This window comes from Cryptomeria japonica, chromosome 9, assembly GCF_030272615.1.
Source record: "Cryptomeria japonica chromosome 9, Sugi_1.0, whole genome shotgun sequence".
Lineage (NCBI taxonomy): Eukaryota > Viridiplantae > Streptophyta > Pinopsida > Cupressales > Cupressaceae > Cryptomeria > Cryptomeria japonica.
This window is the reverse complement of record NC_081413.1, coordinates 520,323,759-520,467,937: the sequence shown is the minus strand read 5'-3', so window position 1 is coordinate 520,467,937 and position 144,179 is coordinate 520,323,759. Positions and strand designations below refer to the sequence as shown.

The 144,179-nt window shown below is 35.8% G+C and overlaps 1 protein-coding gene across 1 annotated transcript; it reads left to right on the top strand.

Moving 5' to 3' along the window:
- Positions 1-26,558: 26,558 nt before the first annotated feature.
- On the top strand, positions 26,559-143,864 carry LOC131066900 (calpain-type cysteine protease DEK1). The gene is made up of 33 exons (XM_059211069.1): positions 26,559-27,198; positions 49,341-49,591; positions 59,725-59,898; positions 60,046-60,181; positions 60,332-60,462; positions 60,642-60,756; positions 60,852-61,905; positions 62,052-62,162; positions 62,498-62,556; positions 70,472-70,631; positions 83,506-83,779; positions 83,898-84,048; positions 84,138-84,249; positions 84,372-84,537; positions 85,468-85,538; positions 85,754-85,845; positions 86,038-86,200; positions 86,373-86,444; positions 88,836-89,213; positions 89,310-89,425; positions 89,531-89,828; positions 107,601-107,920; positions 108,236-108,584; positions 109,083-109,400; positions 109,589-109,693; positions 109,793-109,921; positions 128,579-128,959; positions 129,149-129,286; positions 130,496-130,732; positions 130,820-131,310; positions 131,448-131,511; positions 143,024-143,189; positions 143,422-143,864. The coding sequence occupies exons 1-30, from the start codon at positions 27,077-27,079 to the stop codon at positions 131,123-131,125; spliced, it is 6,489 nt and encodes a 2,162-aa protein (XP_059067052.1). The 5' UTR covers positions 26,559-27,076; the 3' UTR covers positions 131,126-131,310; positions 131,448-131,511; positions 143,024-143,189; positions 143,422-143,864.
- Positions 143,865-144,179: the final 315 nt, after the last annotated feature.

The window sequence follows — 144,179 nt, the reverse complement described above, 5'->3', positions numbered from 1 at the left end:
AAATCTAGATCCTTTTGATGAACAATACTTTTCTAGGTAGGAGAAACCCTATTCAAAACTGTAATGACATTAGCCCTAGACAAATAATGGTCTTTGAGGTGTATAGCGAGGTAAGTGAAGTCAAACAATATAGCATGTGAGAGTTGCAAAATTGTCAGGGTTTAAGGGTAACTCATACCTCATATCCTTGCTCAAGGAATTATAAATTGGAGGTGACAAGGAACTCATACCTTTTAGGTATGGGGAATGGGGAAGTTAGAACAAGTAATGTCAAAAAGCTTATATATTTTAGAGTGTTAGAGATAAAAAATTGGGCATACCCTTTGATAGGTACCCAAGGAGAGGGGAGTCTAAATGATCAACTTTGATAAAGGTAGTCCTAGTGTAAACGATTAATGAATGAAAATAAGGGGAATCAAAGAAAGGTTACTTAGGGAGGGAAAGTCTGATAAACCTACATGTATAGAGGAAAATATGGACTTCAAGGGAGCAACATGACATGAGAGAAAAATCTAAAAGTTTGATTAAAAAAAAGGGAAATTAGACTTTCACACTCAAGGAGAAACCATTTAGGGGAGGTAAAGTCTACTATCCCAATAAGATCAAAGAAAGGTAGAGGTGAGAAGAAAGGTATTTATGGTATGGTTACACCAATAACTTTGAAAATTTGCACAAACTTAAACATTTCAACTTACAACCTAAGCACTTTAGACATCATTTAGAATTTTGGAAATTGTAATACCATATAGGCATATGAGAAATGATACAAGATAACAATTCTAGGAAATTTTCATAGCTATGAACCCACACAATATTTCTTAGACTGGTTATTAATGGTAGGAAAAACAAGGTCAAGACCTAAAAAAAATAAGGGACTCGAGTGAAAATTGACATTGCAAGAATAAGTCCCTACACACTCCTCGCTAGAGGCATCATCAATATACCAAGAGAGAAAAATGTAAGGAAGGACTAATGATCTTATGTGAAGGTGGAACATGTGATCTACATCATTATTATCCTCAATAAAATATGTAGTGGGGGATGCACATGGAAGAGAATATATAGACGTAAAAGAAAATCTACAATTAGATGGAGAAGGAACATGCTCACTAGGTACAATATCACACAAATCAAAACTCCTAGATGGATCAAATGAATACGTAGTTGAAGTAAAAGATAAGTCATTTACATAAACCAAAAAAGAGGTGTCATTATAAAATAATTAACTTGGTTAGGCAAGGATAAATGTATCCATGATAAAAATCTAACAATAGAAGTGCACAAAACTTGTTTTGCCCTTAATTAAAAACAATAAAAGTGTACAAGGGAGGTGGGTTGATGATGACCATCAAGAAATATTGAAAACCCTAATTATTATAGATTAATGCAACACAAATGAGGGCATATACAAATCATAATAAAATTTAATATAAGGAGTGATGATGATGCAGTCAAGGATGGAGGGTCTGGAATGGACTGTCCTACCTTACAGCCAAAACCACACACAAAAGCATAACAAATAACTAAAGAGAAATAAATATACAAATTTTGTCTAATCATAAAAAAAAATCTTACATGCCCATAGGCGCTTACATGCTAGTTACACTCTGGTCATTGGCCCACATGGTGGCGCACATGTCGCCATGGGCTTAATACAAAAAAAATACTTGAAACACAAGTCTTCCCATAACTACTACTTCCTAACTACCAATGACGATGTCCAAAGGCTCTTCAAATGTTTATATATTAGTTCCAGACACTAGAGCGATCTACAAGGTCTAGGTGCAATTGTAATATGTGTGTCATCTCCAGATGCTTAAAGAAGGTCCAAAACTAGATGTGGATGGGTGCGGACCCATCTGGGTTTTTTCTAGCCTTATATCTATTGTGTGACATACTACATAAGCTTCACAAGGTTAAGAAAAAGTTTTGCATGCATCCATCTTTAAGTCTGGTCATTGGTTCTCTAGGATGCTCCTACATCAATCAAAACACTCTAATTCAATCTTTGAGATCCGTGTTGCATATTCTACTAGCTTTTTCATCCACTTGGCTAGATATCCTTATACTCCTTATTCTGAGTGCTACGTCTAGTCTGGCTATCCAAGATCTATTCTATTTGTTCCAGTCATAATTGTTGTAGTTGATTCTAAAATGGTGCCTTTGTGTCATCCTCCTTGCTTTGTGCCTCATGAAATTGGTAGAGCTCCGCAATGTTGAAGATTGACGAAATGTCAACACCTTCTAGTAATTCCACTTCATGAGCATTCATAAAATCAAACTTTTGGATAATCTTGTAAGGTCCAAACTTATTCATCTTTAGCTTTTTATTGTTAGATTTGTGTGAATATTGTCATTGTTGTCAAACTCGATGATCCGGTTGGACTAGATGTAGTATATTAAGTAGAGCAATGATAATGAATGGATAATGTATGTAGTAAGTAGAGCAATAATATTGAATAGATAATGAGCAACTAAGTATGTATGATCTATTGGAGTTATTTGTGGAAGATCCTCTTCTCTGAAATCTTGTGTTTTGCTTATCATGGTTTGTATCAAGTTCCAGTATTAGTTGTGTCGATTAAAGTGCTATTTGAATGTTTGTATTGTATTGTGATTTATGATTTCTATGCTCCAAAATCTATGGTATTCGTATCTTCGAGTTGGAAGTTGTTATGCTTGGAATTTTTGTTTATGGGTCTGTATCTATGGGTCCGGTAGATCCTTGTTTTGTTCTAGTAATTGAAGCACGAGTTCCAATAATTAAAGCACGTGAAGGAAGCGTGTAGAAGATTAGTGAAGATCGGCTTGATTACTCTATTTTTTGTCAAAACATATTTTGGTATTGTTAAGGTCAACTTGGTTACTCTATGTGAACAATGGAGTATGATGTACGTGTAAGAGCAAAGGTGTATGTGGAAAGGTGTGAGTGACATGTTGTAGTATTCCCTTACTAGATCTTTTGCAAATAGTTGAATTGACAGAGTGCAAATAGTGTTGCAGTAATCCTTCACTGGATCTGCTGCAGGCTATTGTGGACAGGTTCGAGAGATCCCTTACTGAATCAGTTGCGAGTTGTTATCTAAGCTTATCTTGGAATTGACCTCATGCATTTGGAGATGCAATTTTCCTCAGTTCACTTATTTCTATTACAACGAGCATTTCAACTGTGAGCAGAATTGTAATTAGGCAGTGAGCCACCCCTTTTTGTTAACACTATATAACTAGTTATATTGTCCTGAGAGTTAACCCTCTCTGTGGTTTTTCCCATTTGGGTTTTCCATGTATAAAAATCTGGTGTCTATCTTGTGATTATGTTTTTCATTTATTCTGCATATGTTGATTCTTATTGATGAGATTAATTGCTAAGGTTAAAATATCAGTAAAAGTTTCATTGTTGTGGGAATACTAATTCACCCCCCCCAACCAATATTTTGGTCCATTCAACAGTTATATGTGCCTACCAGAAAGCTCTCCTTCCAGAGAAACAATATGACTATCTCCAACCTCAAACTCCTATTGTCATCTCTTGGTGTCTTCTCATTCCTTTTATTGGTTGTTCATGGGTTTTAAATATTTCTTGACTTCCTTATGGACAACTTCCATATGTTCTACAAATTATTTTGCCTCCATAATCCTCTTATCTTTTGAACTAATGTCCCCGAATTTTTCTATCCCTTTAGGATGCATTTTGGTACTAATACTTTTAAATGGTGTGTTTTTGGTACTTTGGTGTATCGAGTTGTTATATGAAAATTTTACTTGTGGTATGATGGAGTACCAATTCCCACTTTTATATACTACCAAATATTTAAGAAATTTCCCCAAGGTTTTGTTTACTTCCTCAATCTGTCCATTGGTTTGTTGGTGAAATATTGAGTTAAACTTAAAGTTTGCCTGCATCTTCTTCCATATTGTCCTCCAAAAGTGTCAGATAAATTTGTAACTCCTCAAATCCTATTATTAGCACCCTCATTTGCATCATTAGGTTTCTTCTTCTACTAAGTGCATCTGCAACCCAATTTAACCTACCACATTGATGCTTGAGGGTAAATGTGTAACTCTGCACGAACTCTACCCATCACATATGACTTTTGTTCAACTTGCCTCAGTTGTTCAAGTATTGGAGGGCTTGATGATTAATATACAATACAAAATCCTTTGATAAAAAGTAGTGTATCCATTTCTTTAATGCTTAAGTTATGACATGGAACTCTTGATCATACACTGAATATCTTCTCCGAACATCATTCTACTTCTCATTGAAGTAAGCAATTGGTCTTCCTTCCTGTCTTAAGACCACTCCTATAGCACTGCCACTAGCATCACAATATACTTGAACAACTTTGTTGAAATTTGATAAAGCTAGTACCGGTTGCCCCATCACCTTTTGCTTCAACAATTCAAGGCTTCTTTGTGCTCCAAACATCCAATTGAACTATTTTCGATCTCCCCTCATTGTCTTTGTCATTGGTGTGCAAATGGTGCTAATTTTTTTGATGAACTTTTGGTAGGAACTTACCAAACCATGAAAATATATTACCTCCCTAAGGTCAATTGGTGTGGTTCATTCCATAATTGCTATCACATTTTTTGGATTTATCTTCAAACCCTCCATAGACATTACAAATCCCAAATAAATCAATCTTGTCTTCATGAAATTGCACTTCTTCATGTTGAACAACATTTTCTTTTCTTTCAGTCATTGGAACACTTGTCTAATATGTCAAATATGTTTTTATCTTGTCTTACTAAAAATCAAAATATCATCTAGATAAACAAAATTGTTTGGTTCATTTCTACACTTATAAATTTAATCCAAAAATATAAATTAAACTTAATAATAAGAATAGTAAATCAATTAAAATTATGTATCAAAGAGTAAAATCAACTACAGACTTGTTAGCTGATAAGCTATATTGTGTTGGGTTTTCAACAATACCTGTCGCATGCTGGAAATCAACTAATGAGTTATCATTCAACTGCATTAGTTTTCAGTTGGCAATCAAACCATATGAAATAGATATCTAAATCAAATCAATTTTCATAGCTCCACATCACATCCTATAGCTCTATCAAATCTAAATATAAGAAAAATCTAGTGCGGAGTTCAAGAATCTACCAAATTTATAATTATTAGATCTACTTCTCCGTTTACAGGGCTACTAGAATTTGTCTCAAAGATTGAAGCAGTGGTTGTAGGGATGATTGGTTTTGGTTCATTTTATTTTAAATAAATTTATGCTTTGGTAGGGTTTTGTAAAAAAAATTCTTGCAAACATTGCCCACTTTTTCTCATCGGCATCGCTAACAACACGACTCAATTTCTTAAGTATGTTGAGGTAAGTCACTTGTCATCGTTTCAATATGAGAGTGTTTTTTTTGCAATTTGTATGTGTTGGATCATTTTTTGTTGTATGTCCCTTACACAACTCCTTTAGTCACGACTCACACGCCTTCTCCGCCAACAAATTTTTTGGCAACTAAAAACTGTGAGAGGTTGTTGGTGTTAGTCATCCTTGTGCTGCAGAGTGTTTAATTTTCCTCCTTCAGACACTCATTAAAGTTATTTCATACATTCATCCAAATCATCTCCTAGACTATATATATTGCACATAGGTAAAAGATTCAACTATGTTTTCTTTTTTCTTGTTCCTGTGAAGTTTAATTCTCCCACAGATAGTGCAATTCCCAGAGAAAGCAAAATGGAGATATCCAAAGTTGTTTTTGACTCAAGTAGTGACATGGGTATGGAAAAGAAGTTTTGATTTTGAATTGTCAAGAAATGAAGACTATATTGGTGGTGTAGATGTATAAATCTAACCACTTTCTTAAATAAATATTTAATAATTATTTTAACCCCATTCCTCCTATTAATTAAATTATATTTAATTAATTTCTTCACATTCATTTGTTTCATTAAATAGATTACTCAATTTATTTAATTAAATTCGCCTAAACCTTTTATAGCCTTTAATTAAATAAAACACTTTATTTAATTAATTCCCCTTTCTCCCTTTTTAATTAAATTTACATTTAATTAAATTTACATTTAATTAAATTGATCCTTGCAAATAAATAAATGTAATTTATTTATTAAAATCCCCCACCTGTATTTATGCAAGTTGCATCTATTTTGGTTGAAATAAAACAATTTTATTTTAATTAGAATTCTTTTCCTCCATCCACTTGCATTTTCCTACATCTCCCACTTGCCTCCTAAACCCCTTCTAGATTCTTCTAAACCCTTTCAATCAACCCAATCAACTCCTAATCATGTCCTTTCCCTAAATTTGAGGAGGTCACTTCTCAAATTTGGAAGAAATTCTTCTAAATGCATTAAAGGCTTTATTTCGTCAACAAGCTAACTTGTTGGGTTCCCCCAAATTTGGAAGGACTCTTACAAATTTGTCCCCAAAGTCTTCCTAACCATTAATGGTTAACTCAACCTTCTCGCATGGTTAGAGACTTTCTCTCTAACTTAACCCTCATCTAACCCAAGGGTCTCATCAAGCATTCATGGCTTTAACCTTGGTTATCCTATTAACCCTTGCACAAGAGTTTATCCATTGGGTAAAAGCTTTATCCATTGGATAACCCTAACCTAACCTTAACCCTTACCTCCTAGGATAACCTTCATGTCTTCTCGAGCATTTAATGCTTCTTGCATCTCCTCATCTCCTCTTAAGCAACCCTTTGTTGACAATTGTCACCGTTTCATTGGTGAGAATTGTAAACATGGATTGATTAACTTTCAATCCTAGCCCTTGTTAAGATTATTCAATCTTGACCATCCATTGCCCGATTTTTCCTATAAATAGAGCTCTAATTCCTCATTTTCAATCAATCCAAGTTTCATGCATCTACATTATAGTCTAATTTACTAAGCATTTTTAGCCTCTCTTTGTTAGAATATTATCATAGCATTTAGAAGTATTTTTCATATCATGGAATATTCATGCTAGGCTAGTATATCATGCTAGGATAATTTGCTAATCTTTTATCATATCATCGTCTTCATACTAGCTTAATCATCATAGTTCTATCATCATATATATCTTAGAATGCATTCATGCATATAAATCAAATATCACTTGTTCTTGGAGTTGTCATTCCTAAGTCATTTGCTCAATGATCTGAGAGCAAAACATTGACTTTAGGGATCCTATGAGATAGAGAACAATAGGACACCCCTTGGGAACTTGTACTAGTTCAATCAGTTCATATACTTGCACCAAGAGTCTCATTGGTGTGTGGGTCTTTTAGACTCGATTTATTCATTTTCTTCGCCACATTTTCCCGGATACATTTATGGCGCCCACTGTGGGGCTGATCCCCAAAAATAAAAATCATTTTTTGTGCAGGACAAGGATCGCTAACACGTTGGAATACCTTTTTAGTGCATTTGGAGTATACTTTAGTGCATCTATGGCAAACTGTAGTGCATTCATCATACTGTTTGGCACGTAGGACCTGTTTTCCAACGCTTTTGAACTTCCTTTTAGCGCATAACCTTCTTTGCTTTTTCTACGCATAGAAGTATCAGCGTAGCGCATTCGGGCATCAGAGTAGCGCGTAGTAGTTGTATTTCAGCATTTTTATACCATTTTGTAGCGCATCTGTGCAGAAGTTTAGCGCATAACTCTGACAGAGAAAAATAAAGTTTGTAACAGAGTTAGAAAAATTAGGCTTGTGGAAGCCCACATAAAGTTTGATTTTTCACTAACTTCTTTTTATTACATGTTACTAATCATTTCTTGCGGGTTGGAGGAGTTAGATTTAGGAATTTTGATTTCTTTCTAGCTTTTCAAGTTGGATTAAAAAGAACTCATTTCCCTTTGGTTTAAAAAGAATCTCATTTTTATTTTTGGCTTAAAACAAATCAAATTTTCTTTTGGATTTAAAAAAATAAAGAATCAAAATTTGTCAGTTTAAAAAGAACAACAAAATCCACATTTACTTTCTTACAAGATTAGAGAAGATACTTCATTTGGGCTCTAAAAAGAACCAACAATTTTCCAATTTTCTTGTGCAGAGGTAAAAAGAACAATCCACACTTTCTTGCAAGATTAAAAAGAACAAACCACTTGTCCATTTCTTACAAAGCAATTTACTTTGGGTTAATTCACTTTCAAGCAACGTGCATTATTTTAAGTTGACTAGGATTTCATTTCCTAGATTAACAAACACATTGCTATGAGGAACTATAAAGGACACCATGCTTGTTGGAGGAACATGTCCAAATAGATCTTAGTTAATCATTGCCTTGAAAGTTAAAAAGAACATTGTTTGCCTTGTCTGGAAAGTGGAAGGTATATGCTCTCCCCTTGATTGGATGACCAAAAAACCCAACCACTATTTCATGCTTTCTTTTACTTCAAGTACTTAAAATCCTTAGAAGGTCTACCCTCCCGAGTTGCCCTCAGGACGCCATTAATGGCCGATGAGAGGGGAACGACCTAAGTGGTAAATGACTTTATCGCCAAGTGTTCCAACCCACTATAATCAAATGTGGAGGCTAACGAAAGTCCCCTTCAATGGTTTTGCTCAGTGATTAGTCTTCCCCCAATATCTTTAAGATACATAAAGCCTTTGTTCTAAAGGTTGGGAAGCCTCCTGAGGGAGTTTATCACTAAAGACCAAATGAAAGCCTGATTACGAACCTTAGCATTAGAAAATTTGAGCCAAATCAGTTGCCAAACATTGGCAATATCATAGTGCAAGGGTGGGGAAGAATCTGCCCTCGAGATCACTCACCATATATCTCCCAAGATTACTACTCAATTGTGAAGCAATTCACTATGGGTTAATTTCTGGCAAAAGGCCAAAAAATGGACGCCCCCTAGGGGGTGATAAGGTTGTTTGAATTGACAAAGTATCGAGACTAGTGGGCTATGATATTGTTAATGATCCTTGAATAAAGAGTCTACTTGATCTATCTTTTTGTAATCCAAACTAGTGAAAACATCGGGGATTTGAAAACATCCTCAAAAGAACATACACAATTTGTTTAGCATAGACAAGTTGTTATCTCTTCTATCTACTATGTTTTCAAGTCATTTTTAGGGAAATCATCCATCAAGTCACAAAAGCTATTTTTCAACATCACAATAAAAACACCAAAAATGGAGAAATCAGGACAATTAGCGCGTAGGATCAACATCCTAGTGCATCTCAACCATACAATAGCGCATTCAAACCAATAGTTAGCACTTTCATCAATCATATTAGCGCATGATCAGTATCACACTAGTAAGAATTTAGATGGTGCTTGTCAACATCACTGTAGCGCATACAAGCATCAGCCTAGCGTGTTCGAAGCATATTAAAACACTTTCATACCAAACATCAGCGCGTCGCAAGGACATATTAATGCATAACCTATCCAACAATTGTATTATAAAAGATTCTAAACAGCACATGGGAAAGACAACATAGCACATAGGGAACATTCTGTAGCTTTGAGAACATCCTTTAGTGCATCAAGCCTTTTTCTTAGTGCATGGTCAAAATTAGTGAAAAATAGAGAGAAAATCAGTCACTTTGGAAAAAAATTATCAACAGTTTCAGATACCCTTTTGGGTCCTCTAAAAAATCCAGCAACTAAACTTAGAAAAGGGAAATCATAAGTTAGAAAATTCAGAATCCAACAAAGCACTTTTAGAAAGAGTTTTTCAAATCTTCAACTAGCTTGAGATCAAATTTCATCCAACAAACTTAAGGAGTATTAGAACAGATCAAAGTTCCACCGTCCTATCAAAACAATACCTAGTTAGGTCCTCAAGTTGTCAGATTAAGTTTCTACATTAGGAAACTTGACTCATATCATTTGACACACTTTGTTGTGGAGGTGAATCAAACTAAATCTCTACTTGATAAAGTAAACTTGAGTTTTCAAACGAAGTATCCATATCCAACATCAACATCAATATCAACATTTGATCATTTGTGTATGACCACTCCTCATGTTTTGAGAAGAAGAAGTCTTCATCAAAAAAATAAGTTGAAGAAGAGACAACCTAGTTCTAAGGCACTTATCAAAAGGAATAAATTTCTCTATATCAACCATCAACTCTTTTCATCACATCACACACTCTTGCATCATATGCGGTTGTATATCTAAGGGAAAACCAATGAATTTGACAAAGAACCTTTGAGAAGTAGGGCTTACATTCAGAAAGCGGCATTCAACCAATGCCTTAATAGTGGAGGAAGGATTAACTTTGCTTTGTTTCCAAAGTTCCTTGTCACTTATAACGAAACTTGGCCTAAGCCACCGACTCCACCAAGAACCCCAATAGAAGAAGAAGAATTCACCACAATAGAGATATATTAATGCACACTATCACTTGATCTCAGAAAAACAAGAAGAAGGAATCACAACCAGAATCAAGTACGAGTTGTACACTATCCAGTTCTTTTGATGAATGTGCAAATATGGGAGAAACTGAGATCATAGATGAACTTCTCCAAGAATGTCAAGAAAACACAGCTTTCTAAAAACTTGTAGAAAGACTTATAGAAATAGATAAGCAAAAATATCTACTCATGCTAACTAGCAAAGGATTCAATATTCCTTAGGATTTCGACACAGAAAACTTAAGGAATACAAATGAGAGAATTTCAAGAACAAGATTGAGAAACTATGCTTATCAAGAACAACAAAGAGAAGAAGAGGCACGTGATCCAGAAAACATACGCAACCAAGACCACACCCATGAACAAAACAACACTCACAAACAAGACCATGTTGCAATCGAGACAATCTTAATGAATGAGGGGAAGCTCCCCATTGAAGGACAAATGCACCCATGGCTGCTCTTACACAACAACTCCAAACACTTCAAAGACAAATGCAGGACATGCAACAAGGAACCACGATACGATACTCCTTGGACAAAACCTATCCTTATCCTTTTGATAGGATATTGAACATGGTACCTTTTCCCCCAAATTTAGATATAGAAAAGTATGACAAATACGATGGCAAGAGTGATCCCCGTGATCATGTTCAAGAATTTTGTACCATGAGCTTAGATTTTGCTCACGACGACACATACTTAATGAGATTATTCCCAAGAAATTTGGGAGGGCAAACAATGGAGTGGGTGTCTAAACTTACACCTCACATCAGATCCTTTGCTGAGTTGGTCAACAAATTCATAACACAATACTGCTATAACATCCAATATGCAATCACCATGTTGGATATGTGTAATACAAAACAAAAGAGCAATGAAACATTCATGGTGTTTCTACAATGGTGGAGGCGCATGGTTTCCTGATATCCCTGAGATGTGCCTGAAAAGGAAAAGATGGAAATCTTCATAGACAATCTGAATAGTGAGATGAGTTATCAAATCAAACTACAATGCATACCATCTTTTGCAAAATTGATAAAAAATGGTATCCAAGTAGAGGAAGCTTCCATCAAGAAAGGAACACTGAAGTTCTTTAAGGAAGGTGTTAATTTATCAAATAATTGACACCTTTAACAATCCAAACAATAACAACAATTCAGACAAATCCAGATTTTGGACAAGGAACAAAAACATTGTTAATGATGGGGTAATTGATGCCAACATTGTGAAGTCTAAACAACCAGTATTGACTTTTTCAAGCAACCCACCATCCAATAATGATCAAAAGAGTGTTAATCAAGGCACTAACACTTATCATCGAAATACAAATCAAGGAACTTCAACGTCAAACACCAACAAAAATCATCAAGGCAACAACAACACTAACCAAGGAAACAACACAAACCAAAGAGGCAACACTAATACTTTCCTGTATCGACGAATATACACGCCATTAGGACAAACCTTAGATTCAGCGTTTCAACAACTATTGGCAATTAAGATCATCACATTACCAGCCACGAGCAACTTTGAACCCCAAGTCAAACCACCTTGGTGGAATGACTCACGTTATTGTGATTTTCATTGAAACAAAGGGTATAACACAAATGATTGCATGAGGCTGAAGAACATAGTTCAGGACATGATAGACATGGATGATTTAACAGTTGATGGTCGTAAAACAAATGGTGACCATGAAGCTTTCAAAAATCATCTTCCTAATTACGACAAAGGAGGAGCGTCAATGTCTAACAATACCAAGGGAGCTCGTATTAATCACATATATGAAAACACCATCAATCACATATCGACATATGACAATCAAGTAAATGTCATAAAAATCAAAGACAAGCAAGAACATGTGTCGATAAATGTGACAACTTGAGCACAAAAATATGTCTTAAAGGGGAACACGTCAACATCGACAACTCTCCCCAAGACTCAATATAACTTGGTTGATCAACTATGGAGAAACCCCACTCAAATATCTATACTTGAGTTACTCAAACTTTTTCCAAAACACAAAGATATCTTGGAACAAGCACTTACCAAAACAACCGTTCCAAATAATCTGGATATTGATCGATTCCAAGCCATGGTGACCCATATGACGGTGCCGCACAACATATCTTTTTCTGAACATGATGATGTTTCCTTGAAACATCCACATAACACCTAGCTCCATATCGAAGTCTTACTCTATAAACATTGATTAAAAAGAGTGTTAATAAATGGAGGAGTTGGTCTCAATATATCCGTGCCTTGGGCTTCTCTGAGCAGTCTATTGATCCAAAAAAGAAAATCATCATAAAAGCCTCTGATGATGAAGAGAGATCATCCGAAGGAACTGTAATAATACCCATTCAGGTAGGTCTTATACAAAGAGACACCATGTGCCAAGTCTTGGACATAGACTTGACATACAATATACTATTGGGTCATCCATGGATCCATGAAATGCAAGAGGTGCCTTCCACATACCATCAATGTATCAAATTCCCCTACAATGGACAGGAAATTTCAATATCTGCAAATAATAACCCTTTTCAATATTGCAATGCTATGGGGGCAGCTCAAGGTAGCCTAGTTCCACACAACAAGGAGGCCCAAGGTTCCTCAGCATCCAATCATCAAGAAAAACTCAAGTCTCTATCCATAGACTTCAAGCAAAAGATGAAAATCAAGGACCAAGGCATAGGGGAGTACTCTTTTGAACCCTTATGTCTATCTAAATTGCCAACATCACCAAAATCTTATGGACAACCTTCCACATCAAGACATCAGGCAACACAACCCATCACCAAGTTTGATGGTAAATTTATCCAACTGGGCACACTGGCTGATTAATCAAAAGAGAAAGACATCCTCAGTTGGCTATACAAAGATGAGGAAGAAATCAGAGTTGCTACCATAGAAGTGGTCGTACCAATAGAATAGTATGAAAATGGGTTCCAGATCATGCAACGAATGGGATACAAAGGAAAAGGACCTATTAGCAAGTGCCAAGAAGGCATTATAGAACCTCTGCAACTTCCTTCACAATTTGGAAGAGACAAAACAGGATTTGGGTATGAGTAACATGTTCCACCTAGGTAGAAGCAAAATCACCAGCAAAAACCTCAATGGAGAGCAAATAAAAAATATAATGAAGACTCGTGGCAAGAAGCACTACACCAAGCAACAAAAACAACAAGGAAATCTAGAAAAAGCATCAAGAAAACTAAAGATGCCAAGAAGAACTCGCTATCCAAAGGGAGGAAGCTTCTTATAAGAAAGTACATCATGTACAAGAACTTGATTAAACAAGGGTAGAACCACCACCTAAAGAAATTGCTACTCACAGAAGGGAAACAATGTACAAACAAATGCAAAGAGTACAAGCAAGCACCGACCCAAAATCCTACTAAACTGGTGTCAATCATCAATGATCTTTTCTCATCATACAACATACCTATCGAATACAACGAGGTAACCTGGGACAGTGATTTTGAAACTAATTCCACTGAATATGAGTGGGATAGTTGTTCTCATATTATTGAAGATATTGAGGTGTATACAAGCCATGCATACGCACCCCTTTCTTAGGAGGGACAAGGCTTAAGATCTCGATCGTTTGAATTTGGACCACACTATATCTACGAGGCTAGTGAGAATGAGCAGCGACAATACGAACAAGGCAATATCGAAGAAAATACCATCAAAGACCTCAAAAATATAATCGACCTCACCAGTATCCCGAACGACTATAACGATGACTCTATCATGACACTTACAACAACTGCTCTTAACCCACCAAATGACTTCTTACCACACATATATCCTGATCTCATAGACTAGGAAGAACCCAAACATCATGATATACCGATATTCCCAAATGATGAATCCTTTGTCCAATACCTGTGCTCAATCAACTCAGAAATGTGCTCCACCAGTGAACAAAGTAATGATATCTACAATCAGGGGAGTGCCAAGTCTCTCAGTCACAAAAATAAAATAAACAATGGATCTAATGGTGAAAACTAGTCAATGGTAGTATTAGATCACAAAAAAGTAAACATAAAGGACTTATTTGAAGGTGAAAAACTTTTATAGGCACCTAGAGATGGGAGACTTGACACTATTCCTGAATATTATCAGGAAAGGTCGCCAATCTTGATTGAGCCAACTCAATCAATAAACATCAACATTGAAGCAGCTGTCAAAATCATACATCTGGCAAAATCACTCACAGAAGAAGAACAACTAGATTTTATCAAATTCTTCAAGGAAAAGCAAATTAATTTTGCTTGGTCTTATGCTGACATGCCAGGGGTAGATCCGAATCTAATCACGCATCACTTATCCATCGCTCCTGGAGCTAAACTGATCAAGCAAAAATTAAGAAAGATGAATCCACATGTGGCATCATTAGTCAAAGTAGAACTAAAGAAATTGTTAGATGTCGGATTCATCCGACCTATAGACTATGCTAAATGGATCTCAAACTTTGTACCAGGTTCAAAACCCGACAAAAGTATCAGAATATGCACAGACTTTAGGGATGTAAACAAAGCATGTCTGAAGGATGACTTTCCTTTGCCAAGTATTGACATTATTGTGGATCTAACAGTAGGCCACACAATGTTATCATTCAAACCAAGATAGCCCCAAAAGATCAAGATAAAATTGCATTCACTTGTCCATAGGGAATGTATTGTTGGAACGTCATGCCTTTTGGCTTGAAAAATGCTGGTGCAACTTATCAAAGAGCCATGACAATGATCTTCCACGACACGATGCATACGTTCATGGAGGACTATGTAGATGATTTACTAGCTAAATCATTCACTCAAGCAGAACACCTAGGCGTATTAGATACAATCTTTCAATGATTGGAGCAATTCAAGGTCAGACTAAACCCCAAGAAGTGCATCTTCGGGGTCACATCCGACAAACTGTTGGGCTACATTGTATCAGAAAAAGTCATCGAAGTAGATCTAGCAAAGCTACAAACTATCATGGAGATGCCACCTCCTAAAAACATCAGCCAACTTAGATCTCTGCAAGGACAACTGCAATCCATCAGATGGTTCATCACTCAGCTAGCAGATAAATCTCTCCCTTTCAATCATCTACTTCATAAGAATATAACTTTTAGATGGAAAGACAAGTGTGCAGAGTCATTCCACCAGGTCAAACAATATCTAATGAATCCACTAGTTTTGGTACCTCCAATAGCAAACAAGCCACTCATTCTCTACATATCAACAACATAAGTATCATTGGGGGCACTGCTAGCACAAGAAGATCCAACAGGAAAAGAACATGCTATCTATTACATCAACAATACTTTGAACGGATATGAACTCAATTATACATTCATTGAGAAGGCTTGCTTAGCAGTGGTGTTTGCCTCTCAAAAGTTCTGCCACTATATGTTAGCCCACACAATCAAGCTGGTAGCAAAAATCGATCCTCTCAAGTATCTACTCAACAAGGCAGCTCTCACAGGATGATTAGTTAAATGGGTCATGATTATGAGTGAGTTTGATATCCAGTACACAAAACGTTGGGATATCAAAGGACTGGTAATTGCAAATCAACTGGCAGAAGCACCACTACCAGACCAACAACCACTACAAGTGGAATTTCTAGACATGGATGTACTCATTGTCACACCCAAGAAATGGACCCTATACTTTGATGGATACCATACACGACATGGATCAAGTGTCAGCATCCTGTTCATCACTCCAAAGGGGCACACAATTCCAAGATCTTATAGACTAATGTTTCCCTACACCAACAACATTGCTGAATATGAAGCCCTGGTAACATGAATCAAGGTGGTTGTGGAATGGAGAATCACAAAATTAAGAGTCTATGGGGATTCTCAATTAGTTATCAATCAGATCAACGATGACTATCAGACAAAGGATGATAAACTAATGCCTTACAAGAGAATGATGGATGATTTCAAAAAGTACTTTGTGCACATCACCTTTAAGCAAATTCCACGATTGGACAACAGAGCTATCGATGTAATGGCCACTGTCGCTTCACTGCTGCAAATTCCAGATAAACAGAGTCATTATGAGTTGCTGGTGGAGCAATTATTTTCTCCAACCTATGAAAATTCCACATCTCAAGTCATATATGCCCTAACCAGTTCTGATTCCCCTCTATATAGGAGGATCTATGATTATCTAAAAAATAACACTCTCCCTCCCGACCTATCTCGCAACCAAAAACGCAGCTTCATCCAGCAAGTCGACCACTATATCTTAATCGCTAACATACTTTACTGTCGAGGTCTAGATGGTACTCTTCTTCGATGCCTCGATCATAATGAATCTGACTCTGCCTTACACGATCTTCATGAAGGTATCTGTGGTACGCATTCAAGTGGTCCTACTCTCACCAAGAAACTTCTGAGAATGGGATATTACTGATCGACAATGAAAAGAGAGTCCTATCAATTTGCTAAGAAATGTCCTAAATGTCAAATTCATGGCAACCTTATCCATGCACCAACACAAGAGCTACAATGGTTCACCACATCTTGGCCTTTCTGTCAATGGGGACTTGATCTGGTAGGAAAAATTCATCCTTCCTCTTCAAATGGGTATAAATTCATTATCACCACCATAGAGTACTTCACCAAGTGGATCGAAGCAGTCTCGATGACCACCGTAACTGGAAAACAAATCTCATCATTCATCCTCAACTATCTCATTTGCAGATATGGCATTCCCAGTTCCATCATCACAGATAACGAATGTCCTGTCAAGAATCAAGATGTGCGAGAGCTCTGTGAACGATTCAAAATCCAACATCGCTTCTCCACACCATGCTACCCACAAGGGAATGGTCAAGCAGACACATCAAACAAAACAATCCTGAAAATCCTCAAGAAAACAGTAAATGATGTTGGCAAGGATTGGCATGTACAACTCAATCCGACACTTTGGGCCTACAGAACAAGCATCTAGACACCTATAGGGGTGACACCATATTCATTGGTATATGGTTCAGAAGCAATTCTACCTCTGGAGGTAGAAATCCTATCTCTTCTAGTATCTTTGAAGGGCCTCATACCAGATGAGGAATATCGAGTACACAGGTTGCAAGAACTAGAGCTTCTTGATGAAAAATGACAATGTGCCTATGATCATCTCAAGGCATATCAATAATGAATGTGCAAAATCTATAATCACAAAGTCATTCCAAGAGCTTTCAAAGTCAGTGATCTCATATTGAAAGAAAATCCTAGAAATCAACAAGATTGAGAAAATAAGGGGAAGTTTGAACCTAACTGGTTGGGTCCCTTTGTCATCATATCAGTCTATGGATCAGGAGCATATCAGTTGTCAAAATCCAGAAGGGGATGTGCTCGACGAACCAACCAACATCATCCATTTGAAGAAGTTCTACACTTGAGTCGTCCAATGCACAGATCAAGCAAAAATACAAAAAAATAAAAAAACCAAAAAAATACAAAATAAAATCAAATCAAAAAATACAAAAAATCAACAAATCAAAAAGTGCAATAAAAAAAAGTGGTGAAAACATAGAAACATGCGCTATTTGTGAGAGAACAACTCCTCTATCTATCGGTACTCATATCTTTGATCCATCTAGTCTTAGCTGATAGCCATCGCCAAACACTTATACACACAACATTATCCCAAACATACTTAGTGTAGTCACTGTCCTTGATTATCTAAAATAGTTATTCGTATCATATCCCACCATGGCTTGGTGATCAACGCATATATCCACATTGACAAATATCCATGACTAGGGGCAACAATTCTATCACTTTGGCATTCAGACAACAAGCAAGGATCGCAACATACTAGGGAACCATTGTTGAAACTGCTCATCAGGCTAGAAAACAGGATCATCATCCAACTGCAACTCAAACACACACACGATTGATGATTTTTATGAATTATGATTTGTTTACATTCAACATTAAGTTTTGACTGATTGTATCTTGATTTCTGAATCATTAGATCTCCTAAGCTACTCAAGGATGCACTGAGCTAGAGAAGCAATGAAGGAATCGTATATTTTGTTTGGTTTTCTGTCTATGAGATGATCATTCGTATGGTGCAAACTTGTCTTGATACATGATTAGAAACACATCATTGAAGACATTTTCCACTTTGCACATAAAAATGGTTAAGTCTTGTCTATTTTACGCAAGAAACACTCAGGTCATCTTGGTTCAATTATACCTCGATGCTTGTGTAGTCTTGCAATATAAAAAATCCATGTAAGTTTTACTCAGTTCATTATGGTTCGATTATACCATGATGCTTATATTAAACTTTCAACATATCAAAAGATCAATGATGACAAAAAGAGCACAAACAAGTGATTAAATGGGAATGACAACGATAGAATTAACATGATCATTTAGTTGCATATCATCTTAAAGTTGCATATCAGTTTAAAGCTTGGATTTAGTTGCATATCATTATCATACATCTCATTTTCAAGATACATCTCACATCATTATCATTATCACACATCTCATATCATGCATCTCATTTTCAAGATACATCTCATCATCAAGTCACATTCATCATTGCATCCCTCGCATGCATATCTATCACATCATCGTGGAATCTTTCTTCACTTTCATATCTTCATCATTCATCCAACTCTCATCTATCATGTCTTATACAGGATGTATCTTTCCTGAAACCAGACGTTTTGATCAAGTCTTATACAGGATATATCATTCCCGAGACTAGTCGGTTTGATCATCTTTGTCTTATATAGGAGGTGTCATTCTTGAAACCAGACTTGATCCCAATCTTATCAATTCTATCAATCCATTTCATCTGATCCATTCTATTAGGTCTTATACAGGATGTATCTTTCTTGAAACCAGACGCTTTGACCAAGTCTTATACAGGATGTATCTTTCCTGAAACCAGACACTTTGATCATCTTTGTCTTATACATGAGGTGTCATTCCTGAAACCAAACTTGATCCCAATCTTATCAATCTATTTCATCTGATCCATTCTATCATGTCTTATACATGATGTATCTTTCCCGAAACTAGACGTTTTGATCAAGTCTTATATAGGATATATCATTCTGAAATAAGATGTTTTGATCATCTTTGTCTTATACGGGAGGTGTCATTCTTGAAACCAGACTTAATCTCAATTTGATCAATCCAATTAATCTAATCAATATTATCAAACCCATGCATGTAGTCAACTATCCACTCTTCTATCTTTCAAATAGCTTTCTTCTTCTTTCGAGAGATCATTCATGCCTTTAGTGCACAAACGATCTCTCGATGGGGCATTATTATATCGAATCTCAACATCAATTTCATATTAGTCTCATATCGACATCAGTCTCATATCAACTTTTCATATCGAATCAATTCTTCATAGCTGGGGCATCATATCGACAGTTTTGATGACAACATTATCATATCGAATCTCCATATCAGTCTCATATCAGCTTCATATTGACAGAATCACGTCAACACCATCAATATCATTCATCAAATCTACATCTGGGGTATCATATCGACATTTCGACACACAACATCATATCGATCAAACTTTGGCAGTATATACGTCAAATTTTCTTTGAATCAACATGTGCACACACGTCACTCCAAAGAGGGGCAAAATGCAGACGTATAAATCTGACCACTTTCTTAAATAAATATTTAATATTTATTTTAACCCCATCCCTCCTATTAGTTAGATTCTATTTAATTAATTTCTTCACATTAATCTATTTGATTAAATAAACTACTCAGCTTATTTAATTAAATTCACTTAAACCTTTTCTAGCCTTTAATTAAATAAATCACTTTATTTAATTAATTCCTCTTTCCCCCTTTTTAATTAAATTGATCCTTGCAAATAAATAAATCTAATTTATTTATTAAAATCCCCCACTTATATTTATGCTAGTTGCATCTATTTTGGTTGAAATAAATCAATTTTATTTTAATTAAAATTCTTTTCCTCCACCCACTTGCATTTTCCTACATCTCCCACTTGCCTCCCAAACCCCTTCTAGATTCTTCTAAACCCTTTCAATCAACCTAATTAACTCCTAATCATTTCCTTTCCTAAATTTGAGGAGGTCACTTCTCAAATTTGGAAGAAAGTCTTCTAAATGCATTAAAGGCTTTATTTCTTCAACAAGCTAACTTGTTGAGTTCCCCCAGATTTGGAAGGACTCTTACAAATTTGTCCCCAAAGTCTTCCTAACCATTAATGGTTAACTCAACCTTCTCGCATGGTTAGAGACTTTCTCTCTAACTTAACCCTCGTCTAACCCAAGGGTCTCATCAAGCATTCATGACTTTAACCTTGGTTATCCTATTAACCCTTGCACAAGAGTTTATCCCTTGGGTAAAAGCTTTATCCATTGGATAAACCTAACCTAACCTTGATCTTTACCTCCTAGGGCAACCTTCATGTCTTCTTAGGCATTTAATGCTTCTTGCATCTCCTCTCAAGCAACCCTTTGTTGACAATTGTCACCATTTCATTGGTGAGAATTGTAAACATGGATTGATTAACTTTCAATCCTAGCCCTTGTTAAGATTATTCAATCTTGACCATCCATTGCCCTTATTTTCCTATAAATAGAGTCTCATTCCTCATTTTCAATCAATCCAAGTTTCATGCATCTACATTATAGTCTAATTTACCAAGCATTTTTAGCCTCTCTTTGTTAGAATATCATCATAGCATTTAGAAGTATTTTTCATATCATAGAATATTCATGCTAGGCTAGTATATCATGCTAGGATAATTTGCTAATCTTTTATCATATCATCATCTTCATACTAGCTTAATCATCATAGTTCTATCTTAGAATGTATTCATGCATATAAATCAAATATCACTCGTTCTTGGAGTTGCCATTCCTAAGTCATTTGCTCAATGATCTGAGAGCAAAACATTGACTTTAGGGATCCTGTGAGATAGAGAACAATGAGACACCCCTTGGGAAGTTGAACTAGTTCAATCAGTTCATATACTTGCACGAAGAGTCTCATTGGTGTGTGGGTCTTTTAGATTCAATTTATTCACTTTTGTCACCGCATTTCTAAATGTCAGTGGTATGAAAATTAAATTTCATACATGCATTTTGATCAAATTCTCCCTCTACAATTGCGCTCCTATCAAAACGAAATAAACTAGGACATCGTTTATGTTCTTCTTAATTAAGTATGGGCATCATGTTCTAATAGGAGACAGGTTAAATAGCCACGGGTAATCTATTTCTGGTTCACTATTTAAATCAAGACTTGTAGATTATTTTTTGTTTTGACCCATAGCTATTTTTTTCACTCATTTTTTATTATCTCTATACTATGCAATCATCTATATACCAGCCATAAGAAACCCTAGTTTTCTTTTCCCGTTCACCTCATTTCTCTCAATTATTCTCCTTGCGGGAGGCACATGGCACTACCAAGATCTAAATACCAAGCAAGTGGAGAATGGTTGTTGGATCTGGCATATTTTATGGGCATAGGTTAATGTTTGATGGCTTTAACAGATGGCTTCCTGTTTTAAAATGTCTTTATCTTTGGTTATGTTTCAATTTACTCTTTTTCTGTAACCAAAAAGGATTGGGCACTAAGAATGTGTTGCAAGTGTGGTTTCTGTTGCACTAAAAGATTGACCTGTTAATGCCTAATACAACCACTAGACTTATAGAATCCACAAGAGGCAGTTAAGACATGTCACAAACCCAAGCACTGCGTTGCACAACACAAGGAGACCAAGGGCACACACCTTGCAACAATCCCCCCCAACACAAGCAAGGGGTTTGAACCTATGATCAAGCTCTGTTACCACTTGTTACAAGTGCAGTTGCCATTGCACCAAAAGATCGACTTGTTAATACTTGATACAACCACTAGACTTATAGAATCCATAGGAGGCGATTAAGCCATGTCACAAACCTGAGCGTTGCACTACACAACACAAGGAGACCAAGGGCGCACACCTTGCAACAAAATGATCATGACCTCTCAAGGAACATACATGAAATTGGTTTTCAGTTAAATTTTATTTGTAGATAATCTTATTGTTAAATTTTTTTCCTCTTTTACATTTGTGAATTAATCCAGTTGAAGGACATTTCCCTTTTTCTTTGATAGGTATAAATAGGCTTAAGTCAACTGCTTTTTTGACAATAAAATGCATACAACAAAAAGGCGTTCTCAGGATAAGTCAACTTTATCACTGTTTTTAAAGTTTCCATGATGCATTTTGGTTGAAAGATAATTCAATGCAAATGATCTACTTTTGCTATTTAATTCATATCTTCTAATTTTGCTCACAGACTCTACGACCATATGTTGAGAAGTGCTTTAGACATGCAAGAGACTTAAATTTCCAGTAGCTTTGGATACCTCCATATTTGTATATCATTTTGGGATTATTTATGCACTCAAGTTTATATGGTAGTCTATAGATTTGTTGGAAATGTTCGGTGAATTTAGGTTCAAATATTTCATGGGAAATTATTTTATAGTGGTTAGGTACTAAAATTCAATTGTTTACCAACTTAGTTCACAAGTGTAGGGCAATGTTTAAGTTTCCACTTCAATGAGAAACTTTCTTACTCTCTCAATCTTAAATAATTATTATATACACCTAAAAATGGTCTGAAGACAATTAATTAAATAAGCAATTATTTAATTAATACTCCTCCCTGATTTAATTGAATTCACTAAGCAATTTGATTAAATTTCCCCTTTCATCTACTTATTAATAAATCTAAGGATTTATTTAATAGGATCATTTCAATAATCCCCTTTGATTAATTAGTTCCCTCCATCAAATTCACTTCTTCTAAAATCCCTAATTAATTAAAACAAATCAAATTCATGAGTTGTTGAGATTAATTATCCTTTTCTTATTATTTGAATTTTTAAATTCAAATTCTCCTAACTTCTACCACTCCTAAACCTAACCACTCCTAAACCTAACCCATTCTACCTACCCACATGTCCCCTTTCATCCAACCTCTTCTAGAAGCTTTGTGACACTTGTCACTAAGTGTTCCCTTTCATCTAACCTCTTCTAGAAGCCTCTTGGCACTTGTCACCATGGAGATGACAGATGTTCCCTTTAATCCAACTCCCTTTGCCAACCTCCTCCAATTTAACCATTGATATCTTCAGATCAATCTCGACTGTTGATTCATGCCACATCACCCCTAGCCTTAGAAATCCTATAAACAGACCTCATTTTGGAGCAATATGGATCCCATCTCATTTTCATCTTATGCATTGTTACTATAGGCATCTAGCTTCTAGTTTATCATTCTTAGCAATGTTATCATGCTCAATTTTAGCTTAATTGCATCTTATTCTTAGTTCATTTTCTAGATCAATCATGAACTCATATAGCTTAATCATGCTATTCTTGCTAGGTCATGCATCTTCATCATTCAAATCCTCCATCTAAGTGTAGTCAAGTCACTGGAATTTGCATAATCAGATCTGAGAGCATTTTTCATACTCGCATTTACTAGGAGGCAATAAGTCGATTAGCTATGGTTTTACATTTCATTGTTTTAATTCACTAACCATTGCTTGTAATGATTTATTAAGTGCATTGTGTTTGCAGGTACAGGTACACTTCACAGAGCACGACAATTATTTTTGGTTAAGGATAGCTAGGAACATAATTGGCACCAGTATTGGATTTGTTATTACACCTGCCTTATGGGTTGTCTTATCGTGATGTGAGGTTTAATCTCAAGTCACTCCTTGAATGCATCGTTACTTCGCAACCACTTGGATCTTTCATAAATCTTTGTCTACACATGTGGGTGGCTATTAGACTTTAAAAAAAAATTAATTTACAAATACATTTCAAATAAGCATTTGAGTCATTTGATACAATCACTTAGTTCTTTAAGAACAACTTATAAATTATTATGAGAAGTTAAATAATGGAAAATCAAGAGTCATTTCTTAAAATTTCATTTTAGATGTCACTTTGAAAATTTGAACTTGGGTATCCACAATGAGAATCCAATGCTTTAAGCACTTGATTTTATTCCTTTAAATACTATGATAATTTCATAAGCATTATCTCTATTATTTTAACATTTTAACAATAGTTTTTCTATTTCCCCGTGCTTCTGTCCTGTTTGGTGATAGATTACTAGCAATTGGTTCTTACCAAAATAAATATCTTCACACATATTTTTAATGCATAGGTTGATGAAATTTATGTGTCTAATTAATTGAATAAAATGTTAGTAATAAACCATTGAGAATGTTATCGATCTTTACAAAATTGACTGCAATGACCATTGGTATGACACTTCATGTGGACGCATTCTATAAAATGGTCAACTCTACAATTTTAGCAAATTGGAAGGATGGAAGTTCAAATTCACAAAATAGGTGATTCTTTACAACATGCATATGTGGTCAAGATGGAGGTGGCATTATTACAATGGTATATCTTTAAAGAGTCAGATAATGTCACGATTTGTGAAATTTTATTTCACAAGAATTCTTATAAGTTCATACGGTAATAATTTAGACCAATTTTTTAATGTATCTTCTATTAGAATTATTTGTTATTGTAACAAAATAGTTTAGTTTGAAGTGAAAAAAAAACTATTTGGTTGAAATTTCTTTTTATTGTTCATATTTCATATGGTAGTACTTCTAACAATTTTTTTTTTCATATCTTCTATTATAAACATTTGTTATTTTGAAGTGAAAAAAAACATTTGGTTGAAATTTCATTTTATTGTTCATATTTCACTAGTTGCAGCATCCATGTTATCTAATTAGCTGATAGGGTTCCTTGCGATAGGAAAAGTTGTCTCATCTCGAAAAAGTCATAGCTCAAAGATGTCATTATTTAGGAAAATTACAAATAGTTGAAACCTCTAATGCTTGATGGTATTGAATTACCAAATTTACACATAATGTCCTAAGATATTTTTCTAACTAAATTCAATCCATTCATTTGTATGTTGTCTAAGGCATCACGAGGCTAATTTTAATATCTCCCATTCATTCATTGAATTATTTTTTATTCAATCAAGTCTTAGGCATAATCAGACTAATTTTAATATTTCTCATCCATTCATTGCATTATTTATTATTCAATCAATTTAGAAGGATAGATAGATATCTAACTCTAATCTAATATTTTAGATTGCATTGTTATATTTAATCAATCATCATTGTACTTACATATATTTCCTATTAAGGATATTTTGTTCCAATGTTTCAAAACAAACAATCATGTTTATTAGCGTCATATAATTATAAAAATTTAATAATACATATTTTATTCTTTATTCTTGATAGAATGATATTTCTAAGTTTGACTGTTGTATATCAAAATGTTATTTTTACTTAATTTTATGAATGGTTTTAAAATAAGTATTATTAAAATTGTTAGAAATACTTAATGAAATTTATAAATTATTTTAATTATATCTAAAAATAATACTTTTTTACACTAATTAGATTAGATTGAGAAAATGGTATTAAATTATACAAACAAGTCTAAGCATAGTGCATTATTATTTTTATTTATAAATTCAGCACAACCATAACATCTCCATTGCAATCTTGGTGTAATATTCACAGAGAACCTAAAATCAAGATTGCATTTTAAAATTGTATACACAAAAAATAAGATTTATGCATAAAAAAGGAAAGGAAAGGATCTTTTATAGTCCACGATGCTGTATATAGATGGCTTACAACAATATGGGACTACTCCGTACTCCTTGCGGGAGACATCTAATTGCGCTACAAATGAGACATACATACCTTACCCCTTATGGGATTTGAACTTAAGACCTAAATATGCTAAATACGATATTGTAAATTAAATTAATGTATTTTCTTGTCACATATAAAATTATACACTCTACTAAATTTATATATAATTTTCTATCAATGTAATCCTTACACCTCCTTCCCATACAAATACTAGTCTTTAACCCTTTTATTGGGAGTGGGAGAGTGGTGAGTGGAAGTGGGATAAAATATTCATCAATTGTCAAAAAGAGCACTTAAAACTTTCAACATACACCTAATACAAAGAAAATTGTATTCGGTCAACAACCTTCAAAAAACAAATATAATACCGTCTTTTCATCAATTTTGTAGATGTTTGTTTTATATAATTTTGAAATGTCAGGGCGGAAAGGAAATTCATCGCTTAGAAAAATTAAGGCGAACTTTTTATCCCTTAAATCTGTTTGCTTCTATATATATATAGCCTCGAAAACCCTGACAGGGAGCTGAGCTCAACTCGAGTAAGCTTTTTACCCACGGATATTACTCTTACTCCATTTGAAGGAGTTCTGCAAGAGTTAAACAAGGACATGTTGTGAGAACAGAGGCTTTGGTCTTGTGTTCCGTCGTATTTGCTTCTCTGTGATACGTCCATTCCATTTTTCTCGCCAGGCAAAACCCTCATTTTGGGGATTACAAGGGTACAGATTCCCCTCTTGCAAGAACACATACATATTATCTTATGGACAATGTGTTGTGGGGTTGGACGAAGGTGGTTTTTGTGATAGGCTTTTAATGGCTGACAGAAAGGATGTAGATGTGGCGTGGGGTTTTGTTTTTGTGTGTATTTGGAGTCTAGGGTTATAGAGGGTTGGTGAAAGAGGGGCATGTGTGGCTGCTAGGGTAATGAAGCAGGGGAATTGAAGAGAAAGAGATGGAAGGAGAAGGGGATCTGGTGGTCGCCTCTGTAGTTTGCGCCACGCTCTTTGTGCTACTGGGCGCCCTCAGCCTTGTTATTCTTTGGCGTGTCAATTGGCGGCCCTGGAGAATATACAGGTCAGATATCGCAGTTTTATTGGTGCTTGTTTTTAACAATGCGATCTTAATAATAGCTAGCATCGAATTTGTCACTTGGTTGTTTTGAGTTTTATCATGCAGCCTACTAGATTGCTACTGCATTTCTCCCTTCTCACTATTCAATGTTGTTTAATCCTGTTTTGCTTAGACTTGCACAAAACGATTTCTTGTTGCTTAAGTTTTTATTTTAAATAAGCTGTCGATTTAATTTGTAATATTCATTCCATAAAATATTAACAGCATTTTTTTTGCAACTGAGTTGTGTAAGGCAAACCGAATGCTCTCTGGTTGTTACAGTAAGTTGATGCTTAGTAAAGCTGCATATTGGGGAATGCTAAAATCACTTTTAAACGTTATAACATTAAAAATGTTTTTAGATGCTGTCTTTAGTGGGGATAATGCCATTAATAGTGTTGGACGTATTAATGTGCTATTCTAAAGTAAGGGCTGACAGTCTACCAGGCTTATTCACTAATTTTCTGCGCCTACTGAAATTCTGTGCAACATGCCTTTTTGTAGAAACACACCCCTTATCTTCTTTATTGGCATGATGACCATGTATGAAAAGGACCTGAAAATTTTGGGCAGCATGTGGGTCGTGGCGAAGATGAGAAAATGACATTAGAAATTTTGTTCTGGAGAGTAGCATGGCATAGCAAGGGAGACCATTAGCATTTTTAGTAGAGAAATCCGGATTGATAGAGAAATTCGGCAGAGTGTTGCTATAACTATTATGCATCAGAGGTTTTCTGAAAAAGACTTACATATACAAATACCAGATTATTTAAATGGGTAGTCACTTATAAGAGAAGAACCCTATAACTGCTGGGAACATTTGAAGTTCTTGCGTAGCTTCTTCTTGAAAAGGGTCCATTCTCACAAGAAGGAAACAAAAGTTTGATTGTATCTCTGTGGGCAAAACTTTGTAGAATATGGTAGCAACTGGCAGCATCACACACTGACTTGTTTATAAACATGTTAAGAATATGGTTGAGTAAGAAAACATGATCATAGTGAGCTTCTGCATAAATGTAGAGTGTTGGGGTGTCATCAGATCTCAAACTATAACATTATTATTTTGCCAAAACTTTACATAAAGTGTTGATAGACAGAAAAATGGTCAACATATCTTTAAGAGAAAAATCATGTTTATTTTTATTTTCTAGGTTGTAGGAATAAAGTGCTCTATTTCTGGAGAGTGGGCCAACATGACCTACATTCTGTCAACTTTTCTTCACTTCAATTTCAACATTAATTGAGTAAAGGAAATAATTTCAAATGCACAGTTTGCTCATTGGCTTACCTGCTCATGTTTTCAGACTACAGGACTTCAGAGCTTGATTCCACATATCAGCTCCTTCACGTGCTTGACAAGACAATATTTTAAAATGAGTGCAAGTTATCATATTGGATGCTTACATTTTTAATGAATGATGTTATTTTTTGACACATGCTTCAGCAAATTTACTTAAAAAAACTTGTCATCATGTTTTTTCTTGTTTGTGTGGCATGAACGTGTTCTTTGTTTTTGAACCTCTTATATTTTGTTTTTATAAAAACATTGCTAGTATGCTTACTGAAGAAGAATATGCCTAGTATTATTAAAATATTCAAGGAATCACTTTTCAGCACATTGTGTGCTCATAGTTTGCATGAAGGATGTTAGTTATAGACCACGTGTTTTGGCATAGTTACTTGAAAAAATAAATCTCATCTTGTTTTTTTCTTGTTTGTTTGATCTATAAGCATTTTTACTTATTTTCAACTTATTATATTTTGTTTTTGTGCAAATATGGTTGATATGTTTAGTAGATGGTGATGCTATTCTAAATTTCTAAGTATCTACTGTAAATTGCATCTCAGGTCCTGCAAAGGAGCTAAATATAATATTGATATGTTATGACCTTCATATTATAATTTGATTTTGATTGAGTACAACTACTATTTATTTCATTTGGTTTCAGTAAATCTAGACTGAAATATACCAGTGCAGATAACTTTGCAAATCACAACTGTAAATTGATTTACAGTAGTATTTCTAGAATTAAATCACATATAACATAATTGCAGACATCCTTCGGTGAATGCGTGCATTGGCACAGAATTAAGCAGAGACTCATATTTTATCAATGTCTATTCTCAGATTTAATTGACTCACAAGATTTAGTGCATATAGAGATTACAATGTCCATGAACTCATTACCTCCTTAGAACTCATTACCTCCTTAAATTTATCAAAAGCTTGCTGGGCCCGTGGACTCCAAGGGAATGCCCCTTTTTTTCATCAAATTTGTCAAAGGGGCTGCAAGTTGTGAGTACCCTTTTACAAATTTCCTATAATATCTGCAAAGTCCCAAAAATCCTCTTAAGTGTGTCAAATTCCTTGGTCTAGGCCGATCCTAGATTACCTTGATCTTCTCCTCATCCACACTAATCCCTTGGGCACTAACCTTGAACCCCCAATATAAAATATCAGTCAACCCAAACTCACATTTGTAGACCTTAGCATAAAAAGAATGCTGCCCAAGGAGGCCAAGCACTTCATCTAAATGCTTCAAATGGTCATCATAAGTCTTATTGTAAATTAAATTGTCATCAAAGAAAACCAATACAAATCTCTTCAACTGAAGAATGAATACCTGACTCATGCATTGTTGGAAAGTGGTGGGTGCATTGGTTAATGCAAATGGTATGACGAAGAACTCATAATGCCCATAGTGACATTTGATAGCTGTTTTGTGCACATCCTCATCTTTTACCTTAATATGGTAGCACCCTGATTGCAAATCAATCTTGGAAAAATACACTGCTCCATAAGCTCATCAATCAATTCATCAATCGTGGGTATGGGATAAAGATTTTTGATTGTTCTTTTGTTTATAGTGCTATAATCGATGCACATTCTCATAGTTCCATCCTCCTTGACCAAAACTACAGATGAAGCAAATGGGTTGAAACTATGTCTTATGTGCCCCATATCCAATAGGTCCTTGATTGCCTTTTTAAAATCTTCTTTGTATTTCTTGGGACGACAATATGGGGTTGTGATGACTAGTTTTGCTTCCTTCTCAAGCTCTATCACATGCTAAAACCTCTATTCTGCGGTAGTTCAAGAGGAATGTTGTTGAAGGCTTTGCTATGCTTGTCCAAAATGAATTGAATATCCACATTGTAGGATCTCCCATCCTTCGAGGGACGTGTGGCTGTAATTAAACATTCATCTGCCCATGCTATGTGGTCTTTACGAAAAGCTTGCTCCATCTTCTTAGTTGAAACTTGAAACCATCATGGGACCCCCATTATAAAGACCATGTAGAAGTATCTTCTTCCTGTTATATTGGAACACTAACTCCATAGTCCGATAACTCTGTTCATATTTGTTGAGCAAGTACAACCATTGCACTCCTAAGACCAAATCTATATCTCCCATGCTGATAATATTAGAAATCATCTTGCATCTTATACTCTCCCATAGTCAACTTCATTTGTGGAATATTTTTATTACAAGAAAGAATTGCTCCACTTGTAACTGTTACTATTCATCAATATAATTATCAATATAATTATTAGTAGCCCCACTATTAATAAGAATTGTTACCTTTTGTCTGCACACAATACCTCTATAACACAGAAAGCATTATATCTAGGTGCCCCGGATAGTGCTACAATTGTACCTCTTGGATGCTCTCCTCCTTGGTTCTTGTGCTCAATCTCTTCCATAGCTTTCTCGGGCTCAAGCTCAAGCTCACCATTCTTTGTTTCCTCATCATAAACTACCTCTATTTAGTGAATTTGTCTTTTCCTTGAACACCTCCAGGGTTGCCATGGATCTCTACATGTGAAGCATAGCTTTTTCATTCAAAGTTCATTATTAGACACCTCTGTTTACCTCTGTTTGATTTGGCTTAGGTGATGATACCTTGGGAGGTGGCATGTACTTCTGAAAGGGTCTCTTTGGGAAAATAGGATGGACTTTCTTGGAATAGAATCTGTTTGTAGTCACTGAATCCTCCAAATGTAGAGCTCTCTTGATGGCTTTTTGCAATGAATGTGGATCAAATGCCCTTGCTAAACCTTTGGAGGGTTCAGCTAGGCGTTCCACGAGTCTTCTTTCCATCACATCTGGAATCATCACCACGAGCCTTTGAATTTCTGGTACATAGTCTTTTACTTTACTTTCTTGTTTCAACCATACTAGCTCTCTGAAATGAATTTCTGGATCCCTTTTATCAAACCTCTCTGTCGATCTTTGGCTCAAGTTGTTAAAGGTGGTAATTGAGTCATGTCCTTGGGTTACCTTACCATGATACCACTATTTGTGAGCCACTCCATCAAGATACAAGGTGGCAATTCAATTGCCTCTTCTTCAGTCATTGGATTCAAGGAGAAATATGTGTCTAATTTTTGCAACCAATCCCTTGTTGAAGAGCTACCAAATCCATCAAAAGTAGGAATTGTGATCTTTGTGAGTCACTCCATCAAGATGCAAGGTGGCAAATTCGATTGCCTCTTCTTCAGTCATTGGATTCAAGGAGAAATATGTGTCTAATTTTTGCAACCAATCCCTTGTCGAAGAGCTACCAAATCCATCAAAACTAGGAATTGTGATCTTTCCCAAATGGTGCTGAATGCCCTTCCTCTCTTCATACCTTCTCCTCCTATGCCCACTCTTTGTCTTCATCTCATAGAATCCTATGAAAGTCATTTCTCTGCATATGGCAATGCTTAAGGTATAGTATTCATTATGAAGTCTTGTCATACCATCCTCCTGTTCAGGTGGTTCTTCCTCTCTGTTTGCTGCTTCTTTTTCCAGAAATTTGCCCCTGAATGTTTCTGCATTGATTGAGGTCTTCTCACCTCTAGAGCTGCTCCATGCTGTATGGGTCTACCAACACTCAATTGTTGGTTCAATCCTCTTAGAAATTGGACCATTTCTACCATGGTATCTCTCATGCTAGACTGGAACTCTTTGGTCTCTTTGATGAATTCTTGAGGATCATCTTTCTCTTTGTCCCCCATGGCAGCCTCCTTCTCTCGCAGCTGATACCTCTTATCTGCATCACTCATGAATCAAACATAGGCTGGCAGGATGCCAAGCTCAGATACTATTGAAATATACCAGTGCAGATAACTTTGCAAATCACAATAGTAAATTGATTTACAACAGTATTGCTAAAATTAAGTCACATATGACATGCAGTCATCTTTTAGTGAATGTATGCATAGGCTCTATGAACAAAATTAAGTACAGACTCAGATTTTATCTACGTTTGACGACGTTTTGGGGATGGGGATGGTGGGATGGCATAGGACGCTTTTTTGGGACATCCCCTAGAGGTCCATTTTTAGGGGACGGCAGGGGATGGCGATATATATATTGATTCATGATGATGTAAGAAGTGCTTCTGCCCACGTGTATACCATAGATCATAACCCAGCTGAAACACAAACATTTGCAACTCAAAAGCAAGTATCTTCATGATCTTGGTTCAAAGACCAGCTGTGTCTTCAATTCTCCAAGTGCATACCAACCAAGAGTAAGTATCTCCATGACTTGTGTCACAAGTTTTGGAACTAGGGCAGTCATAGACTTCATCAAAGAATCACCAATGCCCCCCCTAACACACACACACACACACACACACACACACACATGAATTTTTAAAATTAATATATTAGAGAGAGAGAGAGAGAGAGAGAGAGAGAGAGAGAGAGAGAGAGAGATGTCAATAACTGATAACAACAATATCAATATATAAATATTTCATGAGAGCAGTATTATAACAGCATAATAAATTTCAATAAAGCATTATAACAGTAATCTCAAACATAAAAAAACATGATCTATCAATATCCAAAAGTCTCAAACATCAAAATACAAGAGTCTATGAAAATGAGCCTCATTTCGGCTATCGATATCCAAAAACTCATAACCATTTGAGTCACTATCACCCTCTAGCAGAAGTGGATCTTGCAATGCTAGCCCAACCAGTTTTGGTTGCACCTCCTCATTAATCTGCCTAACATCCTGAGGATCAATGTTCCATTGTGCTGTTGGAGTCTGTCGGTGCTGAAGTCTCAAGGTACTATGAATTGCAACTAATTTTTCAGCTTGTTTCTCTTAATGAAGTGGACGAAGCCATAGGTGGGGATGAACTCCTATCTACAGTAGAGGAATTAGCAATTTGTGAGAGCAAACGAATGGAAAGTTGTTTCAAATCTGGTGTGTCCTTCCCATGAAACTTCTACCACCCAATGGGTTTTTTTTGTGCAACGACGACCCTATTTGTCCCAGCCTCTGGTTTACTAAATGTAGGACTCTGAAGATCAGCAATTTGAAGCCACTGCCCTCAAAGAAGGGGTGCCAGCTTGTTCCTATACATTTCACGAAAGGGTGCTGTAAGCTGTTGAAGTTATAGCTGCAGTAGAGATCCAAGATGCAATGTCTCTTATTTATCTTGTGGATTTAGTTACCTTTATTTATCCTGCTTCGGTTCATTGGCTTCCGTTTTCTTTTCATGTGGCTGTCGTTGACTTTTCATGTCTATGTGGCTGTCGATGTCTTTTCCTCTTCCTTTGCGGAGTCTCTTCACTTGCAATTCCGATTCTTTATATTCATCACCCTTCCATTTTCGTGGCTCTTCTTCTTCTTTGGCAGATGGATAGTTATATATTGCTGGCTTCTCTCATTTGTCTTGTAGCGAGTTGAGAACATTGTGTATGTAGTCTGTCAGATCAGTAATATTATATGTTTCCTGTGTTAAAAGTTTTCAGTCTTATGAAGGTTTATAGAATGTATATGAGATGTATCATTTGACTTCATTGTCATGATTGATTTGTAGAGAATCGAACTTATCTTATTGTGATTGATAGTAATCTGAAACTATCAACAGTTGTATTCATTTTCAGAGATATAATAAAGTTCATTTTTGAGTGGGCTGGGTTTTTCACCCTCAGGTGGAGGGTTTTCCTAGGATAAGCCCTTGTGTTTGTGCTGTTTATAAATTTAGTTTTCTGCTTTCTATTTATTCTGGTTCAAATTTAACATTGTATCAGAGCCGGTTTAGAAGATTGATTCTGAACCCAGAGTCTTTAAGTTCTTTATTTCTTTCTTTTGTTTGCCTAAGTTATTCATAATGGTGAATGGATTGAAAGTAGAAGATAGACTAGATGGGTCATCAAATTTCTTTTCTTGGAAATTTAGAATTTTGATTACTCTAGAAGAGAATGATCTCCTTGACTATGTCTCAAAAGATGTAGAAGAACCTTCTGCTGATGCAAAGAAAGTTCAATGGAGAAAGAATAGGACTGTGGCTAAGAAAATTTTGATTAATTCTGTTAAGGATCATTTGGTTCCTATTATTTCTAAGTTGGGTTCAGCCAAAGAAATGTTTCAGACTTTGAAGGACCTATACGAATTCAACAACACCAGCAAAGCTCTAGCCCTGAGACGTCAACTGCTGCATGTTAAAATGGATAAAGAAGAATCAGTTGTTTCATACTTCATGAAAATTACAGACTTAAAGGATCAACTCAGTGCAATTGGAGAATCTTTTGCTGATAAAGACTTGGTGATGTAAGCCATGAATGGACTTCCCAACTCTTGGGAATCTTTCATTCAAGGTATTAGTGGAAGAAATGATCTACCCAAGTTTGATCGGTTGAGAGCTGATTGTATTCAAGAGGAATGCAGATTGGAGGCAAGAGGTATTGGGCGTAATCATCATTATATGGAAAATCAAGTCCTTGTTACTCATTCTTCTATAGAAAAAGGCAAAAGAAGAAAGAGGGATAGAGATAGAGAATCAGATCCTGTTTCAGAACCGAAAAAGGACTTATCCCACATTCAATGTTATAGGTGTGACAAATATGGCCACGTTGCTCGAGATTGCAGATTTAGGTCTTCTCATCTAGCTTCTTCTGCAGAAATCAACATAGGGACACCTCAGGAGGAGCCAAGGTCTAATGTAAATTCAGAAGGTTTCTTATTTTAAAAAGAGAATATGACATTTCAGCTTTAGAGGGAGCTTGACATTTCAGGAGCCTCATTGTCTTGAAGATTTTGTTAATGAGTTCTTCTCTGCGAGAGAAGTTCGGGGTGAAATCCCTTGTTAATGAGTTCTTCTCCGCGAGAGAAGTTCGAGGTGAAATCCCTTGGTTAATGAGTTCTTCTCTGCAAGAGAAGTTTAAGGTGAAATCCCTTGGTTAATGAGTTCTTCTCTGCGAGATAAGTTCGAGGTGAAATCCCTTGGTTAATGAGTTTTTCTCTGCAAGAGAAGTTCGAGGTGAAATCCCTTGATCCACCCTCTGGGAGTAGCTATGGTGGAAGTAATGTGTATGACTTCATGATTTTTATTTATGTTTTCATTCACCCTCGAGGAGTAGCTATGGTGAATATTGTTATGCTGAGATAACAACTTTATTGAATAAAATCTGTGATGAGACTCTGTTAACTTTCTTTGGTTGCGGCCAAATGTATCTATCATGAGATGACGAAATGAAGATCTCTCTCTTGCTAAGAGGGAGTGTTGAAGTTATAGCTGCGATAGAGATCCAAGATGCAATGTCTCTTATTTATCTTGTGGATTCAGTTACCTTTATTTATCCTGCTTCGGTTCATTGGCTTCCACTTTCTTTTCATGTGACTGTCGGTGTCTTTTCATGTCTATGTGGCTGTCGGTGTCTTTTCCTCTTCCTTCGTGGATTCTCTTCACTTGCAATTCCGATTCTTTATATTCATCGCCCTTCCATTTTCATGGCTCTTCTTCTTCGGCAGATGTATAGTTATATATTGCTGGCTTCTCTTGTTTGTCTTGTAGCTAGTTGAGAACATTGTGTATGTAGTTTGCCAGATCAGTAATATTATATGTTTTCTGTGTTCAGAGTTTTCAGTCGTATGAAGGTTTATAGAATGTATATGAGATGTATCGTTTGACTTCATTGTCATGATTGATTTGTAGAGAATCAAACTTATCTTATTGTGATTGATAGTAATCTGAAACTATCAACAGTTATATTCATTTTCAGAGATACAATAAAGTTCATTTTTGAGTGGGTTGGGTTTTTCACACTCAGGTGGAGGGTTTTCCCAAGATAGCTCTTGTGTTTGTGTTGTTTATAAGTTTAGTTTTCTGCTTTCTATTAATTCTGGTTCAAATTTAACATAAGCCCCTCTATCATCTATTCATCCTTAGAAGGAAGCATTCAACTAGGTCTAGGTGTATACTACATCGGATTAAGAGCATAGGAAAGCATATGAGAGGGTTGTTCATTGTGCTCCACCTCTTTGTGATGATAGGCCTAATATGCTCCTCATAGAATTGCAATTTAGGATCCTTTTGATGAATTGCTTGCTTCATTTGATCAAGCATGCTATCAATAGTCTCATGGATCTCTCTTAGGCTAGGAGAGTTTGTATCTGCATACCGGATTACCCACATGGTGATATGATAGAGGAAATATACCTACAAGCAACATTTAAAAATTAAAACTATAATGTCCCTAATTTTTAAGTGACAATTAATTAAATTGATTTTTATTAAGCTATCAAAAAAATAAAAGATATATACAAATGATGACTTAATATTAACTAATTTAATTAAATAACAATAAAAATAAAATATTATTAAATATCACTTTATTAAATAAAGTTCTCCAAATATTAAAGTTAGCCAAGTTTGCCTATTCTTCTAGATGCTTCCTAGAGCTCTTTATAAGGAGGGTGGCTAGTAGAAGTAAGGCATGTTTGGGATTTGATAATTGATTTATGATTTCTGGAGATGAAAACCTTCAAGAGTTGACAAAAGGGTTGGATGAAAACCTAACTCTTCCTAAGGGGGTTGATTCATGACAAAGTCTACAACTGTACAAATTTGTGAAGTCTCCTTTGGAGATAGATTTGATAATTGATTCAGGAATAAATATGGATGCCTTGACAAAGATATTATTATGGGAGATTGTCGGCCTAACTTTTGAAATATAATATATCAGCGAGTTTTGATTATTACGACGCTTTCAATATTGGTGATTTATATTATATAGCTTGGGTAGATGTTATTATAAGTATCGATTCAAATAATGAGTAATTATTTTAGAGTGTGATATTGGCAAAGGTATTGGTTGGTCCAATTTATTATTTGGCTCTATTATAAGTATTGAGGCAAGGGTTGATTAATGCTATCTAACTCAAATAAGACGATATAACAAAGTATTATTTGGCTTCCTGGATAATCGTATTGCATATTGATTCATTCCCAAGAACGATTTAATAATCTTTGCCAAAATTTTAAGTAGATGTCGCGTGTATGCTACAGAGTTATGGTGGGTTGATTATTTCGGTTGGAGCTATATTGAAGGATTGCTGAATATGTGTGCTGAGAATCTTTTGTTGGTCGTGGGATTTGAACGCAAGTAGAGCTAAGGAAATTAGGAATCCTAATAATATTTGTATTTGCTTCTAGAAAGACAACATCCAACCATTCTGTGAGGGCTCTTCTCTTTATTGCAACACTCATATTTGATGGGACTTCCATATTGAGTCTTTAGGCCATCAATCCTTGAATGAAGCTAGTTGTCTAAGAATAGAAACCAATTTTGGCGGTGAATGTTTCCATTCCACACTTGGTGATCCATGTTTCCTATCGAGGCATTGAACGGAAGGAATTGGTGGTGATACACCAAGGAGTACATAATAGTATTGGGATGAGAGATATCGTGGGAGGCTGAATCTAATGCCAAGCGCTTCTATAGGGTTGACATTTCCTTCTACATCTTTTCTTTCCATGGTTGCTAAGTGTAGGACCAACTCAAGATGCAATCTTTTAAATTGAATTTTGACAATATACTACAGAGCTATGGTGGGTTGATTATTTCGGTTGGAGCTATATTGAAGGATTGCTGAATATATGTGCTGAGAATCTTTTGTTGGTCATGGGATTTGAGCACAAGTAGAGCTAAGGAAATTAGGAATCATAATAATGTTTGTATTTGCTTCTAGAAAGACAACATCTAACCATTCTGCGAGGGCTCTTCTCTTTATCGCAACACTCATAGTTGACGAGAGTTCCATATTGAGTCTTTAGGTCATCAATCCTTGAATGAAGCTAGTTGTTTGAGAATAGGAACCAATTTTGGCGATGAATGTTTCCATTCCACACTCGGTGATCCATGTTTCCTATCGAGGCATTGAACGGAAGGTATTGGTGGTGCTACACTATGGAGTACATAATAGTATTGGGATGAGAGATATTGTGGGAGGCTGAATCTAATGCCAAGTGCCAAGCACTTCTATGGCATTGACATTTCCTTCTATATTGTTTCTTTCCATGGTTGCTAAGTGTAGGACCAATTCAAGGTGCAATCTTTTAAATTGAATTTTGACAATATACTGTAACATTGGTTACTCTGTCGAAAGCAATTCAGTATCTTCATGTTTGCAATAGTCTATAGTTCATTAATGTTTGTGCATTACAGTTTATGTTACATGTTTGCTGTTCATTCACTGTTATATCATTGCTATATCTTTGTTTAAGCTTTAGAGCATATACGTATATCAGACTCGGTACAAACAACAGTGGTATACATATTCGTTGAGTCCATAAATAAGCATTTTATGTTTAGAGCAGAATTGGGGTCTTTTCAAAAACTTTTAAAATACAAGTAAAACAAAGTGTAACAAATTAAAAAAAAAAAATTAAATTTTCAGATTTCTTACTTGATATTGGCCCACCAAGTGTCATTAAGTACTCTTTCTCTCACTGCCTTCCCTTCATCTTTCTTTGATTGAGCACACTTTTTCTAGTTTCCACAAACAACCATGAATTGTAGAGCATCTTGCACCTCCAACATCCTTTCCAACAAAATATAGTAGCTAGCATATGTAGTCTCAACTGGTTTGAAGAATTCTTTCTTTGAATAAGATGGGAATAGTGCAAGTGAATTGTGATGGTTACATACAAACATTTTTATGTCACTAGCCTCTGCCATTGCTACCTTCATCCAATCTATTTTGTCGATGTCTTTCAAAGCATTATTCAAAGCATTTACACAACATGGAGTCCAAAAAATATGCTTGTAAGTGCTCTCAATCATGAAACCAACTAACTTACAAACACAAGCTGAATCTGTTACAACCTGCACAACATTAGATGGCCCAACCTCCTTTATGGCCCCCTTCAAAATGGCAAATTGGAAATCAACATCCTTATTTCTCAGGACAACAATAGCTTAAGAAAGTATGAACCAGTAGGGCATGTGACAAGAACATTAGTGAGTGGTCTATGTTGAATATCGGTCCACCCATCCATGGCAATGGAACAACCAGTCCTAATCCATGCTTGCCTCGTTTCCTCCATCATCATGGTTGCTTTTGAATATTGTTTGTCAAGGAGGGAGGTACACAATTTATGTTCCCCAGGGGGGCATAAGATTGTTCAACGTCAATATTTCTCTCAACATAGTTTTGAAATAAGGTGACCTTGCCAAATGAAATGGGTGAGCATGTGCATAAAAGAATTTGGCAACTGCATGATTGGCTTGCTCACGTTTTTGCATATTCATTAACCCAATCATTGAATTTTTCTCACCTTTTTTTCACTTCCCTCTATCACAACCTTCTCCAAATGATACATTGGAAGAGGCATGGAAATTAGTAGATGGCTATTTCTTATTATGAGTTGTAATGATTTGTCCTCACTCACTCTAGCTAACTTTGACATTTCAACCTGTTGTTCCAATGTTATTGACTCACAAACTCTAACAACTTTTCCACTCTCACCCACTAAATGGCCTAGAATTCTAGTATGGTTCCCACAACAATGAGTGTTGCAAATATGATAAAGTCACTTCTTGCTGCCCCTTGTATTTTTACCCTTGTTGGCAGTCACATTCGTGGAAAATCGAAGCAATGGTTTCTTGGGGTTGAAAGGGCCGTTTGCAATTTTTTGAAGAGAGGGTGTAGGGCATGCATAACGATCTTGTGGAATAGAAGCTGAGATTGGGATTTTAGAAGTAGGAGGGTCTATTGACATTGTGTTCACTTCATTTACACTTTCACTACTCTCATTGCTGTCACTATTGCTGCTGCTCATTTTGTGGTGTTTTTGATTATTGTTTCAAGTCTGAAACCAAATCAATTAAAATATTTTTCAAGCTACAAACTTACAAGCTAAAAACTTAGAAAACCGAATTAAAAAAAAATACCATGGCTGTAGCTTCAAACTTGCAGTTGAGAATTTGTTTCAGACTCGAAGCAAAACAAAAATTACTCCAATATCTCCTCTAATCAGTCCAATCTCTCTTCTAGTGCTGCAAATATGAGCAAATATGAGATCTTGTTGTTATTGATGTCAAACTTGTTTATTTGGATGTTGTGCAACTTGGTTATATTCTTTAGTTTGGATTTGGTTTGGTATAGTGCAATTACAGTGGGATAACTATGTGATTCTGTGGATGTGTAAAGTCTATTTGTGGTTGCTTCAGAAGGCTTATGGTGATGTATCTTGGAGTTTTCGAAGCTTTGGTGTTGACTTTTGGAATTTGTGGTTGGTATTCAACAAGGTTACCAAGACGAGGGTACTTGGAGATTGGTACCAGCACTGGTACAACTAATTTTCAAAAATAGGAGATGGGGGTACTTGGAGATTGGTACCAGCACTGGTACAACTAATTTTCAAAAATAGGAGATGGGGGTACTTGGAGATTGGTACCAGCACTAGTACAACTAATTTTCAAAAATAGGAGATGGGGGTACTTCAAAAAGTCTACACTATCAATAGATCTGATCACTATGGCATTGCATGAATTTTTGTTTACATGCGACACAGTTTCTTTATTAGTTATTACTTATTTCCCGACGACTTTGCTTTGTTGTAGGCTTATTTTATTTATTTACTTTACTTTTTTTGCCTTTTACTACATTTTGTTGAAATAGTAGCTAGCTCGGATACCTATCTATTGTATTTTAATGTTGTCAATGACAACTAAAATACACATGTATTATCTATTATGTAAATTGAACTTAGGGCTGGGCCCAAATACATGTAACTTGTAATTATGTCTTGTTTGGGCAAGAACTATATATAATGTAACTTGTGGATAGGACAGGCCCTATAAATGTAACTTGCAATTTGGTCTGACCCCAATTGGGCGATGTAACTTGTGGTCCTATACTGAATGTAACTTGTATATAGGGTAGACCCAAATGTAACAATTAACTATGTTTTGGGCTGGGGTCAATTGTAACGTGGTGGCTATTGGGCTGGACCCAATACCTAACATGGGAAAATGTATAATATTAATTATTTATCTTGCAAGCCGACTTGAGAATGTTTAGCGCCAAAAAGGATGGTATATAATCCACTTGAAGATGAAGTCATTTATACAATCATTCTTAGCAAATGCAATCTGCTCTCATACGTTTGTGCGAATTCAGTCAAGGATATTGTTGGGCGAAGTTGTCAAGATCTTCTGCAATTCTGCTCCAGCCTATTGTTGCATCTGCTGCTGTTCCTCTCTTTTGGTCATCTACTATTGATTAGGGCTGCATCCTTCATTACCTTGTCAACTTGCTGTTTGGACAGCAATCTGAGATAAGTTTGCTATATTGTAATTGCCTACAATTGAGATAATACATATCATATTTAAGGCTGGGTTTTTCACCTCCAAGAGGGAGGTTTTCCCAGGGTATTGTTATCTTGTGTCTTGTGTTTTATTACTATTACTGTTTATTCACAGTCTGATTATAATTAATTGGTTAGATTAACATCTGATTGCTTGAAATTAACATGGTATCAGAGCGAGGTTCGTACTAACCACTGATCAGATTTAATCATGCATTTTGTTATTTCATCTTTGTGTGCCCTCGAGCTAGGGCACGGAGGGCAACTAGGGCTTGTGGCATCATGATGGTAGTTTGGAGGTGGTTACCTACAGTATGAGCACAACATGAAACATGAGGTGGTTTCAGGTGTTTTTCGTTTCTCTAAACTTTATCGTTGTTTGTATAATATAATATAAGTTGATAGATGGAAGATTATGTTACATAACATAATATGGAAGACAAGCATAGAATGAAACTACATAACATAAGACGTTAGGACATACATTCATGCTGAGCTGAAAGAGGGTAGTCATATGAAGTTTCATGATACTTGGGATAAGTTGATAAAAACAGATTTAGTTAAGAGCAATATATGAACATTTCGGTGATTGGTTTGAATGTTTGGAAGGAATTTCTTGATTAGCTACAAAGAGAAGTCGATTAAGATCATTTTAAGTTGTATTCGTGAGGATATAATGTATTTGGATCAACCATACAAGATAAGAATGGATGCCATTCGAGCATTGACTAGTTTGTGCTTCACCAGTATGGTTCCGGTGAAGAAGATTGTGAAGGATGACAGTAGAGGATATTGTTGATTTGGGCGTTTGATAGTGACAAATGTTTTGGCATACAAGATCTACTATCAAAATTGGGAGGGTTCTACCACCGCCATAACTATTTTCATTGCACATCTAATGGTGATTGCTGGAGAGAGATTTGATTCGTGTGAATTGTTGAGGCAACAATTTTTAGAGAACTTGGACAAAACAAAAGTTAAATAGGTCCTAAATATTAGATTTAGAACGGAGTGTAAATTAAATCATGGGTGGAGATCCAAAAGACATGAGAGGAATGAACAAACAAAATGAAGAAGAAGCAATGAAAACAATAGAAGAGTTAAAGAGTACTTTGTTTTCTCCTCTAGAGAAGACAAACATAGGAATTGGTTCAGGAGAAACAAGCTGTATGGTTGTTTCAGAAGATAAAAGAGAAGAGAAGAAAGTAGAAAGTGTTCCAGGTGATCAGGTAGGAGAGGGAAAGATGTAAACAATGTGGCAATGGAGATTCTGAATGATGCTGAAGAGAAGGGAAAGAAAGAGAAAACGAAGAAGGAGAAGACTAAAGAAGAAAAGATAGAAGAAAGAACAGAGAAATTAGAGGAGAAGAAAGACAGCTAGAGAAGGAACAAATGAGTCCGGTAAAGGAGAAGGAGAAGGAGAAGAAGATTAGAAGAATGTTTGTGGGAGAATCTTCTAGACTATCCAAAGATTTTGGATCAGAATTATTACAACTGCAAATGAAGTTTGAACCAGGTATAACATCATAAGTGTTGCAGGTACTAATAACACAAGGTAATATGGACTTAGATAAGTTGCCACCCCATCATATGCTACATTTGGGTGATGTTCTCCACCACACAACAAGGAAGAAATATATCATATGCTACATTTGGGTGATGTTCTCCACCACACAACAAGGAAGAAATATATCATTGCTAAGGTGGAATGTATTGAATTGATAAATAACACATTGAAGTTTAATCTTTTGGACTATCCAGAGATTCTAGATCAGAATTATTACAGCTGCAAATGAAGTAATATGGACTTAGATAAGTTGCCACCCCTTCATATGCTACATCTGGGTGATGTTCTCCACCACACAACAAGAAATATATCATTTCTAAGGTGGAATGTACTGAATTGATAAATAACACCTTGAAGTTTCTCCATGAGAAATTTCCAAAGGTGAAGTTCAATGAGTCACTTAGTAAAGGGGAGTAGTTGCAGGCTTTGTTGAGTGGATTGAAGGACTATGCTTCTAACTTGGAAGCAACGATTTTGGCAGATTTCGAGAAGAAGATGGTAGAGAAGATGTTAGGTGATCTAGTGAATATGTGCACAGATGCACACAATCTGTTGCAAGAGAGCATAACCATTTTTGAGAAGAGTGTAGATAGTGTGGTCGATGTATATAAGTTTTGCTACTGATGGCTTGAGTCCACACAGGACATATAGATTCAAATAAATGTTTTTTGGAGCTCAGATTGTACAAATGACTAATACAACTAACTAGAAGAAAGATGGTTATGGAAAAGAGAGGGTAAAGATAGAGAATCTATATGCAAAATTGAATCCACTAGTGGATCAAAAGAAGCAGATAAAGAAAGACTTTTATAGGTTGAGAGATATAGTTGACATGCATCTCACCAGTCTGGTGAATTTTTTTAAGACTCTCAGGAGCTAATTAAATCAGTTAAGGTACCAGATAACTGTGATGAGGTAGAGAATCTTCTTTTGAAGATGGAAGGTCAATGAAACATCTTGGCCTCTACAAGAGTTGATCGGAATTCTACCCGGGCTCAGTTGAAATTAGTATATAAAGAAATCATACCCTCAACCAAGCAAAGTGGCCAATCTGCCCAACAAGGTGCTTAGATGGATTCCAATAAGACATTTTGATCATTTATGTATGTGGATGAGTTTTTGTCATATTTTTGGTCTTTAGTTTTTGAGGAAGCGTTGTAGATGGGGGGAGTTGCATATAGTCTATTGAATGTTGGTGTTAGAAGACATCCTTTTTCTTTAATGTCAAAGGGGGAGTGTTCTTGGTGTTAGCACAAGTGTTGCCATCATTGACAAAGGGGGAGATTGTTGCAAATATGAGTTCTTGTTGTCATTGATTTCAAACTTGTTGATCCAAATGTGCAACTTGGTTATATTCTTTAGTTCAGATGTGGTCTGGTGTAGTGAAGTTACAGTGGGATAGCTATGTGATATTGCAGATGTGTAAAGTCTATTTGGGGTTGCTTTAGAATGCTTATAGTGATGTATTTGGGAGTTTTTAGAGCTTTGGTGTTGACTTTTGGCATCCATAGTTGGTACTTAGTCAAGTGTGACTGTTTTGGTGTTAGTGTACAAGAATGTGTTATATTTCTATACTTGATAGTATTCTAGTGATGCAGTTGATTATTTAATTCTATGGATTTTTGTTGATGCTACCATGGCATCCACAAGTACTCTTATTGGTCCACATTGAAGTTTGAGCAAGTTGTGGCAGTACGCTTTGATAGTGTTATCTTTTGCACTTGATCTATAATGTTTTGGTCTGTGTGGTGGCGTGTGGATCTTTGGGCGATGATTTAGGATGGACAAGAAGGTTTGCCAACATGGTGTGATGCCTCACACGTCTTATTTTGCCTTTCGTATTTGCATTGGAGTTTGTTTTTGGTCAATTGTTTTGTATTTACATGTTACATCTAATTAGGCCTACCTAATTGATGTTCTTGAGGTTGTGGTTTCTATTTAAAGGATGGAATCATTGTGGGAATAGACATGAGAGTTGTATGTGGTGTGCGAAGCAAATGTGAAGCAGTACAGTGGTTCAAAAGTGTAATAGAATAGTGATGAAGGCAGTTTTTGAGGTGTTTTGAATTGTGTCTCTGATTAGCATTTCAATGGATGCGGTTCTTTGCTGTTAAAGCCCATTGATGTTTTTCTATCAAAATTATTGTATCTTGGAAGTCCTTGTTGTATCTTGCCCTAAGGTTGTGCGCCTTAGCTTGCAAGTCATCTAAGGGGCAGTGAGCTCCTTGGCCTCTAGCCTAAACTTTGTAATCTGATTATCATATAGTGGGATAGTTCTCACCATGGTTTTTCCCAGTTTGGGTTTTCTATGTAAAAATCTTGTTCATGTGTTGTTGCTCTTGTGGTTTCAGTTATTTACTTTCATGCATATGTTAGATGGAATGAATTTTGAGTAAAAGGTTAAATCTGATTAAGTTGTAGTATATGCTAATTCACCCCCCTCCCCCTCTCAGCATTTGATAATGTTCAACATCTAGATCATGCCAATTTATTCACCAACAAGCAAATTGTCACAACAAGGAGCAGATTTTGAGAAAATGAAAGATGAAATATGCTCGTTGGGTTATCGTTTGTTTTGGTTTTAACTCTTTATGTTATTTTAGGGTTCTTTTGTGGTTTAAAAGTGTTTGTGCCCCCTCCATAGATCAATAGAGGTAAAGAAAAATTAAAAGAATTTTTTTTTTTTTTTTTTGTTTTGACAACTAGAGGTTTTCCTAGCCGTGTAGGATGGCTAGCTATCCTTGGGATGGTTGAGGGACGTTTTCGATGTCCACCAGCTCTCTTGGGGACAACTAGCCTTCCCCAAATGGTTGAGAATGTTTCCTGGTGTTTCTTGATGTTCTTCATGCAGCGATCATGATAGGGGGACATCCCCTTGGCATTTTGTCGTCCCCCAAACGGCTAGGGGACGAGGATGTTGGGTTTTGGGGCAGGGGACACATCCCTATGTGAGCTTGGATTTTGTCAACGTCTATTCTCAAATTTAATCAACTCACAAGATTCAGTGCATATAGAGATTACAATGTCCATATTAAGTTAATCTTGATTGTCTCTACACTTCAATGGCTACTAGCTTTAGTTGATTAGATAGATTGACGAATGATATTGTGCGTTGGAATGGCGTTGTTAGCAATAGCTAATACCAATTGTGGTATTTCAATGATCTTCCAATTGCATAGATTTGTACTTCCTCAATCAGCGGTAATGATCCTTGCAAAAGTGGCACTGTGTCAAATTGCTTTACCTCGCTATCAGCCTCTATCGACTTTGCTAGTGTCTATAGACGCACAACAAAGGTGACGCTGTGCAATCACTACTCAAATGCACACTCTAGGTATGGGGTCCAAGATGTCTCCAGTCCTTCATGACCACTGCTTATTGAAGCGCATATACCTGCATCATCAAGCTATACACAATTGGCGATTGGCAAAGATAATGAAATCTTAATATGAGGAATGAATAGTTAGGGGTTATGTTCTACCTTGTGATGCTGCTGAGATTGTCATTCCAAGAAGTGATTTGTGCTCAGCAGCAAATTTGCTAAAATCATGATGCCCAAAGAAGACTCCAACACCCGTTAGATAGGTGCTAGAAAAAAGATTTTTCCATGTACGCCTAAGAAAGAGACAAATGGGTCGGCCAACAAAATAGAAAAAATATATTAATATTATTATTTAATATTATCGTGTTTTAAAAAAACTTTATTTTTTCCTCTAACCATCAAACCAAGTCCTTTTTATTGGGGACATGACATAGACTCTGTTGTATATGACCAGCCTTGACATCGAACCTTTTGCTTTTAAAACCTAACAAACTTGAAATTAAACTGTGATACTGACCTTACGCATCCTCTTAAATGCGTAGTTGCTGGTTGCATCATGCCTTGTTCAAGATGCTTGCTCAACATAGTTTACGATGTCTTTTCATATAAATGTTGGATATGTTGCAAGATAGTATTAAGGATTTTAGCATTCTTACTAGAGACATTTTTACTTTTTAAATAATTTTATTATCTAAGAAATCAAAGTGTATCAATTCATCTTCATTGCTGAGGAAGCAACAACATAAATGAATATAGCTAGCTTAGGATGTTGTATTTTTTTACGTTTTTTTGTAGATCCAATGCATCATCCAGTGCCCAATTGGATTCTATCATGCTAAAGGCCCTCGATCCTTCCTTGTGATGTTTTCTCAATCTTTTCCACATGCTAAATTCTATAATAGCAGTTATAAACCCCAAAATTCCTCTGAAAATTTCTTGTTAAGTATAAAAAATTTATTTGTATGAAGTATTTTGCTTAAAGAGTCTGTTCAATGATATACAGTTAGTCATGAACTTTAAATTCATTCCGTAGTTTATATAAACACCTCACGTGTCTTTTAGATTTCTATTGCCTATATGAAAGTGTCACATCTCTAAGAATTCTCTCAATTCTTTAATTATTTATAACAACCATTATTAACTTACTGAAAATCCTAGACTGTTGCTCAATATTAAATTCAACAAATATGCCTCTAGAGTTGGTCCAGAAAAAATTGTGCATAGTGGTGTTTACAAACAGACGCACCTGCATCAAATGATATATTGTATCTTCTATGCTTTAAATTCTTGGTAGGACTCAATCTCACATGTTCTATTATGCTATCCAAAGATTCCTTAATCCATGTTTATCCGATAACCTCAACCTTACGGGACAAAATGAAATCAAGTATCAAAAATCTGCACATCAATCATTATTAAGTATTAGTAGTTGTTGCTTGATCGTTTTCCTGCATGTCTTGTACTTCACCTGACTTGTGGAGCACATACCGCGTGTGGAAGTGATAACTTCCTATTGATTTTCAGCTACAAACTTGTTTCTGTCAATGGAACCTCATGATGCGTTTTCAGAAATTAACGTGTAGGAGAAGCGTAATTTCTTTTGGTGCTTTGGATTATATAATTTTTAATTTTGTTATTGGAACCTCATGATGGGTTTTCAGAAATTAACGTGTAGGAGGAATTCTAATTTCTTTTGGTGGTTTTGGATTAGAATTTCTAATTTTGTCATTGTTAAAAGTCTGTGATATCAAATTCTGTTCAAACTTAAGTTATCAATTACTTCTTTGTCAAGGCTGGTACTTAAAATAAAAAAGATCATTTTCAAGCGGACTGCAAAAAAATGACTTTAGCCTAAACGACTGCAATTCAAAATATTTCCATTTATATATTTTATGTAACAGTTTTTTTTTTTTTGGATCTCAATGATATTGTTAAAATAAAAAATATCTTGGATGTTTTGTGTGACTGATCTTATTGCATATTGGTTTGAGCCTTGAGGAATATTTGGTAAACCATATGATAAAACTGATTTGATGGGGTATCTAGATTATTTCTGGAGCAAGCCTTACTATATGCAATCAATTTATTTCAATTGCAGACATTGTGGGCATTCTAAAACCCATGTTTATAAAGCTTTTATTCATTACTGTATCTAATTCAGTAAAAATTTCAGGAAACAAAAATGTTGAATTATGGCAACGTTTGTGAATTTTATCGCATCATGTGGTGATGAGAGAAATGATAGGCGGGTCTTATTTGATATAAATGTTGTTATGAAAGTCTACTTTTCAAACAAATCCAGAATGAAAGTTTCAAAATAGATAATTGTGAATGAATTGAGTAGTTTTTAGCCTTATACAATTATTTTTGCTCAGTTAAAATAGAGCTGATACACCCTGCATATGTGCATGCATATTTGTCAGTTACCTGAATTGCTTGACTAGTTGAGTATGTGAAACTAAAATTTCCACAAATTTAATGTTTTTTGTGGTTATTTATGTATGCTTTTATTTTATATATTTGCACATGTAACGGAAGCATGAATTGCTATCGTTTTGCCTGAATAGCCATTGATATTGATACTTAGTAGGTGTTTTTCTTGGTTTATTTGCAGCTGGGTTTTTGCTAGAAAATGGCCAACATTTCTTCAAGGTTCCCAGTTATGCCCCATCTCGGGATTGTTATCACTAGCAGCCTGGGCTATTGTAATTTCACCAATAGTTGTTGTAATTGTCTGGGGAAGCTGGCTTATGGCAATTCTGGATCGTGATATAATTGGGTTGGCTGTAATTATTGCTGGGACAGCTCTTCTGTTGTCGTTTTATGCAATTATGCTTTGGTGGAGAACTCAGTGGCAGAGTTCACGTATGTATATTCAGTTCACTTGTATGGTTCTCAAATTAAATTCAGAGTTCATGGTTTATATCATTATATGGCCAGAGTTTTAATTTTGTTAATTTGGGAATCATAGAAATAATTTAGAAAGACAAATTAAACTGTTTACATGTACAGGATCTTACTCCAATGCAGGCATGTTATTTTAATATGGTGGCTGTTTACATGGTGAAATTTGCATATGGTTCCAAACTTCCACAAACATTTGAAATCTAATAATGAAACCAAATTTACAAGACTTATTGAGTTCCCTGGTTTTGCGTCTGAGCAGCAAGGCCTGCAGTCTCATTTTTGTCATACCTCAGTGAGTTCGGTGGGGATGGGCTTAGTTTGTCTCAGTGAAGCATTTAATCGTTTGGGGAATTAATTGGCAAACCAATAGTGTAAGATATTTTGAAAAAATCGGGAAAAAACCGGATTTACAAAAAAACAGTGTTCCACGGGGACGTGTCTACCCTCTCAAGCCCACGTCTTTGAGATGGGGAGACGGGGATGTGGTGTCCCCTGCCGTCCCGCCACTGCTGTCGGAGACGCAGAGACGTCTCGGTGTCTCCAAGACTCATGTCCTGGGATGTCACAAAAAGCAATTTTTTTTTTTCAAAAATCATGCTTTAAATTTTTTTTTCTAGGGGCATAGCCACCCCTTCTATTGTTAGGTTTTTCTCACATCTAATACCTTTTGCAATTTATCATTGCTACCCCTCAAACCCATTAGCATCTCCACTCCCAAATCCCCACTAGTTAGTGGGACCTACTTTAGATGCCTTTGTAGGAGGGATGCAGGCGCCTAGTTATTGTTTTGATATTTGTTTGGAACATTTGATGTCATAAATTTCATATTCCATGAGTTTTGTCACCCTCGTTGAGTCGGAGTCTTGATTGAAGGAGTGAAAAGAGATAGATTGAGTGATTTTGCTATTTAACCCAAAGTTTCATTTGACATGTAATTCTTATACATCTTTTCACAACTAGTTTTTCAAGTACTATATGTATATCAACACCGCCCCCCCACCGCCCCTCTGCCACCACCCCGCCGTCGTCCCCTCGTACCCTGCCGCCCCAAACTTAGGCTCCTTGTCCCCATGTCCCCCCGTCCCCTCATCCTAAACCTCCGTGGAACATTGCAAACAAATTATTATTTTTTTATATATTTAAGGGCATTTCCATAGCATAGAGATATTGAAGCAAATAAAATAGAGACTTCAACAAATGAATTGTAGAAATCAGATTTTTGTTCTTTATGTTTATATCACTGATTAGATTGTACAAAACATACCACAACAACATAAATAATAACTAGATGGCGAGAGTTGTCAAAATGTTAATTACAATATAGTTTGTGATTTTGCACAAAGTCAATCTATAAACTAAGTACAAAGCTCCAAGAAATAAAATGTAGCCAATGGCACGCTAGAGGGTAGGAGGTCCTAGGTGAGAGCCTATCCTAGCTTGGTCAATAATACGAGAATCCAAGCTGGCCTCCGCCATGATATCAAGATTCAAAACTATTAGGCCCAAGAAAATCATCATCATTAGTAGCAATCCGGTCAGACTCTGGATCTACCCCGTCAGGTCAGTTGGCTTGTCTTCCTCAATGGTTCCTGGTTTTGTCCCTTTAGAAACTAGTCTTTGGTTGTGACATTTGGACATAAGTATTTCAAAGGAAGCTACACTATGCTAGGGTATTTGGTCACCTTTTGGGCAGTACATGACAAAGGCTACGGCTTGTCCAAAGATAATCATTTGTGAGAAGACAAAGGTAATTATTTAATAGACTATTTATGGAGGACGAAGCATGCTTTTAAGTGAAATTTCTGTATTAAAAATATAAACAAATTTGTTGATATTAATAAAGAATTAATATGTTCTTTATTTTATTTAATGTCTTTTGTTATTATCCTTGATAGATCGTTTAAATAAGATACAAGCTTTTGTGTTTTTATAATAGAGAACAGTATTCAAAATATAATTTCAGCTTCAATCCATTTCATATATAATTTTTACTTTACATAAAAATAAACATATATTATTTTTGATAAACAGAAAAAGAAGAAGAAAAAATAATAAGAAATTTTTTGATAAACTTTTGAAACAAAAAAATAAAAATAAATTGCAAATATTGTAAATACCTTTACTCGGAGACATGAAAAATCTGTGGGGTAGTTTTTGCCTTGCAGCAGTTTCTGGTCTTCACATTGTCAAAGCTTCGATTGAACAATGGTGCATGACCTAGCTGTCTGGCAATGGCGTGTGACCTAGCTTGCTCCTTGTTCAAGCCGATGAATGTCTTCCTTTGAAATGCCGTCATTGATGACCAGGAACTGTCATGTGATGCATTTATAAATTTTTTGCTTGTGTTTTTTGAGTTTTGTGGGTATCTAGGGATTTTGTGGGCTTTTTTTCCATTCACACATTTTACCAGCGATTAATTGCACATTTTTTGTCTGATTTTTTTGCCATTATATGCGAGATAAAAAGCATTGAAAAGATGACTGATTTAATGCATTTTTTGGCAAAAAACCGGCATCATTGGCTTTTGACAGATAATAACGATTGATCACAATTTTTAGCAGAGTTTTGCTTCTTTTATTTGTCCATTAGTTTGTAAAATATCTACATATCACACTTTATTTTCTAAAATTTTGGAGTCCCTGCTTATTAGAATATTGTAATGTTTTTTAAATGGTCATCTTAGTCGTCTTTAGTTAGTTTCTATTTTCAGCTTTAGTTTACAATTGTTTCTTGTAAATTCTTTATATAGAGCTGTCACTCTATTGTTTGATAACACATTGAATATTTTAATGAGAAAAAAATTCATAACCTCTTCTTATCTGGAATTTTTTCCAGAAATTTGTTTTTTCGATTTTTTGTAAATCGTTGGAGGTTTTGTTGAAATCTTTGCAAAATTTCGTGGGCTCTTTTGGAGCTATAATTCAAAATTTTTGTGGGTTTGTGGATCTGTGTTCGTGGGCAGTTTGGGTGCTGCGTTTGAAGATTGTGGAGGTTTTCTTTTGTTTTTTCATGCCCATGGATTTCTCGTTTGTGTTTGCGATTGTGGTGTTTCAGATCTACAACCCGCATTTGTATTCTGCATCTTATGAGCTAGGGTTTCAGATCCTTTGTACCTATGGTCTAAGGAGGCTTCGTGGAGTCAGGTCTTGTTTGATGTCGTCATCTCCTTGCAACAATGTGACAATGTGACTAGGGCACAAAATCTGCCTCTTTGATTGGTTGCTTTGAGATGTTTTGATGGGTTTTAATAAAATTTTTCCTTAAAATTTTTTCTAATGGGTTTTAATAAATTTTTTTTCTTGAAAATTTTCTGATGGGTTTTATTGTTTTTCCTCAAAAATGAAGTTTTGTATTTTGATCTGTGCCTTAGATTTTTGGGTTTTGATCAATTTTTCAACTTGAAAATCGTGTTTGGTTTTGATCGATTTTTCACCTCAAAAATCGTGTCCGGTTTTGATTATTTTTCACCTCAAAAAATCGTGTCTAGTCATCTATAATTTGCGATGTTCACGTGGGATTCTGGGTTTTGCATGATTTTGTCCTCAAAAAACAAAAACATGGGTACAGGTGTTCCTGTCTTAGGGCTTTTACTGTTTTTTTTTTTGAAAAAACGATGCTTTGTAAATTTCTTTTTTTGGGTTTGGCGATTGTTTCTTCAAAATTTTGGGGCTTCTTGTAGTTTGTTTTGGGGTGTCATGCTCATGTACGAAAGTTTGTGGATGATTTGTGTTATGCAGAAGTTCTTTAGATTCCGGGAGGGTTAGTGGCAGGCTCATCTCAGTGACAGGGTCATTGGTTGTCTCTGGGTAGTTAGAACGATGACCATTAAGGGAGGGTATTAGAATATTGTAATGTTTCTTTGATGGTCATCTTAGTCTAAGTCACCGCGTTCGAAGTTGAATTCGAGTTTGGCAATCATCAAATTTGGATGAAATTTTTCCAAGACAAAAAATTTGAAAAAAAATTCGACATTAAATTCGCCTTACATAACTTTTTTTAAATGTAAATAATATATCTAATAAATTATTATAATAGTTAAGATTGCAAAATAGTTTTGAAAGCATTACAAACAGATTAAAAATAAGTTAAAATAATAACAAATTAAATATACTAAATATTAAATTTTTATTAAAAATTTAATATAAATCAAAATTATAAAATAATAAATAAAGCTAAATCTATTTAATATTAATAACTAAAAGTATATTAAAATAACATTAATATTAACAGAAGGAATAAAAGAAAAACCTAAAAAACAAATAAAAAATCCTAAATGAAAATCTATATAATAAATTTATGGTAGTTGTTTTATATGAGCCGGACCACTCTAATATATATATATATATATATATAGATCGCTGTGCCCTCGAGCCATTCGTATCCCGACTCTATACATTGACCATACCTATATTGATTAGATATATGAAATCCGATAAGGGGAATAGCGGTGGCACCAAATTGACTCTATATTAAAATAGCATCTCTCTCCTGATGGGTCTGAAATCCGAGAAAGAGAAGGATTGAAATCTGATGGCGGCAGTGCACTGTGAGCGTGAGGGAAAAGTCGTGGCTAGGCAGGGGCTGTCCGAATTGTCAGTGAATTTTTTTGAATTTTTTTTTTTTTTTTTATAGATTCGCCGAATTCCAAACCTGAAGTTGGAAATTTGGCAAATGCGGTGACATAGATCTTAGTCATCTTAGTCGTCTTTAGTTAGTTTCTATTTTCAGGTGTTGTTTATGATTGTCTCTTTTAGAAACATCCTCTCTTGTAAATTCTGGGTAGTTAGAACAATGACCATTAAGGATATTAGAATATTGTAATGTTTCTCTAATGGTCATCTTAGTCATCTTAGTTAGTTTCTATTTTCAGCTTCTATTTACGATTGTTTCTTTTAGAAACATCGTCTTTTGTAAATTCTTTATATAGAGCTCTCGCTCTATTGTTTAATAACATCGATATTTTAATACTGCTGAGCACTTTTCCAGTTTCAAGCCAAAAATGAGCCTACCAGTTTTTTGTCAATTTGAGTCTAAGTTTGATAACACTAACTGAAACTAATGCAATATTTGATCTGAGGTGTTGTAATTTTTTTTTGTCATCTCTAAAAACTTGATGCTATATGTAGTTCCAAGTTGTGCCTCGTTCTCTCTAAGTAAGTCAATTGGAAGATGTTACATTAAAATGATGGTATGTCAAGCAAAATTAAAAATTTCAGTATTTTCTTTAGCTTTACTTTTGGGGGTTTCTAGGAATAGAGTGACAATGAATTATTACTTTTTGCATCTGTAACAGACTGCCCTGTTTTAGGAAAATGGATGATTGAGTCTTTTCTTTTTTCTGTGTATGCTGTGGTTTAGTCGATTCCTGGTGCGTTTTGTGTTTTGTAGAAATAGTTTTATTTCCAAGGAAATACCACATTCAAGAAACTATACGCATTCATTCATGAACATATTACATTCACTCAACTTTGCACTAATCTTAAAATTACAATGATTTAGAGCTTTGGAACTTTTTCAAAATTTCCTATTCTCAGCACACAGTGCATACAGTATTCAATATTGCAAATTTCAATACATTCAATTTCACAATCACTACACAACTTCCAGAATAAGTTGTTGATAAAGAACCTGGTTATAATTTGCCCTGTATTATTTCCAGCTTACTGAGGCAACGTCCAAATTGCAGCTACAGCAAACCCAGCTGTTTCGTACACATCCAACTGAGAGCACCAATGCCCAGCTGCTAGAAAATCACGCCCAGCATTCAATGCAACCCATGAACAGCAGAAATTAACGAGAATGTTGTCCAACGCTGTTCCACTTAGCAATATATCACTACGGCCTGGAGTTTGATGGTTGTGAGCATTCAAATCTGTCCCAGCACATTCCTTGCTTCCCACACAGTTGCAAGTTCCCAGTTCCACAACTAAACTGGGCAATCTCATCCACTCCTGGACTGTGTATCTCTAAGTGCTGCCGCAGTCACAATCTTATTGGTTACGCCCAACACACTATAGAGTATAGACAGTGACTTCTACACACAGTATACGGTGAGTTGCAAATACACCCAGCCCGTATGTTAAGTAAAACCACGACCAGTCCAGTCATAGAGTTACGCCCAGCCCAAGAAGGTCATGCCCAGTAGGATAAGAAACACGACCACTGAAGTTGTTACTTGGCTTCCAATGTGGTCACTGAGAGAATGTCTTCCACACGGTCTTCTCGGTATCTTAATGCTGCTGTTAAGTGCTAACTACAGCCTCTAGTTCCTGCGACTCCTCTGTTGGACTAAGAAACTACCAATGGAATTTATATAAATCTTCAACGGCTGTAAGAAGATTCCTTACCAATTTACCAAGCCCTGTGATTTTTGCAGAATACCTTCGACCTGCCTAATCCAATGCATTGAAAACCATTCTCTGCAGTTTAGTTTGTAAATCTCCCAGATTTGGTCTTCCACAAACGTAGGAGATGTCGCCAATGAGGGTTTATGTCCCCAATAGCCAAGAAGATTTCCAAATTTCTCCAGAAACTCAGTATCACAATTTCCAAGATCCCCAATCTTCATTAAATGCTCTATTTATGATTTCGGCTGGGCACATTTTCCAAAGCACCACAAATGTTGGATAAATGTAAGTTAGAATAAAATATTATTATCTTCTTATGTCTCCACAAAGAAGGGGTACTTTTAATATTTTCTTTTTTAACATTAGCTTCAACATTTAATAACCCAAATTATTAAATTGAACTTTAGAAACTTTTGATTTTTGCCCGAATAATTAATTCCCCCATTAAAATGCAATCCAGGGGAATAATTAAATGCACCAAAATGAAGTCAACCAAAAATTGCTCCAAAATTTACCCGACATTGTGCCCAAATTGACTTACTATAAATAGTAAGTTCCTTGAAAAGTTGTCCAATCACCTCCGATTGGCCTGCAACTGAAATTACCTAGGCCAAAACCATCAATGATCCGTGAAAAGTCTTGGTTAGTCCCCTGGACCAAGGTGAAAAGGGCTAATGACAAAGTCACCATATAACTACTAAAAAGGGGACATTATAGCATCCTGTGTAAGTAGTAAGTGGAATTGACACTTATTTTTGCTAAATATAATTGAACACTCTTCTTCTTTATGTCAAGAGGCGTAGAGTGACAATAGGGGGAAAGCATTTGATGTTGTGATGGCAAAAGAAAACTTAAAACTATATAGAGCCAACATTATTTTTTAAATATAAAGACATTAAAATTTTAAAATATATATTAATGCTGCAAAGGAAACTATTAAGAAGTAACATGTAAGCATATGATATTTACTACTCAATATAAAAATAAAATAGAATAATTACCAAAATAATGTATGGCAGCTTTCCCAGAAGTAAAATTAAAAATTAAATTCAAAAGTAAATAAATTGCATTGCTAGAAAGTAGCTTGTAAAACAAAAAATAATTAAACTTTGTTGATAAAATAAAATAATTCTAAATAAAAATAAAAATAAAAATAAAAATAAAAATTTATCTGTTCATGTAGTAAATAAAATAGTTCTAAAGTAAAAAAAAGAAGTTTTAAAGTAAAATGCAATAATTCTTAGTAAATAAATCAATTTTTTTTTTTTTCATCTGTTTAGTTATCTATTTGTGTTTGTAGTAGTTTAAATCATAGCAGCAAAAGTCTTTTAGGAAAAAATTGGCAAACCAAGAAGTATAAGATTTTTTAAAAAAATTGAGAAAAATTCATATTAAATTAAAAAAATGTGAAAAAGGAGAATAATCTACTATTTTTAAAAATTAAAGTCATTTTAATAGCATAGAGATATAGTGAGAAAATAAAAATTAAGTTAGGGATCTAGGGTGGGAATCCCTTGCATGGTTGAGGGGTAATGCCTATCACAGGTCTTGAGCATAGTGCTTGAGGGGTGGTGTGCCTAATGGGGGTTTGGGGATAGAGCCCCTGACAAGGTGGAGGGGGTAGTGCCCCTCATAGTGTTAAAGAGCAACATCCCTAACATGCTTCCTACCATTATACAAGTTAGGGTCGGGGGGCAAAGCCGTTGAAACCATACATACCTTAATGAAGTATGCTTATTTTTGTAATCTATTCACTTTTAAACAAGCTCCAAAGACTCCCCCTCGCCTGAACCTTTCAAACAAGTCTAGATTTTCGTACTTATATTTGAATGTTGCTGAATTTAATATTCATTTTGTAATTAATAAAGTATAATTATATAATAGTACTATAATAAAATCACGATGACTTAAATTACAATATTAGAAACAAAAAAGAATTCTAAAATCCTAACACTTAACCATTGAACAAAATATTCAGTTAATGAAACCCTAAAAAATTTAAATTCCATTAGTATACTTCACATGAAATTTATTCAGTGGCACAAAGACTTAACTCTATATGGCTAATAATTAACCTAAAAAATGAATATCAACGAATCCTATTAGAATTTTCTAGACAAGGTAAAATGATTTCAATGAAAACAAAAAATAAGTTGTTAGTTCTCATATGAGAACGGATGAGTTTGGGACGTCATATATGAACATGAATGTATATTATTTTTTAATATATATATATATATATATTAAAAATATTATTAAAATAATATCGCTATATTAAATATAACAAAGTTAATAATAGAAAAGTACTTTAGAATATAAATAAATAAGTCATTAGTTTATCTCTGAAATATAAAAAATATATATATTACAATTAAACAACTTTTATTAGTGAACTTAATTTCTTTTTTTTTTTACTATATAAAGAAATACAATAATATTTAAGAATGAAAATAAAACTTCGTAATTTGTAAATATGTATATTAAAATATTTATAATTTGCAATTATATCAAATATATTAAAGATTTATAATTTATAAAATATATTAAAAAATATATATTTTTTAAATACTTATAATTTACATTTATTCAAGTGGTGGGGTTGATAAAAAATTGATTAGATAATGGTTTTTATTCCTTTTTTTTTAAGCTAACATTTCTTGTAATTGACAAAGGAATTTGGGCCTTGTGCTTCTAAATCGGTCTTATTCTGATAGGTTGGCTAGCAATCAAGGAGATAAGTTACCTTATCACCCTACCATCTTTCCATGCCTCTAATCCCTTGTCTGATAATTCCATCTCGTAGAAATGTTTTGTAATTCGTGGATGTTTTATGAAGAAAATAGCACAAAAGGGATTAAATAATGAAACCCTAATCGTGAAGAAAAACGAATTAGAAAATCTCAGAAAATTGTTCAGCCCGATTTAAATGTGATTTAAATGCATGTAAACGATAAACATTGATCATGATTTTATCTAAAAATGTGACTTTTTTGAAGGGAGGGGTGCGGGAATGCCAACTATGGTGATTAATTATATGTGTTTTTGGCGATTTATGCTTCTATGGTTTAAATAGATATTGACTTTTAATATTCATATAAAAAATAAAAAAGCTTGTTAAAGTAATAATTTATTTTTGTCAAACTATAAGCTCCTATTTTGTATTCTTGTCATTTTGATTCCTAATCTTTATACTTTTTATTAATAAATCTCTTATTTTAAAAAATAGCTATGTACTCGATATGTTAACATAAGTTTAAATATTTTGTTTTGTTTTCATTTATGTTTTTGAGAACTGTAAAAAATTCCTAGAGTAAAAATCAATTAATTGGAAAATCCCTATGTATTTTAGGAAACAAATAAACTCATAAAACTATTGAAATAAGGCTAAGCTGTTTTCATAGAATTTTAGTAATATTGATATAGTTATGTGCTTAAGCTATGGAGTAAATAACTTGTTAAAGTTTTAGATAAAATAGTCTAGATATTTTAAATACATCTCAAAAAATGCCAAGAGATAAGAGTTTGAAGATGCCTATGTAGCTTATCATAAATTTAACATAGTCAGTGCAAGATTGATATTCTTTGGTGTCTTTTAGACAGATGTATTTATGATATCAATGCTTTTTCTATTAAACTCTCCTATCAACTCCTTTTGTGACATTTGAAAGTAATTATTTGCATAATATTCTGAAGAGTGTCCCATGGAGTGCCTTCAAATTAAATGTTTGTTTTTCGCTATTGCAGGAGCTGTTGAAGTTCTTCTATACTTGTCGGTTGCATTACTTTGTGCATATGAGCTGTCAGCTGTTTATATTACAGCAGGCAGCAATGCATATTCAGCATCTGGTTTCTTCTTTGGTGTGTCAGCACAAGCTCTTGCAATTAACATGCTTTTTATATGTAGAATGGTTTTTCATGGTAAGCCTTTACTGTTTTACATCAAAATAGTTCATGCTGTTAACATATACCATTCAGTTTCTAATTTTGTTAATTTTTTTTTCCCATAGTTGAATTCGTTAAAAAAAGTTGACATTATGCCAATTCTTCTTTAATTTTCACTTACAGGAGCAGGCCTAGACATAGATGAGTATGTGCGCAGCTCCTATAAGTTTGCCTATGCTGATGGTATTGAAGTTGGTCCAGTTGCCTGTTTACCAGAACCTCCAGACCTTAATAATTCTTCAATACGAAAACCAAACAGGCAAGAACATCACTGAAAGACTTACAATTAAGATATTGGGCACCGTTTGAGTGTTGAATATGATGTATTTCTTAAGCTATATTTCTTCTTTCAGGGTGGTTTGGATTGTGTTGTTTGTAAAGACTTCTAACATGACATGTTCATTTACAGGACTTTTCACAGTGGGTGTTTATATATTGGGTCTTTGTTTGTACTCCTTGTGTACTCCATATTATATGGTTTGACTGCAAAGGAGGCGCACTGGCTGGGGGGAGTGACATCAATTACTGTTGTTGTTCTTGGTAAGATGCGTATGATTCATTGGGTTGCAAGCAATTTTGTTGTACCATATACAAATAAAGTCAAATTTCTTTTCTATGGGATTTTGACAGTGAAAATTGCTAGGTATAGTAAGTTGTGGTGTACTATTTTACTCATATTTTAAAGAAATTGATGTCTGATATGCTTCATTGTGTTACAGATGTATATGTGGGAGCATGCCTGTTTGGTTTTGAGCTTCTCAAAAGTCGAGTGACTTCCTTGTTTGTAGCTGGAACATACAGATCTTTATTTATATGCTTTGGAGTGCATTATTGGTATGTTCGAGCTTCTCTGTTGAGTTTGATTTATTCTTTGCATATAATTTTGAATCTCAATTGTTATTTTGGTTGCTTCAATTGTTATGCTTCAGGTATCTTGGCCATTGTATAAGCTATGCAGTGGTGGCTTCAGCATTGTCGGGGGCTGCTATCACGCGTCGTTTTTCAGTTGTGAGCCCATTGGCTGCAAGGAGAGATGCTCTTGAGAGCACTGTGATTCGCCTCAGGGAGGGATTTAGAAGGAAAGATGCTTGTAGTTCATCAAGTTTCTCAGAAGGCTATGAATCGAGTGCAAAACGCAGCAGCAGCGTTGAAGCTGCTCAAATTGGAACTACTATGGACACTTTTTGTAGAAATAAGGTGCAAAATCAAGGTGATGGTGGAGCAACCTGGAATAACATGATGCATCCTGGAGCTGAAGATGATCAAGAGGCTGAACATAGTGCTAAAAGCTTGGACAGTGGAAGGCCAAGTTTGGCTTTGCAAAATGCTATTGCCTGCTCTACTGGTCAGGAATTTGATGGTGGAATGGCTTTAGTGGACCAGCAACCAGAGATGCTTTCTTCGGATCGTAACAAGCATCTAGTAGTTGGTTCAAGTAATCAAATAGATAGTCAAGGATCTGACTCAAGTACATCAGGTGGAAGCTCAGTCAATCAGCAAAACTTGGACTTTAATTTAGCAATGGTTTTTCAGGAAAGATTGAATGATCCAAGGATTAGTTCAATTCTAAAACTAAAAGCTAGACGGGGAGATCAGGAATTATCCAGTCTGCTGCAAGACAAAGGGCTGGATCCCAATTTTGCCGTGATGCTGAAGGAGAAGGGCCTTGATCCAACAATACTGGCATTGCTGCAGAGAAGCAGTTTGGATGCAGATAGGGATCACAGAGATAACACAGAAGGTGCAGGTTTTGAATCAAATCAAACGGAAAATGTTGTATTGAACCAGGTTTCATGGTCAGAAGAACTACGGCAACGAGGATTTGAAGACTGGATACAGGCTATACGATTTTTGGTTCAAATGTTAGCAGGCAGTGCAGAGAAAGCTTGGGCTCTTGTCACTGTTTTTTTTATCGCAGAAACCATAGCCGTTGGTATATTACATCCAAAGACTGTAAATGTGATAAATAGAACTCACCAGCAGGCAAGGATTGAGATTTGCTCCTTAAGATACCATGATACCATATTTTGGGATTGTCTTGCTTTCTCAGCAGAATCTTATCTTGATGACATATTATAAATTATTGCATGTCATTGTATAATGAATTTGGAATCGTCCTTGTTATGCAGTTCCAATTTGGTTTAGCGGCATTGCTTTTCCCTCCTGTTTTTTGTTCCATAATGGCTTTCATTCGCTCACTACAAGCAGAAGAAATGGCAATGACTTCTAAACCCAGGAAGGTATAGAATATTGCCTGTTTTAATTATGCCTTATGTTATCTATCTGAATCCTTTTGAACATTTAATGATGGCCTTATTAGGGTTGTTTTGGTTTTACAGTTGGAAATACTGGCCTTATAAGTGTTATAGTATTATACTCTTACTAAGTGGGAGTACCTTGAATGTTTTATATACATAGTTAGAACATTACTTATGCATTTGGCATTGAAATGAATTCCTCTAGGACTGGAACAAATAGTGGGGTGCTCAAACAAATAAAAGTGACTGAAATGATTTTTATCTAGACATGCCAGTAACATCATAGCTCTCTGACATGTTTGTTTATCATCTCTCAGTATTGTTTCATTGCATGGCTCGTGAGTACGTGTGCGGGTTTGATTCTCTCTTTCTTAAGGTATGGTTACTAATTTTTTCTAATATTTATAAAGGACATCTCTCTAATGGCTTCTTCTGGCATTTCTTGTGTTCTTTATTGTGGTTCTTGTAGTTTAATTTTGTTTGGCATGATCCACTGTTGATATATAAAATAAAAAATATATTTGGAAGATCACATTTTGATATTTTGTATATAAAGAATTTATAAACAAAAGCATCATCAAATACATATTTTTGATGAAGTTTTTGTTTATAACAAGATCATTTTATCTAGTTGAAAATTTTTTATGTGCAAAATTTCAAAATTTGATTTTGCAAATGTTGTCTTTATTTGTGAAAAATTTAAGTGTGATTTTGCAAAATTCAAGCTTGTGTATGTGTAACACATACTTAGTAAAGAGTAATGGCTAACTAGTTAAGATTCAAGACAACTTTGTATAAACCATTGCTAAGAATGTGACTATATAGAACAAGATTTAATTGTTTGTGGTTCAAACTTCATATAGGTGTTTTGTAGAAGGGTCGTGGACTCCTTGTCAAATTAGTTGATCTTGCGAGGAAGGCCTATTTTAAATGAACAAAGGCAACAAGGGGTATTGTTGATGGTGTTTTACGCACTATGCATCATAGAATAAGATACTAAGTATTCTATCCTCTCTTGAACAAAGACTCCCAAATGCTAAGCTGTGTGATGAAGTGGGGCGACTCCAAGGTTCTCGAATGCCAGGTCTTGACTTGCTCTTGGATAGACTCAGTTGTATATGATGTGATATTGCTGGGATCACAAGGTGGACTTATGTTAAATGCTTGAATGAAGCTGGAATGTAGGATTTCACTTGATTAAAAAAGGAAAAATGATAGGGTTTAGGAAGGCTACTCTAACTCTAGGAATGTAAGAGCAAAGGACAATCTTTGATGAAATTCAACTAAGTCTTTCTTTTACATGCTATGAACATCTCCACAAGGCTAGTGCAATCTCCTAAGGACAACTTTATGATTTTCAAATCACCACCACAAGCATAGACACCATCAAGTTGATGCATATTAATGAATACGCGATAATTGAAGTTAAGTTTGGTTGAATGATTCCAGTTGACTACGCAAGACACTTTACTATTGACAAAGTGTTAGTAGTATGGATATATGAATTTCACCATTGATCATGCACAAAGTTCTTCCATTCATCTAAACAACATAAAAATCAAATTGAGAAGTAGAGACCATGCAAATTTTTGAATCAACACATAGAATTCACCATGTCTTCAATGAAGTTTACATGTCTTTTACAACGTCTTGGCAACAATATTTGCCTTCTCTTCCTACTCTACTTTAATTGCTTAATATCTAATGTCTATTCACTCTTCGCTATATTATTAACTTTACAAATGAAGAAGTGGAGCCTTATATTGTGCTCTCATTACAATTTAGTGGCTCAGATTGATTTGCAATCAATGGCCAAGATTGAAAGATTGAAACCTATTGCGAAGCATTTAATGCTTGACCAATGATATAATTACATTTTATGGGACACACGTCCTTCCTAGAAAATTTAACCAATAGATGGTGACAATAGGTACATCAAACTTTGTGCCCATGTGGTAGTTATGCTCTTTGTAAGATGAGTCAGGTTCATTGAATCTGGATGCCTTATCATGAAATGATATGATTGGATAATTGATGACTAGGTGCCACCTCAGCTTCAATCTTTGTAACTCATCACAAGTGTGTGAGGCATATCTCTTGATACCAAACATTATCAAGCTCCTGATGTGATGATGACTTTGCTCAAATCAATCTTCTAACTTTGATTAACTCTTTTGAAATTATCTCTTGTTTTGATCACTTGCGTTCTTGAGCTTCCATTTGGCTATACTGGCAATGATCTTATAAATCGTGTTGCATAATGTCATTGGCCTAAAGTTTGCGAAAGTCTTGCATTCGTTTTTCTTTGGGATTAGGGTAATAATAGTATTGCTGATATCTTTAATAAAAATATTGAAGCCTAAACATAATAATAACATTTAGTATCGTAAATTTTAAACCTATGGCTAAATGTGATTGGCCGAATGAAGAATATATTTTGTTGGTTTGAGTTGGATACATTGAACAATAGATATTGCATATGATGTCTTAGAGAGCGTCACTGGAGTTGAAAAATCAAAATGCACAGAATCACATCGAAGAAAAAGGTTGGTTGAAATAGTTGAACATTGATTGGTGAAGAATGGAGATTAAGTTGATGGATTAGAGATAGATTGGGGATTAGAAGAATGAGATTTTGAGGATGAAGATGAATGATAAAATTAGATTGAAAGGGGATAGGTATGGTTGTGTTGATGTGTTTTTTATGCACGTAACATTTCAGAATAAAATTCCAAGGTAATTTACCCTCTCTTGAACAGAATCACCTCAGATGCTAAGGGTAAGATCATCTAAAATGATTCGAAGGTTTCTACATGTCAGGTCTTGACGAGTGGGTAACTCAATGGTCGATATGAATTGCTATGTTAACTTGGTTACTCACACAAATGTTTGAATTATCTTCTTTGATCATGAAATATGTGGAATAGGTGTGCTAACAACTTAGGATTTAGCAATGTAGTTCTGGACTTAATTCTTACTAAAAAAATGGGCAAAAGGAATAGGGTTCAAGAAAAGCCTAGAAATGTGGGAAATGATGAACAAATTTAGTGGAATCAAACTAGGCAAGGTCTCACAAATGGGTATTGACACGAGCTTAGTGCAATCATCTAAGGAATACTTATGGATTTTCAAACTATTACCATCAAACATTGACACTATCCAAGTTGACGCTTGTCAACGGACGCATAATAATTGAAGTTAAGCTTACTCAAATTTCCAGTTGACCACACAAGGCGCACTTATCAACGACAAGTGGCTAGTGGTATGGATTAAAGATTCCACACAAATAATATTCAACAAATTTTCGACTCAATCTAACAAACATGAAAACAAATTCTAATCTAAAATTCTAATCTAACTTGGAGGAATTGAGAACCATGAATGCAAAGACAACATTTGAAGAGCAAAATCACCAACAAATTGAACAATGATTTAGATTCAAATAGCTGCAACATATACCAACAATTCTACAAAAACTCTCTCTTACAAATGAGAGATAATGAGGTATATATAGAGTCTCATACAAAATGGATGGCCAAGATTAAAACTAAATCAAGGGCCAAGATAATGCCAACAAAACCCTAGAATTGCCCTAATTAGGGTTTACGTAAAAAATAGTGCCACCAATAAATGACCCAATAGATAGATACCTAGTCATCAAATAAGGAATCTTCTAGAAGATTCCTCCCTGCATCTCTCTCGCTCCTAGCATACCCCAAGAATCTAGCCAATACAGAATCTAACTCCATGGAAATGCTAGGTAAGGTATCTTGCTGTAAATCAATTATGTCCAATGTGTCCGAGCAAGCGTCCAAAGTGTTCTCCCAATCTGGCATGAGCTTCTACGAACTATGAACATGAATCAACAAAGAGACCAAATCATCCATCTGACTCTTCTTCAAAGAGTCCAACTGACAAAAATACATAAGTTTCATCTTGTCTCTTAATTCGGCTAAGTGTAAACCACTAGCATCACTAACATCAACACCCAATAACTCCTCAATTGAGGATCTTCAACTAAATATCCTGAATTGATCCCTCCATCTCTGTACAACTCAGCTGGGCGTTCTCATAAGTTGATTTCTTCATGGCCAATGAACAATACCAACCATGGAAATTGTATCCGTCTCCAATGTGCACAATATTCTCCTTGATCAATGTGGACTTGGGAATCTTCTTCAAAGCTCTGAGGCGTGGAATAGTCCTCTTCTGGATAGGCCGGAATTCTTCCCAAACTCCCTCCAAATATTGGATTCTAAACGTGAGCCCTCTTATCTTATCATATGCGTGGACAAACTGAGTAAGGAAATCATCCTCCTGTTTTCTTGCACTATCAATCAATTTCTCCACCTCCGAGAGTGTATCTCTCGTTGCCTCATAGTGTGAATGTAGTCCATGATCAACTGCATTAGGGGAAATAAGGGTGGGGTTCTCACGCCTTATCCCTGCAATGTACTCTCTAAGTTTGATATTCTCTTCTTTTATACTTCTCCTTCTCTCCAATCTCTCTATCCAATCTCGCGCTGATCGGCCTAAGGTTATCACCAACCTCTTGAAATTCATTCTCTTTTGTAGTACAGCCAAGTGCAACTGAAGTAATCTAGAAATCCATAGGAGTAGCAATGTTCGCTGTCACACCTCCAATAGGAACAACCACGTGCGCTATTCGCATTCTTGTCTCATCTCTAGCTATGTGTGACAAGATCTCAACTCTCTTAGGTTCTTTCTCTTTATTGCTCCTAGCTAAGTAGTCATCAATATTATCAATAGGCTGTACCTCTATCATTTTCTTACTCTTTTCCATACTCTTCATAAGCCAATCAGGAATAGCAGCTATCTCCATACCGTCATCGAGACACATCTCTCGATCAAGCCCTCTTAATGCCGAGATAACATCATCATCATCATCAGGATTGTCCCTGGTCAAATCATATACCTCATTTCCCAAACTAACTTCCAAAAGGACAATAGGGGATCCCGACTGATCATCATTCTCATTTGGTGGAGCAGATGTCGTAGTGGCATGTAAATCTTGAATATTCTCTGGTAGTATCATTGGGTTGGAACATTGCTGGGTTTCTTTGTTTTGTTCTGTCATTTCAACTTCCTTGATTGATGAGACATTGAGAGGTAGTGAAGGAATGATAGTCTTTTGTTTCTTCTTCTTGACATCCTCAATCTTCTTCCCTTTGGCCTTGACTTCTCTTGGTGTGCTCTTTTTTCTCTTGGGAGCTTGACTCTCCTCATCGGCGTGAATGCTGACATCACTGATAGTCCTCTGATCATCCTCGGAAGCGGATTCTTCCGGCTTCATCTTTTCATAAGTGAAGGCAAAACCCATATCAACAAACTTATTCATCCGAATATCCACCCATGCACGGGTGAAACTCAAGACCTCTCTCATCAGTATCTTCAAATCTATCTCTTCTGACTCTGACCAATTAGGCAATAAGATCGGCTTCTTCATTTCATTTTCATACTGTGGATGTGTATGATCTCTTTCATCTAACACCTGATCAGGAATGAGGAAAAGTCCACACTTCCTCATGAAATCCACTGACATCCTAGACCACATTCGTCTCTTCACTGCCTGCTCGCCCATCAGGTTGGCCCAATAATCCTCTATGTTTGCCTTGTGGATGAACTTCTCTACCCTGATCCTTCCAACTTTCTTATCTGGATCAAATCTTTCTCTTTTCTTGAAGGTTGCAAATCGATAGAATGCAAGCTCCTCACTCGCAGTTTTGGCGGCTAAGGCATACTGGCAAACCTTGAACATCTTCCCAACTGAAATATGGAATGGCATGCCTGTCCTGTGCTTCTCTTTCTAAATGGAATCAAACTCTAGAAGCTATCTCACCACTTCCAACAAGATCATTTTGTTGGAAGGATACCTGGAAAGTCTGTAGGGTTCGGATTGAAACCCATGAATGCCAAGGTACGTGAAAGTGGGGAACTGTATATACCACAATCCATATTTTTCTATTAGCTCCGTTGCCTCCATGGACAACCTCTCGTGGATTCCGCCTTGCAGCATCCGCGTGATGTACATTGTGAATACATCATTCACTCTCTTATAATCTTCAATTCTATACATGTTCAGTTGTGGATAGCAATCAACTCCTGAATTGTCCTTGTCCATTCCCGACTTCACCTCTGCATATCAATCCTTTGTATGTAACAAACCGTGCAAGCAGGTATACCAAGTAGGAAGTCATATCGAATGACTTGGACCGCTCCACATTCCTCAGCTGAAAGTCCAGATTGTCACTTATGATTCTAGACCAATTTATCACTGTTCCTCTAAGACAATCCTGGATGAAATAGAACATCCATCCATCGTATATTGCACCCTGCGGCATCCCCATCACTCGGTTAAGCAGGAATACTTTATCACTATATTCCTCTTTGAAATCTGTGCACATGAGTGTCTTGAGAGCCTTGGAATGATGAGGCCTAAGCTCGATCATCCACTCCTTATTCACTATGGTCTTACATGCGTCCATCTTCTTCTTAGTAACACAGGCTGGCAGGTAAACTATTAGAATATTTAATTATATTTTAGTCACCTATATCTAGTTCCTTGTTTAATGGTCATTTAGCTTTTTAGTTAATTAGCTTTTAAGCTTTATTTAGCATTTAGTTTTTTCTTTTTAGTTAATTAGCTTTTAAGCTTTATTTAGCGTTTAGCTTTTTAGTAGTTCACTTTAAACGACTTGTTCTTAATTTAGAACGTCGTCTTGTAATCTCTACATATACGTTTGTATATTGTTGAATAGATTATCCGATTATTGAATCATTCATTCAATTTATTTTTCAAAAACCTGCTCTGACACCACTGTAAAACCCCCTACTGACTTTAGCCAATTTTTCAACTCTTTTCATCAAAAGATTTTTGTCAGCAGTTTGTTTTAGAGTTTGCTTGATAGTGATTGGAGAACAGTTTCATATTTTCATATTATGGTTGATATTTGCATATTGCTCAGAATTGCAGAATAGTGCATAAAAACTTAATAATAAAAATTACCATTGACAAAATTCTTCAATTATAATAAGAGAAATACAAAGAACCAATCTGATCTGCAAATCTCATATTATTGTGCCTTGAGATGAATTCAAAGGTTGCATACATAATACTAAACAGAATTTGCTGTGTGCAAAAGACATAGAATACAGCTTTTTATAGGCCCTTACTCAACAGATTCCACATCCAGCAGCTTAATGATGAATATCTTTCTCAGTTTGAGCTACCAATAAAGTCCTCGCTGTCCTGTTATCCTCATGCCAAGGTTGTGTCTTCCACGCTCAACATACTCCAAGAGTATAGAGCTCACGCCAAGAGATGGATGCTCACACATTGTCGATGAGTGCTCATGCCAAGAAATGGATGCCCACACACTTATAATGAGAGCTCACGTCTAGGAAATATAACAGCCGCCAAGATGCATGTTCACACCATGGAATGAGGTCCCCACAAACATGCCCATGCTGAAGCAAGCCACCACAATGAGAGAACACAAAGATAAGAAGTGGCTAAGTCACCAAACCTCCCACAACTCAAATCTCTCACATCTACTTGCTTGAATCTCCCATTGAGTTGCTTCAACAGAAAGAACTATGCCAATACAGGGAAAGTTCACACCAAGTATAAGAGGCCTACGTCAAAGATGAAGGGAGAATAGTGGTGCGTTCGCAATTATTTTTCCTCTTGTGAGCCTTATCAGTTGTCTTTAATATAACCGTAAGTCTTATCTGTTAAAAGAAAAAAACACTTGTCACTAGGGTAACTTTATTACAACTGTAAGCCTTATATTCTAATAAATATTTAATATTATTCTAATATTAACAATTCTGTTTTTGATCACTTTTAACAAGTAAAAGACACGACTATTTGTGAGCATTCTGAGTTCAATGCATTTCAGTTAATTAAACTTCAGTTTTCATTCCTGTGTAACTCAGTGTTCCTACTCTTATTGTTTATAGTAGTTATAACAAGTACAAGCTGGGCTCCTAACACAATTGGTGGTCTAATTTTATAGAAAACATGACATTTTATCAAGAGTAAGGATATAGTTAAGGAAAAATAGTTTCACACAAATTAATTGTTATGGAATTGACCCTCTTATAAACATCGCAGCATTGAATATAATGTCAACCTCTTTTTATGTATTTCAAATAGTATGTCAAATCAATTGTTTTAATTCAAAGAGTTGATGTCCATTAGGGAAGGAATTAAATGCTCTTGTTTTACAAGATTTTCGATATTCTAACATCAACCTTGATTTCTGCAGTAAGTCATCTATTCTGCTTGGATTGGCATTGACAGTACCACTCATGCTGGCATGCCTCTCTGTGGCCATTCCAATATGGATAAACAATGGATACCGTTTTTGCTCACCTCCAATAGAGCGGACGATCAATAGTCAAGGATGTCTTAACAGATCAAAGGAGGTATGCACAAATAATTGTGATAAAGTTTGTCAATTTCTGGTTCAGTAGAATATGACTTGCTTACAACTACTTCTTAGCTTATTGTTTTGTGCTGATATTTATTCCTGCCTTCTGCCTAATAGATTGTAATGTTTGGTCAGAAGAATATTCTTGTCTTTATCAATTTCATTATTTATTTTTCAATTTCAATGAATAATGTTCAAATGATTTAGCTTTATGCCAATGCTGTTTTTATTAATTATTGGGATATTGTTTGAGGAATCAATGTTTTTCAAGAAATTACAAAGCTTCTTATTTTAAATGATGGATACCCTCTTATGTCCGTGATGCCTACACCCCTCTTAAACATCTTTATGATTTTGATTTTGGTCTCAAGTAGTAATTGCCAAGTGCATGACTGCTAAAATAAGCATTGCTTGTCTAAATATGATATCCTATTTGATTCCAATGGGCACACTTGAGAAGTGGTATACTGTGTTTAAGATAGAATGCAATGAACATGGCACACAACTCAAGTGAAATATATCTAGATATGAATATTAATTCAAATAGACTTCACCTTGACTAGGATTATATACTTATAAATCTCAGTTTAATGCAAGCAAAGTTCATCAATAAGTGTCAAAGGTATAGGTTTTGAGATCATTGATACTTGTCCCCTTCATAAATATGTTTATCATTTTGAGATTGGTTGTAATTATCAATCAGCATGTGCCTAACATGCTAAAAATGCATTGACTGGGAAAATTTGATTATGGTATATAACTACGCGATATGCAGGACAAGGAGTTTCTTTTGCATTGAATGGAATTCAATTAATCACAAGTAAACATACAAAATTCAAGTGAGAAATAATATTGAGAAGTTTAATTCTCAAGTAAATAAAAATAAAAATGGCTTTTCAAATAAAAATAATTAAAATAGAATGTGTTAAGAAAATTAAATAACTTAAAATTAGTCATAAGTATCTAAAATAATATAAAAAATAAAAATAATTCTTCAGTTAAATATAGCTCTTCAAATAAAAATAGAAATAAAGGACAATATACATAAAATAGAATGATTTGAAATAGGTCCAAAATAAAATAAAATAACTTTTAGATAAATATAATAATTCAAGTTTGATATTCCTTGACAATTTTTAGATAAATGTATTTAAGATGTCTATACTAGTTGCTACCTCAAGTAGAGCATACGTTGTGTAAGAAGCAGTGTATATCTAGGGGAAGCAAAGGCAACTAGAATGAATTTCTTTAGTATTGTAGTATAGAAATGGTAAGAATCAAGATTGCACCAAACAAGGGTTGTTTTTGTCAAACTGCACTTTCTAATTATAAATTTTCGAACTTCTTTATCTTGATTTCACACCCTGCTCTAATTTTTTAACAAAATGTATAGGGTATAATGGTTCAATGTATACTTGCATGAAGGTTTTCTGTAGCTTCTGTTATCAAATACTTTATTGTATTTTCCTAGTTTCTATGTGATGTAATTGGAGCATGTAATATTACTCTCGTAAGTTTATGTGATGCCACTTCAACTATGTGAAGATCAGTGTTCTGTATTTTTTAGTATTATTTATAGAGCTGGGTAGGAGTTGTACTGATTAAATTAACATTAATTAATTAATTTTAGCTGTACTTTCTAATAGAGTAGTGTTTATTTGGATGATGCCAATTTAAAACTTTAATTAGGCCATACTAATGCATGTTTTCCCTTTCTGTGCATTAATCAACTCTGCATCTCTCCCATAGATTATATTCTAGTATGGTCTTAAGTCATTTTCTGTCAGTTTCTTTGTAAATCAATTCTATTTTTAACTAACTCTACTTTTATGCTACAATCTCTAAAATTATGTGTTTGTTCATTTTATTGATTTACGCATCTCACATGTATTATAATATTTTCTTACTGATGTTATTGGTGAAATATCATTCCAGTAGGTTCTATTTGAGATTTTGTATAGTAAATATGGATCAAAAATTTATTTCTTTTAATGTCATGATCTGAAGTTTTAATATATCAAGGAAATAAAACATGGATACAGATATACATACATGCATGCATACATAGACACATACATTAGCATATAATAATATATGCTTATAAAGTTATAAACTCATTTCTACACATATACGTACCTTTATTTGGCATTATGTATGCACGTGTATGTTTTAGAGAGAAATTACTTCTATTTATTCTGCCATTGTTGTAGTTTTGGACTGGATTTGGACCACATTTTGATAAGATGAGTTACTTGGTATTGAATAGATAACAAAAAATGTCTTGAACCAAGAGTTATATATGGCGGCATTTAATGTAAGCATATAAAATACTATCATGTCAGTGTGATACAACTAGTTTGTATTTTTACAAGTGGTATTTTCATTGTGTATCAACTGTGTAGGATGTTGTTGACCATTTTAGAGCTTGCTGTTGCTGTAATTAAAGTATCATAGGAGTTGTAAGGCTTCCATGGGTTGCAACCCTACCCCTTACATTAATTAAGACTTGTATTTTTTATTTGATAGGTGAAACAGAGTTTGTCAACAGCACCCCCCACTCCAAAAAAATGAATTCGAATTGAGAACCAGAAATAAGAATATTTGCACTGATCAATATATTAAGAAAGTTTCAATAACTTCCATTATCTTTGTACACCTGACATACAAAGAGGAAATCCAATTACATGACTGCTGCATGCTCAAAAAGCAGCTCATTCTAAAGTTATCAAGCCATCATTAGGTTTTTAGCTAAGTTACCGGGTTCGGCCCCCTAGACCCCTGGTACTGGTCCGGTACGGTCCGGGTTCAGGGTTCGGGTCCGGTTCGCCTGTGGTTCAGACAGGGTTCGTGGTTCACAGGCCTGGTTCGAACCAGGGCTAACCCAAGAGGACCCAGAGTCGAACCCAGGGGTCTGACAATTTCTTTTTTGCAAATTGCTGTTTTGTTTTTGAATTCCACCACATAAAAAATTAAAATGACCCTATGTCTCAAGCCACACAGCTATGCATCATATAACCAAGAGAGAAGCACAAGTCTGTACGAAAGAACAAGTCAGAAAACACAATTCCCGTACGGGAGAATGCACCTTGATCAGAATTTTGACTTCTTTGGCCTTGTTCCTGACGTCTTAAAAAAGCAGAAAATTGATGCACGCCATGTAGTTCCGTGTGGGTTTGAAAATTGATGCACGCCATGGAGTTACACGCTGCCCCCAGACCCCGGCAAGGGGCGCTGCCCCTTGACCCCGTTGGGGGCGTTGCCCCAAACCCCCATTAGAGAATCCATTTGACCCTGGGACCCTGGGACCCTGCGAGGGGCGCTGCCCCGCGACCCCACTGGGGGCGCTGCCCCCAGACCCTCGCAAGGGGCGTTGCCCCTTGATCCCGTTGGGGGGGTTGCCCCAAACCCCCATTAGAGAATCCATTTGATGATCAAACTTCAAATTTTGAAACAATGATACTTGAATATTTTATCATTTTGATATTAAACTTGATGTATATGATGCTGTTATGGTATGATAATGATGCTATGATTACAAGTTTATGTTGGTTTTGCTGTTTATATCAAAGATGTAAATATCTTAATCGACAATAAATCTTTTGGCCGAAAATTTAAAAAAAATCAGGAATCGGGAAAAAATCGGCAATAAATCGGCAAAATTTTCGAACATTTGAAAATATATAATTTTTTAAAATATTCAAAAAAAACACATGTATACACTAAATTTATAGAACACAATAGCGTATTACTGGTTTCCATCATATATAAATCATAGTTTGAGACTTTGAGTCAAATACATACCATATGGCATATAGCAAATTGATATACCAAAAGAACAAGTGCAAGTTCTAAATAGTAAATACTAAATACGATTGAGTCAAATCCGTATTGTAGAGCCTAGACCACAAAACAAATCAGTGAAGTTTGGACTCTGAATACATATTAAGTTCATGGTTTCATATCATTGAAAACTGGAAATCATAGATTGTGTTTGCGACTAAAGCTCAAAAAACTCTGTTGCCGTTGAGTGGGTGCTGAAGTAGATGGTGTTGCAGCAGCAGCTGCTGCAATATCCTCAACCGGTGATGAATCTGCCTCTTCTAGATCAACAAACTTATCTCTTGCCTCCTCACGTTCTGCCACCTCTGCCGCCCATTCAACTGCCTCCCTCTCCATCTCATCTAACTGAGCGTCAGTGATAAATGCATCCATATCAATATCACCAGTAGCACCATCAGGTTCAACAATCCAATCCACTGTGTATGGATCAATCTCATCAATGTCAAGTGCGTCATATGAATTGTTCCCTTGTACCCTCGTTTCATGCAGTCGAAGGTTGTACCACACATATACAAGGTCATTCAAGCGCTTCTAAGTCAACCTATTGTGTTTTTTTGTGTGAATGGCCTCAAAGACACTCCAGTTGCGCTCACAACCAGAAGCACTACAAGGCTGAGATAATATGCGGATTGCAAGCTTTTGAAGATTAGGCGTTGTGGCACCATAATCTTCCCACCACAGATCTGCAAGCATACAAATTGGCATTTATAACTTGGTAAATATTCTTATAAACTTAAAGATTGAAATAAATGGTAAAGTTAAACCGTAAAATAGATTTAAGAGCACATTTTTTTTTACCTGGCAACAGGGTGTCTCTCTTACGAAAACTAATAGGTGAAGAAAACAATGGCCCATCTTCCTTCTTGTACCTCTACAACTCATCAACAATGATGTCTTGAATATTTTCATTCGGAACCAACCTCTGAATACATGTGTCAAGGCCAAGTTGAACCTCTTGATCTATTTTGAAACTGCGGGAGTAAAAGAACTTGGGGTTCAAATAGTAGGCAGCAGCATGGATATGTTGGTGGAGTTGTCGGTTCCACCTTCAATCAATTATGCACCATATGGGTTCATATTTAGTCCTCTCTGACCCATACAAGTGCTGAATTGCCTCTTTGGCCTTATCCATGGCCTCGTATAGATACGCTATGGGGCTTTTATCCCCATCCACCATTCGTAGAACCCTCACCAACGGTTCTGACAACTAGACATGACAAATTTAACAAAAATCAGCAATGTGTAATATTAGAAAATTTAAAAATATATCATCAACTGAAATTTGAACTTTGAACACTTACATTGATGATCTCCTCCACGAGTTTGGCAAATCTATCATCAAAAACGGCCTTCACGACCTTCTTTGCTTCAAGCTTCCTACAATAAGGGCTTTGCAACCATCTTTCACTCACAAACATCCTCTTCAGGTTGGGCAATGCACGTAATATGCTCTGTAAATTGAGGAAATTCGTGGCAAAACGTGCGACTCCTGAACTCAAAAGATCCTTACCATCAGTGTGTTGTCTCATAAGCTCCAAGACCCATGTGTGGTTGTAGATGTACTTTGTGATTTCCCTTCCATCTTCAACCACATTCTTCACCCAACTAAGTTTCCCTATGTCCTCGAGGAGTAAATCAAGGCAATGAGCAGCACAAGGGCTCCAAAATAATGACGAATGCCTAGCCTGTAGAAGTTTACCCGCTGCCACATATGCAGCTCTATTATCGGTCACAACCTGAACAACATTCTGTACTCCCACTTCGGTCACCACCTCATCCAACATGTTGCACAAGGTTTCTGCATTCTTCACTTGATTTGAGGCATCAATCGATTTTAAAAATACCACTTGTCCCCTTGAAGCAACTAGAAAGTTTATGAGTGTCCTATTCCCACTATCCGTCCACCCATCAGATAAAATGGTGCAGCCATTCCTTTCCCAATTCCTCCTTTGTTGTTCCACCAGCTGATGTGTGTTTTGGACCTCATCCTGCAATAATGGCCCACTCAACTCATAACGACTTGGGGACTTGAACCCCTCACCAGAAATGGTCAATCCACTGACCATTTGCTCCCAATATGGACTCTCAATAATACTAAATTGATGCAGGGACTTCACAGGGTCATAACTTTTGACTTGGTTGTCCGATTGGGCTGAAATTTTACGTGGATGTAGATCTTGAGGAGTTGATTGGATTGCCGACTGAACCAAGTTCGGTAGGGCCCCCAAAACTTCAAATTTTCAGGGCCGGATTCCTTCATCTAAGGCCTCAAAATTGGCTTTTACTCTTTTTTTTCGATTTTTTAGAAAGTTGGTTTTTTAGTTAATTTTGAGCTCATAATATTTTTAAGATCAGAAAGTTGTTAATTACTGTCGTAGGAATGTTTTTTAGATTTCTAGAAGATTTCGTGATTTTTTTTGGACAGATTTGAGCATGGACTTTGTTTTGGGATTGCCAAATACACAACGAGGTAATGATTCTATTTTTGTGGTTGTTGACAGATTCAATAAAATGGTTCATTTTATTGCTTGTAAGAAAACTAGTGATGCAACACGAGTGGCCGAATTAGTTTTTTCAGAAGTTGTTAGGTTGCATGGCGTGCCAAAAACCATTGTCTCTGATAGAGATACAAAGTTCTTAAGTCATTTTTGGTGAACTTTATGGAAGAAGATGGGTACTAAGTTGCAGTTTAGCAGTTCCTATCACCCTCAAACCGATGGACAAACAGAGGTAGTCAATCGTAGTTTGGGAAACCTGTTACGGTGCATTGTTGGAGAGAAGCCCAAGCCGTGGGATTTGGCATTGCCCCAAGCAGAGTTTGCTTACAACAGCTCAGTGAACAGATCTACAGGTAAATCTCCATTTCAAATTGTTTATGGTAGGAATCCTAAGGGTGTTCTAGATTTGGTGCAGTTGCCCCTTGGCGAAAGAATCAATGATGATGCAGTAGCATTTGCAGAACACCTTCACCAATTGCAAGAAGGGGTGAGACAAAAGTTGCAGGAAAGTAATGCGAAGTGCAAATCTATAGTTGATGTTGGTCGACAACATCATGTTTTTAAGGAAGGTGATTTTGTGATGGTTTATCTGCGGAAAGAGAGGTTTCCTACAGGCACATACCACAAGTTAAAATATAAGAAAGTTGGTCCTTGCAGGGTTCTCAAGAAGATCAATGACAATGCTTATCATGTCGGTCTACCACCTGATCTTGATATCTCTCCTGTATTTAATATTTCTGATCTATACACATTTCATGGTGACATTCATGATGATGGCGGTGAGGAGGAAGTAGATTGGCAGCGAACAATCCCTAGTAAGAAACGGGAGAAGATTGCACAGATTCTTGACAAGAAGACTGTTCGCACTTGGCAAGGAGAATACCATAGATACTTGGTACAGTGGGATGGATTAGCACCAACAGAGAGCACATGGATTACAGAGTGGGAATTGCAGCAGTTGGATCGAGGTCAGTGGCAGCAATTTGAGGACACCCACTTGCAGGAGCTGCGTTCTTTTCAACCAGAGGAGAATGATGCAGGGACTTCTCGGGGTCGTAACTTTTGACTTGGTTGTTCGATTGGGCTGAAATTTTACGTGGACGTAGATCTTGAGGAGTTGATTGGATTGCCGACTGAACCAAGTTCGGTAGGGTCCCCAAAACTTCAAATTTTCAGGGCCGGATTCCTTCATCTATAAGGCCTCAAAATTGGCTTTTACTCTTTTTTTTCGGTATTTTAGAAAGTTGTTTTTTTAGTTAATTTTGAGCTCGTAATCTTTTTAAGATTAGAAAGTTGTTAATTTGTGTCGTAGGAATGTTTTTTTAGATTTCTAGAAGATTTCGTGATTTTTGGGATAGATTTGAAAATTTCCTTAAATGGCAATTTTCGGATTTTGTAAAAATCTGCCCAAAAAGGAAGTTTTTGGTGATTGTTTAAAATAGGGACTTTTTCATTGTAATGGCAGAATGGTTGGAGTTGCAGAAGAATAATGAAGAACATTTGATCTAGACTTTTGTTTATTTCTAATTATTCTTTGTTATATTGATTATGTTTTAATTGGCTACATCATAAATGGAATATTGTTGTAAATCCAAAATCTAGCCACTGCCGCTCTTGTCTGTTGATGCACTTCCTTATTCCATAAAGTACCTAACAATCCAGGTTGCGCACCAGGAGTGTTACGAGGAATGAAAAAACTAGATGTATTGCTGCCCACCCCAATATTTTTTGACTTTGTAGAACTGATATTCCTCGTTGGGGCTGCCATTGCCTCTGCTGTCCTCCTTTTTTCTACCTTATTTTGCCCAAATTTTGAAAGTCTTGCTTTTGCCTCCCTTTGAACCTCTTCAGGACAATTGTCACATACTGTAATATTTTGTCCACTAATTTGTGCAAGGTGAATTTTGAGTCGATATATGCCACCGGTCATAGTTTTCGTGCAATGGTTACAAATAACCTCTCCTGCCACTGCACCTGGTGTGCCATGTTTCCACATAGGATCCCTCTCTCTACCACCACCTCTACTTGTACCACCTCTAGTTGCAGAAGCCATTGTCTTTTATAGAAATTCGAAAGAAACCTATCAAAAGAGACCAAACATGGATCAATAAATATAAATTGAAGATGAACACAAACTAAAATTGGACAATTTAGCATGGTCACGACTCACAGCCAAAGTACCAAACTACATAATCTAGATAAATGTCTCATCAAGCTAATTGTAGGTGCCTCCATTATCAATTAGATACATCTCAATTCTGTTATTTTTAAACCACTATTGCAGTGTGTAACTGTAGATCGTGGATATGGTTAATTATTATTACACAGTGACACACCACTATTAGTAATTTGTAATAAATTAAATTTTAATAAGTGTCTGTGTAGTAAACTGCAAATTAATAATAGAGTAAGTAACTGTAAGATAATAATAGTAAATTACAGTCTTAGGAAGCTATAGTAAACTACAGTCTTAGGAAAACTACAGTAAAATAATAATAATTAAAAACACAACACACTACACAGTATGAATTTTAATTAAAAACTACTGCAAATTAATAGTTAATAACTTAATATGAATTTTACAGTGTAATTGTAAATTAATTTTGTGACATTTTTTTAATTCAAATTTCATACTGTGTTGCAGAAAAATTACTGTAAATTAATAATATACAGTTACAGTTACACACTTACACTATTAATAAATATTGATATGTAAATTAATAATATATAATATATATTATATATTATATATTATATATTATATATTATATAGTGATACACTATACACGCTATTATTAATTTGATTTGGGTTATACAGTTGAATGAGTCGGGATATATCGAATAGCATTATACAGTTACCACTTGCCAGTATACAGTTTTGGGTTAGTTTTTAATTTGAATTAAATTTATTATTTATTACAAAGATGTTAATTTAACACAGTATACTGGAAATTTCGAATCACGAATCTAGAATGAGCAGATAAAATAAAAATAAAATAAAAATTGAACACAGTATAATAGTATATGGCATATGCCGTGGAAATTTCGAATCACGAATGAGCAAACAAAATAAATAAAAACCTGCAACAGAGTCTGTATGCCGCGTCGATGGGGAAGCTGTAGTTGAAAATGGCAAAGTCGAGTGCAATACGATTTCCGATTTCGGCTTTTTTTTGACATTTGTTTTTAACTTTAACTTTTTTACTTTTTAGGGTTCCGTCGTGCGCGCGATTTTTACGCGATAAAATTGCGATTTACAGTCAAACGATTCACGATTTTTACTGAAAAAATTGTTTCCAATTTTTTCACCGATAAAATCGGCGCATTGAATGGCTCGGGATATATCGCGATTTTCGCGATTTTCTGCCGATATTTACAACCTTGGTTTATATGATGATGCTATGTGACATGCTAATCTTAATTCATGCTTATAGGCTGCATATATATATAATTTACATGTTTTTGTACTAACGAACCCAAACCCCTTTTCAAAATTTTGCCGTACCGGCGTACCGGGTTCTTCGAACCCGAACCGGTAACTTAGGTTTTTAGCTACCAGTAAAAGCAGAAAATGAACAGGGAAAGTGGCTAGAAATGAAATATCGCATATGGCAAAGACCAATAAGCAATAGAATGTCAAATGCAGTTACCTGATCTTCTACAGGTCTTCAGACATAATGAGGTGCCATATTCTTTTTTCCCTTGCCGTGGACATTCCACGTGCCCTGCATCATATCCTGCTACCTATCAACCTTTTTATCAAGGCTTTAACCTACTTTTCTGTTGCTTCTGCAATCATTTCTCTTGTTCTAACATTTTTATAGCCTAGGCTACCTCAATAACTATGGGAAGTTAGAGAGGTGCTTTTCGAGTTAGTCATTAGGGATTCGTTTCAAAATATGGGATGCATGGGGGCTTCATAGATCGGGGTTCCTGTTTGCCATAAGCATTTTGTAATCTTGAATGAATATGCAAAGCTTATTAAAGAATGAGAGTTATTCTTAAGTGCACCTAGGAATTTTTATTGCAATAGGTGCAGTTGAAAGTTAAAGACAAATATTTTTGTAGTCTGTATATGCTAAATGATCATCTACTACTGATTGGTTTTATCATGTGTATCACTCCCAATGACATATGATGAATACCTATGTTCCACGGAGTTTCAGGGATGGCGATGGCAGGGGATGGCTGTTAAAAAAAATAGGGAGATTGTTACAAATATAGATAAATTTCAAATATGCATATCATAACAATGGTAAAGCATTCATCATAGACATTAATACATTGCATTAGACTTGAATTGAGATTTCACAATTGACAAACATTTTAGCAAAATTCAAATGCTTTCATTCATCATTGCCAACAAACATGTCATAAACATCCATAATAGACATAAACATTAAACATGCATAACTATTAAATGACATAAACTGTAATTAGAAAACATAGAAGTCCATAATCAGCTGTCCATAATAATGTCAAGATAAACTAAGAAAATATATGGCTGTCCATAATCAGCACATGTAGGTCTAAGACTAAGAGTCTAAATTAAGATCAGAGCTCGAGTCTTTATCTGAGTCACTATCAATATGAGGGGCTTCCTCCTCAACCAATGGAACCCCAAGCAATCCTGAAGGTGTCTCCTCCTCCTCAACCTGCATCGCGTCTTTGGGATTGACATCCCAACGTAAGGCTGGAGTCTGATTATACTCAGGATTCTGGTGATCTTGTAGCCGCAATGCACTGTGAACAGCGACTAACTTCTCTGATTGTCTAGAGGTAAGGTGGTTCCTCTTGATTGATTGGATGAAGCTATATGTGGAGCAATACCTCTCTGCAGCAGAGGAATTGGCAACCTTGATTAAAAATTATGCTAGTTGAAGTGAGGTCTAGGGCAGATGTCATTTCTCCTGAAGAGATAATTGAAAACACCATCGGAAAGATGGCATGCAAAGGGCTATTAGAGTGGAGACTAATGATCTCTGTCATCTGTTTCTTAGAAGAAACAGTTAGGAAATGTAACAGTGGAATTCCTAGCTTTATATGGATCAGTCATGCCAATCTGCCTTGTAGTATCTGACATTGCAGATAGGTTGTAAATGAAGTGTTAACACTAATTGTCTCTCTCTTAATTGAATTAGGAATGGTTTAGGTGAGAGTAAAATCAGGCAATGGGAGAAGCATCTAAAAGCTGATAAGCTGGTTTCATTTTTGGTTGTTTTTATGATTATATAAGGAATAAATATATATAACATGTGAAAATATTCTTAAACTTGTCTCTAAGCTCTTAAAACAGGAACATTGAAGGCACCAATGGAATACAGAAAACTTGGGGTTTGATAGGGTTAACAGTGTTCTTAGGGTAACTTGATTTTATTACTTCGAAGACAAATCAAGGCATTTGAGTGTACCAGATCATGGGAGGACTTTACTGGGCAAGGTCAACTGAATTTTAGAGAGGGATATTTGGCATTCAACACTTGTTTTTGAAGTATCAGAACACTTTTTCCTTCAGGCATTGGTGAATGTTGTCATGTTTACCATGGTTTCCCTTTGCCTCAACTTGTAGCTATCAGATTGATTCTAGAGTTCCTCGTAGAAGTTGAACTCCTTGCCAGCCATGTATATGATGAATGGGGCAGACATTGAATATATCCTGCTGAATGTGATTTTTAAGAAGCATGTTTGTCCAAAACATGAGATCTCTCAGAGTCACAAGAATTTCTATTCTATTTAAACATTCTCCACAGTCTACCCTTTAAGATTACAAATTGATTGTATAATTAGAATGACTGGGTGAAGGACCTTTGCATGTTGGACCAAAGAATTCAGTTGGATTAGTGGGTGGATTATTAGCATAATTCTTTTGAGGATCAAGTAGACCTTCCTACAAAGGAAGAATTAGAATTTCTAACCATAAGCATTTTTCAAGAAAAGCATTCTAAAGCTATAAAGCAGACTAAAATGATGAGAAGGCTCGGAATAATCTTAATGCAAGTCTATTTGTGTATAATTGGCTAAAGCATGTCAATTTGAGATGCATTAGCTTCCTTTTCATCATTTTAGGCAATCTCCAAGCATTCACATAATGATATGAGAAGGGAAAGGATTATGAGATGGTAGACCCGTAAACCATCCAGTGACCTTTCGATTCATAAGATGCATAAATCTGCAGTTAGACTCAATTTATGGGTAAATGAAAAGTACAGAACTCATTAAGCTTAAGGAATCATTTTCCTCAAAGGTCTCCATAAAGGAGATAGTTGAACTTTAAAAATAACTAGAAGTTGTTTGATTCTGCTGTAGAAGACTGCTGATAAATACACATGAAATTTTGCATTGTCATTTCCTCGATTATCTTTGTGTGATAAAGTTTTATGTTGTTATAACATAGACAATATTCACGCTAATGTACATTTCTTTCAAAACCTAAAATTCATCATTTTATGTTGTTATAACATAGACAATATTCACGCTAATGTACATTTCTTTCAAAACCTAAAATTCATCATTCTTTCGCTTTCTTTTCAGGTTGTTGCAATGGCGATATCTGTAGCAATATTCATAGCTGCTGTGTTAGCATTAGGTGCTTTAATATCTGTTAAGCCTTTAGATGATCTGGGCTACCATGGCTGGAATAGAGACCAGGAGAACTTTACTTCTCCATACACATCATCCTTTTACTTAGGTTGGGCAATTGCATCAACCTTTGCTTTGGTGGTTACTGGTGTTTTGCCAGCAGTTTCGTGGTTTGCAACTTACCGCTTTTCTCTATCATCAGCTATTTGTGTTGGAATTTTCACGAGTAAGTCACAAAAATGTCTATTTGATGGATTGATGTTAGTGTAGCATGTAAAGGGTGCTTTTTTTTCACAAACTTTATATTGGAGTACATTTTTTTACAAATTGCTTGGTCTGTGTAGTTGTTCTTGTAACGTTCTGTGGAGTGTCTTATCTGGGAGTAGTACAGTCTCGGGATGGGCAAGTTCCAGCGAAGGAGGATTTTCTTGCTGCCCTGTTGCCATTGGTGTGCATTCCTGTTATCCTCTCGCTGTTCTGTGGCATGTATAAATGGTAGGTCAATCTGCCTAGTGTTTTACCTTTAAATGTAGTGTTTCGCTTTATATTGTGAACTTTATGTGCAAGCCAGTCAATCTTTGCAGGAAGGATGATAGCTGGCAGCTTTCTCGTGGGGTCTACATGTTTGTTGGTATGGGTGTGTTTCTTTTACTAGGTGCAATAACGGCAGTAATAGCTACTGTTAAGCCGTGGACGGTGAGTCATTTTGTTTTAAAATTCTAAATTAAAATGTTATCGTACATATTGTCTTCTTGAACTTGAAAGTTTGGCTCTGTTATGTCTTTGTTCTAATTTTCTATTGCTCATGGATGGTTCAGGTTGGAGTTACATTTTTACTACTTCTACTACTTCTAGTTCTTGCCATTGGTGTTATCCATCACTGGGCTTCAAACAACTTCTATCTGACACGTACAAAGATGTTTGTTGTTTGCATGGCACTGTTTATACTTGCTTTAGCAGCTTTTCTTGTCGGATATCTAGCAGGTTACGTGAGATTTTTTACCAAGTATTTGTTTTAATGTTCACTTGCTGAAAAAGCGTGCAAGTCTTGCTTGGCAATTCATACCTTAAATATGTGCTAATATAGCCAATATACCTACTATCTTAACAAATAGATTGATTTTTCTTTAAACAATTGTCTTTCTTCTAGTACTTGTATAAAACTATAAATATAATGTATATGGCAGTAGGCACGTGAAGGATATGCCTATTTAGCTAATCTAGCCATAATATAAACATTTGCAGATCATTCAATATAAGTGCTTCTTCTCTCTTTGTCATATATGTGCAATGTTTGCACACACACACAGATAAGGCACACATGCACATGCATGCACACAAAATGTGCGTGTATAAATACACATGCCCTTTCCCCGTAGTGAGCACATTTTCATAGCATCTAAATATCAGCTGGTGTAGAAAATGTTTCTGGAGAACAATTTTTTTTTTCTATATTCTAGTCCTTGCAAACACTTTCCTCTGGCAAGTATAAAGAAACATAAATGGATTTGATATAATGTTTATTCTTAAAATCCTTTCTGTACATTTGGTATTAGATATTTTGCCAATGTTAAATATTTTTTCATAAGACCTGCTTTTATGACTAGGCTAGTGTATAGAAAGAGTTGAGCACCTGTGCTCTCTATTAACCACCCAACCATTTAATACTGGGGTCATTTTAAGAAATTGGTGGAGCTATGGAAAATTATTCTGAAGGATTTGTGTTCTCATGCAAGTAGAATTTGCCCTTATTTTTCCACACAAGCATATTTTCTTGATTAATGCTGATGTTTATCTTAGTTTGTGGGAAATTGGCTCTCAAGTAATGCACTATATTTTATTGAAATGTAATATGGTATTGCAGTATGATGTTATCCAACTAGTGTTAAATCTGAGCATGTTCTCTGTATACAGATGAGCCATTTGTCGGTGCATCTGTTGGCTACTTTTCGGTCCTCTTTCTTCTTGCTGGCCGAGCTTTGACTGTGAGTTTGTGTTGACAGTTTAGCTAGCTTTATTACCCATCACATTATTTAACGGTTTCTCTAATTGATATATATCAGATGGCTATTTGTAAACATGCCATACATGGCTCATTTGCTGTGCTTTGGTTTTTGCCTTACAAAATTAGATCCCAAATTGGCTAAATGGTTTGGATTACAGTTATTTTTTCTGTATCTGACTACTTATCTGATTTCAGGTTCTTCTTTCACCTGCTGTGGTAGTCTATTCACCCAGGGTGTTTCCTGTATATGTTTATGATGCACATGCAGATTCTGCTAAGAATGTCAGGTTGGTCTAATGGATACCCTTTGGTTTGTTTAAAGGTCTTAACCTGTGACAAAGGTTGCATTTTTAATCAATTCAATTCAGATAATTAGTTGAAGCGCTTCCTTTGCTTGCCCCCTCCTATAGATAAGCTAGTAAGTTTGATATCAGAAATTCAGATATTATTACAGTCACTTGTTTGTTGTTGTATTTCAGTGCTGCATTGCTGTTACTTTTTGGGATTGCATTGGCAACAATGGGTTGGGGTGTTGTCGCAAGCCTGGAAATATACCCACCATTTGCAGGAGCTGCTGTTTCTGCCATAACACTTGTCGTGGGATATGGATTTGCTGTTTCCCGTCCATGCTTAACAATGAAGGTGATCTCAATTATTAAATTGCGTGACAATGACGTTTGGTGGGATAGTGCTTCCTTTTTACCATTTCTTATTAGTACACATTTATAACCTTTGTGGATTACTTAGAGTTTTAAATTTGTTTGTGAAAGATTTGTTTTCATTTAGACTTAAATGTGTACTTGTTTGCTGATAGATGATGGAGGATGCTGTAAAATTTCTCAGTAAAGAAACAGTTGTTCAGGCCATTGCTCGATCTTCTACAAAGGTAGGTTTTACATAAATGACAAGAACCTCTACTTTCTCAAAAGAGAATTTTTTATCCCCTAAGAGCGTGTTCATTTAATTTTTTAAATTGGAGATGATTTCAGGTCTCATTGAATTTGGTTTCCTTCCATTATATATGAGTTGCAGTCTATTTAGTAATTTAACCATTTTTTCCATATACTAGACATCAAAAATATGTTTTACTTTTTCTCAACATACAAGACCAAAAAGAATAAAATTATGAAACTATTTTATTATTCAATCTCGAAAAAATGTTTTGACTGTTCACTTAATAATATACTAAATATTATAATTTTTTCTGTTAATTTCAATGTTAATACTTGCATCACATGAAAAATCTCTAACTGCCAGCTACATAACCCAAACAAGAAACCCAAATAAGACCGTAAAGATGACTAGGACAATCCAGTAGCAAACAATAAACCGAAGGGTAGAGGCCATATGTCTTACATATTATCTTGTAGCACTCATTACTGCTCATAATTATATGCCATGCCTCAATCCTATTACACATGTGATGGGCACATACCACTTCAATTTGTCATTCACTGCATGCAAGCATAACTCAAAGTAATGACATTCACACAGTGGCAGGTTAGGATGACAATCATTCAAGGTGGCTAATCTTCTGCAATAAGCATAGCAGGACCATTTCATTCATCAATATCATGGCTTTCAATGGAGGACAAATTAGATAGTTCTATCCCCTTGTTTGCCACAAAATCCAACACCCTATTTTGCTCTCCATCAGTAGGCCACATTGACTTTTTCAGTTTTTTGTTCAAGTCAGTCTCATTCTCTTCATCAGAATATATACATGAACTATAACATTTAAGTATAAGGCAGATCTCTAGGAGTTATAATGCACATTCTAGGTTTTAGAAGATCTTTTAAAATTTCAGACTTAGTCAAATCTCAGTAATCAGTAGGCTACTATCAGCATTGTCTTGCTCTCTCTATCTCACTCACTTTATCTGCCTCGGATTCTAGGCCTATCTATCTCCCTATCACTCTTCCTTTATCCCCTCTCTCTACCACCCTCTATCTCACTCTCTCCTCTCTCCCCCAAGTTCTTGACCTATCTCTCTACAGCTCTCTCTCTCTCTCTCTCTCACCCCCAAACCCCTGGGAGAGGTGCTACCCTCAACCTCATTTTGGCGAGGTGGAGGAGCCACATCAGGCTCCTAGGACTAAACCCTCTAGTTCTACCTCTCCCCTAGTTTTCACTAGAGCTGGGAAGAGGGAGATGTAATATGTTTTGATGTAGTATTTGCTTTTAGTTTTACAAAAACAATTTGCTATATCATTTTGTTTCAGACAATCAGCCATCAGCATTCCGCATGAGGATACCGTTTTGTACCCAATTTGCATTAAATCAATCAAATATATCTAGACTTAGCTTGTTTCTTTTGTGTACTCATTTATTGACTCATTGGATGCATCTCCTCATATAATTTTGACAAAAAAATGCTTTTCTTATTGAATTTAAGTGAATTTTTAAGTTGTCGAGTTTGTGTGGAGTTTGCCAAATTTTTTTTTTTTGGGCCTTTGCGAATTTTTGCTTTTGGTGAATACCTTAACTATGCTTTAGAGTACAGTGCTGTCATTCCTGGTAATAGAGCATCCAATTAATTTTCAGAGTTGTTTGTTTTGTTTCCCAAATGCCAAGCTCCATCGCACACAATGGCACTAGAGAGTCCTGAAACACATTTCCAGCCCTACCCGAACGAGAATTGACTTCAGTAAAGTGTATTCTATTTTAATTATATGAATCTTTTTATTTATATTTAGGAAACAGAGATCAATATTTCTAAATTTGTTTTTTTTGGTCTTCCAGTAAACTTACAATTAGCTACTCTCCATTCTCATGGTTTTTGAATAATTGATGGTATAGAAAAATCTTTTGAAAGTATTGATTTCTAATTTAGGCTTTTGTGTCTAGGACATACTTTATATTACCTTGTTGTCATCTTTATGTGGGAGTGTTTTTTCTAACCAATTTCTAATTCATCTAAACTGCGTCTTTGACACGAATAAATTCTAACTTATTTCTCATTTATCTAAATAACTGGTCTTTAGCACTATTGAATTCCTTTATGAAGTACAGTTTTCAAGTGAAAGATCAAGATTGTCTGCAATTGCTTTGTATGCCCGTTTTCTAAAAAATGCAATCTAATTTATTTTATGTCAAAACAGGCCAGAAATGACAGTAATAAATTCTAACTTTTTTCTCATTTATCTAAACAACTGGTCTTTAGCCCTATTCAATTCCTTTATTACAGTTTTCAAGTGAAAGATCAAGATTGTCTGCAGTTGCTTGGTATGCCAGTTTTCCGATAAGTGCAATCTAATTTATTTTATGGCAAAACAGGCCAGAAATGCTCTGTCAGGTACATATTCAGCACCACAAAGGTCTGCAAGTTCTGCTCCTCTTTTAGTTGGAGATCCAGCTGCTAGGAGAGACAGGGCTGGCAATTTTGTGCTTCCAAGGGCAGATGTTTTGAAGCTTCGTGAATCCTTAAGGAATGAGGAAGCTGCTGCAGGTGTATTATTTTGTAGGCCAAAACTGACCTTAAGATACCGACATGAAGCATCTTCTGAAGTGGGGTACAGGAGAAAAATGTGTGCTCATGCTCGCATTTTGGCATTGGAAGAAGCTATTGATACTGAGTGGGCATACATGTGGGATAAATTTGGGGGCTATTTGCTTCTGCTGCTTGGTTTAGCGGAAAAAGCTGAAAGAGTACAGGTGAATTTGCGTATTACAAGAATATATACTTTTTTCTACTCTATACATGGGTTCTTTGGACATGGGTCATAAGCTTCTCTATTAATATTTTGACAGGATGAAGTCCGTCTACGACTATTCCTGGATAGCATTGGTTTTTCAGATCTGAGTGCCAAGAAAATACAAAAATGGTTGCCTGAAGAACGCAGGCGTTTTGAAATGATTCAAGAAAGGTGATTATCTATATAACTTGGATATATTCCCAAAGGTTCATCAACTTTATTAATGCTGCATTTTTTTGGCTGTCTTTTAAAACCATAATTTGAATTTTTGTTCAGTTACATTCGTGAAAAAGAGATGGAGGAAGAATTGTTGATGCAAAGGAGAGAAGAGGAAGGGAAAGGAAAAGAAAGACGGAAAGCTTTATTGGAAAGAGAAGAACGAAAATGGAAAGAGATTGAAGCCTCTTTTATATCATCTATTCCAAATGCAGGAAGCAAAGAGGCAGCAGCAATGGCAGCTGCTGTACGGGCGGTTGGTGGGGATGCACTTTTGGATGATGCAGGAGCACGTGAGCAGGTTTCTAGCATTGCACGTCGTATTCTCACAGCACAGATGGCTCATCGAGCTGAACAGGTTTGTTTTATATGGCAAAATCCACATAATAGTTTGGGGCCACTGTAGTTTCTTTTTGTACTAAGAATACACATACAAATGATTCTGGGTCTGTGTATGTATGTGTGATGTCTTCCATTCTGTCTGTTTATAAGTCATGATTTCTTTTAGTCTGAGCGGTAGTATTATGAGCATTGTTGGAAGCATTTACTGTTTTTTTTTTTTGGAGTGACTGCAAAACATGCGATACACATATAAGCCTACCAATTAGCTTAGTAACTGAAATTTCTAAATTTTCGATGTTGTTCCCTATTGTTTAATACAAAGTCACCATGCTTTAATTGTATTTGAGGTATGGTGTCAGGCATGGTACATCTTTGTGACGGTTGTGATTTATTTTTAACAAGCAGGAAATTATGGCTACCACTGAAATGGTGAAGACAAAGGGAGACTAAATTTCAGCCTTAGGTTAGATACTATGTTATTCACAGTATAGATGATTTTGGGAATGATTTTCATTTGACATTTGAATTATCTCTTATGTAAAATGAGTCAATTTATAACAAAATCAAAATTAGGATTTGTCAAATCAAGCGAAATCCAAAATAATGTTAACCTCATGAATTTGATTTATTTCAAATATGACCTTAAATAACTCCAATATAAATTATTTTTGTAAAATCAGTCAATCAAGTTTGTATATCATTTCTTTTAAAAGCGAAATTTCCCAATTTCTATCTACATGGTGATACATGGCTATTGGCAATCCAATATGTATGAGAAGATATGCAATGTTTGGTAGGTTTTGCTCCATAACTGTAAATTAATCAATATTCATGATAGAAATTCCATAAAGGCCAATCATTAATAAGCAGTTCGACAGTGTGTAAAAAGCATGCCTTATGTAGCTCAAGCCTGAGTCTATCTATGCAACTGCAACCCATAAATGTGGAGAATTGTTTGTGGTATGCCAGTTTCAAATAGATAGCTGTTCCCTGTGAATGTGTAACTATCAAAATCAGGGTTCTTCCATGATATTATATAGTTTTTAAAATAAAAAAAGTATAAAGCAATATACCCCAAAGTATTTAGGAGTGAAGGGTTTATTCCAATTTGTTTTAGTGAATATGTACTGGCGGTGGTGGCATTGGGTGAATAAAAATTGTATTTATGAGAGCTCCCTAGGGAGGCATCCTTGGGGAAAAATGTGCATGCTGGGGAATGTGGGCAGATGGATAAAATGTTTCATGCTGCCAGTGGCCCAGCAGTGCAAGGAATGTCCTTGGGCACATTTCTGTCTAAAGGGCATGTTTGGGAATGGCTGGGGACAGCACGGTGTCTCCTCTTCATCTAATAAAGACAATCATCTTTTAGAATTGCTTTAGAAATCTATAAATTTTTTTTTTGTAAATGTTTTCAAGTTGTGGAATCTGTCATTGTGTTTTTTATGACTCCTCGAACACAGAATAAAATATTAAGTATTCTAACTGTTGTGCCATGCACATACTCCATGTTATCGATAGGGTCCCCCCTTTCTTGTTTTGTCGTTTTGCCTTGTCGAGGCGCTGAGTAGTAGTTTTGTGAGTTCACAGAGAGAAGTTGCAACAGTGAAGATTTTGAGCGTTGGGAAGGTGATCCGACCTGAAGTTGAGCTAGCCTGAATCTTGGATCCTGGAGGGTTTGTACCTTGAAAATGAGAAGCAAAGTTTTGCAGCTAAGTTAGATTGCCAAGTTGACAGTAAGTTTTAAGCTGACAAGAAAATTGGCTATCTAAGTAAGAAAGCACTTGAGGCAAGGTCACAAAATGTTGTCTAATTAAAATTGCTCTTCAACAACTTTGAAATTTGAAGCCAGGATGCCTAAGGCATATCAAAGGTTGCAACTTTTGTCTAAATCGGCCTAAGTTTTAGGTTTGCAATGTATATGGCGAAATCTGGCAAAGTTACTAAGGGGTGCAAAGTTCATTTAAGAGAAAAATCGCATTTTGGCTGAATTTTGGTTAATAAGAGCTTTTCGACCTCAAACCAAAATCTCTCATTTCACTTAAAATGCCCAGACTTTCGAAGGTGGACATTTCAACTTCAAGCAAGTCACACGTTTTGGCCATTTGGCTCGAAATATTAAAACAAAGTATTTTTAACTGTAAGTTAAAATCTTGCATTTTGGCCCAAAAGGGCCGAAAATTTAAAGAGGCTCCTTTTTTAAAAACTTAGAATAAGATTGTGCAAATGTCTCCTAAAGCCCGAAATTTGAAACTTAGCGGAAAAAAGAGGTTCAAGTAAAATCGCACATTTCGGTTTTATAACCCGAAATTCATAAAGGGCACTTTATTTCGATAAAACTCCAAAATTGCACCTAAAGGTTTGAAAGGCCGAAAAATCTAAAAGTAGCCCAAAATAAAGATCGCGCAAAAGACCCCAAAGCCCGAATTTGAAAAAGAAAATAACTTAAACTTAAAATCTTGCAAAAGGCCTCAAAAGGCTGAAGTTTGTTAAAAGGGGACCCAAAGTAAAAATCGTGCGAAAGGCCCTAAAAGACCGAAGTTCTCATAAATTTGCAAGACAAAGGACTCGATAAGACGTCACAATCGCACCAAATCGTCAAAAACCTGAATTTGAGAAGAGTAAAGGTGTATAAGAAGAAAATTGTGCGATTCATCTCAAGAACCCGAAAATTAGAAAGAGGGCATTAGAAACCAACAAAGAAAATTGCGCGATTCCATCCAAAAATCCCGAATTTTACCATAGAGAATGTAAGGCGTTTAAAAGAGAAGATAACCAAAAGTCACGCATTTGGTAGAAGGACGTTTGCAAAATACTTGCAAGAAACTTAGAAAAGAGAAGGCACTAGACAAAGCAAAATTGTGCAAACCCTCGCCATTGCCCCCAACATCTGCTGAATTCCTCTAGAAGCAGGTTAATAGCCGAATTTGCAAACATACATTGGGAGTCGCTTCTGCTTTTGACGAAATAAAATTCGCGCAGGGAGAGCCAAAATCTCACATCTTTTAGACAAGGCCCGAATTTCATCTGTTAAGGGGCATTCGAAGAAGTTTGGCTTCTAGAAAAGAAAACTGCCCAACAACACTTGAAACACCGAGTTCCAGCAGCTTTCACGGTCCATAGCCTTCTTTAGTACGCTGCAAGGTAAGTCGGAATTTACCTTTCACATGGTTAAATTTTGCAAGAATCATGTTTTTTCTTCTTTGCCTAGGGCTAGTATGTAACTACATTGTGTAAAATCTTGAAGATTAAACCCAAGCAAACATCAACACAACCATCATTTGCCAAAATCGGCCCTCCAGCTGAAAATCCGAAACTTAGACAAGCTTAGGAATTCTTGTCAAAACTACAAAAACATAGACTCATCTTTCAAAAGCGCACGTTCAAAACGCCAATGCAAAATTGGAAACTTAAACATTGAAACACACAAACCGTAGCATTTGCAACTTTCGCAACGTCAACAACGTAGGGAGCACGACATTTGAAAATTTGCTCAAACCAACTAACCTCGGTTTTCAAATTCAAATTGCATGTACCCAAAATGTAGATTCTAGATTGTTTAAGCAGCTTTTTCAAATTCTAACTATTTTTCAAATTTCAATTATCTCACTGCTGATCGATTTTATCGCTAACACCGTCTTTTGGCACCTTTAACCTGTGTTTTCACATCAAAGTCACCTTGTAATTCGTGTCCGGGTGTGCAGGATAGATGCCTAATTAGAGTGCTGAATCCACCAAGATACCTAACACTAGGAACTTTCCCAGTGTCTATGACAAATATTCCCTGCAAGCTCGAGAAAATGAAATATCAATAGCAGGGGGTGGTAAATGAGTCGAAGGTCCAGAGCAACTGGGATAATATTGGGGATATTGACCTCGGGCATATAGATAGTCAAAACTTCAAAGAAAGGGTGTATACTCCAAATGCATATGAAAAGCCCAAGCGGATGGTAGAAAGCGACATTGCACAGGCTGCTGGTTTCCCACTGGCAATACAAAATTATGAACTTGTGGTTGAGGCCGCAAAACACTATCAACCGGAAACCAAAATGGTGGTGGCAAACGGAGCTGAAATGGTTGATTTCACTCCTGAGGCTATTGGAGAAGCATTTGACATCCCGCTTCCTAAGGGCGCCAGCGCAATGACCATAGATGAGGCCCAACTCGCTTTTGATACAAATTCCAGTAAGTGCAAGATACTAGTAAACGAAGAATGGTTTAAAGTAAGAAGAGCCCCGAGCACTATGATCGTCAAAAAGACCTATAGAAGCGAGTTCAATGACGAATACGAGGACATGGTCACATTTCTTAGCTAAGTCATCTGTCGCCCCCACTCTAACCTATTTGAGGAGTGGATGTTTTATTTCGCAGAACATGTCTTCAATGGAAAGGCTAAGTTTGATTGGGCTCAGATCATTAGCGACAACATTCATACACATTGGTTGAGCTCGAGGAGAAGAAATACTTCACCATGACTTCCTACTTGGTCTACATGTTTGCTGGACATCAACAGCTGCTAGGGTTGATCCAAAAAGGTGAAACTGGGAATGGGCCCAATTAGGTGAAGGTATACGACTGCTACCCCCAAATGCATTATTATAACATAGCTCAAAGGGAGAAAAACAACATTGCTTATGCAATCGACCAGTATGAGTGCGTGAATGATGCATTCACAATGCGCATGGCTAGGATGATATAGGGAGGATTGCACATAAGGATGTCAAAACAGGCTACCGCATTGATATGGAAGTATGGAGCATGGTTCATTCAGTTCCCTTGTTTTTCTTATATCAGAATTTCAAGCTTTGAGGGGACTCCATTTCGACTTCCTCGCTATTCGTTAGATAGAATGGTTCTATTAGAAGTTGCAAGACAGGCACACCCTACTGGGCACATACTCAAAGAGAAGAAGCAATCAAGGTTCACATTCCCAATGATCATAGGGAAAAATGATGTGTACTTCAAAAACTCCGTGCAAGTCGAGGAATCTTTCGACGAGTTAGCATCATATTGCCTACAAGATCACCTCCCTAGGGAATACTTCGACCCCACTGGATTAGGTAAAAAGGCTTATGGCAGACATTACAGGGGTAAAACATCCATAGAGGACTACTAGGCTAACTGCCTAGATGACTTTGAGGTCCGTCGGCGAGAATACTCAAGGTTAAATATTCAGCAAATGAGAATTTTTGAGTACTGTCGGGTCCCAGATCAAATAGTTGATTATGGGGATTGCTTGCAGACTAGGATTTTGAGGCAGTCAAAGACCTCCCACCATCCATTAACTGGGCTCAGGACCCGATCATAGATTTAGAGGCCATCATGGAAGGTCCTAGGAGATATACAGATAGCTGGCAATGCCAACAGATAGAGAGACTAACCCATGAAGGGGCCCAGTTCACATATAATATGATGGGCAATCTTGTTTCCCAGTCTTCAGAGGACGAAGGGGGGTCGAGTGCGCCAAGGGAAGAAGAGGTTAAAAAGTTTGAGAAGAAAAGAAAGAAAGTAAAGGCCAACAGGGGAACCCGAACATCAAAAGGACCAAGAGGAACCCCAGTCAATCACCCGAAGCCCATGTGTGGGAAAAGATCCCAATAAGGAGGCCAGAGGTCGCCACTTCATCTAAGGACCCCAACTCGGATGATGAAGTAATGAAGCTTGATCATCTACCTACCCCACCTGCGCAAAATGATCCAGTTGCCGCAGAGGCAAATGAGCCACTAGAGTCAGATGATCTGCAACAACCCAATGAACAAGAAGAAGAGACGTAGATCGTCAAATTGGATGGGCCTAAACATCAGGTCGAGGAGGGGGAGATTATGCCAAGTGAGGAGATTGGCAGGCAAGAGCACATGCAAGAAAGTAGGTGTGAGAAGCAGAAACAACAAGAAGACAGACATGAGGTGCGGCAGGAAGAAGGTGACGCAAGGGATAATACCACAGTTGAAGGAGAAAAAGAGGAAGATAGAACTGAAGAACTCCACGGAATTGAGTAGTAACCTCCATTGGAGGCTACCCAACATTTGTTCAGTGAGGTGGGAGAAAACTCAAATGCGAGTAAAGGACAAGGTACAACGCCCTATCCGCCTTCTACGTCCGAATAGCCACAGATAGGCACCGAGTTTGCTGAGACATCTAGGGGACAAGGTGGGGAGTTGGTAGTCAGATCAGGACAAGCTGTCCCTCATGACTGATTGATAGCCCGAGCACAGCAGAAAGCAGCTATCAAGCCGCCAATTAACTTGGAGGATATATTTGCTCGAATGGGATAATTTGAGGCTAAAGGAAAGAGGAATTCGAAGACATATTCCAGGATTACGAAGGACAAGCAAAGAAATCAAACAATCCATATTGCTGCCCCACCTATGGATAAACCAGCAGAAGAGGTTGCCTTGGCTGATTACAACGTCACATCTAGCCCAATTGGGAAGGCGACTAAGGAGCAGGAGAGAGAAGAGTTCAAGGACTCTTTACAAAACATACTTGGCAGCTGGATGAGATGACTGTTGAACAAAACATGTATCAAGCTCGTGTTGAGCAGGCTGAGAGGTACATAGATCATTTACTAAAACCGCTACAACATGCTGCCAAATCTCATTCTCCTCCATTGGCCTTAGCGCAAAAGACTACAATTGAGTTCGAGAGTGCCCGAGACATCGCAAAGGCAGCTAAGGAGTAGATAGAGGAGATCACAAGAATGGGGGGCATGATGACTAGTCACTTAGCTGATTATAAGTGGGATGCAGGCGAAATCTTCCAAAGGGTCAAGTCCCTAAGGGACGACATTGGAAAGAAACGAGAGATAATTGGCGAGTTGCTTCCAATCATGAGGGCCTTATTTCGGACCCGCTCGAAAATTCCAAATGCGCAACAAATCTTCAAGCCTTATGGTCTCAATATTTTTTAAGATTGGTTCCGAGGTATAACAATGAAGAATGGTGTCTTAAACAACCTCAATGATGACTGGGAAAATAGTGAGGCAGCTCTACTCCGTATTGAGCAGTACTCAACAAAACTCTTAAAAACTCTAATTGACAGTTGGGGGTCGGACATGGATTTGAGTGAATTCAAACTTCTCTGGGAAGGCTAGTTAAAGAAAGGAGGAGTTGCGTACACTGTTAATAATTTAACACGCGCCGACAAATTTCAGATGACCATGCAAGAATATGGGACCGAAAGAGCTGATTGGATCCATGTGATAGAGGAAGTGGATAGTCGCTGCAAGGACACCGCTTACCGGATGCTATACCCGCCTATGCCTCCCCTTGATTTGGTGAAGGTTGTGTGCATAAGGTTTCTAGAGCATGTTCGGGTGGAGCGCGTGGCGAATTGGGATACTTGGGGGGATTATTTAGATATAGAAAATGACTTTTTGAATCCACTTTGGGATTGTCAAAAGTGCTTTTCTAGAAATAGTTATTTCTTTCCGACCACCGAATGCACTTTCCAAAAATAGTTATTTCTTCTCACCACAAAAGTGCTTTTGCAGATTTTGAACTCCATGCAAGTGCACTGTTTTGGGGGCAACTTTATGTTGGGTAGTTATTAGTTAGTTGGTAGTTGGTACGGAGTTCCCTAGTAATAGGTATGGTCAGCCATTTTTGTAAGGATGAATGTGGGCCACTTGTATAATTAAATTTGGGCCATTCATCCACTTTGAAAACCTATAAAAGGGGGCTTGTTCTCCCTCATTTTTGTAAGAAGTTCTAAGGTTGTTGCTGAAACTCTGGCGAATTTTATACAAAATTAATTGAAGTTAAAGCTGTCGTAATTTTATGTGATTGCATGGTTTACTTCACCATTAAATTTCATGTCATGTACTTTGTTTTCAGATAGTATATTCAGGTTAGTATTTGATAGAAACCTTTGAAGTTCATACCATTAAGGACCGACTGATTGCCATTCCCCCTGTATGGTTAGTCTAAACCCATTTATATGCTTAGTTTGGTCATTAGATATCAAATGGATGGATGTAAAAGTTTTGCATTTATGTTTAATAGCATGAAATTCTAACTCCCCTTGAAGATTGCATCAGATTTTACATAATTGTGCTTTATTAGCTAGTAAAGTTGAATCTGGTTTTAAAAGGTTTCAGTCCATTTTCCTAAATATATTGTTTCAGATAGATTAGTTAGCCTCTTTCTCTCTCTTTCTTCCCCTTTTTTTTCCTTGTTTTTTATCTGACAGGTTGAAATCCAAAACAACATCATGTTAAAGAGAAATTCGATGAAGTCAAGACTGTAGAGCGTTAGGGAACCTGTACAACCGAAACTGATTTTATCTAACCACGTAAGTCCCCTTTGTGTTCCAGCAAAACACATCAAACAACTGAGTTATCTTGCAGTCATGAACTGACAATTGGAACCTTGAGGTTGTCCCCATTGATCAATTAAAAACAGCATTAGGGATCCCTTATTTCAAGAGAGGATAGAGTACTCAGCAAAACATTCTATTCTGCATTGACCAGATAGAGTTGTAGCAATACGATTTTAGCCACGTCAACACTAACCTCTCTTGAACAAGTAAATCTTATATGCTAAACAATGTGATCAAGTAAGGCTACCCCAAGGTTTCTATAGTTAGGTCTTGACGTGCAAATTGGATAGACTGAGTTGAAATGATGTGATTTGCTGGTATCACAAAGGGACTTATGCTTAGCTGGAACTTGAATTAACTTAACTTCTACCAAACAAAGATCAAAATGAAAGGAATAGAGAATCTAATGTAAAACCTAACAATGGAAGAAATGATTGTTGGCTTAGTGAAACCATACCAAGCTTTGCTTTGCCATGAGGAAACAATTACACAAAGATGGTGCAATCTCCAAAGGAAACACAAATGATTTTCATATCACTTATGCACATCAACACCATGAACAATGAGCATAGCACAATTGAACTTAAGCTTTCAATATTTGTTCAAACTAACCATGCGCTGCAATTTGCAAACAACAAATTCTAAATGGTATGAACATATAAGCTTCACCATTAATCAACAATAACATCTTCCAACAAATCTAAAACTTGAGAAGTAGAAACCATGCAACATATTGAAACTCATACAAATATCCACCATATCTTCAATCTAAGTTACCGGTTCGGGTTCGGGCACCGGTTTGGGTTCGAAGAACCCGGTACACTGGTACGGCAAAAATTTGAAAAGGGGTTTGGGTTCGTTAGTACGAAAACATGTAAATTTTATATATATATACATTGATATTTGTGAAGCCTATAAGCATGAATTAAAATTTGCATGTCACATAGTATCATATAAACAACAAAACAAACATAAACTTGTAATCATAGCATCATGATCATACCATAATAGCATCATATACATCAAGTTTAATATCAAAATGACAAAATATTCAAGTATCATTGTTTCAACTTTCAACAATATAAACTTAAAGTTTAATCATCAAATGGATCATCCAAAAGTGACTTTCTTTTCCAAAAGCAACATGACACCCCTACCTTGGCATATACGGGTTTTTCTATAGAAAAGAGAAATCATTTTCCAACAAATGACGCATTAGCTCTGACAGACAAAAGAAACTGCAGCCCAAAATTGTTTCAAAAAGAAACGCATAAAGCAGAAATTGGCGCTAGAAAGAACATTTTTGACAAAAAAAATCATCGAACAAACTCACAGCGACAAAAGAATAACGCATATTACTTGGAATATGTGCCATTTAATATGTGCCAAATACAACGGCTGCCAAAAAGAAATGAAGCTCAAGAATAAACACAAGGAATCGACTGCTCCAGACCACACACATATAGCTGTCAAGATAAACACTGCTGGGTTCGACCTGGGTCCACCCGAGTTCGACTGGGTTCGACCAGGGCCGAACCACCTTTGGGTTTTTCGAACCCTGGTCGAACCTAGTTCGAACCGGATCCGTACCATGGACCCAGTCGAACTAGGACCCGTACCAGGGGGGCCCAGAGGCGAACCCGGTAATCTAGTCTTCAATGAAATCATGTATTCATTCCAACATAGTCTTGGCAACAATCTCTAGTCTCCTCCTACTACCACTACTTCCATTGCTTCTCCTAACGCTATCAACTATTCTATTATTATTAACCCTACAAATGAGATGGTGAAGTCTTATATAGACTTTGAATTACAAATCAAGGGCCTAGATTGATTTGAAATCAACGATTGAAATAATTCTATAAAAACCCTAATGTGGGTAGTTACAACTACGACCTCATTGACCAATGAGAAAATTACAACACTTCGAATGTTTATCCTTTTGAGAAAAGGACCAATGAGTAAATTGAGTTGTAACATTTAATTGAGTAAATTTAGTAAATTGAGTTGTCCTTGTTATGAGTCAAGTTCAATGCACTTGGACACGTTGACTTGTAATAATTTGATTGGTTGATGATGATGGGATGCCACATCAACTGGCACTCCTTATAGATCATCACAGAGAAGTCATTGCATCCTTATGAATATCTCTTGATACTCGACACATCTCTAGCTTTTTGATTGATTGTGATGGTTCATATTCCCAAATTGCATCATCTTGATCAAGTCTCTAACTTTGATTAACTTTTCTAAAACTATCTTGATGCTTTCCTTAGTCCCTTCTTTTGTATTCCGTCTTCATCTTTGGCTATAATGCTTCCTCAATGACTTGGAATTCTCTTCCTTGATACCCTTTGCCTTGGCCTCTTGAATAACTCAGACCTTTGAGCTCCTTCACATTGTTGTGGAATCTCTTACTTCACTCTCCATCATGTTTCCTCTTGAAATTGTTGATCCATTCCAACCCACATTGTCATGGGGATATCCTTCCTTGTTGCCTTCCTCAAACATGTTGATCTTGATTTCTTCATAATGTTGAATCTTCATGTTGTGGAGTAATCCTTCTCTATCACCATCTTGGATATCTTGATCTTGATTTTCCCTTGTGTTGATGAGTCCTTCCATGTTGTAGAGCGATCCACCATGTTGTGGTTATATTGTTAAGCTTGTGAAGTCCTTCATCTTGCACATGTAATCACCCCTTGCATAAATCCTTTGCTCAAACTCTTCCTAGGCAGGAATTCACATAGCCATGTATTGTTTGGCAGATATCTGACTTGTTTATGTGATACATGGAGGAGATATGAGGTGGTTGTGTATTACATGGCGGGATTTGGAGCTACCCTTGTAATGCAGGGCGGAATTTACATGACCTCAGGTATTACAAGACATAAATTTCATGTATTGATGCATAATATGTCAAATGCAAGGCAGAACTTGTGGGTATTTTTGCATTTTTTGAGCAGGGTTTGCACCTACACATGCATTCAAAGGTGGGAATGCAAAGAAGTCTTGAAGTTTGTGGCGGAGATATCATGTGTTCATGTAATGCAAAAGGGAAATTTGCCTCTCCCTTGCATTGTTGTCTTGCAAGTTGTCTCTTCATCTTACCTTCACCTTTCCATCCTTGGAAATTCACTTATCTCTGTCTTGATTTTCCTTGTAATGAAAGTGCAATTTCAAACCTTAGACTAGTAATTTTTTTGCTTAATTTACTTTCTCTCCTATAATGGTTTTCTTAGCAATTTGAGGAGGAAATGCACATGGTGTTTGCAATTCCGTTAACCATTAATGGAATTTCAAGGCAATTTTACCATTCAACAATTTTGTTCTTCAACTTCCTATTTCTCACTGTTGTAATTCACTCCAAAATCTCAGGACTTGGCCAAATCAAACCCCTTGCTCTCATCTCTAGGGCTGGAGACTTCAAAATCACTGCCAAGCTAAACTAAACAAACCAAAACACTAGGCTAACAAAGTGAAAAGTGGGGTCCCCATTTGCAATGGGTGCGCGTGTTTGCAACAAAACAGAATCCTTGTTACTTTTTGCTTGAAAGCAGGAGAAATGAAAATAGAGAAGAAACTTAGTAAGAAGAATTACGATATATGACTTTTCCAACTGCATAGCCCTTATCGTTAACTGCTGTTACACAACCATGCTTTTGTAACCTTTACAATATTCTCTTCATTCAGTCTTCATTAGAAAAAAAATTCTTTAACTTAATATTTGTTGTTTTATCCCTTTTTTTTTAAAACCATGAGTTTCAACTACATACAAAAGTTAATCACTTGAAGTTTGATTTTTCTTTCAATACCTGCGTGTTCTCTGCAACACAACCATGCTTTTGTAACCTTTACTATGTTCTCTTCATTCGGTCTAAATGAGAAAAAAATTCTTTAATTTAATATTTGTTGTTTTATCCTTTTTTAAACCTTGAGTCTCAACTACATACAAAAATTAATCACTTGAAGTTTGATTTTTCTATCAATACTTGCATGCTTTCTGCAAATTGGAAAAATTGAAAATTTATACTTTCACCTCTTAAGTTCAGTACATTTCATAATGCTATGTTGTATTTGATATCTCTAATCAAAGACCAGCTTGAAATGGGCAAGAAATGTTCTGCTCTATGGATTTAGGAGTTAAAAAGGGATTTAGAAATTCTCACAATGTCGAAAATGTAACTACTCATTTAGCCATTGGATCCTTGTATATGTATCTCTTTAATTGTGTATCACAAATTTTGATGAAATCATGGAACTTTATCTAAATTTATAATTAGTGATTGCCAAAATGGTTATTGTTAAATTGCAATTTTTATTTCTATTTTTCAATACTTTATCATTAATTTTTAAATATTAGATATTTTTAAATTCTGTCTCTGTGCTGCCATGTCTCAGAGGCTCCGTGGAACTTTATTATTAAATGTTTCATCTTAATTTCATGGTAGTCAAATGACTATAAATCATTTTGTCGATAGCAAAAACAATAGAATTTATGATAGAGAATTTGTGTAGTGCAACAACCTTATTTCGTTGACTGTTTCCAGTCTTCTTGTGTACAAGAATACATGAAAAGTACATGTGATAAATGTTAAATGTAGACAATAAGGCAATACATGAAAAGATGTATTCACAAATATCAAATGTTAGGTAATCTAGGCATCTACTAAGCTTTGATATAGTTATTACATGTAGATTTTGATTCTTGAATTTGCAATGTTGCTGCTTCTGGTTTGGATTTAGGTTTGCAGGTTTGTTTTGTGGATTTGGCAATATTTTTTTTCCGGTTTGGTGCTGTATAGAAAACATATCTATCTATCTAGTGCGTAGATATGCATTATATATTTATATTTATAATCCTAGCTTAGAAGTATTAATATTAGAGTCAATATACATATTTCTTGGTATAGTTAGTGTTCAGAAATATTTATGAGCCTTATAAAATTTTTCTAAAGTTCATATGTAATATAATAATAAACTTATAAATGAAATTAATTTGGCCCCAATTACAATGGCTACATGAGGCAGGGACAAGACTCGAGGCTAGAAGACGAAGCATGTCGAATAGTATTATTGGATCCAGGATGGGTTTAGAGATAATCAGGGAGAACGTAATTTAAAATCTGCATTTGATTTTGGGTCTGAATCCAACAATAGGGTGGAGGCAAGAGCTATGTTATTGGGTTTCAGAATGATCATTGAAAACAATTGGAAGAAGCTAAGGGTTGAGGGTCCAAAATCATAATTGATTGATTCCATGAGGAGAGGCGGAAGCAATTTGTCTCTTTTCTATATTCTGCTTTCTGAGGTTGGGGTTTTGATAGAAAGCTTTGATAAAGTCTCGTTCCAGCACATCAGGAAACGAAGTGGTTTGTGGTTGATTGGGCAGTCAATCAAAGGTAGACAAAAAATGTAAAGTTTTTCATTGCCTTCATCTTGTTTGATTACAATGCCTCTCCTCCCTTGGCTTTTTCTCTCTGGTTTGGTGCAATGGCCATTCTTTCCAGGGGTGTAAAGTGAAGAGGATATGACAGGACTGTAGGGTGGAGGTGTAGAGAGTGAAGGGTCGATAGTGGAAGGAGGGGATTAACAGCACCAAGATGGTGGAGAATTATTTCATTCATAGAGGCTGAGATTTCCAATCCAGACCTCTCTACTTGTGTTCTGTGTATTTGGGAGCTTGCCAAGGAGATGGATGGGGCTCCATGTGTTGGTGTTAGAGATGCCATGTCCAAACGGCTGTTGGATCTTGGCCAACCATTGGGATGGCATAATATGTTTTTGACTCAACTCAGTCACTTGGTTGCACAACTATGCTTTCCTTTGTGGCAGGTACCTATTTGCTTCGTGATGATATTGATGGTGTAAAATTAGGTGAAAACTTTCTTCGATTGCTAGCTTGGGCATTTTCATATTTTGAAAGAAAGATGAGCATAGACGTATCGAGGTATTAAAGAAAACAGCAAAGGTCCTCAAAGTTAAGCTCTTATTGGAAGCCAAGTTTGACAAGTCTGTTTATTGTGAGGAGGATAACAAGCTGGTCAAGGTTCCACTCCTTTTTAAGTTAGAAATAAGTGATAAATGTAAACTTGCATATGGAGTCTTTGTGAGGCTTGGATAATTTTTGCTGCCACCCCTCCACAAGGCTCATAATAGCACACTTGTCTGCAATGTTTTTTCTCTACCCTCTAAGTAATGGTAGTTTTTCGCTTTTCTAGGTTTTTTTGCGGAGGGCTCTGTATGGATTTTGAGGCTTGTCTGTGTTTTTCGTGTCGGATTATGAAATCTCTGTTACGAAGGTCTCTGGTTGGATTATATTGAATATGGCTTCTCTTTGTGTGTAAAGGCCTACATGTAGTTTCTCTACCCTCTAAATAATGGTAGTTTTTCGCTTTTCTAGGTTTTTTTGGGGAGGGCTCTGTATGGATTTTGAGGCTTGTCCGTTTTTTTTCTAAGTAATGGTAGTTTTTCACTTTTCTAGGTTTTTTTTGGGAGGGCTTTGTATGGATTTTGAGGCTTGTCCGTGTTTTTTGTGTCGGATTATGAAATCTCTGTTACGAAGGTCTCTGGTCGGATTATATTGAATATGGCTTCTCTTTGTGTGTAAAGGCCTACATGTACAGAACTCATTCTATATATGCTAATGATGTTGGCTATTGGTAGGATGTATCACAGTTTGCTTTCTCATGTGCGCTCTACTTGTGTTGATTTTAATATAGCCTTCTGTTTGCATTTGGTCGTATATGATGAAGGTGAGGGTGCTTGGAATGAAATATATTTAGTGTGAAGGGATTATTTCTGGGTTTTGAGTTCTTTTTTGTGTGGCTGCAATTCAGAAGACATTGGAGAATGTGCATGGTTGTGGCCTTTTAGTGTTTTGCTTTGCTTATGTGGCAAGATAATTTTGCCAAGGTTTTCAAGGAATAATGAAGTCAGGATGGATGAGATTTTTGAATGGATCCTGAGAGCTTATTGCTACCAGAATTTGGGCTTTGAATGCTCTTTTTTTGTGGCGTTTGATTGTCTAACTCAGGTATATAAGCAGTTAATATTAATATATTTTATTAATTTCTTAATATTCAATATATATTAAAATTATAAAGAAAGTTTATGCTAATAAATATTATTAATTTTATTGATATTTAATTTATAACATTAGGCAACACTATCTTTAATAAAACATGATTTTATTTAAATTAATAAGGGACTATGGTTTTTTTTTGTTGTTTTTTAAAGTCATGAAGTTCGCAATTAAATTTGCTAACATTAGAAAAGCTACTTGCAATTATATTGGGCTATAAAACTAACACAACAAAAGCAAGGGTCAAACCTATTGCAACAAGCAAAGAAGGGTTGCTGGGAATGATGGGTCAATCATAGGCAAGCCAAGCAATATAAAAGACAAAGCAACACCTAGCATGACAAAAATTCAAATTTGAAGGGAGTAGACAATCCTTTCAAAATGTGGTGATGAAAGTGGAGGCACCTGAGCTGATTAGTATTTGTATGACATTTTGATTTTACTTATTTCACTTTTGTGTACTTAAACTTCAAAGTTAATGTTTATTCTTGTTTTGAAAGTTCAATGTCATTATATTTTCAGATTTTCTATAAATTATTAAATTATATTTAAATTTTTTTTGGTGTCTCCAAGTACCCCCGTATCCTATTTTGAAAAAATAGCTGTACCGGTACCGGTACAAGTCTCCAGCGTCTCCGAGTACCCCTGTACCCATGCAACCTTGAAAATATACAAATGAGGATCTATAATTAAATTAACAATAATTTCAGTTAAATTGAAATTAAAATAAAGTAAAATTTAAATATAAATTAAAACTATATATCTAAATATATTAAAAAATTAATAATCTAAACTTAAAAAAGAAAATTCTGTCAATTGAATTTTGCAAATCTTAATTAAAAATTAAAAACTATAATGAAATACATGTATATTAAAATTTAAATATTAATAATTTGGTAAAAAATAAACAATTAAATATATTAATAAATTTTACTTTTATTTAAAGAATAAATTTTAATTTTTTAAATATCTCTACGTTTGAACCACATATATCAATATTAAATCATAAACACTTAATTTTTTTAAATCTATAAAATTAAAATGCAAAAAAAAAAAGAGTAGAGTTGTATTGGTAGAAGAGCCAGATTAGGCCAGGTTTCGCTGGCTGGTTTCCCTGGCTGTTGGCTTGATTAGGCCAGGTGTGCCTTGTTTTGAGCTAACTGCAAGTTGTTGGGTTCTCCCTACTGATTCCCCCTCATTAAAAAAAGTTTAGGAAGATTTACGTCACATTTAAAAAAAAATCAAATCACATATTATTTGGCATGATTGAAAAACCAATGGTTTTTGGGCATTTGTGAGTACAGTATCTGATGCGTATCCATGCTGTCTCATATCTGTATCCATATTGGATATGGGAATATGTGTGCTTGGGGAGGGTGCAGGCGTGTCTAGCTACTTTGATCACAACGGGTATAGACAGTAGAACATTGAGAGGTAGAAATCAAAATTATGGATATAATCTAGTGTCCCAAGATTGAACATGATAAGACATAGATTTATTGACCAAATACTCTGTGAGAGACTCAATTTTTATCAAGTACATTATTGTTTTTGTAAGTGATGATCTCTATGTAGTAACATTGATGAATTGTGTCTTTTGAAAGGCAAAAACTGAAGGATAGAAGCATTCTAAATGTTATAAGGCTTTAGAATGGGTTTTTGAATATCCTGCATCGTCTGGTTAGATCAGGGGCATTCACATATTGCTGATTCTACCAAATAATTCTCCTTTGTGATCAGTCTTAACCAGACACATCATCAAAGAACACTCTAAAAAAATGGAGTAAAGAGAATGAACTACATCTGGAGGAATAAATTTTTACATGGCATTACATAAAAAATGTGGCAATTGGAGCAGAAGGAGCATTTATAAGCTAACATAATGAACATGAGAGTGACAGTTCCAAGTTTGTAAATGAGATGACTTTTTTTATTTATTACATAAACTGTAGCATGCTTGCACTTGTAGCTGCTGGGCTTGACAATTTGTTTTGGTATGTCATATAATCCCTTGTGTAGATGCAAGCAGTCTAATAAATGTGGGAAAATAAAATACTTACTACTCTGTGTCAGGAATTTTGAAATGTGAAGGTGAACTGTCAAAATGTTGAAATTATACTTTAGCTGAGCACTGATTTTAACTTGTTAGCCTAGGCTTGATTTTCACCAATTTTTTGTCTATATTATTATATTTTATTAGTTTTGGAGTTGGGAATGTGCACTTCTGTATTTGCATTGTAAAGCTATTCATTTAAACATTTCACACTGTGACATAGTGCCTTCCTTGTATGAAGATACACTTACATATGCATATTTTGGTTATTTATGTGACTTTACATTTAGGTTTTAAATGGGAAATTTTGTGAAAAAGTACACTTTTCTTTACAGACCGGAGTGCATGGTGCTGTTTGCATCCTTGACGATGAACCCAGGACAGGAGGGAGGCATTGTGGTTCAGTTGATCCCCATGTTTGTCAAAGTCAGAAAATCACCCTTTCTGCATCTGTCATGATTCAACCTGAATCTGGACCAGTCTGTCTTCTAGGAACTGAATCACAGCAGAAGGTTTGTTGGGAAATTTTGGTTGCTGGTTCTGAGGAAGGTATTGAAGCTGGCCAAGTTGGATTAAGACTGGTAACAAAAGGAGAGAGACAAACCACTGTGGCCAAACGGTGGAACATTGGTGCTTCAAGCATTGCAGATGGAAGGTTTGGACTAATAAAGTTTCTTCATTCTTAGTCATTTTCATAATTGTTTTAATATATGCACAGTTTCAAGGCTCAGTTTGCGATAGCATTTTACTGATGTACATGTTGTATCCCTATAAATATATTTATCATATTGCTTTGAAGCAATCTTTCTTCCAATGGAGCAGTGCCACATATATGCAACTTTAGTATGCTTCTGTCTACTTATTAGATGCATATTGACAACCAAACAGATTTTTTTTTTGTCTACTTTTCTGATTGCGTAAGTGTTTACAAGCAATTATATTTCAGATTATGTTGAATTTGGGAATGCAGGTGGCATACCGTAACTGTGACCATTGATGCTGAAACTGGAGAAGCTACTACATATTTGGATGGTGGTTTTGATAGCTTTCAAGGTAGGTTGCCTTTGCGTACAGATGGTGGAATCTTACAGGAGGGAGCTGAGGTTTGGGTAGGCATGAAACCTCCTCTTGATTTGGATGCATTTGGAAGGTCTGACAGTGAAGGATCTGAATCAAAAATGCACATCATGGATGTGTTTATCTGGGGAAGGTGTCTGACAGAGGATGAGATAACTACTTTATATACATCGACCAGTGCTGATGAATATGACATGGTTGATCTTCCAGACGATTATTGGCAATGGGGTGAATCACATAGGGTATGTGATATGAGTTTGTTGATGTATTTCCTATTAATTTGTACATAAATGCAACATGTATTTCTAGCCTTATGGCAAAAGGTGTAGTACTCTTATCAGTGCTGGTCCTCTTTGCTGGCATGTCTTTTAACGACATGCTGCTTTTATTCTTTGTATATTTCTCTTTCCTGGCATGCATTTTCATGATTTGGTTTATTCCATTGTATGTATTTTATGAGAACATGGGACTTCTTGCTATTTTGAGGCAGGGTCACCAGTTTTACATTGTTTAGAACATTTATTTTTCAGTGATGTAATGTTTAGAAAATTTTAGGAAGTAAAACATTGTTCTAACTTCTAAGGATATAACATCATTATGTGCTGCCTTATGTCGTAATCATTTCAACTAGTATGTAGTTACTGTGGGTCTTAAGGTATATTTCATATGCCTTGCCTGATTGACAAGCTTAATTATTACATGTTAATGACATGAGGTTTGCCTTATAATATGTTGTTAAGGTGGAGGATTGGGACAGTGAGCCGGCAGATGTTGATTTGTTTGACCGGGATGATGTGGATTGGGATGGGCAATTTTCAAGTGGTAGAAAAAGAGCTGAAAGAGATGGAGTATCTTTAGACATGGATTACATTGCAAGGAGGTTGAGAAAGCCGAAGATGGAAACTCAAGAGGAAATAAATCAACGCATGCGCTCAGTCGAGTTAGCTGTTAAGGAAGATCTTGCAGCAAGAGGGGAAACCCACTTCACCGACCAGGATTTTCCTCCTAATAGTCAGTCTTTGTTTGTAGATCCAGAAAATCCCACAGCCAAGCTAGAGGCAAGGATGTCTGCTGAATATCCATTTCTGACTTATTTTCTTGTTGGCATTTAAACTGCTGCCCATATTTATGTTTTATAGCTTCTGGCCATGCTTACTAATTACGATTGGCTCATTGGAGCATTTTCTTTGCAGGATTGAATTCTTCAACTTAGATGTATTGGGTAACATAATTGTGATTTTTGCAGGTTGTGAGTGAGTGGATGAGACCAAGTGAATTGGTAAGAGAAAACAGCAGGGATTTATATCCATGCCTCTTTATGGGTGCACCTAATGCTTCTGATGTTTGTCAGGTATGTGCTTCAAGCCCTTGTGTATATGAATGATAAATAATTAGTTACATGCTCTAATTGTTCTTGTATCTGGTCCTCTGTGTGCTTTTATCTTGGCAGGGTCGTCTAGGTGATTGTTGGTTCTTAAGCGCTGTGGCTGTATTAACTGAGGCATCTTGCATGGCTAACCTTATTATTACTCCTCAATACAATGATGAAGGAGTATATACAGTCCGATTCTGCATACAGGTGAGGGTTTTTCCTCAGAAAGCAATGTTCCTAGTAACTTCTAAAGTCTTAGCTATTTCTTTGATCAATTTAGAGTTATAGATTTTGCTATGATTTGGCAAGTAAACAGTATGATATCACTGAAGTGCAATATGTATTAGTTTAACACATTATGAGAATATATACAGTAGAAATAGAGTTCAAAATTTAAGTTGTTTTCTTGTCAAAATGGTGGCCTGCATGTGAGCAGTTTTGCATATGGACACATGAGGAGGGTTTTTAGAATATAGGAATATACAAAATTATATGTCAAGAGATGCATGGTGGAATGCAGAGAGTAAATTCTTTTCTTTTTTTTTCTTTTTCAGCCAATTGGTTGTTGAGTCAATAAATGATTATGCACTCTAATTTTACTTTGTCAAAGGAATCTTTGTAACTTATTGAAATTGTATTCAAAGTCAATTCAACATTTATAATATAAAGAAGTGATAGAAATGGAAGTTGGAAATAAAAAATAAGTACCTAAGATGGCGTTTTTATTGGAAGATGTTTTAGGAGGATAGAATCTTGGTCATGCATGTACCTTCATTCATGATTGTCCTTGTAGATGTGATAAGTCATGATAGGTGCAAACATCATGATTTCATAAAGATATGAATTAGTTAAACTCACCAAAGACAATACTTAGTTCATCTGGTTTTGAGATTTTTATTTTGAATGTTCCTTGCACCCATCAACTATCTGTTGGTTTAAAAGTTGTGAAATGATGTAATGTCCCCTTCCTAAGCATCGGCTATTTCTAGAGGTTAGCCTATGACTTTGGTCCCTGTAGGCTAACATGGTGATTAGTTGACCCTTCTAATGGTGTTCTATGGCTCTTTTGTTGAGCTTTTCGTTTTTATCTCAGTATTCTTCAACACTGTATCAATTTATTTGTGGTGTGCCTTTCTTAGATCATTCAAGAAACTTTGATTCACATTTACAATTTTTAGAAAGTCACTTGGATGTTTTGCTCATACTATTTATAGTAAGTCATTGGGGTGGTCAATTGGCATCATATGTATATTTGGAAAGTAGATGGATTATTCCCATGAGTTGATATTGGCAATTATCAGGGGTTTAATGATTTAAGTTAAACTATTAAAATTAAATCAAGTTTAATTATATTAAATGACTTTATGATATGACAACATGAAGGGGGTTAAGGTGATTTTTAAGTTGTTTTCATAAAGTGACTTCGTAAATGTCACAAAGTGGACACCAACTATTGAAATTATTAGAACATCAAAATCAAATAATCTAAAATATTAAAAGCACACTTGGGCATGGGTTTTTGGAAAAAATATAAAGCTACTTTGTGCTTTCTGCCATTCATTCATATTTGCACAATTTGATGAAAGCTATAGCAAGGGTTAGCTGGTTTCTTGAGAGCCATAGTTTTTTGAGGACGGAATCCCTCAAAGAAGACAGTGTTTGCAGGTGTGGAAGATCACCTAAGAACACTTATTTGGATAATCTCATTCAGGGATTATATTTGGGCTTGATTGGATTCAGTGATTATTTTTGATCAGGCATTCAGAAGATTAATAGAGGGCAGATTGGAAGAATTCTTTGGCAGATTGGAGACATTAAATACTCCCTCTTGCTGGCCATAACATCCTAGAGAAGGCCATGCCATCTTTGCCTGGAGACGCATCATTGCAGGTGGTCAGCGTGGGGTTTTGGGTTGTACTTTCAGATCGTTTCAGACCTCCAAGTCTGGCTGTACAAGTCTAGATTTGCTAGCTGTCCCTCATCTTCATCTATTTATCATCTCCCAGTGGGACATTGGAGTGGGAAGATTGCCTGGTGGCCTTAGATGTTGGAAATTGAGCTATATATGCATTTTCAGACTTGTGCATTATTGTTTGCAGTTAATCAAAATAACTTTGCAGATCTTGCAGCCATTTATTGTAAATCTATTCTGCTTGGCTGGGGCGTTCGACCTTGGGTATGTTCACTTTATTTTAATTAATGCAAATGGAGTTTATGGGTCTGTTGTAGTTAATTTAATTGTTAAGTTGCATTAGAAGTTGTTTTCTTTCATTTCACTGCAATTTGTCTACATTATATGCAAACATCACAAAAATATAAAAAATTGCAAAAACCAAAAGACAAACACAAGCTAGATTGGGGTGGGACATTTCAGTGGTATTAGATTGAGTTTTTCTTGCCAGCCTGTTGGGTAGTGGTCACTTGTTGCATTTCATCAGTTACATAATAGAGTTGGAAAGATGTCTACAGCTGATTAGTCAATACCTGAGATGATGCAAGAACTGTCTAATGTAATGAAGGATCAAAACATTAAAGGGGTACCTTAAAGCAGTGACAAATTCCAAACTTAAGGAAGGGTCTGAAAATAAGATGTTAGCACCAAAGACACATGATGGAGAAGCTTCTTTGATACGGAAGGACCATGTCTTAGAGCCTCAGGATGATTCATTTGACTTGCATGCAGCTACCATGGATATTATTAGAATATTTAATTATATTTTAGTCACCTATAATTAGTTCCTTGTTTAATGGTCGTTTAGCTTTTTAGTTAATTAGCTTTTAAGCTTTATTTAGCATTTAGCTTTTTCTTTTTAGTTAATTAGCTTTTTCTTTTTAGTTAATTAACTTTTAAGCTTAATTTAGCCTTCACGCTTAATTTAGCGTTTAGCTCTTTAATCTTTTACTTTAACGTTATGTTCTAATTATAGAACATCGTCTTGTAACCTCTCTATATACGTGTGTATATCGTTCAATGTAATCATCCGATTATTGAATCATTCATTCAATTTATTTTTCATGGTATCAGAGCATGGAAATTAAAAATTTCAAAGTTTTTGTTATTAAATTTTTTTGAAGTTTTTATTTAAGAGATTTTTTAATTTAAAAAAAAAGAGGAGGTTCTTTTTCTCTTCTTGGGTGGATTTTTTTTGCAGGTTCAAAATTTTCCTAGGGTTTCTGCAATTTTCGACTAGGGTTTTGACCCTTCAGTTCAAGTCAAAATTTTATTTTGGTTAAAAATTCTTGGTGGGTTTTCCAAGACTTCAACCGGGTCGTTGTTAGATTTTTCTGGGTGCATCATTTTTTGTGCCTTGATTTTTGAGCCTTGAGATCTGCATTTTGATTTCAGATTCTTGGTGGGTTTTTCGAGAGCTTTTTTGGGTTGGTCTCAGATTTTTTTGGGTGCCTCGTTTTCCGTGCCTCAAATTTTGTGCCAGTGAATTTGCCTTGAAATTTGAAAACAATCAGCGATTTCTATGGACGTCGGGAATTTTGGTGTCTTTTGGGCGCCGTTTATGTTGTACATCAGACCTAGGGTTTCTGCCCCTATTTTTTTCTGCGTTTTTTTTGGAAAAAAAATCGTCAATATTTTTCTTTTTTTTTTTTACAAAAAATATAAAAATTAGAGGTATTTTTTTATTTTTTGCAAATTATTATTATTTTTTTGATTATTTTCAGGAAAATTTTTAGGTTTTAAGTTTGCAGAAAATTTTAATTTTTGGGTTTCATCCAAACCTCGAAATTCGCGCTTTAGAATTCGTGCCAGAATTCTCCTCCAGGGTTTCAGATTTTTTGTGTCGCTGCTTCTATTCTGATTTTTGTGATGGCATCTTTGACCAACATCATGCTGGAACATAGTCAAAAGTTCAACAACTGCCACAACACCTGGAAATAGTGCATGTTCACGATATCTGAATATCGTTACCTTTATCAGATTGATTTAGGCCAGACCTCGTCTTACAGGTCCCAGAGTTTTCACGATTTTTTCCTGAAAAATTGTCTGTTGGTTTTCTGATTTTTTCCACAAAAAATCATGGGAGGGTTTTCACTTTTTTTCCTCAAAAATTGCTCGCAGGGTTTATAATTTTCCCTTAAAAATTATCTCATCTGTAATCCGCGATATTCGCATAATATTTTAGCTATGGGTTTTACTGTTTTTTTCCACAAAAACGAGGATTTGTAACCTTAGATTTCTTGGTTTTTCGATTGTCTCCTCAAAATCGTAAATTCTCTTTTCGAGCTCTCTCAGTTCAATTTGGATGGAAAGTCCATCAAATGGACGTCAAGAGTGCCTTTCTCAATGGTGATTTGCAGGAAGAAGTCTACATGATGCAACCTCCAGGTTTCAAGGTTGCCGTAAGGAACACCAGGTATGTAGACTAGTCAAAGCACTCTATGGCCTCAAACATGCTCCTCGTGCATGGTACATCAAAATTGATAAGTACTTGATTGATCAAGGCTTTCAAAGGAGTCCTTCAGATCCCAATTTGTATGTCAAACATACCAGTGATGATATTCTATTTGTAGTAGTCTATGTTGATGATCTCATCATTACTGGCAATGCAGCTCATCTGATCATGCAGGTCAAACAGAATTTGTGTCAGCATTTTGATATGACAGATTTGGGACTTCTCCATTATTGTCTCGGTGTAGAGGTTTGGCAGACTGATAGCTACATATTCATTTCTCAGTCAAAGTATGCCAAGAGCCTACTAGATAAGTTTCGAATGCAAGATTGTAAACTTGCATCTACACCTATGGAGATAGGGCTCAAATTATCAGCCAAATCAGATTCACCTGTAGTGGATGAGTCTTCATTCAAGCAACTAGTGGGCAGCCTCATCTATCTCACCGCCACTAGACCTGACATTAGTTATGCTGTGAGCTATATTTCTCGCTTCATGTCAGCCCCAAAAGTTGAACATTGGTTTGCAGCGAAGCGCGTGCTTAGATATGTGAAGGGCACTCCTGATTTTGGCATTCTGTACAACAGAAGCAAAGATCCTAGGCTGGTTGGTTTCACAGACTCAGATTGGGCAGGTTGTGTTGATGACAAAAAGTCAACTTCTGGGTATGTTTTCAGCTTGGGTACAGGTGCAGTCACATGGACCAGCAAGAAGCAACAGGCAATAGCTCTTTCCTCGACCGAAGCAGAGTATCGGGGAACTGTTAAGGCAACATGTGAGGCAATTTGGCTACGTAGGATGCTTGCAGACATGCAAATGTCTCAACCAGGACCTACTCCCTTGTTTTGTGATAATCAAGGGGTTCTAAAATTAGCCAAAAATCCAGTCTTCCATGAGCGGACAAAGCATGTGGAGCTTCATTGTCATTTCATCCGCCATCATGTTGAAGATGGAACAGTGATACTGCAGTACATTACTATCGAAGATCAAACTGCAGATATCCTCACCAAGTTCTTGAGCCCGACAAAGTTTCTCAAATTTAGAGGGCAACTTGGTGTGATAGATAGCATGACCATTAAGGGAGGGTATTAGAATATTTAATTATATTTTAGTCACCTATATTTAGTTCCCTGTTTAATGGTCATTTAGCTTTTTAGTTAATTAGCTTTTAAGCTTTATTTAGCATTTAGCTTTTTCTTTTTAGTTAATTAGCTTTTATGCTTTATTTAGCTTTCATGCTTAATTTAGCGTTTAACTCTTTAATCTTTTACTTTAACGTTATACTCTAATTATAGAACATCGTCTTGTAACCTCTACGTGTGTATATCGTTCAATGTAATCATCCGATTATTGAATCATTCATTCAATTTATTTTTCAAATATGGTTGTGTATGATAGAAATGACATAACGACAGCCTTGAATACATCTCTAGAGCTATCCAACGAAGTTGGTGACACTAGTACAAAGGTTTACATAGCTAAGTTTCTTAACACACTTTGAGATGACAGGATTGTTGAAGGAAGTAAGGATGAAGTCTTCAATATAGCTACTTGTGATGGTGTCATAGATGGCTTTTGGTTTGACTACCAAACCAAGTTTATGGAGGGTGCATTGGTGGCATTGATTTAGTTCATGAGAACAAATCTGACTTGTCATCACACAAAGCTGATTTTAAGTATGAAGACTTTCAGATTGGTCCACTTGAGATTTCAGAAAGAGAGTATGTTGAAATTGAGGAAGATCCACTTACAAAACTTTTTTATGAAGAAGATATTGTCATTAATTATGACGAATGTATGACAGAGTTTCAGAATGGTTTGAAGGAAAAACAACTAATGGGGAGCTTTATGGGCCTATTTGTTTAAAACAAATTAATAAAGCTATAAGGCCTTGTGATTCAAGTGTTTTGATATCGAAATGCTTAGAGGGACGAGCATGGTTTCTTTTGATGATTCGTTGCTTGACTATATTGTTGACAAGCCTTATATTCACGAGTTAAGCATTGGAAAGGTTAGAGGAAGCTGATTTTGAAAATCATGCCATTGAAGACACATTGAAAAACATGATCTTTAATGAGCAAATTCACCTTACTGATTTTAATCAAGGACCTAAAGAGCTGCACGCCGTGAAGGAGACAGAGAGATTTCATTTGTAGCACAAAGAGAGGTTAGCTTGTACTATGCAGCAATATAAAGATTCACTATAAAGATAAGCCACATCTGCATGACAAAGCAAGAATGAAAGAGAATCACTTCATGCATTTGCAAGTGAAGTATTCAAAAATCTCTATGATGAGTTTGACAGGTATGCTGAATCAGAATTTGACGCTGAAAAGAGGGAATCTTGTGATGATCATAATGCTGCCCCACCATGGCTACAAGAAGATTCTAAGGTTTCAAGTGATGAGGTTATTGATGGAAATAATGTTCATTCAAATGGAAGAGGAATCAGAAAAATCTTTAGGTGGCAGCTCAAGTCACTTAAATGAATTTGATCATGGACTTATGGTATTGAAAATCATTGTGTGGTTTCCAATGACAAGGTAGTACAAGCATTGACAAGAATTGATAGCACACACATAGCCATTGAAAACCTCATAGGTAAGACACAAATGGAGGAAAGACAAAAAGGTCTTCAAAGTGGGATCTCTCATGTACAATTGCAACCTATCAAAGAGGCAATTGAAATGATAAAGGCTGATTACTTACACTTGCTCAAGGATAGAGATCAAGCTACCAAGATGTTTGAAAAATAAGAAAAGGAAATTGATGATTTTTGTTTACAATTGAGTTTGGCAACATGATTTAGCATCCAAGATAGACACTTAATCATCTATTACAGCCACTCCTTTGGAAGAGGAAAATAATGCTAGATTTATTGAAATCACACAAATAGTCAAAAGGGATGGAAGAGCTACATAGAATTGAAATCGAAAGTGTAATTTACAGCAATGAGGTAGAGGACAAAACAAGAAAATACTCTTAATGAGTCAACATTCAATGATAAAGGTTTAAAACTTCATAGAGATGTCATTATGGAAGAGGGATTGGATAGGAATCATGTGGAAAAGCCATTGGGTATTAATGAAGACGTAACTTGCAGCCATGTGACAACATTTATAATGGATGATACGCTTGACTTTCAGTTGGAAATATCTCATGAATCAGCACTTGTTGATGGTCAACCTCACATGAGGGAGAGGTGCTTGATGACTCTATGCTAAGGTATAAAACAAATTCCAATTTTCTGAGTCACATCAGCTGTGACTTATCTCCTTGCAATCACGAGATGGAAGTCTTAAAATATGAAGATGCAAGGGTTATTGAGTCTCCTAATGAGGGCTCTCAATATTCAAGAGTTAGTCATGATGTTTTTGATGAAGATCCAATCTACAAAAGAGGTCTGATTGTATCTTTCATAGCATGGAAGATTTGTCGAAGACCTGAAGTTTATATGATGGATGGATGAATAGAGCTAGGGAGGATAAGTTAGTGTTTGTGCATGCAAGACAAAACCTTCAAGATGTCAAAGAACAAGTCAACCACATGGATCAAGCAAGACAACAAAGGGAAGCTTACCTTAGATCCCTATTTCTTCAAATGAGTGAATGTGTGATGATTGATTATGCAACCATGGATAAGCCACTTGAAGATTTGAAGGAGTCTATATATGTTACAACATTGCATCATTTGATGGAACAAGCTTCACACAAAGAGATGGTTTGCAGCTACGGGGTCGGTGAAACTACTTTTAGGACAGCAATTCACAATGACATCAATGAAGGAAAATTGGGAAAGTATGAAACAAAGGGTAGTTTTATGATAATGAACAGCAATCTCTTATCCACATTTGATTTCGTTTATCTTGTTGTCATGAAGCATGGGCAAATTCATGAAGAGCCAAGCATGTCATTGTGTAATACTTCCACGGGATTCATGGCAATGTCATCTCTTGATTTTACTTTTGGAATACATATGGCATATGGGCGTTTTGACATCATGTCCCTCTTGAGGTTGCTTTCAAATTTAGACTGTATATGGTGCAATAAAAACGTTGCTAGTCTGAATTTGTTGAGCCTTGAATGAGTTGATGAACAAGTATATCACATAGAGAAGCTAGTTGAAGAAGGAATTTCAGACTCGATACATTGGGTCTCAGTTCATATCTTGATGGCTGATGGCTGCTCTACTTTGCTGCTCATCGAATTTTCAGATTGTACCTTGTTGTTGGCAGTTGTTTGGATGAAGTTGGAGGCATGGACTTGTCACTTCAGCCCATGGTGGGTGAATGATGAGGAGATTCTACCATTTAATGACAGCAGCAACGTACCCGTAAGCCTGATTTTCAGATGGTTGAGTGCTGACCTGAGCTATACCAGCTGCCTAGAGTGGATGTATTGTATACAAATAATGGACACTTGTCAAGACCATATGGCACAGTTCAGTTTTGGATGGATATCCAACAAAGTTAGCTTGAGTAGGGATACTTGTACTCTTAGGTTCATGTTGCATTATGCTATATTTTGGTATCCATATGATGATATAGCTCATGATGATGCAAGGAATGATATTTCTAACAGAGTGATGCAATGGAAGTCAGTAGGAACTGGGAATGGTGGACTTCTAAGTTGGCTATGGGAACTAGGAATACATTTGGTTGGTAGATTGCTACAAATGTTGATAGTGATTATCAGAGGAGTTGAGTTCAGTTTCATCTAGTTGATACAACAAAAATATGGTGGAGCATTCTATAGGCTCATTTGTGATCCAAGTATTGGACCATGGTGTACAAGTGTGAATTGCTTGGGGACAAGCAATTTTGAGGAGGGCAGATTGTAATGCCCCCTTGCTAAGCATCAACTATTTCTAGAGGTTAGCCTATGACTTTGGTCCCCGTAGGCTTACATGGTGATTAGGGGACCATTCTGATGGTGTTCTATGGCTCTTCAACTGACATTTTGGTACTTTCACTTTCTCAAGGATAGATATCAAGCTAGCTAGGTGCCATGGTGATGTGCCTTGGTCACTCTTTGAGTGCCCCTATCACTGAACCAATTCCTAGATCAGTTGGGATGGGATTGAGACCTTGGGTACAAGAATCCAATAACATAGGTTTCAGGTAAATCTTTGAGCTTCTTGTTGAGGATTGACGCTTATCCTCTTTCTCATTGTTGTGGCTAGTGGTAGTGAACATCTGCTCACTCGTTACCTTATCACTAGAAAGTTTATATTTTGTAATACACAGTTCTTTGGCTGTCCAAGGATTATGTGACCAATTTGTTTCTTTTCTCTTTTTTTTATATGAAAACCAGAATGCCTTTAAAAAAAAGAGAATTTATTTAGTGTGGTATATGCTTAATGAGTGCTTCTGCTTCTCTAAAATATATTCCCCCTCTTTCCTTTGAAAAATAAAAATATAAAATGACATCTACATTTGTAATTTGCTCTTGAAAGCTAAGTTTTAATACAATAAGAATGTCTAGAATATATTTGAAATTTTGTGAAAGCTAACTTATAATAGTCTACGCCTTTTTTTTTATTGACAATATTTGACTTCTATAACTTTCATGGAAAATATTTTTGCAATAGGTACAAAAGGAATTTTGTATACCTATGCCCATGATAATAAGGGAAATTAACATTTTATTCATTAAAAACCATAATAATTTGATGCATATTATGGTTATGGGGCACTTGATTAAGTGCCTTATGGGTCAAATAGATGATATGTGGGTTAGGGTTTACTTTACTCCCTTGTTAGCATATGGTATGCTTATCACATTGTTGATTTGGGTTGTGCTCTCTAGTTGACTAATTCTTTGATTATTTAAGGACAATTTTCTCGCAAAATTCAGCCTTTAGTGTATGCTTCTTATCATATAAGTTAATATATCTCATGTGGGTGTATTTTCTAAATTCTAATCACATCAATAGTTGTGGTATTTCACAACTTTTGTTGATTACATGTTTGTGTCAAAGCATGGATTTGGGCAATTGGGAAAATTAATTTACACATTTCTTTTGTGTATCAATCTCTTAGGTTAAGATTTTTTATCTAGATAGGTAGACGCATTGTTGAACCCATAGATGGAACACTCGCTGAGTACTTGGCGAGTTTTTGAGCTATGCGAGTTTTTACAACTTTAACTCGCAACAAAAACTCGCCAAGTAATCGCCGAGTTTTCCGCAAAAACTCGGCGAGTTTCTTTAAAAAACTCGTCTAGATTAAAAAAAGAGGCCCAAACATGTCAAAAAATTATCAATTTTTGTTTTTTCAGGTCAGTTTCATTCTCTTCATCAGAATATACACATGAAATATAACATTTAAGTATAAGTGGCATTTCAATATGTCTTTTTCCTTTCTTATACTTTATAACACCTGACGCCTTTATAAAATAATAAAAGTATTTTTGGCCTCGCGGGGCGTTGTCCCCAAACCCTCGTAAAAAAATATAGGGGGAAACTGTGCTGATGGAAGTAGGGAAAATTTAACTTCCGAGTCTGATTAGGCTCCATATAACAACATAATTAGCATTGAAGAAATCTTGGTATTATACATTTTAGAGTTGAAAGTTTGAAACTATGAGTATGAATGATTAAATTTCAAATATTGCGCGTTTGTAGATCTCCACCAAGATCTAGACCTATCTCTCTACCCCTCTTTTTCTCACCCTCAGACCCCAGCGAGGGGTGCTACTTTCAACCTAATTTTAATTTGCAGATGCTTGGTGGCAAAGTTGGGGTGGAAATACCCCAAATCTCAAAAAAATTGCCCTCAGAATCTTATGTCAACCTTGTAGTTCATCCAATTGTGAGCACAATTAGAGCTTGTTTGAAGCCATCGACACGAAGAAGAGGAGCAAGCTAGCTCAAAAACACCTCATATGACCTTGTCTTTGTGCAATATAATCTTTGATTGTGCGTAAGGAAGGTAGAGGAAGTAGCAGGTGGTCCACTTGACTTGGATGATATAGATCCTTACAATGATTGGACATCACAGGAGCAACCTCCATTGTTTTCTGAGGATGAAAGCACTGATTTGGAGAGGCAAGCTATGGAGGAGGAGGGGGATGGATTTGGTTTCATGCTGGATGACATTGAGGAGGAAGAGGATGAGGATGAGGAGTCATTGCCAGTGCCACAAGCAGGTGGAGACATAGCTTCATCCAGGATGGAGGATGAGACAGCCATACCGAGCGAGGAGGCACAATCACGCCCACTGCAGACTTCCAGGACTAGACCCTCTAGTTTTACCTCTCCCCTAGTTTTAGCTAGAGTTGGGAAGAGGAAGTTGTAATTGTAATTTGTAATGATGTATTTACTTTTGGCTTTACAAAAACTATTTACTATTTTGCTTCCAGCCATCAACATTCCTCATGAGGATGCGATTTTGTAGACACTTTGCATTTAAATATATCTAGAATCAGCTTGTTTCTTTTGTGTTATCATTTATTGACTCATTGGATGCATCTTCTCATTAAATTTTGCAAAAAAAATGCATTTTTTATTAAAATTAAGCGTGTTTTTACGTTGCCGAGTTTTTCCCGAGTTTTTTTCTCAGGGGCTTGGCGAGTTGAGCCGAGTCGCGAGTAGTCCAACTATGGTTGAACTTATGTTGCTGGTTTAGGTTTGGATGTTAAAGGTAAATAGAAAAACTCTTGTTTGTTCTCCATATTGAGGAGATATCTTTGAGTGATATGCCAACTGGATTGAGTGCATAGGCCTTTAGTTGCCAGGTTGTGTTTGGGTTCGGTCTTAGGGTTTGATTTTGTTGTAAAATATATTTTGTTTTGTTGCTATCTTTGGAATGATTGAGTACAATCGTACACACACTTATAACAGATACATATAAATTGCAAAAGTAATGTGCTCGATAATTCATTTGTTTGATGTGAAATGTCAATGCAAAATTATAATTTAATAATCTTCAAATTACTGTTCATCAAGAGCTAAGTTATCGGGTTCTTCCCTGTAGGCCTGAGTTCTTGTCCTGGTTCGGCCTGGGTATTGGTTTTGGTCCTGGTACATCCTTGGGTTTGCCCAGGCTTTGGATTTTGTTTTTAAGTTTTTAACATATGGAAAAAACATAGTAGATGGAATATCAAGCAATAGACATAATTAATGAAAGTAAATAATAGTTTTTTATGGTTGCAAATTAATGATTTTGTTAGTTTAGATTTTCTTCATATATCTGGTCTTGGTATAACAAATTTATAATCACATTGATCAGCATTTATTAGAGCTGATAAACATCCTAGTTGCATATATATACATGTTTTTTATATGTTCTTTTTACTAACGAACCCAAACGCAGGAAAAAAAATTAGTTGAACCGGCAAATTGGATCCTCAAACTCGAACCCGAACCAGCAACTTAGATTAAGAGCATCAAGGCAACAATTGGTTTATTTGAACCACCTACACCTATAAATTTATAATGCCACTCCTAGTAAGCATGTAATGTGTAAATTCTACATCAACCAAAATGAGCTAGGCAAGTTGTGCAACAAAAGCTTTTTAGAGTTGATTTACTTGGGAGATACGTTTTAAATTAGAGTTGCTTTCTTGTAATATTTTTTTAATATGTCAAGAGATGCACAATGGAATGCACTTGGACAAAATTCTTTTTTTTTCTTTTTCTTGTAACCAATTGGTTGTTGAGTCAATAAATGAGTATGTACTCCAATTTTACTTGGTCAAAGAAATATTTGCAACTTGACTTTGCTTGCAAAGTTAATACAACATTTATAATATATAGCAGTGAAAGAAAAGTTAATTGGAAATAGAAAACAAGTACCTAAGATAACATTTTTATTGGAAGATGTTTTAGGAAAATCAAAACTTGGCCATGCATGTACCTCCATATATGATTGTCCTTGTAGATGTTGTGAAAACTTCAAACATCATGATTTCTTGAAGATATAAAGAGGTCAAACTCACCCAAGACAATACTTAGTTCATCTAGATTTGAGGTTTTTTTTTGATAGTTCCTTGCACCCACCATCAATCTCTTGATCTCTATATTTTTTCACCATTCTTAGCAAGAGAATTATATTCGTGTTGTACTATTTTGGGGAAAAAACAAGTATTAGTGCATGCATGGGGGTGGTCATTTTTGACACTCAATTGTATAGTGCAAAATGTTACTCAATTCCTTCCCTTTTTGTGTGAATTGACCGTACCTCGCACCCCTTTCATAATCTATTTGAGATGTCTTAAGTGGGTCTTCCGTGGTCAAAATCGCGTATGTGCTATCCTTTGTTATTCTACATGCATTTGTAATGTGTTATACTGGTCAAAATCCCAACACAAAAAGTTTAGTGTGAGGGTTATAGATTAAAAGATCTAAGTTTGTGCAAAGGATTAGAGTTGTTAAAGTTTATGCCCTCCCCTACTTCCCTTTGTTCCTTATTAGGATTGTGGACTTCCTCATCTTGATAGACATGCAAACAACCTTAGGCTTGCTATTTGACTAACTGCCTTCAATTTTTTTTCATCACTTGAATATTGGACTTGTGTCTACCTCGATATCAGCTCATTAGCATCCTTGCCCTCGATCTTGACATCTCACTATGTTACCTCGTTGGGGTTCCTCTTTTGGACCTTCCCCATTCAACACCTTATTCTGGCATAACTTCTTGGTCATTGTCGAACCTTGACGCTTTGATCAAATGTATGTGGCGAGGAGTCTCCTCGACCCTTGATAGGTCAAATCACCCACCATTTTTCCTGTAAACCCCACCTACCTCCCAAACTATCCAGTATGCCATTATGCATCTACAGTGCTTTGCAATAACTAGATCTGATTTGTTGGCACTAAAAAAACATATTTTAATTAGAAGAGTAATGGTCTAAAGGAAGGAAGGAATGTAAAGGTTGGATGCTCTATGTAATGCCATGTTTATTATTTTAGAGGCTAATGTGTGATATGTTGTCTCTAGGATGATATTTCAGCAGATTTGGCAAGCAATTTTCTTGTCATAGCCTTCAAATGCACAGGCCATTGATGCTCAAAGTTATGGTTAATGCCTAGAGAATGATTTTCTATATGTTTATATAGCATTAATGGACATGATTGCTAGGGTGCGGGCGATCTTTGTTGTGCTAGATTTGCACGTTTTCTGTTTAATTTCTCATGTACGTTGATTATATGCATACACATTTTTCATCAATTCAAAGGATTGGTAATTTAGGGCATAGTTGAACTACTCGCGACTCGGCTCGACTCGCCAAGCCCCTGAGAAAAAAACTCGGCGAAAACTCGAGAAAAACTCGGCAATGTAAAAACATGCTTAATTTTTATAAAAAATGTATTTTTTTTGCAAAATTTAATGAGAAGATGCATCCAATGAGTCAATAAATGATAACACAAAAGAAACAAGCTGATTCTAGATATATTTAAATGCAAAGTGTCTACAAAATCGCATCCTCATGAGAAATGCTGATGGCTGGAAGCAAAATAGTAAATAGTTTTTGTAAAACCAAAAGTAAATACAACTTCCTCTTCCCAGCTCTAGCTAAAACTAGTTTCAAACTTTCATCATATTTGAAATTTCATCATTCATACTCATAGTTTCAAACTTTCAACTCTAAAATGTATAATACCAAGATTTCTTCAATGCTAATTATGTTGTTATATGGAGCCTAATCAGACTTGGAGGTTAAATTTTCCCTACTTCCATCAGCGCAGTTTCCCCCTATATTTTTCGACGCAAGTTTGGGGGCAGCGCCCCCAAGTTGGGGTCAAGGGGCATTGCCGAAAGATCCTGAAATTTGACTAAGTCTGGAAAATTGAAGAATCCTCCAAAAACTAGATTTTGCATTATAACTCCTGGAGGTCCGAAACCACTCTCAAACATCCTGACAGTATGTATGGAATATAACTTAAAGTATAAGTTCTTTCTTATACTTAAATGTTATATTCCATATATGAATCCCGACGGACAGACCAAAAAACTCGGCGATTACTTGAGGGCATAGTGCGCTCTCGGCGTGGCCCTTCCAAGTGAGTTTTCCCCTTCTCAGCCCAAAACCGCATTGAAAAACAAAAAATGCATGTATTTTTTGCTGTTTTCGGCTGTTATGCTAACTTGGCGAGTTTTTCTTTAAGACTCGCCGAGTTTTTGGCAAAAACTCGCCAAAAACTCGGCGAGTTTTCCTGGCAAGTAGAAGTCATTACTACTTGCCAGGCTCAAAAACTCGGCGAGTTTTCGGCGAGTAGTCCATCTATGATTTAGGGTATTCTAAGAACATGCATATGTAGCTTTTTAGGGTCTTCGAAATTGCTAGTTCTTTTTGTGATTGGAGTTGTTTATTCATATTTTTTTTGAAGGGTAGCTACGGAAGTAGATATTTGAAATTATATCTCTGTGATTAGTTGTAGGTGGTTTGGAATGTTTCAAACAAGAGGGAATCAATGTTGTATAACTTTAAATCAATGCAAGCTGATATTTGTATTGGTCTTCTCTGTGTTGCTTATGAATGTTTGTGAGCTTGATGAAGAATTATTAAGTAGATAGCTTAATATCATACCTTTGTTGCAACTTCTTGTTTGTTGTTTTAATGGTTGCATTTGGCTCTGCTATCCATTAAGGGAACAGTCATGAAGACTCAAACCTTACACATGCCATTTTAAATCATCAAAATAAAAAACTATTAGTTTTAGGAACTAAGAAATAGATGTACTATATGCTGTTCATGAACGACTCAACAACAAAATAAGAGAAAATTTTAAGTAAAACTTGTTAGTCATTTTCATTATATTCATATTTTGCCAATGTTTATGAAGTTGTAAATGAAACTATTTGATATAATCACAACACTGTTCTTATCTGCAGATGCATGTGCAAAATATTTAGTAGCTATAAAGAGGTCATTGTAGCTAGTCACTTTTGACCTAGTGATAGTTATAGTGGTCAAGTGTGCAGTTTGGGTATAATTTCTGTTGTTATTTTGGTCGCCCATTTTGTTTGATTTGAATGCCTCTTAAGGCATACCTCTAATAGTATCCTCTTGGGTTTAAGCTGAGCTCAAAGTGAAGGAGAGCTTATCCACTCTGAAAGTAAGCCATTACTCATCCTCAATCTGTTGATGAACATCACTTTCATCCTTTGAAGATTCCCTTGGCCCTAAAGGTGTAGCAAGCATATTCTAAGGTTGCAGGTGTGTGGTCCTGGGACCTAGCAGTCATCTTTGTTCCAATGCTTAACAATGAACTTTTGCAGTCTTTTGAAAAATGCTTTTGTGGTGTAATTCTCCTTGGCTTCCATTATGGTTCTTATTTTTAAAAAATGGAGTGCATCCAAGCATAAGTTTTACCAAAAAATAGTTGATTTGTATCAATAAATTTGATCACATTCATGCTGGGCTTAGTTAAACACATTATATTCGACATTGTAAGTCCAACAATCATCATTGAGGATCAATCCTTTGACCTTGTGGGCTCTCTCTATATTTGATTGGCTTCCCAAGCTTTTTAATGTCTCTTGCACCTTCACAAGTTGTTTTAAGACGACTATGTGTGATGCAAATTGAGTCTCAACAATTTAACATGGTGTAAGAAAAAAGTAAAACAAAATAAAAAATAAAAAAATGTTAATGATATATTATACAATTAAAATTCATTTTATAGCAAACTTAAAGTAAATTAAAAAATGAAAGAGGACTTGAAGATGGCTTTTGACATATGATGAATTGTCACAAACATTTGGATCTCCTTAGCCTTAGTTTAGATATTTTGGATCCACTTGATTTATGTGCCAATCTTTTGTCCACTCCCATGATGTCAAAAAAATATGTCCACATATAGTCTTCACTAATAAATTTGTCGCCCTACAATTTTTAGTGCTGTTCGATATTACCTAGACAATGTTTTAGGGGCCTACTATGCTAGTAGATTCTATGAGGATCTTGGCAATGAAGTTTGTAGGCTTTACTTAACCCTACAATCATTTTTCTTAAAAACCATTTCCCTTCAGAGACACTGTGATGACATTAATTAATGGGCTATTTTTGCAATCCTTTCCGTCTATTGTGATGGACACTCCCTAAACAAATCATGTTCTCTTGATTGCTTGTATTGATTTCACCATAGGGAGATTTTTCCTTGACAGTAAGGTAGTTCACTCCTTTGCATACTTGGGAATAGTGTAACTAGTACATGTTAGCAATTGGTGTCAACATTCATTGCCCATATAGTGATTTTATAAGGTTAAAAGGCAGTAGAATTGCTATAAATGTAGTGAGCAATACATTGATTAGTAATCTCCCATGCTTCATTCAGGTAGGCCTTTTCCAGTAGGCTTCTTCTAGGAGAAATAGAGGGGGTGCTGTGTTTTTGTAAAGGCAGTGACAGAATAAAAAGATGAAGGGTGTTATTTCAATAGAGCCAAGAGGAGGGTTGATCTGTTTCTGGATAGAGGATGCAATCTTTATTACGTTCTCACTTAAATTTTTGTTGTCGTGTTCTTTGATATGTGCAATGATTTTTGGTTCGTTGACTACCCTTTTTAGTTGCATCATGGATGTAGACTTATTCATCTGAACCACAATAAGTTACAATGCAACTTCCAGTGGGCATGTCATATGTAGAAGTTGTCTCATCTAAAGAGGTTTCAGTAATTTGTGCAATAATAATGTCTAAGTCAGCACACTAAAGAGTTAAATTGTAATTGCTTACTGCCCCCTCATCGTAATCAAGCTTCTTATGTGACAAGAAATGCAAGTTGAGTGTACAAAGATCAAACCTCAATTTCTTTTGCACTGAATTGGCTGCACTTAACTAAGGGAGCCAAGGGCCTAGATTTGGTTTTTTTTTTTCTTTTCTTTAGGGCATCTTGTGACAAACTGGTGACACTAAATGATCAAGGTCTATAGGAAGAAAAACCTGGCAGCTTTTTTTCTTTTCTTTAGGGCGTCTTGTGACAAACTGGTGATACTAAATGATCAAGGTCTATAGGAAGAAAAACCTGGCAGGAAACAAGATAGCGTATGATGAGTTTTATAAGCAGGGGAAAAGAAATTCCAAGCATAACAGAACTGGTGGCATTGAAAGAAATAGGATAGTGAATCAGAATGTACAAAAAGTGTATTGAAGGCTGGTGACCATGAATGAGACCATTGTTGAACAATATCAAAATTTGAAATTTGGAGAAGAAAAATTCAGACATGGGAAGGGCAAAGAAAGAATTTAATAGTTAGTTCTATGTGTTTAACTGAAATTGATCTATATTTCAACAAGTGCAAAGAATTTTTTTGTAATTGGTTAGGGCTAGATTCCAGTTTTTTGAGAACTTATCTGTCTTATTCTCAGACTAAATACTTGTTAAATGTAAAATAAACATACAGATTTTGTGAAAATAAATATGTGACAATTTATTTGAGAAACACGAAACTGAAGAAGTGTCATAGCTGGTTTGAAATTATCAAAATTAAATGCCAATTTTAAATTGTATTTTGTGTAGGGAGAATGGGTTCCAGTTGTTGTTGATGATTGGATACCTTGTGAATCTCGTGGGAAGCCTGCATTTGCTACCAGCAAGAAAGTTAATGAGTTGTGGGTCTCAATATTAGAAAAGGCTTATGCAAAATTGCATGGGTCTTATGAAGCCCTGGAGGGGGGCTTTGTTCAGGATGCTCTTGTTGACCTTACTGGAGGTGCTGGTGAAGAGATAGATATGAGAAGTGCTCATGCACAAATTGAACTTGCTAGTGGAAAGCTATGGTCTCAGTTATTGCATTTCAAACAAGAAGGATTTCTTCTCGGAGCAGGCAGCCCTTCAGGTTCTGATGTTCATGTGTCTTCTAGTGGTATTGTTCAGGGGCATGCTTACTCTTTATTGGAGGTATTTGTTTTGTTTTGTATATGGCAATATTCAGTATTATTTTTTTGTGTTTTGAAGCATACTTTAGCAATTAGCAATTTGCTAGGAATTAATTGAACACTATGTACTCCATAGTTTTATTTAACAAAATTCTTAATGTAGACTGTTCTTCCTGGGTAATACAAATGCATATGAAATTTGGTGTTTCAGGTGCGTGAGGTTGATAATCACAAGCTGGTCCAAATAAGAAATCCTTGGGCAAACGAAGTGGAATGGAATGGTCCATGGTCGGACTCTTCACCTGAGTGGACAGATAGGATAAAGCACAAATTAAAATTTACTCCTCAGGTATTGTTTGGCTTTCTGAGGACAAAATACATATTTTGTAGTCTGAGGTTTGAATTCCTTGTGTACTTTGTTACCATGTAGCCAGGATTACTGGCTGGATCTGGGTTCGGTTCAAACCGTATCCAGGTACTGGTTCAGTATGCCTGGGTGTACTTCATCAGTGACGTCCAAAAAAAAACTCTGCTACCGTGATACATTTGTAAACTATGGAATGGGCTTTATTTTCTATTCAATAGCAATCTCATGATTCTCATCAATTTAATAACAGGAATGTAATCAGCATTCAAAATGAGTTTTATTTCAAAAAGAAATTAAATGTATGATATATTACTATCAATTTTCAAGTTAAATAAATTATGAATAATAAGTTATATTACATGGTTTACTGTCAGAAGTAATTTGAAAAATTGGATGTACTTGACCAAAAGATTTCATATTATCTAAATCAATAATTTGTCAAATGGTGAACCCAATAAAGATTAATTTATAATCTATTTTTTTATATGAAAGATAAAAGAATCAACATCACCATCCAAAACTTGAGTGTGAACAGAGTGAAGCATACATAGTGGTCAACAGGTAAAATAATACTAGATCAAAACTTTATGCTAAAAAATATAGAATGGAAATTTTCGTATCAGATTGCTTATAGCTAACAAGTTTATGATGGTATTGTTGTTTATATGATGCTATGTGATATTCTGATCTTAATTCATGCTTCTAGGCTGCTATGTGATGTTCCTTGTACGGTTGAATCCAAACTCCCCCCCAGAATTTAGCGAACCCATGAACAGGATCCCTGAACCTGAACCCGTACAGAGAAGAGGCTGTATTAAAAGATAACTTATACCCTACCTTGCTGCTTGTTTTAATTGCTTAGCAATGTACTCCCATTGGTATTTTTAAATTTTTTGGACAACTGAGTGGGATACTATTTTTGTTTGCCCTTCTTTGGTTCATTGTCAAGTTTTAGTTGTTCACTTGATCTTTCCTTAGAAGTTTTTTGGTGTCAGATTTTAAATTAAATTCTGTTTGTATTTGTAAGCTTGTATATGGTAAAAGTGTACACAGAAGTGTGTTATTCTTCATCTGTTAGTTACTGTTATTGAACTTTTGCTATAATGAAACTGTTATTCTTGTTTTTAATAAACCATTTTCTGTTTTGGCATATAGTTGGCAAAAAAATGAGGAATCTGTTTTCCTTGGCAGGCACAAGAAGGGATTTTCTGGATGTCCTGGCAAGATTTCCAGCTGCACTTTCGATCTATATATGTTTGTCGTGTCTATCCTTCTGAAATGCGCCACTCCGTTCATGGTCAATGGAGGGGATGCAGTGCTGGTGGTTCCCAGTTGCATTATACATGGCATCAAAATCCACAATTCCGATTGAAGGCTGTTGGAGCTGATGCCAATTCTGACATACATGTTTTTATCACTCTTACACAAGTGGGTAAAAACTCTTTTGAAACATGTTTCACATATCTTTCCTTACATGTAAAATACCAATGCATTCTTTGCTGTTGGAGCCTGCAGGGTGTGAACTTTTCATCCAGAAAAAAGGCCCGTTTTGGGAATTATCAATCTAGTTATGACACTTCAAGGTTTCATATTGGTATGGGTATCCTCAAGACATGTGGAAAACGGGCCTATGACATGTGTCGTGAGGATGTAGTTGGTGTTACAGACTATGTAAACTCACGTGAAATAGCTTGGGAGTATGACCTGGAACCATATCCAAAGGGGTACACAATAGTGCCGACCACACGATATCCTGGGGAGGAAGCTCCCTTTGTGCTCTCCGTTTTCACCAAGGCATCTATTGTTTTGGAACCATTATGATCATAAAATGAAGTTCTTGTGTCTTACCCTCATAAAGATGTGACGTTCTCCACCTCTAGGAACTAGCTTCAAAATGGCATGTGATTACTCCCATGATGCTCTGACCCCAAAAGGGGAGGTCCTTGGTAATTCATTTGATTGAGACATCTGTAGTCTTCAAATCATCACGATTTTGCACTGCACTGGTATACTTTTTTTTTCCCAGTTATGTTCCACTGACAATAGACTCTTTTTTTTCCCAGTTAAGTTCCACCGACAATAGACAGTAGATGATATTGTGGTTCATATGACCTCTCAATGGAACTTGTTGCCATGGAAACAGGTATGCACATTATCTACGGGGTGAACATTCAAATGAAAGTGCAGCATATACATCTTTTGACGGGGTATGTACAAAACTTTATGGTTTCTTGTTCGATCTTTTCTCTATCTCTTGCTTTTATGCTCATGCAAAATAAGAAACAAACAATTAAGTACACTGTTTGAATATGTACATGACATTAAGTCAGAATGTGTTAATTTACATGAGTAGATTTTGGATGTGTAATTGAACAACATCAATTTTTCTTTGAAGAGTTTTAATAAATTTTCAGAATGTATTATTTTACATGATTCGATTTCGGATTTGTAATTGAAGAAAATTGATTTTCTTTGAAGAGTTTTATACAAATTTTCACGCATTAGATACAGTATTTTGATTCTGTGTGACGAATGCAGTTGCAGAGGAAAGGCTGCATGAAAAGATACAAGGTGAGCAAACTGGAGGAGCACTTAGAGGGGAATATGTTGAAAACATGTTTTGCTGTTAACATCCCTAAACTAGTCAGCATATTTTCTTCTTGGGCTGTATGATGTCCCCACTTTGAAATATAATATAATAATAAAATTAAAATACAAAAGAATAAAAATAAAAATTTAATTAAAATATGATTAAATATCAATACACTTATTTAAGTGATAAATCATCCATTTATTTCTATCAGCAATAAATTATAAAATAGTGAATAACCATTTATTAAATAATGACTAATCATCTAATGATTATTAAATAATATATTATTTATAAGACAAAGGCAGCGATCCATTATGTTAAGGACGATACTTATTAAGGCTGTGTACCATTACACAAACTTAAATTAAAAAAACCGAGGGAGACACATCCCTCCACACAACCCTTCACATCAGCATCTACGTGTATAAGAAGGCCCAGCAGATCATGTTGGAAAGGAAATTTTGGAGGGGGAAAAGAGAGACAATACGGAAGCATAAGATTAAGAAAGAGATCGGCGGTCACTAAGGCTGAGAAACATTACGGGTATGAGGCTTGTTTACAACATGGCATGCCTGCTGTTTCATTGTTAATACAGTTTAGTATTGCTGATACAATTAATAATATGAATGCAATTGAATAGGGTTAATACATTTTGATATTGTTAATACAATGGATACTAATAATACAGTTTAATATTATTAATACACTTAATACAACTAATACAACAGTCATTACCACACATCAGACATAAGATTATAAAGTAAATCTGATGCAATTTTTTTATAAATTGGGAAATGGAAACAAAGCCTAGCAAAAGACAGATAACAATAAAATAATAATCATCTATTTCTTTTCATTGTGACTATGAATACATGTTCCATGTAGTCTCTTGAGGAGGGGCAATGGCAGGGCTCTGGTTTGGGGATACAGCTGCCCCCATGGGGTCGAGGGGCAGGCCATTATCACAATTTTATTACTTGGAAGCTTGAAGCAGATATCTTAAACATCCATATCATTTATGTGTGTAGAAGTTAATGAGGACATTTAACATATTGATTTAATGAAGTTATTTATATGTAGTGTTTCATGGCAAACCTGAACCTTATGGGTCTGGGTGACATCTCACATGTCCTAGGGTCCTGAGAATTTTGAGGGGATGAATCCTCCTTTTTGGTCCTTTAGGGAGCTCCTCTTTGTTCCTTGCGCATCCTGATGTTTTCTGGTCATCCCAAGGGCTTCATGGCATTCCCCGATAAACACATTTAAAACAGAAAAAATTCAAATAAAACCCTAAAAGTCAACCTTTGCCCCACTTCCCCACCCGCCAAAAAAAAAGAAATGATACTCATTGTTATCTTGTATGCACCAAAAGAGGAGGAATATTTACTGACACATCAATTGGATAATGTCTTTAATTTTGGGTTTGTTGTGTAGTGTACCATATATATATATACACACAGACACACACATACATATGCGTACACACACACACACACACACACACATATATATCTGTGTGTGTGTGTACATATACATATACATATGTATATGTATACATATGTATATACATATACACATGCATATGTATATATGTATATACATATACACATGCATATGTATATAGATATGTATACGACAATATGTATGTATATGTATATGTATATATATACATATGTATATGTATACTTATACATATACATATATATATATATATATATATATATATATATATATATATATATATGTATATGTATATGTATATGTATATGTATGTATATGTATATGTATATGTATATGTATGTTTATGTATATGTATATGTATGTTTATGTAAATGTATATATATATTGTTGGTGTTGGAAATAAGCCACACCCGGACCAACGATGGACTGGTCCAAGAGGGGCCAGTAGCTCAGTGGTAGAGCACTCCAGCAGTGTATGGAAGGTCCTAGGTTCAAGTCCTAGCTGGTCCATGTCTCAACATGGTATCAGAGCCAGGTCCAGGCTAGGAGCTCCAAGCACATGAGAGGTGTGGCTTAAGGGGGGGGTGGTGTTGTTGGAAATAAGCCACGCCCGGACCGACGATGGACTGGTCCAAGAGGGGCCAGTAGCTCGAGTCCTAGCTGGTCCATGTCTCAACATATATGTATGTATGTATGTATGTGTACACACACACACACACACACACACACACACATATATATATATTATAATTTTATATAATTATATCCATTCCTTTTGGTTTGCGTGTTATGTTAGGTATTTTTCACATTTACCAGGAGATGGGGATGGGTACCTATATCTCCTTTTTTTTAAACAATGGAGAAGGGGTGGAGACAGAAAACAATAAAAGAATATTTAAATGTAGGAAAAATTTATAATTATACAATGACCATGAAACTTAAAAGAAATAAAATCCTTGTAGCTGCTGCACTGACAATTTTACATTTCAATTGACTGCAAACTTTCAAAACTAGGAATCCTTTTTCTTTATGTTCTTCATAGTCCAGCTGTGGTTATTTTTCACATTCAAATCTTGATTGTTTGTTATTAAAGAAAGTTTTGATATTGTTAGGTTTTTGACTTATCTTTTTAGTTGCTTTTTCTCTGTAGTCAGGACTTTTAACATTTATTTTGCAGGAGATGCTTTTGTCTAGCAAGAGATATCTCTCAGACATGTATCTCTGGCAACAGGTGTTGTCTCTGGTACTAAGTTGCCGGTACGGGTACGGGCACGGGCACGGGTACGTGGGTACGGTACGCTGGTACGACAATTTTTTTATGGGGGGGCTGGGTACGTATGGGTACGACCGTACAAAAAAATGTAAAAATCATAAATATATACATATATACAGTCTAATAAGTAGAAACAAAAATTAAATTTAGAATCCCACATATCATCCATATGCTAAACAAAACTTGGAACTATCATATATGATTCATATTGATATAACTATAACAAAATTACAAATTTACTATAAGTCTAATCTAATATGAAATATCCATTTGTCAAACTTTGAATGTTATGATAGATATCGAATTCATTGTTCATTGGCTCAACTGTTCAACAATAAAATAACACAACTAATAATCAGCAATAGCATCATATGGGTCACTAGGAAGATCAAGATCAACATCATCATTGACATTAGATGATATAGGTAGAGTGCTGGAACCACATGCAGCCTCACTGCCACTTGCACTAGCAGCACATTGGCTATCAGACTCCCCAGAAAGTAAAGATTGTGTGGCAGCCGAAAAATCCAAATCAGTTCGCTCTGGATCTACATCCCAAAACTTTGTGCTCCCATCCTTATACTCATTTTGTTTATGAGTAAGAAGGCGCATGTTTGAATGCACATAAACGAGCTCTTCCGCCTTACTTGCTGCTAGTCGGTTGCGTTTCACTGAGTGGATAAAGGAGTATGTGCTCCAATTTCGCTCAGATGAAGAGGAACTAGCAACCTATTGAATAATTGACACAAAGTGAGAGGGTGACAATTATAAAATAGTAAAAAATCTAAATTTAGAGAGCAATAAAAATTAAGAAACTTACTTGCGATAAAACTTTGATTGCAAGGGTTTGAAGGTTTGGTGATGTATGGCCATTGAGGTACCACCAAGCATGAGAATCCTTTTTATACTTGTCACGAAGAGCGGAAACACTTTGACCATTGGAGGCTACAAAATCAGCAAACTCACTTGTCATTAAATCCTCCATTTCAGAATCGGGGAAGAGTTTAGTAAGTGCTGTCCTACACCCTTCACCGACTTCTGAATCTCTATATGGTGGTACCCTTGATGGCTTAGCAAGCATTTCATCACTATAAAATTTGGGAGTCAATGCAAATGCAAGAAGATGTAGTGGGGTGGTCATTTTGTTCCACCGCTCAACACAAATTGATTGAACCTCTTTGAAGAAAGTTTCTTCGGGATCTTGCTCTTTTGCATTGATGATGGTTTTCATTTTTTCAATCATCGAGTCAATGCCATCATATACCTCTCCCAAACATGGGTGATCCATGTTCGTATAATGGATCATACTCATGATGGGCTCAGTGAAACTCAAAAGATATTCCACTCGATCCCACCAAGTGTCATCTAGGATCATGCGCTTTACATTTGCTGCCCTTTCAGTATTGGATTGCCTCCATAGGGACCAACTTTGACTAATTACCATGCTAGCAAGTGGCTGTCGGACCTTCACAAGTTGCCTCAAGACGATTGTGTTGGATGCAAATCGAGTCTCGACAACCTATTAAAAATAAAAATTAGAATACAAAGATGACATGATAAAAAAATAAAAATTAAGTAACCATCAAAGTGAAATGTAGATTTTAAAAATTGAAGTGTTTCAATTACCTTTAGCAACTCCAATTGTGAAAATGATCTGAAAATGGCCTGTGACATGTTATGGTTTGTGATGAACATTTGGATCTCTTCAGCCTCAACATAAATTTGTTTGATCCAATGTATTTGCCTGCCTATCTTTTGTAGCATGAGGTTGAGAGAGTGGACAGCACAAGGTGTCCAAAATATGTGTTCAAACCGTGTCTCAATCAACATACTTGCAACTCTACAATTCTTTGCATTGTCCGTTATTACTTGGACAACATTTTGAGGTCCCACATCCTGAATGCATTGTATAAGGATGTTAGCAATAAATTGTGCATCCTTCACCTATCCCTCACAATCCACAGCTTTTAGAAACATTGCCCCTTTAGGGCACACTGCAATTACATTAATTAATGGCCGATTTTTGGTATCCTTCCATCCATCTGAAATGATGGACACCCCTGTTTGTTTCCATGAATTTCTAATGGGAGCCAATGCATTGTCTATGTTTTTTACCTCCTTTGCTAGTAAGGTGCTACGCACCTTCTCATAACCTGGCCCTGTGTACCCTTGTGGAGCCTCATTTACCTTTCTCAACATATCCTACCAATATGGTGATCGTACCACATTAAATGACAAACCGTTTGCATATAGACATCTTCCAACGGATTGATCTGCAATCTCTCTAGCATCATTCTTAAATGCTCTCTCTAATGGTCCCCTGCTTCTCTTCACAATAACAGGTTCTTCACTAATTGGGTCCAAGAATGGGTGGCTCTCTACCACGATATTAGGAAAATCGCTATAAGATGGAGAAGTAGGGGGCCTCTTTGATCTACTTCCTCTTCCTGTCAACAAAGGATGGTTTGAGGCACGACCAACTCTTGCATCTGCTTCCTCTTGCTCTCTAATATATCTTGCTATTTCTTGAGGTGACATCCCATTTCCATCCTTTCCTAGACATGGTTTGATTCCTTGTTGGGGAATGGCACAAAAATGGGCTTTGACACGACTGTAGGAGCTAGTTTTTTTCGTACTACAGAAGTTGCATATCCATAAAAATGTTCTACCACCTTTTACTTGGTCTATTATTTTGACATATTTCCATAAAGGTGAATTTGGGTCAGTTTTGAAAGTCCATTGAGTAGTAGAGCTTTGAGGAGTAGAGCTAGTAGTCGTTGCCATTATGATTTCTACAACAAATTAAAAAATAATTATTAATATTTAATAAATTAATAGTAAACAATAGATTCTAAATGTTAAATATATAAAATTAAATTTAATAATTTATTTAAAATGAAAGTAATTAAATTTAAATTTTTAATTACAAAATTTATTATAGACTATAGTTTGTTTAATAGTTTGTTAAATTGTTTGTTAAATGAAAACAAACAAACTATTAAAAATATAATTTTTCATTTTTAAATAATAAAACTATTTTCAATTTTGCTAGTTAATAATAATTATTATTATAAATATGAATCAACAAAGTCAATGGTTCAGTAGTCACAAAAACAGTGATGGTAGGAGTCCAAGATCACCTATAACACCCAGCGAGAAAAGGGGACCTTTGATACAATGCTGGAAATGCAATAAGTGAGGATATTTTTCTTGGGAATGTCACCTTAATCAAAATCAATTTGAAAAGCTATTTGTGGAGTGATGTCCTAGCAATTTCAATGATGAAGATTGTGTATTATTATTATAAATATGAATATTTTTAAAAATATTCATATTTATAATAATAATTATTATTAACTAGCAAAATTGAAAATAGTTTTATTATTTAAAAATGAAAAATTATATTTTTAATAGTTTGTTTGTTTTCATTTAACAAACAATTTAACAAACTATTAAACAAACTATAATCTATAATAAATTTTGTAATTACAAATTTAAATTTAATTACTTTCATTTTAAATAAATTATTAAATTTAATTTTATATAAACTATTAAATAAACTATAATAAAATTTAACAAACTAATAAATTTTTTTAAAAACTATAATAAAATTTAATTATTTAACAAACTATGATAATTTTTTTAACAAACTGTAATAAAATTTATAATTGAAAACCTGCAGGGAAGCTCGAAAAAATGGAGGATGCGCCGGAAAGAATGGGGGTTGGTCGTCGGCCGTCGCCCTCCTGCCCTGGCACGTCCCGTCTCGCCTCCTCTGTGCCGTCGTCGCGCCTCCGTCGCGCCTCTGTGCCGTCGCGCCTCCTGTCGTAGCGCCTCCTCTCACCTTTGTCGTTGCGCCTCCTCTCACCTGCGTTTTTCGGTTTTCCTTTTTCATTGTGCGTGGCGTGGAATGGTTTCGCGTTTTTTAACTTTTAGCTTTGCTTTAGGGTTTAAAATGTTAAAAGACATGATTCGGCCTGTGAAAAAACCCTCGAAATTTGTGACCGATGCGGATTCGTCAAAAAAACCCTATGGAATCGCCACGTCTACACTGGATGCGTCTGGAATCGTGACTCCAAAAAACGGATACGTTTCAGGAGGAAAAAATCAGTACCCTGTTCGAATCCACAGGGATTCCAGGGCGAATTTGAATCCGAATCCGATACGTATCGTATCCGGATTTGGGGGCAAAACCTGAAGTACCGGTAACTTAGCTCTGGTAAAAAGAGTTATCTCTGGTAACGACAAAATGGAAAAAACATAGAAAGTATGCTCTGCCGCTGATTGGCACCTAGCAACACTGCTTCAAAATCAGATTTCAACTCCAAGTCTGCCACCATAAGGGGCTATCTCATCCAATGGAATCCCAACCAACCCCTAATATGCCCCCTCATCAATTTTGTAGGCGTCTTTGGCATCAACATTCCACTATAAAGTTGGAGTCTATTGATATGTTTGGCAATCTTGAAGTCACAAAGCACCATGCACAACCACCAACTTCCTTGGCTGTCCATAGGTAAGTTTATTCTTTTTGATAGATGATGAAATTGCATGTGGATTAATTCTTCTTTGTAGCATAAGAATTGACAACTTGTGAAAGGATGAGTATCTTCAACGTTGGTGTATCGTTGTACTATGCACACTATCCAATAGGGCTAGTTTGAGCTAATGTAGCTCAATCTATTTTCGCCTCTGGTTTATTCAATATTGGATTGCGAAGCATAGTAAAATCAAGACATTGTGAGTGAATTATTGCTGACTTATGCAATGTCCCCTAATTAATTATACTTTAAATTAACCTAAATTTGCCCAAATCTAAAATAGGTAATTAAGTTTATAGGAGTACTTTTGTATACTGTTTTCCTGCAACACAAAATTAGAGAACACATATGAAGTAATACTTATAAATTGAAACATATACAAATGAATGAGATTGAATGATACAATTCTTAATGTATTAATTACCATTAGTATTATATTTGTTAAATAAAATCAGATTGTAGGTTAGTTGCCATTCTTTATTATCCAATTCTGAGTGCACTAAGGTAGGCTAGCTGGATAGGGTGTCCAAGAGACCCTCCACCCCAGGCCAAAGAGCAGATGCTACATCTGTCTTGGCTCGATGTGGCAGGTGTTAAGCATCCATTATGGAGTGGCGTACCCAGTGAGGTGTCCTATTGCTGTTCCCCCTCATCACAACCACTTCCTCTCTTAAGCCCAAGAGCAGATGCTTCATCCCTCTTGGCTCCATGTGGCAGGGTTTAGGCATCCACTATTGAGTGGCATACCTAAGAGAGGGTCCCACGTACATTAAGCAATGAGTTTGCAATTTTTAAGTCTTGTCGGAGTTGCAAGTTCCCTTAGATTAACAATTATTATACCATTATATTGATCATAATATATCACAGTATGAGTCAGAAATGAGCAGATTGGAGAATACATGCAGTGAATGGTCATAACAACGAGCTGCTATCAATAATAGTATGCAGAGAATATTATCAGAAATATGGACAGAACTTCATACTAGAATATAGTCTTATTTTAACAATAGTTGCAGATTCGATCTCTTTATTATGTTCACCTCTTTCAGCATTGTTTGATGCCTTTCCTTTGAGTGGTTGTTATGCTGTATATAAACCCTTGATCTGCATGGAAGTTATGTCTTTCCAAACAGTCACTATTCTTGCAAAGGTGGTGACTCCTCATATCATGTCTTTTGCCTTAACTAATTAATCTACTGCTAATTATCGCACCTGATCAAGGATTATTAATAATACTTGTTAATGTAAACACAATTCTTATAGTTTCATTAATCCATTTGCTAACATGCTAATGCTGCACTGACGTATGATAAGATCTCTGCCTGGATTGGTATTGTTGCTCTGCAATAATTAAATTTGCCTTTTTGTATAGTGCTCGTTGTTTTTAGATCATCCTATGCATCAGCCTTGTATATGCCTTTGTTTGAGTATGGAGATGATTTATAACTTCATAACAGTTTTGATCTGATCTGATCAATGGTGCTCTCACTGGATGCTTTGATTCCTTTCCTTTATATCTCTCAATTAGAAGGATGGGTCACCTCTCTTCATCATGTATGCCCTTTGGCAAAAGATACACCCTTTCATCATTAGCACCCTTTGAAAGAGTGCAACTCTTACATTATTTCTGCCCTTTGAAAGGGACACAACTTTCCACAATCAGATCTGTACTTTTATTTAAATCAGATCTGCAAGTCTGATTCCCCAAATTATCCCCCTCAAATGGGGTTCTCTTCTCCTTTTTATATCTCATTTTTGAGTGAGCCACAATTTTTCATTTCATGTCTTTCGACCATTCATGAACTTAATTAAAATTTAATTATATTATTTTATATTTTAATTTTAATTTTATTATTATTATTTACCATTAAATTCTATTTCAAAGTGGGGACATTACAACTTATCTATTGAAATATATCATGTGAAGGGACTATATTAACCCTTTTTTCTTCACCACTTCATCATAATAAGGAAGGCCATTTTGATGCATACCATTTGGGATTTAGATCAAAGATTGCCATATGAAGTAGGTTGTTAATAGTGTTACACTGTTGCATTATAATGGGCTTAATATGTTACACATATAATCCCAAATTAAGATACCTATTATAAATCGCTTGCTTCATCCACTCAAGCATGCTACAAAATGTGTATCTTTCTAAGACAAGGAGAGCTCATTTTAGCATATCCAATGACTTGAGATGGAGTAGACATATTTGCAAAAATAAATTTTTTAAAAAAAAGTTCAGAAAAGTCAATCAAATGATGTGAGAAAATTAGAAACTACAGAATCAGAAATTTAATAACAAAATCAACAAGTTCTTACCTTACAGTGGAGCACCAATTGTCATTATCGTTCTTTTATTTGATACAGCAATGTTTGTGGTAGGTCATGTATTCTGGCTTGATTTAGGCTCTTGGACCTCAAGCATCTTCTGTTAACAAAATGAAATAACTAGCATCCAAGTCTTCCAGTCTTCACAGGTAGAAGGTTTTTTTCTTTGAAAAAGCCTTGAAGAGAGCAAGTGGGATGTGGTGGTTGCATATAAACATCTTAATATATCTAATATCTACCTTTTGCCACTGATTGCTACAACCAATCTATCTTCCTTATGTCATTTAATGTCTTTTTCAACTCATGAAAACAACTCGGGGTCAAAAATATGTGCTTTTAAGAATCCTTCTTCGTCATGCCTGCTAATTGGCACACCTGTATAATTAATGACCATTTGTACAAGATTTGATCCTTTAACCTCCTTTATGGCCTCTCTTGAAATATGCAATTGGAAGTTTGCATCCATGCACTTCCTCGAACAATCAATAACTCTAAGAAAATATGAGCTGATACACACATGACTATGATATTAATGATTTTGTCCGATGACTAAATTTTTCCATCCTAATCACCAAACTCACGTTATCACATTCTTTGTGATGGAGGATAGCATGTAATCTTATAGAAATATGGCACATGCATAGAAAAAGATGCTAATGGAAGACTCTGCCACATCGTCTGCTTGAATATTGAACATGCAATTATCCTTGAATTCTTACTGGCACTAGTCATTCTTTTTTGTTTTGTGGGAATATCGGCACCACCAATAGCGACTATCGATGGCAGACCGTATTGGCAGTGGCACACCATAAGACCTTGCTTCGACCTCCATACGCAATCTATTAATCTCTACCTTATCATTGTCTTCTATATCTAGAGGTACCTTAACTCCATGTTCTGTAAAGCCCAAGAGATGAGAATATACCTTGGTGTAGCTCCCTCTAAAATTTGTCTTGCAAATATGACAACACCACTCTTGTACCTTTGGAAATTTTATTTTTGTCTTTGTTTATTGTTGTGTCACAAATTGGAGAAGAGGTCTTCTTTTGAATTAAAAGAGTCCTTTGTGTAAGATTTTAATATGGCGGAAGGGCACTCAAGTGAGTTTTATGGTTGTTCTCCTTCACCCACAACACTCCCAAGTTCTGACACTTCGATGAATCCCACATGTTGATGAATCTCTCAAGCGGAGACAAACTCTTTAACATTTTTTTATTTGATTTTATGCTCACTGCTGCTACCCATGTTAATTTTTGAGAAAAAGCAATGAAGTGCAAACTGAAAATAGAAAACAATCAAATGTTTTTTATTCAAATTTTTGAGAAAAAATGAACAAATGAAAGAATCACTTTTATAATTCTTTTGTTATATCACTAATGTTTTGTTGAAGCAGCAGATCTATCAAAATTTACCTTAGCATGATCAAAATCCTAGTTGTACTCATTAATTGCAATATATTAGGGCATTCCTCGGTATTCATTGATTCAGTGCTTCTAATCAAACATTGGTATTGTAGGACACAGACTGCAGAATGCTTGTGGGAGGAAAGATTACTATTGCAAAACATTTGAGATTGGGAAGGAAATAAGGCTCTGGAAGATTGTAAAATTGCAGTATAGTTCATATATCTTGCCTTTACCAGTGTTGTTGTACTGCTGAAAAGAAGGAAACATTGTTTAAAGGTGATTTGTTAAATTTTAGTCATGTGTTTTCTTTACTTTATAAAGCATAATTTGTTTTTTCATTTTAACGAATTTGTCATGGTGTCTTTTTATACTTGTTCTAAGAAAATAATTTTAGTTTTAATTGTATGGTTTGTTTGAAAGAAATTCAAACATAAAGATCTATTTCCTTGAGAATGTGCACATATGTTTTGTAAACTTCATCTCACTATTGCATGTTAAACGTGCGTAGGATCATTCCTGTGCTACCAGTGACAAGGGTGTTGCTGCAGTTGGGGGACTGGTTGGGGCATCCATGCGTTTCTAATCTGAGATGATTAACATGCCAAGAAAAGCTTGTGATAGGAGTAGTCAAGTATGCAATGTTCCTGCAGGTTGTGTAATATGAATTATTGAAAATACTTCAGATGAGTTATCAAGATCGAAGTCTTCTATTAGAGCTGGGTGCTACAATTTGCAGCACCATTCTTAACAAATATTGTAATAATATGTAATATACTAATGTGACTTTGCAACCTGAAATCCAGGATTGTATAGAAATTTTTTCCCTGGATTCGCCTTGTTCTTGTAAAATATAGGTTGCAGTCTACCTGACCACAATTTTGGTCTTCACTAATAAGTAACATCCATTTGAAATTTCATAATTTGGTCCATGAGATTCCAAGTTTAGTTGTATCTGCAATTTAAGATGTATTTTTAATTCTTTACATCAAAGATGGTTGTACAAAAGATGAAAAATCAAGCTTTGGCACTAATTCTTTTTTGTGGTTTCTACCTTCCCTGGGAAAATACAGGTTGCATTCTGTTTCAACCACAAGTTGATTTCCACTAATGCATAATTTATATCCTGTATTTCAAATTTTGGTCCTTGCATCTCTATGCTGGCTAACTTGCATCAAGCCAGTTTAAAAATAAATGGAAAATCAAACAAAAAAGTACTATATTGTGTTGGTGTTTTTCCCATGTTAATTTTTCCTAATTAACCTACCT

Bases quoted from the DNA above. Each gene is read 5' to 3' on its own strand.
- LOC131066900 (XM_059211069.1), top strand. From the start codon at position 27,077: ATGGAAGGAGAAGGGGATCTGGTGGTCGCCTCTGTAGTTTGCGCCACG. The intron at 61,906-62,051 runs GCAAGGATTGAG...CTTGTTATGCAG, and splicing joins TAAATAGAACTCACCAGCAG to TTCCAATTTGGTTTAGCGGC. The intron at 89,426-89,530 runs GTGATTATCTAT...ATTTTTGTTCAG, and splicing joins TTTGAAATGATTCAAGAAAG to TTACATTCGTGAAAAAGAGA.